Source organism: Hevea brasiliensis, chromosome 16, assembly GCF_030052815.1.
Source record: "Hevea brasiliensis isolate MT/VB/25A 57/8 chromosome 16, ASM3005281v1, whole genome shotgun sequence".
Taxonomy (NCBI): Eukaryota; Viridiplantae; Streptophyta; class Magnoliopsida; order Malpighiales; family Euphorbiaceae; genus Hevea; species Hevea brasiliensis.
In genome coordinates this window covers 68,546,307-68,672,572 of record NC_079508.1, presented here as the reverse complement: position 1 = coordinate 68,672,572, position 126,266 = coordinate 68,546,307, and the positions used below count along the sequence as shown (strand labels likewise).

General features: G+C 35.2%; 9 protein-coding genes and 1 long non-coding RNA gene across 13 annotated transcripts; 3 read left to right on the top strand and 7 right to left on the bottom strand.

Moving 5' to 3' along the window:
- Window positions 1–11,325: 11,325 nt before the first annotated feature.
- Window positions 11,326–15,071, bottom strand: LOC110642374 (uncharacterized). Its single transcript, XR_002492441.2, has 4 exons — window positions 14,786–15,071; window positions 14,022–14,625; window positions 12,183–12,356; window positions 11,326–11,647 (listed from the first exon to the last, which is right to left on the bottom strand). It is a non-coding gene; the product is annotated as an uncharacterized LOC110642374 (long non-coding RNA).
- Window positions 15,072–16,352: 1,281 nt separating this feature from the next.
- On the bottom strand, window positions 16,353–19,688 carry LOC110642366 (E3 ubiquitin-protein ligase At1g12760). The gene is made up of 5 exons (XM_021794382.2): window positions 18,981–19,688; window positions 18,374–18,502; window positions 18,151–18,283; window positions 17,172–17,336; window positions 16,353–16,948 (listed from the first exon to the last, which is right to left on the bottom strand). Exons 1-5 carry the CDS (start codon window positions 19,559–19,561, stop codon window positions 16,775–16,777), a joined length of 1,182 nt encoding a protein of 393 aa, XP_021650074.2. The 5' UTR covers window positions 19,562–19,688; the 3' UTR covers window positions 16,353–16,774.
- A 1,677-nt stretch (window positions 19,689–21,365) lies between these two features.
- LOC110642369 (replication factor C subunit 2) lies at window positions 21,366–25,591 on the top strand. Its single transcript, XM_058138484.1, has 6 exons — window positions 21,366–21,697; window positions 22,063–22,169; window positions 22,271–22,372; window positions 24,603–24,738; window positions 24,820–25,014; window positions 25,106–25,591. The coding sequence occupies exons 1-6, from the start codon at window positions 21,530–21,532 to the stop codon at window positions 25,214–25,216; spliced, it is 819 nt and encodes a 272-aa protein (XP_057994467.1). The 5' UTR covers window positions 21,366–21,529; the 3' UTR covers window positions 25,217–25,591.
- Window positions 25,592–26,493: 902 nt separating this feature from the next.
- Window positions 26,494–28,064, bottom strand: LOC110642373 (lignin-forming anionic peroxidase). Its single transcript, XM_058138689.1, has 4 exons — window positions 27,725–28,064; window positions 27,452–27,643; window positions 27,195–27,360; window positions 26,494–27,114 (listed from the first exon to the last, which is right to left on the bottom strand). Exons 1-4 carry the CDS (start codon window positions 27,941–27,943, stop codon window positions 26,717–26,719), a joined length of 975 nt encoding a protein of 324 aa, XP_057994672.1. The 5' UTR covers window positions 27,944–28,064; the 3' UTR covers window positions 26,494–26,716.
- Window positions 28,065–80,788: 52,724 nt separating this feature from the next.
- On the bottom strand, window positions 80,789–82,370 carry LOC110642371 (lignin-forming anionic peroxidase-like). Its single transcript, XM_021794391.2, has 4 exons — window positions 82,055–82,370; window positions 81,646–81,837; window positions 81,382–81,547; window positions 80,789–81,286 (listed from the first exon to the last, which is right to left on the bottom strand). The coding sequence occupies exons 1-4, from the start codon at window positions 82,271–82,273 to the stop codon at window positions 80,895–80,897; spliced, it is 969 nt and encodes a 322-aa protein (XP_021650083.2). The 5' UTR covers window positions 82,274–82,370; the 3' UTR covers window positions 80,789–80,894.
- A 1,781-nt stretch (window positions 82,371–84,151) lies between these two features.
- LOC110642370 (lignin-forming anionic peroxidase-like) lies at window positions 84,152–85,675 on the bottom strand. Its single transcript, XM_021794390.2, has 4 exons — window positions 85,361–85,675; window positions 85,091–85,282; window positions 84,822–84,987; window positions 84,152–84,707 (listed from the first exon to the last, which is right to left on the bottom strand). The coding sequence occupies exons 1-4, from the start codon at window positions 85,586–85,588 to the stop codon at window positions 84,310–84,312; spliced, it is 984 nt and encodes a 327-aa protein (XP_021650082.2). The 5' UTR covers window positions 85,589–85,675; the 3' UTR covers window positions 84,152–84,309.
- Window positions 85,676–89,800: 4,125 nt separating this feature from the next.
- LOC110642361 (lignin-forming anionic peroxidase-like) lies at window positions 89,801–91,424 on the bottom strand. The gene is made up of 4 exons (XM_058137939.1): window positions 91,062–91,424; window positions 90,788–90,979; window positions 90,531–90,696; window positions 89,801–90,437 (listed from the first exon to the last, which is right to left on the bottom strand). The coding sequence occupies exons 1-4, from the start codon at window positions 91,287–91,289 to the stop codon at window positions 90,049–90,051; spliced, it is 975 nt and encodes a 324-aa protein (XP_057993922.1). The 5' UTR covers window positions 91,290–91,424; the 3' UTR covers window positions 89,801–90,048.
- A 1,946-nt stretch (window positions 91,425–93,370) lies between these two features.
- LOC110670267 (lignin-forming anionic peroxidase) lies at window positions 93,371–95,482 on the bottom strand. The gene is made up of 4 exons (XM_021832242.2): window positions 94,800–95,482; window positions 94,440–94,631; window positions 94,076–94,241; window positions 93,371–93,982 (listed from the first exon to the last, which is right to left on the bottom strand). Exons 1-4 carry the CDS (start codon window positions 95,016–95,018, stop codon window positions 93,594–93,596), a joined length of 966 nt encoding a protein of 321 aa, XP_021687934.2. The 5' UTR covers window positions 95,019–95,482; the 3' UTR covers window positions 93,371–93,593.
- Window positions 95,483–99,885: 4,403 nt separating this feature from the next.
- LOC110670270 (60S ribosomal protein L24-like) lies at window positions 99,886–101,472 on the top strand. 4 transcript variants are annotated; one of them, XM_058137933.1, is made up of 5 exons: window positions 99,886–99,942; window positions 100,486–100,561; window positions 100,682–100,783; window positions 100,887–101,029; window positions 101,150–101,472. In XM_058137933.1, exons 3-5 carry the CDS (start codon window positions 100,760–100,762, stop codon window positions 101,304–101,306), a joined length of 324 nt encoding a protein of 107 aa, XP_057993916.1. In that variant the 5' UTR covers window positions 99,886–99,942; window positions 100,486–100,561; window positions 100,682–100,759; the 3' UTR covers window positions 101,307–101,472. The 4 variants fall into 4 exon arrangements, with proteins under 4 accessions (XP_057993916.1, XP_057993918.1, XP_057993917.1 ...); XM_058137935.1 differs by having other exon boundaries at window positions 99,913–100,045; window positions 100,507–100,561; XM_058137934.1 differs by having other exon boundaries at window positions 99,913–100,045.
- A 2,795-nt stretch (window positions 101,473–104,267) lies between these two features.
- LOC110670283 (60S ribosomal protein L24) lies at window positions 104,268–106,539 on the top strand. Its single transcript, XM_021832262.2, has 5 exons — window positions 104,268–104,391; window positions 105,565–105,640; window positions 105,753–105,854; window positions 105,958–106,106; window positions 106,227–106,539. Exons 1-5 carry the CDS (start codon window positions 104,381–104,383, stop codon window positions 106,381–106,383), a joined length of 495 nt encoding a protein of 164 aa, XP_021687954.1. The 5' UTR covers window positions 104,268–104,380; the 3' UTR covers window positions 106,384–106,539.
- Window positions 106,540–126,266: the final 19,727 nt, after the last annotated feature.

The following is a 126,266-nucleotide window of genomic DNA, read 5'->3' as shown; positions in this document are numbered from 1 at the left end:
CAACAAATAGAACCCATAACCTCAGTACAAACAGAACCTTATCCAATCAAATCAGTCGCACCTACCCACTGCTACTTCCCAACACCAGATCTCTTAGAAGATACTCAAATCTCTATGGCCCATACCTTTACCTTTGAGAAATCAGAGATTACAAGCAAATGGACCATACAATCAGACACTGTTCCCAAGGATCCCTCAATCCACCTCCAATCTGTCACAGATCCTTCTGATATAAACTCATCTGAATCCCAAAACGCAAAGTTTATCCTTCCCTAGTGGAGGCATCTAAGCAGCAGAGGGATTTGTTCTTTAATGCCCATTTCCCAAATCTTTTTTTAAACCTATGGCCTCAATTTACAAACCTATCAAATATCTCTTGGGCTCAGATGATAGGTAAGCCCATTCACATACCCAAGAGTAATCCTGTTCTATCTCTACAAAGTCTACAACCATGTTCAAACAATCTAGTCCAAACTTCTTTTGCTCTTGAATCTGAAGATCATGCCTTAAAGATAAAGTTGGATGGGCCAAATAAGGGCCTAGGGAGGGGAATAGGAGAAATATGAAATTGAAGTAGTTGGCATGCAGGCAATTGAACATGATGCTAATGAGAACAGGCGAAGGAAAATAGCAAAAACAAGTATCTATGAGCAATGTGATTCAAGAGGAAACAAAGACTGACACACTTCAAGCTGAGGCTCATGTGGCTAACCTAAAGCCACCACAAGAGTAATGACCATCTTAAGTTGGAATTGTTAGGGGTCTGAGCAACCCCTAACAATGAATTCTCTCAGGGAGCTCATTTCCTGTAATAAAGTTGAGATGGTGTTCTTATCTGAGACAAAGAAAAAATGAAGTTTTTTGGAGAGGTGGAAGCATCGCTTTGGCTATCAAAATTCAATTTACATTGAATCAGAAGGACTGTCAGGAGGTCTTGCTCTTTGGTGGAATTCAAACTACTTGGTGTAGGTTCTTCACTCATCTAAGAGATGGATAGATGTCATGGTGTTCCAGTCGACTCAATTCCATATTTCTTTTGTATATGGGGTTTTTGTTGTATCAGGCAGAATTGTCTTTTTGAATGAATTACGTTTGCTTAATTTGAAAAATGGCATTCCATGGCTCATTTTGGGTGATTTGAATATTTGTAATGTCATATCTGATAAAATCAGCTCTAGAAGAATTAACCCCACAATGGCAAAGGCTTATAATGATTTTCTATTTAATGAAGCACTGGTGGAACTTCCGTTCAAAGGGGGAAATTTTACTTGGACTAATAATCAACAGGGGAGGGCTAAAATTTTGGAACGCATTGATAAAGCGATCATTAACTCTGAATGGTTGTCTGTTTTTCCCAATTGCCAATTAATCCATAAAAGTTTGGAGCTTCTAACCATAAGCCGTTGGTCCTGTTCCTGCAGCCTCGCACTAGTAAACTAAAGAAGAGGTTTATTTTTGATACTAGGTGAACCACTTCGTGGAATTTGTTGATTTAATCAAAGAAGCTTGGTCAGGTAATCACTCTAGTGCCAATTTTATTAATAAATTTAATTGTTGCCGAAAAGCTTTACTTGCTTGGGGCTGTAATAGTTTCTGAAATTTCAGACAATGTATCCAGGAACAATAAAAAAAGCTTGATTCCCTTGTGTTCAACCCTTCTCACTCCAATAACCAAGAACAAATTGATGAGACTAAACGCCATTTGAAATCTCTTTGGAGCCTTAACAAGATGTTCTGGTTCCAAAAGTCTCGTGTAAACTAGTTATGTTATGGAGATAAGAATACAAGATTTTTTCATGCCATCACTGCCTAAAGAAGACGGAGAAATCAGATTTTAGCAATTTGTGATAATCAGGGAAGGAGAATTCATGACAAAGCAAGTATTATGGATACGGCTTTTGACTTTTTCAACGATCTCTCTAGGGAAAGACAAAATTCATATATCTAATTCTATTTTGCAAACTGTTCCAAATATTGTGACATCGGGCATGAATGAGATCCTTTATGCATAAACAAATGAAGAGGAGGTGTTTGACATGGGGCCATTTAAAACCCTGGGTCCAGATGGAATTGAAGGAATCATTTATCAAAAGTTTTGGGAGGAAATTAAACAGAATGTGGTAAAATGGTTAAGGAATTTTTTTCACTCTAGTGTTCTGCTTGATCATCTAAATGCCACTTATTTGGTGCTGATTCCCTAATGTAGTAATCTTCGGTCTTTTGCTAATTTCAAACCGATAAGCCTGTGTAACTTTTCTTAGAAGATTACTCCTCAATTCCTAGCCAACAGGTTGATGCCTCTGCTTCATCAGATTGTCTCTCTTCTGCAATCGGCTTTTGTCCCAAGAGAAGTATTTAAGATAATATTATAATTGCTCATGAAGCTTTTCATAGTCTGAGAAATGGGAAAAAAGGAAAAGTGAGAGCTATGGCAATTAAGCTTGATGTGCATAAAGCTTATGATAGCATGAATTAAGACTTCCTTTTAGCTATAATGAGAAGATTGGGTTTTTGTGACAAATGGATTTCATGGATATACTAATGCATTTCCACAGTGAGATATTCGGTGATGGTAAATGGAATAAATTATCACACTTTCACTCCATCTCGTAGAATCTGGCAAGGTGACCTAATTTCACTCAACCTCTTTTTAGTAATTTCAGATATGCTATCTAGAATGTTGGAACAAGCTCAGGTGACAAAGTTGATCCAAGGATAAAAAATCAATAGGCATTGTTCCACCTTTACCCATCTTTTCTTAGCAAATAACACAATTCTGTTTGGAAGAGCAACTATGGAGGAGGCAAATCAAATATCAAATATTCTACAAGAAGATAGTTTGGCGTTTGGTCAATGAATTAATCAAGCTAAGTCTAACATAACTTTCAGCCCCAATACACCCATTCATAAGCAAAGGGAAATTGCGAGTATTATGAATATTCATAATTCAAGCTCTCTTTCCAAATATTTAAGTTTACCAGTGCAATGGGGGAGATCCAAATGTTAAGCTTTATTATTCTTGAAAGAAAGAGTGCTTCAAAAGGTGCAAGGGTGGAAGAGCACTTGTTTATCTCCAGCGGGTAAAGAAATTATGATAAAAGTAGTGATACAAGCAACACCCTCATACATTATATCCGTGTTTAAACTCCCGGCAACAATTATTCATGAACTTCATTAGCTTGCCGCTCATTTTTGGTGGAGGCAGTCTCCTGATAAAACATGGGCAAAGGGAGAAGGGGGAATAGGTTTCAGATAGTTTGGCGTCTGGTCAATGCATTAATCAAGCTAAGTCTAACATAACTTTTAGCCCCAATACGCCCATCCATATGTGTCGACACCATATTTTGGCCGATCCCCAGAATTAATAAACTTTGAAACCGATCCCCAGCACTAAATTTTCCTTTGTCAGCCAACTACATTTCCGACCTCTCTTCGCCATATTACCGATCTCTCTTCACAGAGAATTGAATCAATGCTAAGCCCTCGTATCATCTAAAGTCTTGCCAAGTCGCTCACCGATCTCTCAAGCCAATGGTCAAATTTCCTGACCGGTCGATTACATTCCCGATCTCTCCTGTCAAACAAAATTGAATCAATACTAGATCTTTATGTTACTGGTCTTATTGCCGATCTCTCATTTTAAGTTTAGGAATAATTAAGATTCCGATCCGATGTAATGATGATCTTGATTTTAAGTGGGTTCACCAAATTTCCAATTTTAATCAAGTCCCGATTAACGTTGATTCCCTATCGATCTCATGCTCATTATGTTTTCCGATCTCTCACACTTAGGTTAATAATCTCTTTCAGTTACTTCGATATACTCAGACAATCAAATGTTAAACAATTTAGAGATTTTCCGATCTCAATCATTCATTGAACAAAAGAGGCATTCCATTTCATTTCAAAAAAATTGTACAAGTCATTCAGTTGGAGGATCACCCCCAGTCTGATCTACATTTTGTCCGTCTCCTCCCTCACCCTCCTCCTCACTATCCTCACCCTCGCCTTCGGGAGCCAGGTCGGCCATCCAAGAGAAGTCCTCCTCTGGGTAACGCTTCTGCAGCTCGGCCAAGAGATCCTTGTGAGCGTTCACATAGGCACCGGCTATTCCAGTCACCATCTCTTCATCTTTTGCCTTAAGCTCCTCAGCAAGATGAGCGACTTGAGCAGCTTCGTTGGCCCGAAGCGCCTGGACTTCCCCGAGAGCACGATCCCTTTCAGCCAGAACATGAGACTGTTCGGCCAGCTTGTCTTCATAGAACTTCGCCCGCCCCTCAACTTGAGATATGTAATCCTGAGTGGATAGGAGTTGGGATCGGAGAGAAGCCACTTCCTGATTCTTCTTCTCGATCTCCTTACTCAGGCGATGAGCCTTTTCCCGAACTATGTGCTGGTTCACCAGACACTCCACATTCAGGCTCATGGATCGAGTCAGGATATCGTCAAGGTTGTCCGGAGACAGTCTGTCCCGATTCTCCCGAAGGCAGATAGAAGACCCCAAGACTTTGGCAAAATCAGGGTTCTCCAGAACAGTCCGATTGTTCTCCAGAGAAGCGATCAGCACTTGAGCGCCACGAGAAGAGGGCCTCGAAGAAGGTCGAGAACGACCCCCTTCCGTGCTTGGAGCAACTGAAGGAGCTGGAGGTGGCTCTTCTCGTTGAGGAGGAGATCGGACAACTTCTGTGATCGGCGGCCCCGAAGGTCGGGACGGGCCTTCTTGCGTCTCCCCTGGTTCATGGCCGGGAGTTTGAAGTAGGGCCGAACGCTTCATCTCCTTTATTTTCCGGGAAATCTCTCTGTCCTTCTTCCGCTTCTTGGAACCCTCACCACCCGCCATACATGCGCAAAGAAAAGGTCAGTGAGATCGCTAAGGTCCTGAGATCTGAGATGTAGAAAATACCAATTTCGAGGTCAGAGAGCGGAAGTTCGCGATCTTGGCCGGTGATCAGCTGTATGGTCCAATGGTGCACTTCAGCCACCGTGATTTAAACAGGAGAACTTTTGAGTGGCAGCCTGATTCTTCAGTTCCATCACTATGAGGCTTTCCTCCTGGTTCAAGGTAATACGCTTCGGAATCAAGGGCCCTTGGTGCCACCAGCTACGGGGGAAGTCCTCAAAGCAGGTCGGATTTTTGCTCCTCAGAATGAAGAAGCGGTTCTTCCAATTCTTAAGGGAGGAGGGCAGATCGGTGAAGAGCCCGCAATGAGGCTTCGCCTGAAAGAACCAATGCTCATCGTCCTTTCGGCGAGTTAGCCTGTGCAGTTCGGCGAACACCTTAGCCGTAGGTCTGATCCCCTTAGCTCGGCATAGGCCTCGGAAGGCTACTAAGATCCGCCACGAGTTGGGGTGGACTTGAGCAATGCATACTCGGTGAAATTTTAAGACCTCCTTGAAGAAATCGTCCAGAGGGAATCGCAGACCGGCCTTTAACTGTTCCTCATATACCATAACCAAGTCATTCTCTTCAAAGAAGTAATCAGCTCGGTGATAGCTGTGACACCGGATAAGTTCATACGAATCAGGACGAATATTGTACTCCTGACCAAACGATTGCAGATCGGATTCTTGCAAGATCGATGGCAGCTCGTCCATGGGAAGATTCTCCCTCCCTGAAGAAGGTGCATGCCTTGATGGTGTGATCCGCCCCCGAGCGGGAACGGAGACCCTAGGAGGTTCTGGTTGCGCGCTTGGCCCAACCACCTCTTCTTTGTCAGACGACGACGAGAACTGAATGGAAGGAGGGCTCGCCGCTCTCTGACCCTCGGCACTGCTCATTTTCAAAGGAAATAAAGAACTTAAACTAAAAAGAAGATCAAAGCCCTTACCGGAGTCTAATCGGCGTCGGAAGAACTTGAGTAAACGAGAGAACTTTGAGGTTGTGAGCGAGAGATTGAAAATGACATACAGGAGCAAATGGCTAACCCCCCACCCCTATTTATACTCGTCCGAGCATTTAATGCTCACGAGGTTCCGTGCAAAGCATCGGTTAGCGGGACTCGCAAATGCTACGACACGTCTCACGAATATTCCCAAGATTCCATAAAGAGATCGGTTAATTATAGAGCGGTAGATCCAGGTGTCTCGAATTACAGATCGGATAAGTGTCATTCAGGTAAAGAATCAGATCGGATAATCATATTAGAGCTCGGAAAATAATTAATAAGATAATAATTGACAAAATAAAATCTTTATTTCCAAAAGATCGAAAGATGGGAGATCAGCATGAGAGATCGGAATAGGAACATGTCAAGAAGATCGAAAAGGGGGAGGGATTGGAAGACAAAAAGAATAAGACAAATCCCAATAAACCGTCGTCAGAATCAGAGCCAAGGTAGTTAAAGCATCGCAGACGAAATCTCCACCGCACGCCTGAGAATCGCCCACAATGCTGACAAATGCCAGAGTATGTCATGACAGTCCTGTACATCCCAATCTCCACCGTTGATTTCACTTGTAAGGACGAACTCGGAGCCCTTGGATCAAGAGAGGAGACGACAAGACCAGCGCCTTTCGCTCTTAGCCCTCAGATCACTCCGGACAAGAGGATTTGAGACCGTCAGATTGAAATAAGAAAAGGACAAATATTCTGAAGAATAATCTCAGCCATTCATTCTGGTTCTCTTTAATTCTCAAGCATCCGATCATGTCCTTCAAAATCTTGACCCTCCATCTCCCTCAAAATAAATCCTGACCCTTCATGGGGAGCACCCGATTCCTATAAATACCTGCATGAAAAACTGTTCAAGGGACGGGCAAAAAAAAGAGAGGTAGTTATTATAGCGGAAGAACTCTGAAACTTCATTCAGTTTGTTATTCTGCTACTTAGAAGTGTTGATTAGAAAGACTTTTGAAACTAGTTTTCTGAAGTTTTTTTTCTTGAAAAGGATTATGAATACTGGAACTCTACATTTTCAGTTTGTTCATTATCTGGTCACACTCTCACTTTCAGCCCTTTATCATCTCTGTTTTCATTGTCCAAGCTCAACTTCATTCCACTCGGTTTTTATCTTAATCTGATTGCATTTTGGCTAAGCACCCTTCAGTTCACGACGAACATCAGCCCTCAGGCTAATCAGTCCGCTGTCTTATCACTATTTGTCACCCCGTAGTTATTTCAATAAATTTGGCTCCTTACAGGTAAGAGCTCATACTGCTGTTTTATTAAGTGTTTACGTTTACTTTGCGCACTTTCTTTGTTCTTCTTACATAGGCTATTTTCTCCAAGTTCATTTTGTGCAAAAGAATCCCAAAGAATGTTACTCTCGAGTTATCTCTTTAGTGATCAGTCCTTCATTTTATTAATCTTCGTCATTTCTGAATGCAAGTTTTCTAGCTCCTAGTAGCGTGTAAGTGGTTGGGTAAAACGTAGGTAACTGCAACTTAAGGGTCTCTTTTAAGAGAGAGAGCCTGAATAACACGTCAGGAAAATAGCCACAATATTAGGCTGACGTAAACGGCAATTCGGCAAGATGCCATAAAGTGGAATAAAACCAACGCAAACGAAACAGAATAGATCGGACATTAATAGGTACTGGTAAAGTGACCTTAGGGGAGGTCAGCAAAATTCAGTCCAGCTTCTCTTATTTAGTCACAAAATATCAATTAGTTAAAAGAAGCCTTATCCCCAGCACCTTAGAACGCCAGAATCCTTAGCTTTAGGACCTTATGACATGTAGCTGAAATTAAAATTCGGGAGATCGGAAAGATCCCATTCAAGTTCCTGTTAATTTAATAGAGATCGGAGGAGAGTTCTTATCTGGTCTCAAATCAAAATTTTAAATAAATACTTAATAGAGATCGGAGGAGAGTTCTTATCCGGTTTCAAATCAAAATTTTAATAAATACTTAATAGAGATCGGAGGAGAGTTCTTATCCGGTCTCAAAACAAAATTTTAATAAACATTAAATAGAGATCAGAGGAGAGTTCTTATCCGGTCTCAAATCAAAATTTTAAATAAATACTTAATAGAGATCGGAGGAGAGTTCTTATCCGGTCTCAACTCAAAATTTTTAATGATTTAAAAGAAATCGGAGGAGAGTTCTTATCCGATCTCAACTCAAAATTTTAATAAATATTAAAGAATTCGGAGAAGAGTTCTTATCCAATTCTTAAATTAAATTTTAATAAAATATTTCTTTCAAATAAGATTAACATGCAACAGTAACTCACTAAGGTTGTCTCATTTACTTATGTATCTGGGTGATCCAAATTTAGTGAAAAATCAAATGCTCCTTTAGTCAAAAGGATTAACATGTCCATTCAAGTCCTCCTAAGTAATGTCAAGTTAAATATACTTACCCTTATTAAGGGACGAGGTGGGGCGCCTAACACCTTCCCCACCCGTTTACGGACCCCGAACCTAGAATCTCTGTTTTGAAGTGGTTTTATTTCAATTTATCTTCACAAATGGTTTTCTTTGGTTTTCTTTAGTTTCCTTCAAAACTAAGATGGCGACTCCTCACTCTTTCCCACTTCGGTGAGGGTTCGTTCAGGCGACCGCAAAACTCCTTGCGACAATATGCAAAGGGAAATTGTGGGTATTATAAATATTCATAATTCAAGCTCTCTTTCCAAATATTTGGGTTTACCAGTGCAATGGGAGAGATCCAAGTATCAAGCTTTATCATTCTTGAAAGAAAGAGTGCTTCAAAGTGCAAGGGTGGAAGAGCACTTGTTTATCTCTAGCGGGTAAAGAAATTATGATAAAAGTAGTGATACAAGCAACACCCTCATACATTATATCCGTGTTTAAACTCCCAACAACAATAATTCATGAACTTCATTAGCTTGCTGCTCATTTTTAGTGGAGGCAGTCTCCTGATAAAACATGGGCAAAGGGAGAAGGGGGAATAGGTTTCAAAGATCTGGATCTTTTAAATGCCGCTCTTTTAAATAAGCAAACGTGGAGAATAATTTCCAATCTGTAAGCTCTATGGGTGAAAATTCTTAAAGGCGGATATTTCCCATATTCAAACTTTATGAAAGCAAAAAAAGGATATCATTCATCCTGGAGCTCAAAGAGTCTGATTGTTGGAAGGGAAGCACTTCGGCCAGGAATTCATTGGAACGTAGTAGGTCCTTCATTCACTGATGTGTGGAATGAGCCTTGGGTCCATCTTTACCAAACTTTAGAATTTCATCAGCCAGACCTGCAGGAAGTCCCATACTCTATGTAGCTGATCTTATTAATCCAATTTCTAAGCAATGGGACATGAATATTTTGTTGGACTTCTTTTCTTTACAAGAGTGCAAAGAAATAGTAAAGATCCCCTTGGCGAATATTAATAGGGAGCTAAAGCTGATTTGGCATCATGCTAAGTTTAGAAATCCAATAGTGAGAGCAGTGTACCATTACCTCAAAAGAAATCAGTTTGCTTTAAGCCAATATGGGCTGCCTTCATCGTCCAGAGTTATTGATCCATCTTTTTGGAACAAACTATGGGGTTTGAAGGTATCTCCAAAGATTTGCAATTTTCTGTGGAGTGTATGCAATAATTTTCTAGCTACCAAACTTAATCTTTTTAGGCAGAGATGCTCATCTTCTCCTATATGCTCTCTTTGTGGAATTAAGGAGGAATCAGTGGAGCATTTAATCTTCTTTTGCCCTCATGCAAAAGCAACTTGGTTCGCTTCTCCTTTTGGCTTCTCCCCAAGAAAGGAAGGTTTTGTTTCTTTTTGCGTTTGGTTTCAGCATCTGATGAAGGAGGAACCCTCAAACGATAGTTTTGTTCTCTACGTGGCTACCTTGGTGTCTTGGCTTGTGTTTGGTTTCAGCATCTGATGAAGGAGGAACCCTCAAATGATAGTTTTGTTCTTTACGTGGCTACCTTGGTGTCTTGGCACATTTGGAAAGCCAGGAATATGGCTATCTTTAATGGTGATCATGCAAACCCCTTGATAGGAAGACCTAGAATGATTTTGAGGAGAAGCATATCTTTTTTTTCTGCGCAACAACATTCTTTTTCGGTTGTTGTGGCCCTTCAATCAATAGAGGTGGCAAGCTCCACCGAATGGAATTATGAAAATAAATGTAGATGCTTCGTATGACTATGAATCTTCCAAAGCAGGTTATGGTATTATTGCCCAGAATTCTCAAGGAATCCTTTTGGATGGTTGCTCAGCTATCTTCGTTTGCTCTTCTCCCCTTTCTGCAGAAGGAATAGCAATTGGATAGTAGTTTCAGCTAGGAAAGGTTATCTTGTAAGTGGGTGGATCTCAAACTCCCCAAATCATCTGTTAGCCCTTCTAAAGGAAGATTGTAACTCTGATTATTTTCATGAATGATAGATCTTTCTTCTGGTATAGAAAAAAAAGCAATGCAACTAGATGCTAAGCTTTATGAATCGTTACTGAGCCTAGTCCATCATTAAAGCATTTCACCTTTAAGGTAGAAGAACAGTGTCCCATTTTTTCCAAATAATAACTGGCATATTAACTATGCCTTTGCTGCTGCATAGTGAGCTGCTAAACCTATAGATAAAACAACCAAAGTATTTGTTGAGCAATTTTGCTTCTTGCTCAACAAATGAACTAGGAAGGCCCTCCCCACTAGCTATAAATAAATCCAAGAGCCAAAAAGAGACTGCTCAGAATCTTTCAGAAAGCTTATTTTCCATGTCACATTAAATTCACATAGAGAGAGAGAGAGAGAGAGAGAGAGAGAGAGAGAGAGAGACCTTCAACATATTGAAGTCATCTTCCATCTCAGAAACATCTGAATCAGAAAATGCACGAGAATGACATCCATTCAACAATACCCAAACATACACTTCCCAAAACAATCAAGTATATAAGATTCAAACAGCTAAGAAAGCTACGTTAACGTATTAGACGTACCAACAATGCTTGAAAGATGCTTAACAATATAAGGTCTCGAAGAGTATCATTAATAAATCAATATATTAGATCAAGGACTTCCATTAGTACCTCTTATGTTAAGAGAATAAATATAGAAAGTCACCAACTTCATTACGAAATGGTCGTTAGAGTTCATTGATGCAACACATAAACCTAGAATAATTTAATTTGGTATCTTAAACTATCAACATGAGAAAGTTTTCTCCGAGAGAGAGCACTTCAATAGCCTTCAGTGTCAAGATGTCAGGAGCAAAAACTTCCCTTGTGGAGAAACTCACAAACTTATTACAAGATCGTCATAAGAGTTCCATTGTCACAAGTGCAAGCACATACAAACTGGTGTACTTAATTAATATCTTATGGTATCAACTTGAGAAAGAAAACTTTGACAGAGAGAAAGTGTGTATGCGTGAGCGCATGCCGTGTGATTCGGTAAGTTAAAGTATCAACACAAGGAAGAAAACTTTTCAAATGAGAACTTGCAACATCTCCATGATATAAATGAAACAAGAATCTGTCTCTCAAATCCCAAAATACAACTTTTGTTCCTAGAAGTTACATCTTTACAGACTACTTCATTAGTATCAAATGCCAAGTATATACAAGGAGTAAATGCTATAATTCACATAAACATTTTGCAAATTTGTATGAAGTTAGCAAGCTTTCTAGTAAAGGCACAAATTTTTTTGATAGAACTTGCTGCAGTATCCTTGATGATGCTAAAAGTGGTTGCAAATACTGCATCAATAATCTCTTCCAAGGGCTCATCTTTTGCTAGATTAGATGCTATCCATAAGACAAGCACACACATATAAATTTAGAAACACACAATTTAATAAATTCATGACCTATTCAATATCTAAACTTAATTGATAAATGGTACCCAATTTCTTCCAGAGTTTCACATTGGCTTCATTTGGAATAAATCATTTACAAGAAAAGAATTCAATTAAATTCTCACATAATCATGCTTGATTTTTATTTCTTTTAAAGTATTTTTTTTTAAGTTAAACAGAATTGAATTTTTTTTCTTTCTAAATATGAGAATTTACAAAAAAGAAATCAATTGAATTGAATTCTTATAAAATTCTAGTTTCCAAATAAAGGATTATGCTCATTCTCCTGAAAAGCTTCTGAAACATACTTTCCTGGCAAATCTATTCCTCCCCTCAAAAGTTCCCTCAATACTATTTCCCCTTCCTTTTTATGTGAAAAGGAAAAGTAAGGAAGAAAATGGTATAGGTTCACTTAAAATCACATTTGAAAAGCAAACATAAGATTTATATGTTTAAGTAAGATTGATAAGCCAAAAGGCACTTACTTGAAGAGTATTCAACCTAATGCAGAGTTTTGGTATTGTCACTTGTCAGTTCATTCAACTTATAATTCAAATTGCCATCCAATGGTGCACACTCAAGCAGCCTTAATTACTGAAATAACAGTCTCCGTATAGCGAGTTAAGGAGGAGCAGATGGATAGAGCTGATTATTGTCAACTGCAATATTACAACAAACATCTTTCTGTAAGCTAAACTCACAATATTTGAGAGACCTGCCTCTTAATTCTCTATCAATTAGCGAGATAATAGCTAGAGAAAGTATACAAAGAAAAAGTTGGAAATAAGAAAATTCATAATTCATTACAGAGACATCGTAGATCCTGCACCCCACAACAAAAACAAATAAATAAATAAATAAGCATCAAGCAGCATAAAATCAATGAATTATTTCTACATCCACGAATTTTCTTTCTAGGGGAGGGAAATTCCCGAAAAATGGTTCTAGTATTCAACTATACATGTACTATAATCAGTAAATAGCAGATGCCATTTTACAACTGGAACAGCCCTCCAACCACCCAACCCAACCACAACAGGAAACTCTGCTGGTCTGGATGTGCAGGTCTCGTCAAACCAGAATATATAAATGAAACTCTTGATACATTCATCAATCCCAACCTTTATAACTTTCCAAATTTTTATATACTAGGTACTAGCAATATGTCCAGCATTTATCCAAACTAATCTAGTTCCACTTATTGGCCTACTTCTTTGTTAGTCTTGTCATATCTTATGATCCATCAACTTTAAAAAATCACTTCACAGCACACACACACACACAGAGTACCCAAACAAAAATATAGAAGCAAGCAATAACTCACACACACACACACACACACACACACAGAGTCAATCCCAACTCTTTATAACTTTCCAAATTTTTATATACTAGGTACTAGCAATATGTCCAGCATTTATCCAAACTAATCTAGTTCCACTTATTGGCCGACAACTTCTTTGTTAGTCTTGTCATCTCTTATGATCCATCAACTTTAAAAAATCACTTCACAGCACACACACACAGAGTACCCAAACAAAAATATAGAAGCAAGCAATAACTCATAGACACACACACACACACACCCCCCCACACACACACACACACACACACACACACAGAGTCAATCCCAACTCTTTATAACTTTCCAAATTTTTATATACTAGGTACTAGCAATATGTCCAGCATTTATCCAAACTAATCTAGTTCCACTTATTGGCCGACAACTTCTTTGTTAGTCTTGTCATCTCTTATGATCCATCAACTTTAAAAAATCACTTCACAGCACACACACACACACAGTACCCAAACAAAAATATAGAAGCAAGCAATAACTCACACACACACACACACCGTACCCAAACAAAAATAGAGAAGCAAACAATAACTCATAGACGTGCGCGCGCGAGTACCCAAAAAAAAATATAGAAGCAAGCAATAACTCATAGGCTGATTCCCGCAAGTCATATGAGACAATCCTTCAAAATTCCTGAAGTTATGTATCAGTTTACTCAAAATAAAATAAAAGACCAATGCTTTGTATAAATATATAATTTTCACATATGGAAATATAGAAGCAAGCAATAACTCACAGGCTAATTCCCACAAGTCATATCAGTCAATCCTTCAAAATTCCTGAAGTTATGTATCAGTTTACTCAAAATAAAATAAAATAAAAGACCAATGCTTTCTATAAATATATAATTTTCACATATGGGGAATAGAAAAACCTACACAACCACTTTTTTATTTTTTTTTTCCAGCCACAATTTGTAGATTTTCTAGTGCATTTTCGTGAGGCAATGTAAGTTACCAGCCAATACCTGTGTAAAGGCTAGGTAAACCAAGTGGGGGAATTTCTGAATTTTGTGAAGGCCTAGTAGGTGTATTTGTTGCTACTTTATATCTAGGACCACAGTCATCCCCAAATTTTGTGGCATTCTCAACACTTGAACTTCCCATTACACTCGATGATTAAGATGCATTAGTGGCTTGGCGCACAGTAATAGGAGAAGGTACACGCCTAGGGGGAGATCCAGCCAAGTCTGGATCAGAAACAAGAAAATAGGAGTTCCTTGTATGTGATTGACTCTGCAAATACTATTAATAGAAAATAAGAAGTTAAAGTCGTAGCACATATGCTCAAAACCAGTTGTTCCACCAGCATTCTTCCATTATTTTCAAGCCTTCAAGTTCAACTACAGCTTTTTCGGAGCTAACAGATTTCATAAATCACCAGCGTCAACCCAATCTTTGTGACCTTCATAATCATGTTTCTTTCCAATTTAATGATTAGCGGAAAATGGCAAAAGAAAACAACTACAAGCTACGTCCGAAGCAGAATTCAAGTTCTATAATCTTCACAGCCTAAGCATCAATTTTCCGTGACAGGACGCCTTAGTCGCTTCAGTAACATCATAACTCCACCTGGAAAACAAAAATAACATAATTAACAAAGTTGCCTAACCAGAATCATTCCGCAGCCAAACAAAGCAGTGACTAGTTCTTAGTTTAGCATTCCGGTTACTTTCACCGGTTTTCTCAGCAACCAAAAGGCGGTAGAAATGGAAAGGAAGTATTTTGTAACCTGATTTTAGGCAGAGGAGGATATAATCGGAGCTGAGAGAATCAAAATCGAGATTAGAGAGAGAATTGGTGGGACCGGATGGAGTTCGGGGTTCCTTGATCAAAACAGAAGATAAAAGAAACTCTAAGAGCTTCCGGCGATCTCGGCGGTAACGCTGCAAAAGAGCTACAGCTCGAGAGAAAGAGAGAGAGAAAGAGAGACGGGGGTTTTCAACGAGGTTTTAGAAGATTTGTCTCGTGTATTTGTTGCAAACTCTGAGTAGAGATTAAATTCACAAATGGCTTTTCTCATAAAAGTTGAAAAATTACTGACGGACGGGAGGAGATGACCGAACGGTACACTATATTCCCGGTTTGCATCTTATACATGTTTTACAGGTATAAATACGATCCCAACGGCAATTAAAAAGAGTTCAATTTCATTTATAAAAACAAAATTAAAATAATAAATATGTTCTTTCCACTAAAGAGCATTTTCACCTGTGTATATGCGCCTGTTTGCCTTTGAGAAAAAAAATAACGTTTTTAAAATTGACTCGAATCAGTAAATATAAAGAATTAAGATTTTAAGATTGAGCTGAAATTAAATTGATATATTATTAAATAAATATTAATTATATATTATATAGCTAATAATTTCATAAATAATAATAATAATATATCACTAATTTAATATATTTTATAAATATTTATTAAATTAAAATTAGTTATATTGTAAAATGTTTAAATTTTTAATTAAATTTTAGATTTAAATTATAATATTTTATAATAAAATCTAATATTTTAAGTTAATATATTAATAAAATAAATTATTAAAAAATTATTTAAAAATTCCAGTTAATATATTAATAAAAATTATTAATATCATGTTACTATTTAATAAAATAAATAAATCTTAATTTATTTAATTGTTATAACTTATATTGATTAATTATTTTACGTTAATTTAATAGATATGTCAATATATACAATGAGGAGTGTACCGGTTAAAAGATATACAAGGCCTTAAGTTCGATCCTCTTGCACGCAAGTTTCAAAGAAAAAAAAAAATTTTAAGGAGTTCCAAAGTTTTTTTAAAGTGAGCTAATCAAATTTAATTAGATTGATCGATTTGCTAGTTATTTGGCCGAGTTGAGCAAATTGATCCAATTTATTAAAATTTCATATTTATTATCTAAATTCTATTAGACTAATAATTGATTTTTAATTAAATCGATTGATTAATTAGTTTAATTTAATTTTAATAATTATTTTTATTTTAAATATAAAAATTAATAAAAAAATAAATTTAATTCTTATCATTTTAAAAAGGAGATAAAGTGATTAGAAGAAAAAAAAAATATACAAAATTATTTAATCACTCCTTGCAAAAATAAAAAATGATTTGACTCGACAACAAAACAGATAATGTTTCGGTGAAGTGAAATTTGAAGAGGACCCGATGGAGATGAAAAACCTCGTTCTTTTACACATCTTCGGCGGATTTACATTCGAACTGGTTTTACGCATCGTCTTCCGGCTACAATTTTATGCCGATTGCAAAGGATGAAAGAGACTAGTCCAACAACTTAAATGGAATCATATCTTATTCCTTTGGCAACACATCTTTTACAGATTCAATAAGAACCCTTGAAAACACTCCCAATGCTAAATCACAGGAAAAACCTTGGAGAGTAGTATACATAAATCTATAATATGTTCCCTAACTAATAGAAAAGAGGGCGAAGAAGATTAAATGAAAAAGAAAAAAAAAAGAAGCGAACTAGTGCTCCAACGAGGTTAGCATCAGGTGCCCTGAGCGACACCAATGTACATACGCACTTTCACAAGCCAGAGCAAGAACAAAGAGTTCCACCACCACTACAACAGCCATAACTTACTACCACAACAAGAAGTCTGTATTTAGAGTAATGGCATGCTGTGCATTGAAAACTCCCAAAGCTATAACCAAATGCAAAGTCCAAACTCCACAACGGTATCCTCAATCCTTCTACACTTCCTCCCTAACTCGGCTGCTACTCTTCAAGATATTGTACTTGCAGAGAGGGCAGGTAGCATTAATGTACAGCCACTTATCTACACAGGCACAGTGGAAGTGGTGACCACAAGGAAGTTCCCTTAGCTCAACTCCATCATCATAAGCAGAGAGGCAGATGCAACATTCCTGCAGTTTACCACAAGCACCATTTTAGTCATGCAATTCTTTAGATAGGGATACAAGCTTTTGCCAATCAACAAAATGATTAATGGATTCATTATAATAGCATTAAGAAAGCAGGCAAGAAGTTTCACATAGATTCAGGTTGTTATCAAGCGATCTTGTAGAAGAAGAAAGGCATCAAGCTAACAAAACAAAAACAAATGAACTTAAGAACTAAAATAGGTACCGCATCCTCCTCTGAAAGAACATGTTCCACTGGTGAATCTGTGCCACATTCGGTCATTATTCCACCCAGAGGTCCTTGTGCCTCGGCAGCAAGTTTCTCATTATCACCAATTCTACGGAATTTGAATTTTGGGAGCTGATCTATGTCTTCCTTAGATGCTCCTTCCTGTTTTAACAGGTTGTATAAAAAATTGAAGAAAAACAATAAGACATTTATATATGCTAACCAGAAACTGCATACCAGGTATAGGAACTAGCATTTCAAGGAAGTTGACACAGCCATGCCTGGCCATAAAACTTTGAAGTTTGAACTAAACCAAAAGGAACTATAAAAATATCTCTGTGTTTCACTCCCTGTCCCTGGCTGGGTGAGTGAAACTTCATTAATTTCAATAGAAGAGGATATGCACTCAAAAGAAGTTGAAGAATATGTGGCCAAAAAGGTTGAGACAAATAGGTAGAATGGCTAAGTCGTTCATCCAAATGCTTGAAAAACTCATGTAGTTCTCCTAGGTGATAGGAGAGCAACAATTAATAAGGTTTGAAAAAATACACTCTCAAGAAAATAAAAATCAGCCAAAAAGCTACTTGGAGTTGCTAAAGCAACGGAGGGTTAAGGCATATGAAATCAGGAAAAACAGCATTTTCAATGATGCATCTTATATCTCAGACAATGCTCAAAGAAAATGTCTCAAAGCTCAAGCATCAGATCAAGTATCAAGATTTGCCTTTACAATTAGCCTTCTTGCTCCTAGTTGAATATTATTTCTAATATTTGATTCAAAAATTGAAGATTTTTACATGTGTTTGCTACAGACTAGTCAGTATGAGTTCTCACACACATATCTAACACTGAAAACTTGAAAGGACAGCGGCTTCTAGTTTCAGCTAAAAGAGGGCCCTCAAAGCGATGATTATATTACAGAAATACAAATTTCAGAAAAAGAACACACACACATATGGTAAGGTGAAACTGCTACCTGATCAGCGACAGCATATAAGATTGCAATAATACAGGGAAGACAGCAGCAAACAGCAATGCCGATAACACATGCCAGAGCAACACAGAAAACGACAAAGAACACATCAAAACCCAGAAAAATTATACAAAGCCTGCAGATCAAAAATTCCATTGCAACCAGTAAGATTCTAATACCAGAAAACACTTCAACCTCAAACCACACAGAAAGGGGTTAAACAAACCAATAGAGTTGAGGGGAACCATGCGCCAAAGTTTGGCCACCAGCAGATACCCAGTAAAAGCCAATGATCCACCAGATAAAAGAAAACATTGTATTCGCAGATTCCAGATGCTTTGCAACACTGCTGTGGCTGTTAAGGTAGAAATGGTTAACTAAAAATCATATGCCAAATATCTCAGACAGGAAATATCACATTCACATGAATCCAATGTTATCCCAATTCAAAAGCAATCTTTCAAAGAATAACTAAGGATTAAAAGGGTCAAAAAGAGCAGCATCAAGATAAGGCAGTCACAAGGAAAAAAATGATAACATAAACAAATTTATGCATTTCATGCCAAAATTTGTTTGATGAATCTGTTAGCCTTCAGTTAAATCACGCTTATCCAGGTAACTAAAAATCCTCAATGATACATAGATTAGTTTAGAAATTTATATCTTCCAAGAAAAATTAGTTATCGCGCATTAAATCAGTGAATCCATAACAACACTTATGCAACAAACAATACACTTCTGAAATTAAAGACTTTGTCAAGTTTTTAGCCCAACAAATGATTCAATAGATTATCAATTTTCCTCACATAACAATTATCTCTCAGCAAGCATACCTGGTTCCATCTTCCTCCAGTTGAGCCAACGTAACATACTCCCCAGAATCCCCTCTCGATCCGGAACTCGAATTCCCATCACTTCCAAGCCCTCGCTCCATCCCTACAAATGCCACTCGCCTCCTCCGCCGCCTCCTATACTCCACACACACACAAAGCATATGCAACACGCACTGAAACGCATACCCAGCAATCCACAGCCTCAATGGCATATTGGGATGCTCTTCCCTGCTTAATATCAGCACCGCCACAGCCACCGCCACAAACGCAAAGTTCCAGATAATGTCGAGAATCACCACAGGTTTCGAATACGCCCAGTCGCTCTGCCGTTCCTCGAGCTGCTCGGCGGCGGTCTCGCGCACCAGCATCGAGGGCTCCCGCATCATGCGACGACTGCTGGCGCGACGCAGGAATCGCGCGGCGTCGCGTAGGGATTGACGGCGGGCGGATCGAGTGGCGGAATTGTTCCCGGATTCGCCATGGGAGGCAGGGGAAATCAACGGCGTTGCGTCGACGATGTCATCGGAGGATCGAGTCGAGGTGGGGACCCTGGCGTTAATTGTGGAGGTCGCGGTGGACATTTTGGGGAATTTATAATTAATTGAAGCTTTGGGCCATGAAATAGGGAAGAGGGATTTTCAGATTTGGGGATGGAAGAAAAATTAGGGAAGGTTACTGAGATTAGAGAAATAGTAGTTTTTGATTTTAATTTTGCTTTTTTTTTATAAAGAAAAGGTCATAGATATCAAATCAGAGGGAGCAGTTTTTTTTTTTTTTTTTTTTAGTGACGTTGGCGCGTTAATTGCACATTACCATTGCAATTACAGTTTTCACGGGATTATCCTTGCTTAAGTTTATTTACTTATAAATAAATAAAAATCTTAATAAAATTATTTGTTAATAATTTTTTATAAATTAAAATTTTAATTAAATAATATTAAAATCAATTTTAAAATTATAAAATTTTATATTTTAATTTTAATTAGGAGAGTAAATTTTAAAATTATTTAAAAAATAACTATTTTCAATAAATATTAATACTATTTTTGATAAATAATATTGATTTAAAAATAATTTTTAGTTTAAATATTTAAAAAATCTGAACAAAACTATAGTCCCAATTACCAAAATGTTTTTTTATTTTTTATTTGGTAAAATTCATCTTATACAATATTTTTTTGTTAACTGCGGGCAATTTTTTTTTTTTTTTTGGTCTGAAGGCAAAAAACAGTTTGCTAGCACATGTAGTTACTGTTTTGTGGTCGATAAGGACATGGTCCCGTCTATACTGTGGATTGGATCGAGATTATTTGGAGTATAATTCGAAATCATATTGAATCAGTAATTCCGGTTCATAAAACTGGTTTGAAATCAGGGAAAAGGGGTTAGTACCAGTCCTTTTCCTTGAATTTTATAAATGGCAGAAGGGCCAGGCAGGGTGATCCCATCCTACAAGAGTTCGAGGTTAGGCGATGACTGCCTCGCCAGAGAGTGGAACGAAGCAGATTTCCTCTCGTATTTTTATAATTTTAATTTATTATTATATAAAATAAACCTATTCGTTAAAAAATAAACCATAAGCTATAATTTAAATAATATGCTTTCTTTTGAAATTATAATATGTAAATATATAAATAAATTATTTTAATAATAATGATAATAATGTATAATTATAAAGGATAGGCCCATACAATATTAAGATTAAAAAAAATTAATCGAGTATAATATAAATTAGATCAAATTCAAAAATAATTATTATCTATGTTGAATTTGAACTAAAATAATTTATATTAGATTTTTTTTCATTAAAATTAAGTTTAAATTAAAATTATATCAAAATTATATAAAATAGTTTCAAATTGATCTTATTATGAATAAAATTATAATGAATTTAAATCTTTTAAAACTAAAATCGGGTTGAACCGTAAAACCGACCAACCCGATAATTTCAGCTTGAAACTGAATTAAAACCGGCCCGTGGCGTTATCTACTTTTGTGGCATTGACATTAATTGGACACACCACACATTGGGTAATGGTTATTAACAAAGTCAAACAATTCTGTGTTGGTGGAAGATATTAGATTACGAGTTCAAGGATTTTTAAATTAAATATTAATATTAATTTTATATAAATATAATTAAAAAAATAAATATGTAATTCTAATATAAATATTTAATTTACTACCCACCTAGCTCAAACTGGATTATGCATTTTGAGAGGCCGGCCTTTTAGTTAAAGGGCCACGACACTCAGCCTCCATTAACTCCGTCAATGTTTGGGTTTTTCATGCAATCCTTCTAAGGCCAACTGTCTAAAACAACTTTTAAGCTCAGAATTTAATTAAATAACACTGAAGTATATTTTTAATTAAAAAAGAATTTTATATTTTTCCACGGGGAATACAATTATTGCAATTTCCCTCCAAATTGAAGGGCTTTGGGGATAGTTTTAGTGGTCCCGCGAGAGAGGGTTTCTGCACAAAGAATCGCGCGCTCTCTGTCTGTTTTCACTGCTTTCGACCTCGACCTCTCCTCAACAGTGACCGCAATGGCATCGTCGTCTTCATCGGCTAATAATAGCAGTCACAGCTACGACATTCCTTGGGTGGAGAAGTACCGGCCCAACAAAGTCGCTGACATCGTCGGCAACGAGGACGCTGTCTCCCGCCTCCAAGTCATTGCTCGTGACGGCAACATGCCTAACCTCATCCTGGCCGTACGTTTCATGCTTCGTAGGTTTAGATCTTAATTACTGATTATAATTTTTCGCATGGCTAATGATATGTTTCTTGTGCTAATTTAAAGTATTCTTTTAGTAGATTTGAGAGAAATTATATTGATTAATGAAATTGTTAAACCCTAATTTATGTATAGGGTAGAAAATGAGGAAATTGCCATGTGTAATTTTTCTATGTATTTTCTTCCCCGAGTTAAAAGCTAAACATAAATGAAAAATTCGTTTAAAAGGCGGCATTTCTTTCTAATTTCCACGTGAAAAGTTTACATAAAGGTTTCTAGTTTATTTGCTCTCTGTTGCATGGTGTTAAGCTGTTTATGAGCACTTTGCTTTGTATGTTTCAGGGGCCTCCTGGAACTGGTAAAACTACAAGTATACTGGCTCTTGCACACCAGCTTTTAGGACCGAATTGTAAGGAGGCTGTTTTGGAGTTGAATGCTTCAGATGACAGGTAAGAGGGATTGCAATTTTGTGGCATTTAATCTTTTTGTTACTTGGGAGGTTGGATCTCTAACTTTCAGGTCTTGCTATCAATCCCATGTTGTTTTCCAGGGGTATCGATGTTGTGAGGAACAAAATCAAGATGTTTGCTCAAAAGAAAGTGACACTGCCACCCGGACGACACAAAATTGTAATTCTGGATGAAGCTGATAGGTATGTGTATATAGTAGTTCATTTGCTTTATGCCCCAGCTGTGTTGTTGTGTTGCTTCATTGATATTTTTATATTTATTTTGCGAGAGCTTTAGCATTTGAATATCCTTTTTTCAAATATATTTTATTCCATCTAGGAGCGTATACTTCTTGCATACAATTTATTTATGTAATTCTTTTGTTGGTAATTTCTTCACTCATTCTTCCCTTATCTTGTTTTTTTATTCCTCCCTGATTTTTCTTTTGTGTTGGTGGTCATGACATGTGGTTGTCTTTCATTTGCAATAAAAAAAAATTATCAGCATTTGTGAACTATTGTGGTTATGAAAGTTGATGGAGGAATCAAAATTCCTGGAAACTAGTGGTTTGTCCCTATTCTATGATAACAAAGCTGCTATCATTATAGTTCACAATCCAGTTCAGCATGATCGGACCAAGCATATAGAGATTGACAGACACTTCATAAAAGAAAAAGTTGTCAATGGCTCCTTAAGTATCTCTTACGTAGGGTCGAAAGACTAGTTAGCTGATGTGCTCACTAAGGGATTAAGTTGTAAGGGGTTTCATACCCTATTTTGCAAATTGGGCATGTGCAACATACATGAACCAACTTGAGGGGGAGTGTTAGAATCCCTCAATTAGTGTAAATCCCTTAGTCAATGTAAATTAGTTGTAAATTAGAATATAATTAGGAATCATTGTATTTATTAGCTATTATTAGTTTCCTAGTTAGTCCTAGCCTTTGTAAATAAATTAGAATGCTTGTAAATCATTTTAGTATGAAGAATTATAAAAGAAAATTTTTCAAATTCTCTATTTTCTACAGGTTGCTACCTGTTTACTGGTTTGACTTGCTAACATGGCATGGAACCATTAACAAACACAACTCTGCAATACAAACGTGTCCCGCTAAACAAATTTACTGTCAAATTCACCAAATTCATGCCATTAAAACTGCTAAAACTCTTGACTTTCTAGCCATTGGATGCATTATGAAAAACTTGATATCTCTAACCTTAGCTTCCTCAAACTTAACATTATAATTTACCACTACCAAACTCTCTTGTTGAGACTGAAGGCAAGCCATCTTGATTTGAGAATGCCTGGAATTTAGAATGATCAAGAGTCGAAAACAAGAAAAACCCACTATACTTATAGACCCAATCAACTAAATAATCAAGGGTGTGGTCCATTTGCGTCTTGCCAAAGAACCAACTCCTTCCCACAAAAAGCACTAATCTGAGGCAACACTACTAGCTCCCTTGAGAATCTCGATGAATCCATGATAGCAAGAGGACTTACTTGGTACAAAGTGGCGGAAGATAGGGAGATAGACAAAATGGGTTTGGGAAGCAAGTTGAAATTCGGTCACATCTTGCATTTTAGATGCTCAAAGGCAGTGTGAGAGGGATTGGGAGCAAAGAAAACTGCATCACATAAGGAACACCATAGCATAACTACCTTGGAGAGGTCGGTCTCAGTGTTGTTTTGCTCTTCTTGATTGACACTTTTCTTGCTTAGTCAACATCTGATGTGATTATAACTTTTAATTGTTTTCTCTTGTTGGTACTAGTAAGTGGTGTTGTCTTCTTCAAATGAATTGGTGTCCTCTTCATTGCTTTCTTGCCTATCTTTACAAGCGCCTTCTTGTTTTTCCGTATCATTAGAAGAAATCGGTTAACTGGTTGCTGTCAATCGCCATGGTTCATTTGTCATTCTCCTAAAATTCAATTATTTTCATGGCACATTTTTTTTTTTTTTTTAATGAGCGCAATGTGGTTTAGTGTAAAGTTCAATGAGAACTCTTGAAAATAGAGATAAAACCTTGAAATGTGAAAGTTGTTAAAGCTGTTGATACAAAAGAACCAAAAATTGGGTAGGAGGCTGACGGCAACTATCTTGCTAATTATAATGGTATGATAGGTAACTTCACTTCAACACTGAAATATGGTGGTGAGCTGTTTATGAAGTGACAGCTGTCTGATCATGTTTGATGAAATGTTGCTTTAAAACACATCAAGTGGGAGATAACAGGGTTGGATAAAGCTGAGATTCTCAGGTGAAAGCTTATTAGCACCTCAATCCTGTTATACAATTCGAACTTGAAAAATTACTTTCTGGCATGGTTCACAGAAGTTTATGTCCCCAAGATCATAATCCTACTGCAACTTTGAATCTTGATATATTGTGTTTATAAACATGGTGCAAGTATTTTGACTTGTTTTTTAATCAATGAAGGTCCCATATGTTCCTGAAGGCCTTGAGGCCATCATATTCACTGCTGATGGAGATATGAGGCAGGCATTGAATAACTTGCAAGCTACATACAGTGGATTCCGATTTGTCAACCAGGAAAATGTTTTCAAGGTTACAAGTCTTAATGACTATAGTGGGTGGTATTAACAATGAGTGTGTTGTGCCAACTTAGGTGTGTTGGATGCTTTTCAGGTGTGTGACCAGCCTCATCCATTGCATGTGAAGAATATGGTTCGCCATGTGCTTGAGGGAAAATTTGATGATGCTTGTTCTCGTCTGAAGCAGCTCTATGATTTGGGCTATTCTCCCACAGACATAATTACAACCCTTTTTCGTATCATAAAGAATTATGACATGGCTGAATATTTGAAATTGGAGTTCATGAAGGTAAATCTTATATTCCAGGATCAATGTTTCCTTCCGTATCAATTTTATATTTTCTGATTTTGTTTATTTTATTTATTAATTATTTTTTCAGGAGACTGGATTTGCCCATATGAGAATCTGTGATGGGGTAGGTACCTACCTTCAGCTATGCGGCCTTTTGGCTAAGCTTGCCCTAGTTGGTGATACAGCCAAAGCAATATAGAACAGTTCAATTTCATTGTTGTGATAGTGTGAGTAGCTGATGCAAGCATCAATGTTTTTTGGATTTTGGAAATATGTTGGTTAAGGGGAACCCAAACTCATTTTGTGAGAGCTTCTGGAAATAGTGGGTAGTCAAATGTTTTTACTAAGGTTGCTTTGATTTGCTTTCGTCGTCTTCCTGAAATGGGAAGTAATGGACGCACGAAGCAAAAGGATCGAATTATAAAGAACTGGAAATTGGCTCACTGTACTCATTATTTTGCCAGTAGGAAAGAAAGGAGAAGAGCAAAAACCATCATCCAAAACCCACACCAGCGTCTGCAAAAAGCAGATAACTCGTTGGCTCTGGGGATTCTCTTTGGATGTTTCTTATCAATCGTGTTTCTATCATAGGATATCATTAAGACAGTAGAATATCGTTCCTAAAATCCTAGCAGAATTGCAGATCTATTAATTTTGTTTTCCTCCTTAGTTTTGACTTCGTTGGTAGCATACGATGGCAGATGGGAATGTTACTGGGGATGAGTACTCGCGGTGTTAGGATAAACACTCCGCGACGTCTGTCACTGTGGAGCAGACTGCCAGACCTGGGAAGGTAAAGTTTACTTTACCTGGCTCAGTCCCTTCAAAGGAAAACTTCTGAGAATCCTTCCATTGCCCAAAAAAAAAAAATCCTTAACAGTGTAAAATCCGAGAATTGCATACGGGTGGGTATAAGTTGAAATGAAGAAAATTTTTATTTTCACTCGTTCATGTTAAATTTGAAGTGGGTAGTGATTAAATTATAATTCATTTTAATTCAAGTTTATATAAGTGGTTAATTTATTTTATACATTAAAATAATTAGTCAATTTAGTTTTATAATTTAATCGCTTGTATTTACTTTATGCTTTTCTGACGTGGGATTATAATCCCAACAATTCAGTATAATATCTATATAGTGAAATTTATTATAATTATAAAACTAGAAAAAAAATGTATTAAACTGTCCAGCTATAATACGTTTTGTTAGCTTAATTATAGGCACTAAGAATATGTTAAATTTGGGTCGGTTCAAAAATTATATGGTGAGATGAATTCAGCAAAAACTAGACTTGTCTTTCCGGTCTAGCAAATGCAAACCTGATTTATATTACGTATTCACTCTGGCACGCATCGTCCTAAACATGATTTAATTGATTTGTCTTTAGTATTTAGTATACTATATTTTTTTAATGTATAGAGTTTATTGAATAATTTAACTCAACCAATCGAAATTGTACTCTTATATTTCCGGTCTAGCAAACACAATAAAATTTTCATTAAAGAATAACTATATCAGTTCAAATGAAAAGAAAGAAAACCCTTAAGCACACTTCAACAGAAATTTGAAAATACATGAGCAAGGCTGTAGGAATGCCTTTAGTGGAATGAATTTTGCTTAAGCTATTCACCCACTATTTATTGTAGGATAATATATCTATATAGTTACATGTTGTCACTTAAATGTTTCTTTGGCAAATCAGTTAACAACATTGCAAACCCTTCGTATTTCCCCTTGAGAACCAGTCAGAGGGCTTAAATCTCCCATCTTTACCATGGCAGCTGCAAAATCGGACCTGAAGATGGAAGAATCTCTGATGTACTGATTGACAATGCTGTCTGTAGAACCACCACTGAAAAGCACCTGATCTGATTGAAGAAGGCCCTTCTTATTAACCAGATTCCTGAAGTAGCTGTTATCAAAAGTATTGGGAGTCGTTACATCAAGTGGTGCAAGGTTTGCATTTCCAGAACCGTCAGCAGGGCATGGAAGATCATCTCTTCTAGTCCTAGCAAACTCAGGATCAATATCACTTGCATTGCTGTTAACTCTTGCACGGAAGCTGAAACATCTTGCTTGGCCAATTGTATGTGATCCTGCTTCCCAAATGAAATCGTTAGCCATCTAAATATGATTACCACAACTGAAACTAATTTCATTTCTCGAGTAACCAAACCTGAAAGGGCAACCAAATCTCTTTGATTTAGATTCTTGCTACTGAACAAGGAAGTGAGTTCGCTGAGAGTATTTGTAAAGCGAGGAAGGTTCTGATCAGCTAGGTCTCTGCTTGCAGTGAGGGAGTCTCTTCTTCCAAGCTTCACTGTCCATGATGGTCCTGCAACCTGTGTTTTATAGGTAGAGACCATTAATTAATAAATAGATATATATATTTCTTAAAACTTGATTAATAAAGAGATTAAAGTGATCACTTACGGCAGCAGATGCATCGCGAGCAGCTATTGCAACGATGTCAGCACATGAAACAATTCCAGGGCACCGACTCTCTACTTGAGACTTAACATTTTCAATGACATCAAATCCTCTGAGAGAATTGGCATTGTTGAGTGAATTTTTCTCGCCAGTCATTGAGGACGTATCGTCCAGCAAGACTGAGCCATCGCAACCCTGCATTAATACACAAAATTAGGAACTTGCGTTCTCAAGAACTTAGCGTGGAATAATAAAAATTTAACAAGTGATTTTTACTTGAACAAAGCAATCATGAAAATGAAGGCGAATGAGCGAAGCAGCCATTCTCCGCTCACGCGACACAGCTGCACTAACAGCACCCTTTATCGTACTTAGTGCGGAAGGACACGTCCTGTCATAGAAGGTTGAAGAAAGCTGTGCTTGGCATGGGATGCATGAGAAGGTTATCATCAGTATTGTGAGAGCTACGAAAGTAAAAGATAAGCGAGAAGCCATTTTTCTTTTCTCCTTAATCCTAGTATAGCAGAAATTTGCTATTATACAAAATGCTCTATGCAACTGGTAGAAAAATATCAGAGCAAAGCTATTGGAGTGGTAGTTTAGAGTGCGGAAGAAGCACAGGCCTCATATCCTATTTATAGTGCCCACTTAAAATTATGAATGACCTGTTCTCCAAGGGATATGCTTCAAAGTCTTAGCCTTCAACATTATATTTATATTATATTGTATGTCAACTCAATGAAATTTCTCTGAGCTTACCTTTTGTTTATTCAAAAAACGAAAACTCATTTTTCCTGCAATTTAATGCTTTCCGCGTTCTCTGCATTACCAAGTTCTGTCCTAGAATACAACCAAGCGAAGGATTAAAGTTTGCAATTTTTATTTTAAAGGTGCAAAAGTGAAGTGGTCTAAGTTTGATTTTAATTATTTACTCATTTTGAAATTTATTATATTTATTATGAAAATTATTTATCATCAGGTAAGAAATAATATAAATCCACCATTAAAATTTAACGTTTAGATTTTTGTTTTCAGGGCTTGCTTGAAAAGATTATTCAGTACAACTGGAGTACATGTTCATTCACATACCATTTGATGAGAAATTTATTCTCATAAATTTATGCGCTCTCAATAAATTATAAAATTTTCTAAAATATATGTAAATAAATGAGAAGGTTGTGTTTAATATTTATGATTAAATAAAAATGATATTGTTAAACATTAGAGAATCTTCAAGGCGCTGCTTCGAAAAATCAAAGTCAGAAAGTGACATTCAGACTTTTTAGAATGTCTTGATATATGCCTAACAGCTTTTTTGTTTTAAATTGATTCGTTTTACATGCATCTATTGGGAATGAGTTCATTTTTTATTTGATTCAACTCATGCATCTAGACTCTCCTTTATTTAATCTAAAAGACGACTAATGGGGAAAAAGGAATTCTATATTATATTCTAATCTGGATAAAATTGTGATTTTTATTTATTTATCTAAACGAATATTACTAATATAAAATTTTCTGTATTGTTAGTATAATTTTATAAATTCTGATTGATTGAGTATATAAAATAATTTATAAACTTTGCTTTAAATAAAAATTTCCCATTATTTTTTTACTATTCTAATTATACAACAAATTTCATACCCTATTTCATTAAAATTGATTCGTCTACTTCAATATTTTCCTATATAAATAGATTTTAGTGACAAATACTCTCTCTATTTAATTTATTATATATTATCTCTTAGTATTTTTAAAATAATAATAAATAATTTGATATTCAAAAGTAAAACACCTGAGCGGTTGGTCGGCCGTTGATATCTTAATTAGTTTTCGCTTAAATCTTGAAACTTAAATAATTTATTATCCATATTTTAAGATTTTTTTTATTTGAATCTAATTTATTATAAATTTAAAATATAAAATATATAAGATTTATAGATTAAATATATGAGTTTTATAAAATTGTGTATTTCCATCCATGAACCATTTCATTTTGACTGAATGCTAGGAAATTTTATTTAATGTGGTGCATGGTAAAATCATGCATGATATACATTTGTTTTCAAATTATCAATAAACCAAACCTCAACGAAGGAAAATTAAAAGAAAACTTATTATTAATGTTTAGAAAGCCAACCACGTTGTTAAACAAGCTGACTTCTAGAGGTTTTTTTTTCCTAATTTTTATATAAAAAATAATCATAAAATTATAGTTAACAAGATTGGAATCTCCTTCTTTTTTTTTCTTATATTTAACTAGAGCTAATATTAACGTAAAGCTCTCTCAATAGGATTTAAACTCCTGATCTTTTCTGATAAATAAAATTCAGTTACACGCCACTTATCTAACTAGTTGTTACTGTTAATTTTTTTTAATATTTCATAATTTTAGAATTTTATATGATTTGAAAAAAGGTTAGAAAATCTAGCTTCCCCCATCCCATGATTGATGGGTATTGGGATCTGATAGGTAGCTTAGGGAGAAATTGATTTAAAAAAAAAAATGGAAAACATGCTCCCAGTTAAATGAGAAAAAGAAAAAAAGGAATTATTATTCTGCAATATTGACATGTTAGAACCATTGATGTAACCATACTAATATTTGTCAAAGTATAATTGCAGTTCTGTCTTCAACAAATTAAGCAGCATGGTGATGATGATTCCTAATTAAGAAAGAAAAATGAAGGATAAGGATTAAGTCCATTCTGACTTTTTTTTTTTGGGAAAAAGCCACTGCAAACAGCATTCTGACTTTTCTCTATATATGTTAAGCAGGAGGAGAGTAGACCATCTTATTGTTTCTGTTAACTTCAAAGCAAAATCTTAATTAAGACTTTGATGCTAAGGAAAAACTTAATGTCCTAATCTGTACCAGATTGAGATGGTCAAATTGTAGCCAGTTAGGCAAGTTCAAGGAGTAAAATGGTCCACAATTGAGGCTTTAGGTGCAACTCTCTTGTCTTCTTCGAAACCTTCAATCTCTCTCTCTCTCTCTCTCTCTCTCTCTCTCTCTACGAGCAAGATTCTGATCCAAATTACTTTCAGCGAGATTCTTTTCACTCAGCAAATATTTACGGCGCCTAAATAATAAATATTATTTAAATGATTTTTAGAAACTATTATTTTAAATTTTAAAAATTTAATTATTTTAGAATTTTTATTGTAAAATTATGTTATATTTAAGTTAATTTAATTTTTTAATTAATATATTAAAATTTTATTTCTGACAATGATGTGAATGAAAACTTTTCACAAACTCTGCTACTTTAATTTGGATTCATGAATTTGGATAAATAAATAAACTGAGGCTGCGATTCTCAAACCGTATATTATATACCAAAAATTAGAATGAATAAAGCAAGTTCTTATCGGTGGTTTAAATTATTTATTATTTATTATTATTATTATTATTATTATTATTATTAACTTTGACTCAAATTCTAATTTTTGATATTAAAATTTTAAAAATAATTTTAATATTATTCATTTAAAAATATTATTATTATTATTATTATTATTATTATTATTATTGTAATATTTTCTGGATCAACAGCAACTTGTGTGCTAAATTATTTAGATTTTGGGATTTAAAAGTAAATGCAACGGTGCTCGATTTCCAATCAACTTGTAAAGAAGATAGTTGGCCGTCTCTTGGTTTACACACATGTATATTAGGGATATGCAACTTCAATTCAATTTGAAATTTGTCTAAAAATTAGAATCAAATCAAAATTTTGATATGATTTCGATTTAATTTTTTACTATTTTAATTTCAATTTGATACTGTTTTTGATTTTTTAATTTTGATTCAATTTGATATATTTAGATCTTGAAATAATTTTATTTAATTATTTTCTTAAAAACTTATACTTGATTTAGCATTTAAGTTTTGAATTAAATTATTAATACATAATATATTATATAATATATTTTTAATTATTTTTAAATTATATAATTTTTAATTATAAGGTGTATATATAATTTAGAATTAATTATATTATATAATATAATATAATAATATATCATACGATATATATTTAATTATTTATTATATAATATTTAATTACAGAATATAAATATAATCATGAATATATATTTATATTATAATAATATATTTATAATTAAGAATTATAAAGTAATTTAATGTATTTATATTTAAAATTATTAAAAAAATATAAAAAAATAAAATATAATATTAGATTGTATTTAGTTATATATATATATATATATATATATATATATATATATATATATATATTTATATTAAAAATATAAAATACATCTAAAAAATTATAGAGAAATATATGCATAAATTTAATTTTCAATTCAATTTTGATTTGAGACAGTTTCAGTTTGGGACCAAAAAATCGAGCACAACCTATATATATATAATCATAAAAACAGATAAACTCTCACAAACAAGACTCAAAATTTAGCCCCTATGACATTATGTTATAATATGATGGTCTAAATTGATTCAAAATTTTATCCATTAACGGTTAATTAGCCCACAGTGGATATTATATTTGAACTAAATTTACGCAAGATCTGCTTAGCAGGGAACAAACAACAAAACTAAAATATAATGGATAGCAGAAATAAGCTTTAAATTTAAGACAGCACCGTGCAGGAAATATATATATATATATAATTAGCCCACAGTGGATATTATATTTGAACTAAATTTACGCAAGATTTGCTTAGCAAGGAACAAACAACAAAACTAAAATATAATGGATAGCAGTGGGCCTTTGAGGCCTTAAAGCAGAATGACTGATCCGTAAATAAATACGCTACAGAGTTTCTAGAACTGAGCAGGTATGCCCCTACAGCAGTGGCTACAGAAAGTATGAAGGTAAAGAGATTCATAATGTTAGTAGTATGCCCTAGAGCATATCATTTAGTATGTATCTTGTATATATTTTTATTAATAAAAGGCATTTCCACTTTTCCGTTTACATAATATATTTATGTGTAATAGAAAAGGTCCATTGATATTTTGTTAGAAATATTATTCTTAAGTTGTTAAGAATATGAGTGACAATATTTCTAGCACAAAGTATCATAAATAGGTTCACAATCAAGGATACTTCATAATAAGGACATGACTTATCCAGAAAGATTGTATTCATGTTTGTTCCCAAATTATTTATATGAGATATAAATAAGATGGAATGGTGAGTCTCATGCCATATAACAAACATGATAGGCACTTATAAATGATAAGTAGGCCGAACCAGTGATACTTATGACAAGCACATGGAGTTTACTCTTGTCAATGTTTTGTCATAAATCATATCAGTGCATATAATCTTTAGACCTGAGATAGCACAATTATCTTGTATATAGGTAGTTTGAGTTTGATATTGCTTTCATACTTGTACTATGTATGGGTATATGGGCATGTGTTGGCTCCTGCTAGTTATATATGGAGGTTAGTGTTGATCAAGATGGAATCTGTTCTTCTAAGTAAATAGAGATAAAATCCTATGTTCATTTAATTGTTCTTGATGTTTCAAGTTCTGCCAGACAGATAGATTTATTCAGAAAAGAGTTTCTGATGAGAAAAATCTTTTAATCAAGAACTGGAATTAAAAGAGAACATAATATTCATAGCAAATGGAGTTTGACATAAACCATGACTCCAGCTTGAGTTGGGATTTTGTAATAGAGAGATTCTAGTGCATGGTAACATATGATTATAGGTTCATTTAAGGTAAATCTTATTACTAATTGGGTGGCCATGGCATGCTATGCTAGGTGTTAACCATGGTCTATGAGGTTCATAAAATGATTTAGAGAAATCATTTATGGTAAGAAAGAGTTCTGATGATATTAAGAGTTGATATCATGTCTCATTGCCAATTAGTGATGAGCCTAGTAAGTCACACACATACACAAGTTATCACCTATTTAAATATGATTTAATTAATTAATTAAAGAGTTTAATTGATTAATTAAATAGGTTTGGTTTGCAATTAAATTGCAAAGTCCCTAGCATGACTTGAAACCAAATCTAGATTATTGGATGTGTAGTATAAATAAAATTTATATTTAAAGTGTTTAAATATGAATTTAATTAATGAGAAATTAATTAATAGAGATTAATTAATTAATTTATATTTGATATAAATTAATTAGAAGAAGAAAATAATTATTTTGGGTTAAGAACTCAAAATTAAGACACCGGGGCATTTTGGTCATTTTGCAGTGTGACACGTGGCACCATGAGATGGTGACACATGGGATTACACATAAGCTTGCCAAATGTTTTTAATCATGTAAGATGATTAAAATCAAGATTAAATATAGGTTTGACACTTGGCACAATGTGATTGGGTCACTTAAACCTAGAGCTAATCAAAGGGTGACATGTGGCAAGGGTTTAATGTGTTAACCTAGCTATTTAAGTGTTGTTATGAGAAAATAAAATACAACCAGCAGCCACACTCCTTTGTCACGCCACTTTGAGGGTTTTCATCTCTTCTTCTTCATCTCTTATCAATTCAAAGAGATTAGCCATCAATCTCTTGAATTAAGAACACTAGAAATTGTTTCTAGTGTCCTGTTTACATCTTTAATCTCTTAAAAGGCAGAACTTGATTTTCTAATTAATAGAAAAAGCTTTAGAAGCTATTCAAGGGCTGCCATAGGTGTTCTTGGTGTGGACAAGCTAGAGGGACAACATCTGGTGTCCTGAAGACGAATCTCAAAAGCGCAGACATTGCGATTGCATCAAGAGGTTAGTGTAATCGTTCTTGATTTAATCTAGGGTTCTAAAATTAATCTGATTAATTTTAAATCTTAAATGGCAAATACAGATCCAAAAACATATTAAAAGAGTTTTAATATGCTGTTTATCATTGAAATCAAATAGATAAAAATAAATCTTGCATGATGCATGTGACCCTAGGTGAAAATTTTTGAATTCAATAGTATAAACTTGTGTTTTTCACGCTTCCGTTCCTTCACATGAAGGGGTTGGACAGGAGATATGCAAATATGGCCATGATGTCTGATCAGTCTTTTGATATGGTAGTTGATCAAGCCCGACAGATTGAAATCAGCTATACACGAGATGACAGTGGAAGAGCAAAGAAGAATAGATCAGAGGGTTCTTCAGGTGTTCTCTACACGGGTACCACGGATAGTGGCCTGCAAAGTCATTACAGAGGAAGAGGTAGAAGCAACAAGAAGGATGGTTTTAAACACAAATCTCGAGGATTCAGACCAGGGTATGGATCCAACAGTGGTCATAGTTCGGGTTACAGCAGTTCTGGGTTTGGTTCAGGATCCTCTTTGGCACCTTGCACGCAGTGTGGAAGAGGACATTCAGGACCTTGTATGATGGGTTCAGGAGTATGTTTCCGGTGTGGCCAGCAGGGTTACTTTGCTAGAGAATGTCCAGTGTTCAGCGAGCCACAGATGGGGTCATAGGGTTCTGTTGCAAATGTTCCTTGTCAATTGTATCATGGTGCTTTCAGCATGGTAGGCAGTCAGTTCAGTGGCCAACAAGGCCGAGGACAAGGAGGACGTGGATTTGGAGGCAGGTTAGGAGGTACAAGTCAATTTCAGGGTTCTGCAATGCAGGGTAGGGGACAAGCTCGGGTTTTCACCTTGACCCACCAGGATGCTCAGGCTTCCAATGCAGTTGTGGCTGGTATTCTTCTAGTTTTTTCTTATGAGGCTCGTGTTTTGATAGATCTTGGTGCTACGCACTCATTTGTCTCCCAAGTTTTTGTCATGAGATTGGGTAAAAACCCTACAACTTTAGAATGCCCTTTGTCTGTAGCTACCCCGCTTAGTGACAACATAGATGTGGATATGGTTTTTTCGAGTAGCCTAGTAGTAGTGGATGGAAGGATCCTCTCAGCAGACTTGGTTCCTCTACCAGTAATGGATTTCGATGTAATTTTGGGAATGGATTGGTTGGCAACTCAATTATGCCACTTTAGACTGCAGGAACAAAAAGGTGTATTTTCCCATACCTGGTGTGGAAGAGTTTAGCTTTGATGGTGATAAGAGCGTGGCTCCATATAATTTGGTGTCAGCAATTAGTGCTAGAAAAATATTGAGGCGTGGATGTCAAGGGTATTTGGCATTGGTGAGAGATACATCTGTAGAAGGTGTTAACATGGAAAATGTTCCTGTTGTCAGAGAATTTATGGATGTCTTCCCTGAGGAGCTTCCAGGGTTTCCAACAAGAAGGGAAATAGAGTTCTGCATTGATGTTGTGTCGGGTACAAACCCAATATCAAATGCTGCCTTATAGGATGGCACCAGCAGAATTGAAAGAGCTAAAGGAGCAACTAAAGGAGCTTTTGGACAAGGATTTCATATGTTCGAGCACTTCACCCTAGGGCGCTCCTATTCTATTTATGAGAAAGAAAGATGGGTCTTTGAGGTTGTGTATTGATTATAGACAGCTGAACAAAGTGACTGTGAAGAACAAGTATCCACTTTCTCGGATCAATGATCTGTTTGATCAGCTCCAAGGGGCTAGATTCTTTTCCAAAATTGACCTATGATCAGGCTACCATCAGTTGAGAATCAGGAAAGAGGATGTGTCTAAGACAACATTCAGGACAAGATATGGTCATTATAAGTTTTTGGTGATGTCTTTTGGAACTAATGCATCAGCGGCCTTCATGGACCTGATGAACAGGGTGTTCAGGCCATTCCTAAATCGTTTTGTCATCTTATTCATAGATGACATTTTGGTATACTCCCAGATTGAGGAAGAGCATGTGTGGCATTTGAGGATGGTGTTGCAGACTTTGAGGGAGCACCAGCTATATGCCAAATTTTCAAAATGTGAATTTTGGCTAGAAAGCATTTCATTCTTGGGACACGTGGTTTCTAGTGAAGGCATTCAAGTGGATTCCAATGAAAATTGAGGCAGTGACTAATTGGCTTAAGCCTACAACAGTCACTGAGGTGCGAAGTTTTCTAGGCCTAGCTGGTTACTATAGACGCTTTGTACAGGATTTCTCCAGGATAGCAACTCCCTTAACTAAGTTAACTTGGAAGAATATTCCGTTCATTTGAACAGATAATTGTGAGGAGAGCTTCCAGAAGCTTAAGAAATATCCAACTACCGCCCCTGTGTTGACATTACCGATGAGTGGTGAAGGATATACCGTGTACTATGATGCCTCCAGAGTTGGCTTAGGGTGTGTTCTGATGCATAATGAAAAAGTAGTAGCTTATGCTTCAAGGCAGCTAAAGAGGCATGAAAAGAACTACCCCACCCATGATTTGAAAATGGCGGTTGTAGTCTTTGCACTAAAGATCTAGAGACACTACCTGTATGGTGAAGTGTGTGAGATATACACCGACCACAAAAGTTTGAAGCACATCTTCCAACAGAGGGATTTAAATTTGAGACAGAGGAGATGGATGGAGCTTCTGAAGAACTATGATTGTATCATCCAGCACTACCCTGGGAAGGCCAATGTACTAGTAGATGCTTTGAGCAGAAAATCTTCTGACAGCTTGGAGCACATATCAGTGGAGAAGAGACCATTGATTCAGGAAGTACATGAGTTGATGGATCAAGGTTTGATCTTAGATCTTTCAGATGAGGGGGTATTGTTGGCCCATATTTCAGTGAGACCAGACCTGCGAGACAGAGTTAGAGTTTCCTTGTCACACCTTACCCCTCTGTAAGGCATAACATGATCCCGTAGAATACCTAAGGAACTACCGAACTTCACCTACCGATAATTCATTAAGTACCCTACAAGGGATTTTAAAACAATTTTCTTACTTTTGATAAGTGGTGAGAATTTTCTAATAAGTACTTAAAACATTTGGTTAAAATTAAAACTAGTTAATATTTTTGGCCCATTTTATTTTTACGCAAATTTTATAAAAATTTTGACAGAGTTCCCTCTGTATTTTTAGAAACCAGTTCTTCAAATACCTGTAAAAAGCACTTCTAAAAAAATTTCTCAACTACTACTTCAATTTCACAATCAAACTCAATCAATTTCACAATCATTTCAATAAATTTATCAAGTTCAAAATTCAATAATCCTCAGCATACTAGCAACACATTTCATTTAAATTAAATAAAATAGTTGTACTCATTTTTCATTAGAGACAAAATAATTTATATACATCATTACAACATTTACATTAAGAGAATTTCAAACTACAATATATATTACAACTTTATACAAATTTTATACAAACTGCTCAAGACCCATTTTTACTGTTGGAATTTGGCAAAACTTCCTTCATAGAAAATGTTCCTTATTGTCTTAAGTGTATTTGTAACACCCTCTCAGTAGCAACTCCGTACATTCTACTGTTCCGGTGACCGGTGTCGGTCCGGACAGCTAGAACGTCCGGAAAAATATTTAAACTAAAGTCAGGAACCATAATTAACTCAAATATTAATAAGAAAAATTTAGGAAAAATTTTTGAAATAAAATACAACCAAGTTAAGCAACGGTGCCCAAGCGATGGGTAACCAGAGTGAAGTTGCGGTTCTCGCAACGAGGAGCCCTAGACCTGGGGAAAAATTCATAAAATAATTTTTGGGACTCCAGAGAAGGGTCATTGAGGTTCCTATGGCATTAGAATGCCAAGAAAATATTTAGAAAAATTTTTCAATCGGTACAGACAATTTTGACCCGTTAAGCCAAACAGAGGGCATTTTGGTCATTTCGCCTTCAGAGACGATTTTTGGCCGACTTGTCCAGCTGAGTAAATAATTATTATGACATAAAATATGAATTAAGGTTGATGAAAAATTAATTTGAAGTTAGTAGAAAAGAAAAGAAAAGAAAATAAAGAAAATTAAAGATAATGACATCACATGATGTCACTCACTTACTCCCAACCAATCACAAGTTAACAAGCATTCTTAAAACATTTAAAAGATACAAAATGGACCAAAAATTCTGGTCATCTTCTTCTTCTTCTTCCTCAAAACGTGACCTCTCTTCCATAGCCCTCCATAAAAATTTCTTGCATCACTTCCATTTTCCCATGAATTTTCACTATAAAACCCTAGACACCTTTCATTAAAACTTGTCCATACCTCTTGGGGAAGTATTTGGCAGCCTAGAAAAGGAAGGAAAGTGAAGTTTGAGCTTGGAAAATTCTGCCCTACAAGAGGTTAGTGCACTTATACACCTTAAGCTCTTTATTTCCATGTTAGTGACTTGAATTGAGTAAGAATTTGTGAATTAAATGAACCAAATATATGTGTATGTCCACCATGAATTTCGGCAGCCCTAAGGAAGGAACAATGATGGAGTGTTTTTGATGGTTTTAATGGACTTAAAATGAATTAGAGATTATGTTTAAGGTGTATATACACATATAGAATGAATGAAAGTGCTTAACTAGGTGTATGGGTGAATTGAAAGGGAAAATTAGGGTTTTGGGAGTGAAAAATTGGACTTGGCTTATGAAATGATTAATGGACATTCTAATGGTCAATTAGTGACCATTTGAGGCAAGTTAATCATAATTTGAAGTGAGCTAATGTATGGCAAATTGAAATGGGAAGGCTGCCTAGAGACAGCAGCAATGAGGCTGTGATTCCAGCCCATTTAGACAGCCATAACTTTGGCTGTGTAGGTCCAATTTGTGTTTGGCCAATTGGACATGAAACTAGACTTATAATGGCACAGTTTTGCTGAAGAAACCATGCCCAAAAGACCAAAGCAAGTGGACCAAAAGTTGGCCCTAATCCGGATACCCTGCAACAACACCTGCAGAAATGACCAAATGAATAGTAACTATTCATTTGGCCATAACTCACTGTAGATATGGTCAATTGACCTGAAATTTTTACGGCAACAAGTTAAGACATAGAAAAATAACTTTCATGAAGAAACCTACCCCAAATTATGACCAGAACCTAACCAAAATGGCAGTCACAGTCACTGTTCATGGTACTGTAGATTTGGTAATTCTGCAGTTTTTCCAATCCGGCCAGCTGTGGTTTTTGGACCATAACTGGAGCTACAAAACTCCAAATGGAGTGATTTAAAAAAATAAATTCAACTAGACAAAATAAGGAACAACTTTCATGTTTACCATTTCCTCAAATTCCCACTGCAACAGTGCTTAATGGAACAGTAAAGTTAGGCTTCAAAAACTGAAAATTTTGCTTCCCTTGGTTTAAGTTTAGAAATGGTATTAATGCTTAATGCCAACAAGTTTTCAATACAAAATGTGGTATGTTGGGTGTGTTAAAACCAATGTACCTATTTTCTATCCAAAAGTCAACATTTTTGTTGACCAATAAGATGAATAGTGACACCAAAACTTGAAAATTCAAAATTTGAAATTAGAAATGCATCTAGGGGACTTTAAATTGCAATTGGCAATTAATACTAGCAAATGTAAAACTAAAAATGTGGGATCTTGGTGTAATTAGAATTAATATATCCATTAAGTATAAAAAGGTCAACATTTTGGATTGACTAGTAAGGTGAATAGTAATCAAAATGATTAGTAAATTAAGATGAAGACCTAGAACCAATTCTAAGCTTAAATGCTTAGAATTGTATGACAAATGTGGATTATGCATCCTAGTCAAAATTGTTAAAAAGAAATTAAGGCCATAAATTTGAAATCCATGAAATATTTATGGATTACTTGAAACATGAAAAATAAGTCACCAAATTGATGTGAATAATTAGTTAGGGCTTATATGCCCATCACAAATGGAATTCATAACATATTAATAACTCAACTTGAAATATAAAAATTGTAATTACATAAGTAGATTCTTGAATGTATAAATGAGAAAAGAAAAATGTTTTGAGTACAATGGTATAAAAGGATAATTGATGTGAATTGTGATCATATAAATGATCAAATTAATGTATGAATTATAATCGAAATTTATCATGAAATAATGAAGTCATAAAATACAATATATTAATATTTAATGATATTATGTGCCCTTGTATTGCCTAGACATGTGTATCAGATTGGATAGTTTGGCATGCCAATAGGGTATTGTTTTAGCAGTACTGCAAAAGGCTTTATGCCTATATTCATAGCTCTATGCCCGTATTCATGGCTCTTATGCCCGTATTCATGGCTTTTATGCCCGATTATGTAATATCATGGCTTTTTAGCCATACTGACTGCATACGTGGTTGACGTTCTGCGTCTCATGGTATGACGGCCCGAGGCACCGCGATGTCCAGAGCCAACGACCGTTATCGCTTTAGTCACTGTCAGAGGTTACTTGGGCAGTGTAATTTATTAAAATAAATTAAGACTATTAGTAATTAAAAATATTAGAAATCAAATAAATGAGTTAATAAGACTTCAAAAGAATTAGTTACAATTATGAAATGATCCAAACCACATAAAAATTGTTAAGTAAAATGATAAAAGAGTTGCAAAAATAGGTATAACTTAACTAAATATTTTAAATGTACCTTCTATTGCCATATAAATATAAACTGAGTATTTTTATTAATTCTGTATGTTGTAAATTATCCCTGTGAATTTCGAAATTAAACGCTTTCAAAGCGAAACAAATGAGAACAAAAGATAATTAATATTAGACACATTGTATTAAATTAAATTGATTCTTAAATATTTAAATTATGCTTCGTTCTTTCTTTATTTGTATATTTTATTTTCTTGTTCTATTATTGCACCACTAAGCAGCAATGCTTAGCGCGATGGATTTGTTTCCTCGCGCAGGTACTTTGACTAAGATTTTTGGAGTCCAGATCTGCAGAAGTGCCTGAAGTATTCAAGGTTGTCACATCCTCAGTAATGCATGTAGATAGGGCCCATATAGATCATATTTTGTATTTAGTATAAAATGCTAGATATTGTATTATAATGTAGATCATGAGCAGGTAATTAATAGAAATGTAATGTAATTTAATAAATTAGCTTTTTCATATGTAATTAATTTATATATCATGTAAATTATGAAATTATGTAAATTAAAGAAATTTGAAAATTTTACTTATGTGATTTGAGCATGAATGAGATTGTATGGATTCGAAGACAGATTTGAAATATATAGATAATGCATGGAAATGAATATGAAATTGAGATATATGAATGAGATGTGAATTATGAGATGGTTATGAAAATAATTGATGAGATTTTAATTGTAAAATATTATTGAAACTTTCAAATAGGTAAATAGTAAAATACGTCAACTGGTAATAAAATAGGGGAAACTCCGCTGGTTTCTACGTCGAAAAATTTATTAATATTAAAATATATCGAGATCAAAATATGAAAGGAATAAAGTAAGATAAGATAGGGTGCTCCGGCACCGAATGTAGCACACTTTGCTCGGCTACACTGTAGTCGAGTGAGGGGTGTTACAGTATTCTCATTTTTGGATCACCCCAATTGGAGTTTTGTAGCTCAAGTTATAGCCAAAATACAATTACTGTTCACGTGCACTGTTCATGCTGCAATTTGGGTTCTGGCAGATTTTGGACTTGTGTTCTTCATGAAAGTTTTAGGTCTATATGTGATCTAACTACTGGTAAGATTTTAGGTCAATTTGATCTGCCTAGCTCGAGTTATGACCAAATGAACAAACACTGTTCATTTGGTCAGTTTGTACAGTGGCAGCCTGCTCTCATTTCACTTTGGTCAATTGGTTTACTAAGTTTTAGTCAGTTTTTGGCCATGGTTCCTTAATGAAAATTGTCGCATTTTATGTCTATTTTCATCTCCAATTGATGGCATATCAATTGGACTTGTAAAATTTACGTTCCTTCAAAGTTGGTTTGGTCATGTTGCCATTCAACCTCCGAATTTGGCTTCACTTCCAACAATTCAAACACATCTCCTTTGGTCATTATTGACCATTTTTTCACCTCACAACAGGTCAAACATGCCATTTACTCATTTCTCCAAATTTTGGTTCACAAACCCTAACTCATCCATCTCATGCATTTAATCACAATTAGTGCACTTAATCTTAACCATTCAACTAATCAAAGCTTTTAAACTCATTCTAATGCATCAAACTATACAATTTCATACTCCCCTCAACCAGGCCGAAATTTCAATTTGGTCCTTCTCCCATGTTTTTATTTCATTTTAAGGTTATTTACAAGCTCTTAATGCCATATAAACACTAATTAAACAAAGAAAAATTGAGGTTTGTATTACCAACCTTGAGCAGAATTTTCTTCCTCCTTTTCTTCAAATTTTCCTCCTTTCTTTCTTGCTCAATCCTCTTCTCAAGTTGCCTAGATAAGCTTTAACTATGGTGGCTTACTTTTCTATGGTGAAATCTTATGATATACAAGCTCAAAATTGAGCTTTAATGGAGTTTGTGGAGAGAGGGAATTGAGAGAGGGAGTGAGGCGGCAAGTTTATGGAAGAAGAAGTGATTTTAGTTTTTTTTTCTTTTGTTTTCTTTTATTTATTTTGCTATGGAAGGCCATAAAAATTTAATTTAATAAATAATTTAATTAATTCTTTTATGACATCATGCATGAGGTCATGCATGATGTCATCACCTTTTTGCTTTTTCATTTTCCTCTTTTTTTTTCTATTTATTTTTCTATTAGTTCTTTAATTTAATTTCTCGATTCTGAAATTTTCTTTTCTCCGATTTTATTTGACAGTTAGGTCAGGAGTCAGCTCTTGGGGTCAATTGACCAAATTGCCCCTCGCCGGTTCATCCCGATTTGCAAATAATTCCATATTTCTTCCGGTTCCCTGACCTAATTATTTGACTGGCTTAACAGTTCTTTTTCGTGATTTTCTCTTTTCTACTGTGTTCATAAGGGTCCTAAGGACCGCGGCGTCACATTTTACGGTTCGAAATTTGAGTTTAAAATGACTTCAGATGCTCTCAGGGAGGTCACCCATCGCTGTGACTCTCGGCTCGTTTAACTTCTTATGTTCTATTTTTCTTATTTATACTTAACTAATTGAACATTACTAATTATTTGTGTTTATGACTTCTCTAGTTGTCTTAAGTATGGTTCTAATCCCCTTAATTGTCCGGACCGACATCGGTCACCGGAACAGTGAAATATACCAGGCTATACAAATAGGGGTGTTACAATTCTCCCTCCCTTAAAATAAATTTCATCTTGAAATTTTACCTGGTATCAATCTCAGAACAGCTATGGGTGTTGTCTCCTCATGTTCTCCTCTCGTTCCCAAGTAGCTTCTTGGCCCAAATGATGGTTCCACAGCACTTTTACTAATGGTATCTGCTTGTTCCATAGCTGCTTCACCTCATAAGCCAGAATCTTTATGGGTTCTTCTTCATATGTGAGGTCTGGATTTACTTCAATTTCTTCTACTGGTAGTACATGAGATGGGTCTGATCGATACCTCCTCAACATAGACACATGGAAGACATTATGTATCTTCTCCAACTCTGGAGGTAGTGCCAAACGATATGCCAAAGGACCCACTCTTTCCAGAACCTCATATGGCCCAATAAAACGAGGACTCTGTTTCCCCTTTCTACCGAATCTCATAATTCTCTTCCAAGGAGAAACCTTGAGGAATACTTTCTCACCCACTGCATACTCAATATCCCTTCTTTTCAAATCAATGTAGGACTTCTGACGGTCTGATGCAGTCTTAAGTCAATCTCGGATCACCCTGATCTTCTCCTCAGTTTGCTGAATAATTTCGGGTCCAATCATCTTTCTTTCACCCACGTCATCCCAACACAATGGGGTTCTACATTTTCTGCCATACAAAGCTTCATATGGAGGCATCCCAATGCTTGATTGGTAGCTGTTGTTGTAAGCAAACTCAATCAAAGGCAAGTGTGTATCCCAACTACCCTCAAACTCAATTACACAAGCCCGTAACATGTCCTCCAAGATTTGAATTACCCTTTCAGACTTGCCATCTGTCTGTGGGTGGAATGCAATACTGAAGTTCAATTTAGTTCCTAGGGCTCTCTGAAGACTACCCCAGAATCTAGAAGTGAACCTAGGATCTCTGTCTGATACGATGGATACTGGCACTCCATGAAGCCTCACAATCTCATCAATGTACAACTTGGCCAATCTGTCTAGACTATAGTCCATTCGGACTGGCAGAAAATGAGCAGACTTAGTTAGTCTATCGACAATGACCCAAACTGTATCATGACTCTTCTGTGTCCTCGGAAGTCCCATTACAAAATCCATCATTATTCTTTCCTATTTCCATTCTGGCACTGGTAGTGGATGTAACAACCCAGTTGGTACTTGATGCTCTGCCTTTACTTGCTGACAAGTCAGGCATTTGGATACAAACTCTGTCACATCTCTTTTTAAACCCATCCACCAGTAATGCTCCTTTAGCCCTCTATACATTTTTGTGCCACCAGGGTGCATGGTAAAAGGAGACTCATGTGCTTCCTTCAAAATGATCTTCCTCAATTCAACATCATTAGGAACACATATTCTGCCCTGGTGTAGCAGTAAACCATCATCTCTGATTGAGAATTCTGGTTTCTTGCCCTGCCTGATTTCTTCCAATAACTTCTGATACTTCTGATCATTCTGAGCAGCCATTCTAATCTGATCAATTAACACTGGCTGTACATGCCATGCAACTGTTGTCTGCCCATCATCATTAATCTCTAAGCTGGCATGCAGTGATCTCAACTCATGTACCAAAGACAAAGGAGTAACCCGTAGACTTGCCATAGTCTTGCGACTTAAGGCATCAGCCACAACATTAGCTTTCCCTGGCTGATAGTCTATCAGACAATCATAGTCTTTTATCAACTCTAACCATCTCCTCTGTCTCAAATTCAACTCTTTCTGGGTGCCCAAATACTTCAAACTCTTATGATCTGTATAGATGTAACACTTTTCCCCATATAAATAGTGCCTCCAGATCTTAAGAGCAAACACAATAGTTGCAAGCTCCAAATCATGTGTTGGATAATTCCTCTCATGCGGTTTTAGCTGGCGTGATGCATAGGCAATGACATTTCAATCTTGCATCAATACACAGCCTAATCCATTGTGAGAAGCATCACTATATACTGTATATTCTTTACCCGGAGTAGGTAAAGTCAAGACTGGAGCTTCAGTCAAACATCTCTTCAATTCATCAAAACTCTGCTGGCATTTGTCCGTCCACTGAAATTTCACATCTTTTCTAAGCAGCTTGGTCAATGGAGATGCCAACATGGAGAATCCTTTCACAAATCTACGATAGTATCCAGCTAAACCCAGAAAACTACGAATTTCTGTGACATTTCTGGGTGGCCTCCAATTAAGGACAGCTTCAATCTTATTTGGATCTACCTTGATGCCCTCTTCTGATACTACATGCCCCAAGAAGGATATTTCTTTCAGCCAAAATTCACACTTCGACAATTTGGCATATAGCTGTTTCTCTCTCAAAGTCTGCAGTACAATCCGCAGATGTCTATCATGCTCTTCTGCATTCCTCGAATAGACCAATATATCATCTATGAATACCACAACAAATTGGTCGAGGTATGGTCTGAAGATAGTGTTCATCAGATCCATAAAAGCAGCCGGAGCATTAGTTAACCCGAATGGCATGACTAGGAATTCATAATGGCCATAGCGGGTTCTGAAAGCAGTTTTGGCAATACTCTGCTCTTGTACTTTCAATTGATAATAACCTGATCTTAGGTCAATTTTGGAGAACACAGCTGCACCCCTCAACTGATCAAACAAATCATCAATACGGGGCAATAGATATCTATTCTTTATTGTCACCTTATTCAACTGCCGATAATCAATGCATAACCGGAGAGTGCCATCCTTCTTCTTTACAAACAACACTGGCGCTCCTCAAGGTGACACACTAGGGCGGATAAAGGCCTTGTCAAGCAGTTCCTGCAACTGTACTTTTAACTCTTTTAATTCTGCAGGTACCATTCTGTATGGTGTTATGGAGATTGGGTCCACACCAGGCATAACATCAATCTCAAACTGCACCTCTCTTTCTGGAGGTAATCCTGGCAATTCATCAGGAAATACATCCGGAAAGTCACATACCGTAGGGATGTCCCTCAGTGCTGGACTCCCCACTTGGGTGTCTATCACATGTGCCAAGTATGCTTCACATCCCTTTCTGATCATTCTTCTGGCTAGTGCAGCCGAAATGATGTTTGATGGCAGTAAATGCCTCTCCCCATGTATTACCACATCACCGAACAAAGGGAGACCAAAAGTGGCTGTCTTCAGTCTACAGTCAATCATGGGGTGATGCCTGGCTAACCAATCCATGCCCAAGATAATATCATACTCTCTGAAGGGCATTTCAATCAAGTCTGACAGGAAAACATGTCCTTGGATCACCAAAGGACAGTCCCTATATAGCCTATTTACCCTGACCTCCTGGCCTAATGGACTAGTTACTAGCACATCATAGTCCATTGGTACACCGAATAGCGAAGAGAACACATCACCCTAGCACTAACATACGAATGTGTGGAGCCAGGATCAAATAACACATACACATCTTTGTCAAGGATGGAGAAAATACCAGCTACTACGTCTGATGTTTCAGCTTCCTCCCTCTGATGCATAGTATACACTCAGACTGGTGCGCCACTGGTTACTGGCTAGTTAACAGTGCTTTGACTTCCAGGAGTACTACCAGGACCCCTACCTCTGCCTCTACCTCTAGCAGCTGACGGTGACCCTCTAGGTGCAGAGACTTGGGCTGATCCTTCGGATGTAGCAAAAGATCCAGACCGGCGCGGACTAGTGCAATCCTTCACGAAATGTCCACTCCCTCCACAGTTAAAACATGCGCTAGTAGCTTTGAAACAAACCCTGCCATGAGTTTTCCCACAAGTTTCACACTGTCGTACTGATAGAGATCCTCAAGAAGCTTGTTGGGTCGGCTGACCAAACCGGGGTGGTCTTTGGCCAGAAAATCTGCCTCTGCCAGATTTACGGGAGCTAGATCCCCCAAACTGTTTCCTCTTCCCAGAACCACTTTCAGATGCTTGCCCCGCAGTCTTTTCAGTTTTCTCTTGAGGACCCTTCTTCACTGCCTCTTCTGATTCTATCCTTTCCAGTTCCAAGGCCTGTGAGATCAATTCAGCAAAATTCTGATGTCGAAAACCCACGACTTGCATTCTCAAATTCGGCCTTAATCCAGACTCAAACCTCTTGCATCTGTCTCTGGGGGTGGAGACTAAGCTTCCAGCATCGTGGCTTAGCCTTGAGAAGTCTCTCTCATATTCTGCTATGGTTCGGTCCCCTTGTTTCAAACTTAGGAATTCTTGCAACTTCATATCCACATATGCATCGGGAATCCATTTCTGTCGAAACTCCCTCAGGAAGTCTGTCCATGTCAGCACAGGTGGCTCAACCAGGCTGTGGGGGATGGTCTTCCACCATTCATATGCATCCCCTTGTAACAAGGAAACAGAATACTCAAACTTCATCTCTTAGTACCTGCGGTTTTACGAAAACTCGTTCCATTCTTTCCAACTACTGTTCTGCCTCCAGTGGATCCACAGTGCCTTTAAACTCGGTGGCCCCAAATTTCATCAACTTTTCATATTGCCAGTGAGAAATTTGTGGTTGTGCTACAGGTACTGGCATTTGAGCTTGGGGTGGCACATTTCCCGTCATTTGCTGGAAGAACGCAGCCATCTGCTGTACAAATTGAGCAGGGAACTGCGGTGCTGGAGCAGGAGCTGGAGTGGCTGACCCACTCACGTTCTGGAGTGCTGGGGCTTCCTCTTGAACCTCAGCCTCAATAGATTGTTCTTCGGAATGATCTCCTCCTTCCATTCCGTTTTTCAATATTTTTTACTTCCTGAGATCAAACACAAGGAGGTTGACCTCCGTTAGTGCATATTCATGATATAAATATGTCATATGTATCAATTAAAGACACTTGAGCAGTTGTACTTATCAATAAAATATTCGTACACATAGTCAAAATTTATTGAAAAATTATTCTCTGATACCACTAAAATATGTCACACCTTACCCCTCTGTAAGGCATAACATGATCCCGTAGAATACCTAATGAACTACCGAACTTCACCTACCGATAATTCATTAAGTACCCTACAAGGGATTTTAAAACAATTTTCTTACTTTTGATAAGTGGTGAGCATTTTCTAATAAGTACTTAAAACATTTGGTTAAAATTAAAACTAGTTAATATTTTTGGCCCATTTTATTTTTACGCAAATTTTATAAAAATTTTGACAGAGTTCCCTCTGTATTTTGAGAAACCAGTTCTTCAAATACCTGTAAAAAGCACTTCTAAAAAAATTTCTCAACTACTACTTCAATTTCACAATCAAACTCAATCAATTTCACAATCATTTCAATAAATTTCTCAAGTTCAAAATTCAATAATCCTCAGCATACTAGCAACACATTTCATTTAAATTAAATAAAATAGTTGTACTCATTTTTCATTAGAGACAAAATAATTTATATACATCACTACAACATTTACATTAAGAGAATTTCAAACTACAATATATATTACAACTTTATACAAATTTTATACAAACCGCTCAAGACCCATTTTTACTGTTGGAATTTGGCAAAACTTCCTTCATAGAAAATGTTCCTTATTGTCTTAAGTGTATTCTCATTTTTGGATCACCCCAATTGGAGTTTTGTAGCTCAAGTTATAGCCAAAATACAATTACTGTTCACGTGCACTGTTCATGCTGCAATTTGGGTTCTGGCAGATTTTGGACTTGTGTTCTTCATGAAAGTTTTAGGTCTATATGTGATCTAACTACTGGTAAGATTTCAGGTCAATTTGACCTGCCTAGCTCGAGTTATGACCAAATGAACAAACACTGTTCATTTGGTCAGTTTGCACAGTGGCAGCCTGCTCTCATTTCACTTTGGTCAATTGGTTCACTAAGTTTTAGTCAGTTTTTTGCCATGGTTCCTTAATGAAAATTGTGGCATTTTATGTATATTTTCATCTCCAATTGATGGCATATCAATTGGACTTGTAAAATTTCCGTTTCTTCAAAGTTGGTTTGGTCATGTTGCCATTCAACCTCCGAATTTGGCTTCACTTCCAACAATTCAAACACATCTCCTTTAGTCATTATTGACCATTTTTTCACCTCACAACAGGTCAAACATGCCATTTACTCATTTCTCCAAATTTTGGTTCACAAACCCTAACTCATCCATCTCATGCATTTAATCACAATTAGTGCACTTAATCTTAACCATTCAACTAATCAAAGCTTTTAAACTCATTCTAATGCATCAAACTATACAATTTCATACTCCCCTCAACCAGGCCGAAATTTCAGTTTGGTCCTTCTCCCATGTTTTTATTTCATTTTAAGGTTATTTACAAGCTCTTAATGCCATATAAACACTAATTAAACAAAGAAAAATTGAGGTTTGTATTACCAACCTTGAGCAGAATTTTCTTCCTCCTTTTCTTCAAATTTTCCTCCTTTCTTTCTTGCTCAATCCTCTTCTCAAGTTGCCTAGATAAGCTTTAACTATGGTGGCCTACTTTTCTATGGTGAAATCTTATGATATACAAGCTCAAAATTGAGCTTTAATGGAGTTTGTGGAGAGGGGGAATTGAGAGAGGGAGTGAGGCGGCAAGTTTATGGAAGAAGAAGTGATTTTAGTTTTTTTTTTCTTTTGTTTTCTTTTATTTATTTTGCTATGGAAGACCATAAAAATTTAATTTAATAAATAATTTAATTAATTCTTTTATGACATCATGCATGAGGTCATGCATGATGTCATCACCTTTTTGCTTTTTTATTTTCCTCTTTTTTTTCTATTTATTTTTCTATTAGTTCTTTAATTTAATTCTCGATTCCGAAATTTTCTTTTCTCTGATTTTATTTGACAGTTAGGTCAGGAGTCAGCTCTCGGGGTCAATTGACCAAATTGCCCCTCTCCGGTTCATCCCGATTTGCAAATAATTCCATATTTCTTCCGGCTCCCTGACCTAATTATTTGACAGGCTTAATAGTTCTTTTTCGTGATTTTCTCTTTCCTACTGTGTTCATAAGGGTCCTAAGGATCGCGGCGTCACATTTTACGGTTCGAAATTTGAGTTTAAAACGACTTCGCAGTCGTTCCCGAGGAGGTCACCCATCGCTGTGACTCTCGGCTCGTTTAACTTCTTATGTTCTGTTTTTCTTATTTATACTTAACTAATTGAACATTACTAATTATTTGTGTTTATGACTTCTCTAGTTGTCTTAAGTATGGTTCTAATCCCCTTAATTGTCCGGACCGACATCGATCACCGGAATAGTGAAATATACAAGGCTATACAAATAGGGGTGTTACATTCCTAGCATAGAGAGCAGCAATTGATGAAGATCATAGAAAGAGTACAACAGGGTGAAGGTGGTGAGTTTGGATTTGCCAATGATAGCGCCCTTATGCAAGGTTCCAGGATATATGTGTCCGACGTGGACAATCTCAGAAATGAAATCATGCAAGAGGCACACTATACACTGTACAATGTCCACCCAGGCTCCACTAAGATGTACCATGATGTGAAAGATAGCTACTGGTGGAATGGCATGAAGAGAGACATATCAGACTTTGTGTCTAAGTGCTTGACTTGTCAGAAGGTAAAGTTTGAACACCAGAGGCCATCAGAGAAGCTACAAGAGCTCCCTATCCCAGAATGGAAGTGGGAAATGATCACTATGGATTTTGTAATTGGATTGCCTCATACCACGCAGGGATATGATTCGATATGGGTAATTGTAGATCGTCAGACCAAATCAGCTCATTTCTTACCTGTGAAAATCGCATATTTTGTTGCGCAGTACACCCGGCTCTATGTTCGAGAAATAGTCAGATTGTATAGAGTTCGTGCTTCCATAATATCTGACAGAGGGCTCCAGTTCACTTCTCAGTTTTGGAGGAAGTTGCAGGAGGCACTTGGCACACAGTTAAACTTCAGTACTGCCTTCCACCCTCAGACAGATGGGCAGTCCAAAAGGACAATCCAAACACTGGAAGACATGCTTCACATGTGTGTTTTGGATTTTGGAGGTCAATGGGATGATCAGCTACCCTTTGTGGAGTTTGCCTACAACAACAGTTATCATTCCAGTATAGGAATGGCACCCTATGAGGGGCTATATGGCAGAAAGTGTAGGTCTCCTTTGTGTTGGATGGAAATGGGAGAAGCGAAGGTGCATGACGTAGACCTAGTATAGTACACTTCAGAGATTGTTCCTTTAATCGGGAAACGATTGAAAACAACTTTCAGTAGGCAGAAGAGTTATGCAAATCCCATACGGAGGGATGTGGAGTTTGCAGTAGACGATTACATATTCCGAAAGGTTTCTCCGATGAAGGGAGTCATGAGATTTGGAAAGAAGGGCAAGTTGACACCTCGATATATTAGACCTTTTGAGGTTATTGATAGAGTTGGAGCAGTTGCCTATCGGTTGGAGTTACCACCCAACCTTTCTCATGTTCATCTTGTATTTCACATCTCCATGTTCAGGAAATACATACATGATCCTTCTCATGTACTACAGCCGGTTATAGTAGAGCTAAAGGAAGACTTGACGTTTGAGGAGCAACCTGTAGCCATAGTGGACTACCAAGTGAGGCAGTTAAGATCAAAACAGATCCCTATGGTTAAGGTTTTGTGGAGGAGCTAATTAGTAGAAGAGTGCACCTATGAGTCAGAGTGGGACAAGTATAACAAGTACCCTTATTTATTTAATGTGTAATTCTGATCTTTTATTCTGCCTTGTGTAAAATTCGAGAACAAATTTTCTATAAGGGGGGAAGAATGTAACACCCCTAAATTTTAAATTTTTTATTTTATGGGTAATTATTTATATTTTGTTTTATTAAAATTTTGGAAAAATATTTAAAATTTTTCGGATTTTAGAAATCGGGTTCTGTGGGAGGGGGGCGTGAGGCGAAATATCATCCATTGGAATTATATAAAATGCACCAGGTAATGCCCAGGAAAGATGGTGGAGTCACAATGGTCTCACTTAAGTACCACCTCCTTAGACAACATTTCCTAGACATGCACTTCATACAATCCTAATAGAATCAAACCACTGGTAAGTACCGTCTTTCCATAACACTACCACGGTACTAAGGATTTATGCCACGAAGGCATAGATAGACAGGAGTCGCCACCCGGGTAATAACCGGGACATATTCAGTATTTCTTCCAAGGGTCATGGATGGCAACTTACTCCTTGCAGAGTTTCCACAACCGTCATTACCATAGCCCAATGTCTAGGTTCAGGATAGTGGGTACGTAAGGGGAAGGTGTTAGGCACCCCTTACGCCTGGTCTAACCTCGTTGATTCGAGTGCCAGTCCTCTACTAATGTTTCTAGAAGTCTTGTTTATTATTCCTTTATTAAACTTTATCCTAAAAAATGCAATTCTAATCCTACACACGCAAGTAATTCACAAAAGGGTTGTTGTTTACACACAATTTTCATGCACAAGTAATTCCTATCTATGGGGTTGCTAATTATGTAAATGATATTTACCAGATGACTAAAATTAATTTATTATTGAGAATTTAATTTACAAACAAATTCAATTTCAAATAACCCTATGTTTCTATTTAACCTAATTAATTAATTTTTACCAAGTTACCCTAAGGATAATTGAACTAAGTTAATTATGTACATGTGTAATTTATTCTAATATCACATAAGGCCCAAACAATCACAACCTAATAAAGATTTCTATCATGCAAATTTATTTTACAATTACCAAGTGTTAAATTAAATTTATTTTACATGCCAATGTTAGTTTAATTTACAAACAAGATTAATTTTAATTTACAAAGTATTTATTTAAATTAATTACATGCAAAAGTCAGCTAAATTAAAAACAAAGTTAATTTTAATTTACCAAATAAGAGTTCCATTATTACTATAATTTCATGCCAATGGTTATTCAAGAAGTGTAGAGCTACTTACCTGTTGGTAAATGCAGTTGCCATTGGGACAAGCTACCCTAAAAAAAGGGTCTTCTCTTCCAGTATGGCAATGATATCCCTGGCTTACTCCCGTGTAGCTCCATATAAGCTCCACGCAAATGCCTTCTTTGGTACTTACCTTAGGGCTACTTACCAATTTTGTTTGTAATAAAAAATAAAGAAACTAAAGAAAATAAAAGAAATAAAGAAAATATTAATAACAATTTACATTGAATTCTAACTCTAGTCTCTTAAAGGGTTAAGATTCCTAATTAGTTACAACTACCTAATGGTCTAAGTCTTCTAGCATGATCCAAACACTTTATAACACTTATTGAATTAAAAGAACACAGAAAAATAGATCAAATATCAATTAAAACCCAAGAAAATATAAGAACATGCATAAATATACAATTTCCAAATTCTGACAGATTAATGATAGTAAGAAATCCGATTTTTTAAAAATAGTTATACATGCCTAAAAATCATAAAAAAAATTACAAAAGATAGCCTACATATCATACAAGATCATAAAATTTATAAATCAAACAAAACCCTAGCCGAATGGTTTACATAAATCGTAACTTTTCTAAGTGACAGAATAGTACTACTTTTTTGTAAAATTCATAACTCATTAACCACAACAGATATGAATACAAAACCAATTGGAAAAGATTCATAAGATTCTGAAGTTAATTTTAGACACTAGATTTACACAAAAATATCAAGGAACAAGGGAGATATGGGCTCCACAAGTCAGATATCCTACAAATCAGATTTTACAGGAACCCTAACTTCAAACAGCCATAACTTACAAAATATTAAAGCTTTTTTAGTGATTCTTGAGCCTAAAATTAATGGAATTTCGTGTAGAATATGAATATAATTTTTACAAATTTTTTATAAATTCAGAAGATAAAGAAAAATAATAAAAATACGAAAGACAAAAACTAAACATGTACAGAGTTGTGTATCCCCTCAAATTGAACATGTTTACATGATCTATATGAACATAAAAAATAAATTAAAGACAAAGAGCATAGAATTAAAATACTGTGTGGCATAGATCTTGAAAAGAAAACAATAAAAACTGACCTTCCAGAAATCTTGTATGAAAATCTTCTTGAAGAAAAGAAAAAATAAGGAAGAATTCAAAGAGTCTTGAATATCTCTAAATTTCCTATAGCTCTGAAATATCTCTAAATAACTCTGAATTTTTTCTCCCTCTTTTCCACCACCTCCTCTTCTTCCCTTCTCTAGTAGGGTATTTATAGGGTTTTGGGAGAGAGGTGTGATAGGGTTTGGAGTCTTAGGGTGATAAAGTTTAGATGACTTAAACAACTACAATTGTAGAATTCAAATAAGACTGGGATATGGGTGAGGCGTTTCAACCAATAGGGAGACAGGAAAAAATAGAAGGCACCAATAGGGAGTGAGGAAGAGGTGTGGTAGGGTTTGGAGTCATAGTGTGATAAAGTTCAGATAACTTAAATGACTAGGATTGATGAATTTGGATGAGACTGGAATATGGGTAAGGTGTTCCAACCAATAGAAAGAGAGGAAAAGGGGGTGACACTAATAGGGAGTGAGGAAGAGAGTGGGGCCAAGGAGGAGAGAGTTATTTTATTATTTTAATTTTTAGAAAATAACTAAATGGGTCCCATTTAAAATTCCTAACTAGGCTTTCTTGGGCCCATGGAGCCCAATTAAACTTAATTGGATCCATTTAAGAACTACCCATATTAAATTTAAATAAAATAAAATTTTATTTAAATTTAATGAAATTAATTTTTCCAAAACTTTATTATTATTTTTATTTTTTCAAGATCATACCACGGAATTAATAATTCAGCTCCATGCCTCCAATTACATCTTACAGTCATATAATTTTTCATCATCGGGTTTTCCATGGCCTCAATGCACATACTCATCACAAAATAAGGGTTTACAGTTTGCCCCTTACTTTGGCGAAAGTTGAAATCAATGCGAAAGCATTGCTCAAGTTTCGTCAAAGTGAAACTCAAATTTCTAATAATTATGAAATATTGGCTATGAGGATCAAGTATATCTTGCTCGATCGACATACTCTATGTTATGAGACTAGCTACGGTCTCATAACAGTAATAATTGTGTCATGTGAAAAATGAGTGTATCTTGCTCTGTCGATACACTTTGCGTCATGAGACTAGCTACGGTCTCATAACAGTGATAACTGTGTCATGTGAAAATTGAGTGCATCTTGCTCTGTCGATACACTCTGTGTCATGAGACTAGCTACGGTCTCATGACAATGGCAACTGTGTGATTTGAAATATTGTGGATTCGTATTTAGGACTGCAGTCCTAAACTACCTACATATCCCCCTCGCTATCCTGAGGAAGAATCAGACCCACTCGTAGTTCGACACTTGAAACTGTGGTGATGCATGTTCTTCTACACCTTACACACCTACAGGTGACATGTTGATGCGTGTTCTTCTACGCCTTACACAACTATGCCATGTGTGCTAAACAATGTCTAAGGAGTTACCAAAAAACAAATGTCATGAAATGTTATGAGTTCATATTTAGGACCGCGGTCCTAAACTACCTACGTATCCCCCTCGCTATCCTGAGGAAGAATCAGACCCCCTTGTAGTTCGACAATTGAAATTGTGGTGATGCATGTTATTCTACGCCTTACACACCTACAGGTGACATGTTGATGCATGTTCTTCTATTCCTTACACAACTATGTCATGCGCCCTAAACAACGTCTAAGGACTTACCAAAAAATATCTATTTCATGATTTGAAAAAATTGAGATGACTGGGTTTCAAAACTCTTTTTGTGATTTTTGTTCTTTTTGTGATTTTTGTGCTTTTTGTATGCTGCTTCTTATTATGGGCATGCTAATTTTGCTAGAGATTCTAAAAAAACTTAGTCCTCTAGGGACCGCTTTTTGCAAAAACTTTTTTATAACCTCAAAATTTTTTAGAAGAGCTATTCACCCAAAAAAGACTTCCTTAAGGTCACAAAATAATTTCTTTCTGATTTTTCTTTTTCTTCTCTCCCCCCATGGTTTTTGCCTTGACTCATTTCTCTTCCATGAACTCCATTCTCTATGCCCTAACTTTTGCCTGAAATGCCCTTTTGGGTTTTCATCTCAGCGGGCTTGCTCTAACTTTTGCCTAAGCGGCACTTTTGGATTTTCCACCGAGCGAGCTCCTTTTTTTCTTTTCTTTTCTTGTTCTTTTTCTCCTTTTTTTTTAAATTAGATAATCACCACGGCATTCATATCAAACAGCTATTCTATCATGCTCACAAGACAATAGGTTAAATCAAAACAATGCAGTTCAATTACTTAATCTTTTGATGTATCTCTCAAGACACAATCATTCACAATCATAATTAAATAAAACCTATTCCTAGTTAATGCAATAAAAACTTCTTTATTTATTCAGGTACACCATTACTCCCTCTTACATTTAGTTTTGCTAAATTTCCAACCTTCCAAAGTTAGAAATAAGTTTTATAACCTGCTGAATGGCCTTTTCAGGTTTTCCATCCAGATCTTCTCTCATCTCTCCTTTTGCCTAGACCACCTTTTGCAGGTTTTCAATCTAGCATTTTTTTTTTCTTTGACCCTTACTTTTGCCTAGACTGCCTTTTGCAGGTTTTCAACCTAGCGGGCCTGTCTCACACGAAGTACCATTTGAGCCTGTCTAAATTGACTGGTTCTTGAAGTTCATTCCCATCCAAGTCTGATATTCTTACAGTAGCAAGATCTTTTTGACTATGTATGGACCATCCTAGCTTGAGTTAAACTTTCCTCTTAAATCAAAAGGGACAGGCCGAGCTTGTTTCAAAACTATGTCTCCCTCTTTGATCTTTCTTGGCTTCACCTTCTTATTAAAGGCCCTAGCTATCTTCCTCTGATAAGCCTGCATATGATACAAGGCTCACATTTTCTTTTCATCAATCAAAGCTAGTTCTTCATATCTCTTCTAGGCTCACTCATTTTCTAGGATCTTAGCTTCTAGCATCACTCTTAAGGATTTGAGCTCTTGCTTAATGGATAGCACTACTTTAGTCTCATAGACTAAAGAGAACGGGGTTGCGCTCGTGGATGTCCTTATAGTAATACGATAATTTTAAAGAACATAAGGGAGTTTTTCAGGCCAATCCTTATATGTTTTGAACATTTTTTCCCAACTAGAACATTTCCATTCATATGGGGACCACACATTTCCTACATGTATTTCTTTCATTATTTGCTCAGCCTATTTTTCTATCACACATAAGAGTTTGTAGAATTGCCCCCCAGCTAAAGTAAGTTGAGTGGCTAATCTATGAATTGTTGCTCTATCTCTTTTGTAGGCTTATTGCAAGTATTCTCTCACTTCCAGAGACCTCCTTATGTCTTCATATCATTTTCCTTCTCCCTATAGGTCCACATGTGCTACTACTAATCCTTCATAGCATAAAATTTTACTCCTCATTAGGATAGCTAGCTAAGTCAACTTTTGATCACTCTTTTCCTATAGGGACACCAGCGTGGCTTGGGAATCGACCATCTGATTTTAAGCTTGAGGCATGTGCTTCTTGGTACTTTGTTAACAAGGCTATAAATTTATCTCTTTCTTCTTGGGTTAAATCTTCAGCTAACTTAATGTATTTAGGATTATTTGGTGTACCCAAATTAATAGAGATCGATTTTGATGCATTAACAAAAATAGATTCTAAATGATTATGAATGCCATGCATATGCCCATTAGAATAAACATCAAACAAGTAAGCAGAAGGAATGGGAATGTTATTGATCTTTGCCTCGAAATCTTTATCAAATACATCAGAATTGGAAACATCAATATCACTACTGTAAGCATTACAAAAGATAGACTCAAACATAGGGGTATAGCTTTAGGTGTTTGGCTTTTCATTCAGTCCTTAGATCAATGGTGCTGATTTTCTACTTTAGCTCTTTCAGATGTGGTAACCCCTAATCATATGTCAAGGTAATTGCCCTCTCTTTCAAGAACTTAGGAGGCTTTAGCTCTTCTTCCTCTTCTGTTAGCTCATAGCCTAAACCATGACTCGTGATCTGCCTCTTTATCTCAAGAAAAGTCACCAGACCATCTATACTTTCTCCTAGGCCTATGCTAAGAAAAAACTTCAGCCCTTTGTTGACCCTATGTAAGCATTGATTTTGATGATAAAAAAACTCAAATAGAATCTATCTAACCCAACTTTAAAGTGATGTGTAGATTCTTTGTCTTATGTATAAAGAACCTTTGAAGTTGCATCTAAGGAGAAAGGATACTCAAAGGCATTTCAAGACAAATCCAAAATGAGAAAAGAACAAGACTATGAAAGTCAAGACTCAAAGAAAAGGTATGAAAGTCATAGAGTTAGAGATTGAGTCTTAAGTCTTATGTGAAAAGAATAGATGAGAATTTAGTCGAATGGAGCTCAAAAATGAAATTTTATTTCCTGATTACGTTTTCTCATCATGACCTTGGACACTACTATTGGAATTTTTTTTTAAAAGGTCTAAATCATTTTTTTTTATTGCAAGTTAAGACATGCAGCTGTTGACTTAGTTTGCTAACTGGTTTGCCAAAATTTTTAGTTGGCTAATGTGTTTGCTAAAAACATTATTTTACTAACCAGTTTACTGACTGATACCAAAATTTCATTAGTTTGCTAATTGATCAGAGCTGCTCAACTTCGCACAAAAGGATAAAATAACGGCCATTTTGTTTTGGGCAGTGTGTATAACATTCCAAAAAAGGTTTCAAACAGTCTAAAATGATTTGGGACTATAAATACACCTTCTTTACTTCATTTACACTTGATGAAAGCTTACATTTGAACTCCAACTTTGATTTTTCATTTATTGCTTTCATTCAAGAGCTTTAAAGTCTTTGAGCTACAATTGGCAAATCAACTCATTTCTTCTTTATAGTTTGATTTGTATTAAGTAAGAGTGAGTGTTAAAACATTAAAGTGCATTTAAGAGAGGTTGTACAAGCACCTGTTGAAGCTTGAGAGAGTAAGTGCTTGAGATAGTACATGTGAAGGTTTCAAGCTACCTTGGTAAAAGCTTGGTGTTGAAAAGTTGTAAAGGGCTTTTGGTCTCTTGCCTTCAAAAGAGCAAATAGTGGAGAGAAGACTCAAAGAGCGTTCTTTGAGAGAGTGGATGTAGGCTAGTTAAGCCGAACCACTATAAAAATCATTGTGTTTGATCTCTCTAACCTTGACCTCCTTACTTTTATGCAATTTAAATTTTTCCTTTTATACATGATATTGAATGTTGGTTGAATAGATTGAATTGATAAACTTGAGGACATATTGAGTGAGTTGAGAAATTAGTTGTATATTGTATGATGCATGTTTTGTTAGATATTGCTATAAATATTGATTGAGGCTTGAATTGCAACTTAGGAACACATTGTTGAAACGCATATTACTTTCATTATATATAGAGAAGCATCTAGTTGAACAAAGCCACAATTTTTCATTAGGCTATAAGCAAGAGCCGAAAAATTATTAAAGTCTAATTCACCCCCCTCTTGGACTATTTTGGGACAACAAATTGGTATCAGAGCCTGTCTCTCTTGCTTAGGGTGTTACAACCTTAGAGTGATCCATAATGGCTGGTTCATCTAGCAATACTGCCGGTATACGCGCACCATTAGCTGAAGGCTACTCAATCACTAGACCACCACTCTTCAATGGCACTAATTATTCATTTTGGAAAGTAAGAATGAGAAATTTCATACAATCTGTAGATATTGATGCATGGAGAATTATTAAAAATGGTCCACATGTTCCTCAAAAGAATGGTTCAGGAACTACAAAAGTTCTAAAACTTGAAGATTAATATGATGACAATGATTGGAAGAAAATTTCTATAAATGCTAAAGCTATTAATATTTTGCATTGCTCACTTGACCTTAATGAATACAATCGTGTTTCAGGATGTCAATCTGCTAAGAAAATTTGGGATAAGCTTGAAGTCACTTATGAAGGAACTAATGTCGTCAAAGAGTCCAAAGTAAATCTCCTTATCCGAGATTATGAGCTATTTGAAATGAGGCCAGGAGAATCAATTGCGGATATGAGTACAAGGTTTACCGATCTTGTAAATCTTCTCAAAGCACTTGGTAAAAGATTTGAGGAAGCTGAATGTAACACCCTAGGCAAATCCCATATCGACAAAACACGGGAGAGATGCTGGGTTTATAAGTTGATAGTTTGTAACCCCTAGTGACGCGTTTTAAAACCGTGAGGGCTTTAGCCCAGAGCGGACAATATCACTAGTGGGCAGGGCCATTACATTTGTGGTATCAGAGCCACTCCGCGTGCAACCTTGAGCGATGGTGGGGCAAACCTCAGCGAGGACGCTGAGTCCCATAAGGGGGGTGGATTGTAACACCCTAGGCAAATCCCACATCGGCAAAACACGGGAGAGATGCTGGGTTAATAAGTTAGTGGTTCGTAACCCCTAGTGACGCATTTTAAAACCGTGAGGGCTTCAGCCCAGAGTGGACAATATCACTAGTGGGCCGGGCCATTACATTTGTGGTATCAGAGCCGCTCCGCGTGCAACCTTGAACGATGGTGGGGCAAACCTCAGCGAGGACGCTGAGTCCCATAAGGGGGATGGATTGTAACACCCTAGGCAAATCCCACATCGACAAAACACGGGAGAGATGCTGGGTTTATAAGATGGAGGTTCCTAACCCCTATTGACGCGTTTTAAAACCGTGAGGGCTTCAGCCCAGAGCGGACGCGTCAATAGGGGTTAGGAACCTCCATCTTATAAACCCAGCATCTCTCCCGTGTTTTGTCGATGTGGGATTTGCCTAGGGTGTTACAATCCACCCCTTTTATGGGACTCAGCGTCCTCGCTGAGGTTTGCCCCACCATCGTTCAAGGTTGCACGCGGAGCGGCTCTGATACCACAAATGTAACGGCCCGGCCCACTAGTGATATTGTCCGCTCTGGGCTGAAGCCCTCACAGTTTTAAAACGCGTCAATAGGGGTTAGGAACCTCCATCTTATAAACCCAACATCTCTCCCGTGTTTTGTCGATGTGGGATTTGCCTAGGGTGTTACACTGAACTTGTGAAGAAAATTCTTAGATCACTTCCAAAATCTTGGGAAGTGAAGACTACAGTTATCCAAGATACCAAGGATTTTAAAACATTCACTTATGATGAACTCATTGGATCTCTCATTGCACATGAGATGGTATACAAGAAAGATGAAGTTGAAAATGAGCAGAAAAAGAAGAAAAGCATTGCTCTTAAGTCAAACAAAGATGAAGATAAGAAGAAAGGAGTTGCATTCAAAGCTGACTCAAGTGACAACTCAAGTGCTTCAAGTGATGATGATGATGAAATGGCTATGCTTGCAAGAAAATTTAAAAGAGCTTTCAAGAAGAGAGGAAGCAAATACAAGAAATTCTTGAAAAAGTATACTCCCAAGGATAAACACTTCAGGGATTCAAAAGAAAAAATTGTATGTTATGAGTGTCACAAGCCTGGACATATTAAGCCCAAATGTCCATTACTCAAAAAGAAGAAAGGAAAAGAAGATAGGAGCAAGAAAGCTATGAAAGTAGTATGGAGCAACAGTGAAGAATCTTCAAATGATGAATCAAGTGACAAAGAAACTGCTCTTCTTTGTATGATGGCACTTGAAGAGAAATTCGAGAGTTCACTAAAGGAAGAAGAAAGTGACAATGAGGTTTGTTTCAAAGGGATGAAGAAAAGTGAAAAATGGTATATAGATAGTGGTTGCTCAAAGCACATGACCAGTGAAAAGGAAAAGTTTTCAAAAATTACAATGAAAGATGGAGGATATGTAAAATTTGGAGATAAAGGGAAAGGAAAAATAATTGGAAATGGCACAATTGGAACCAAACCTTATATTGAAGATGTATCGCTTGTTGAAGGTTTGAAATACAACTTGCTAAGTGTAAGCTAACTTTGTAATAAAGGTTTTGAGGTAAAGTTTACTTCTTCTCTATGTATAATTAATAACTTAGAAAATGACACATTGTTCATTGCCAATAGATCTAATAATGTTTACTTGCTTGACATGATATGGGCTCCACAAGTCGGATATCCTACAAATCAGATTTTATAGGAACCCTAACTTCAAACAGCCATAACTTACAAAATATTAAAGCTTTTTTAGTGATTCTTGAGCCTAAAATTAATGAAATTTCGTGTAGAATATGAATATAATTTTTACAAATTTTTTACAAATTTAGAAGATAAAGAAAAATAATAAAAATACGAAAGACAGAAACTAAACATGTGCAGAGTTGTGTATCCCCTCAAATTGAACATGATTACATGATCTATATGAACATATAAAATAAATTGAAGACAAAGAGCATAGAATTAAAATACTGTGTGGCATAGATCTTGAAAAGAAAACAATAAAAACTGACCTTCCAGAAATCTTATATGAAAATCTTCTTGAAGAAAAGAAAAAATAAGGAAGAATTCAAAGAGTATTGAATATCTCTAAATTTCCTATAGCTCTGAAATATCTCTAAATAACTCTGAATTTTTTCTCCCTCTTTTCCACCACCTCCTCTTCTTCCCTTCTCTAGTAGGGTATTTATAGGGTTTTGGGAGAGAGGTGTGATAAGGTTTGAAGTCTTAGGGTGATAAAGTTTAGATGACTTAAACAACTACGATTGTAGAATTCGAATAAGACTGGGATATGGGTGAGGTGTTTCAACCAATAGGAAGACAGAAAAAAATGGAAGGCACCAATAGGGAGTGAGGAAGAGGTGTGTTAGGGTTTGAAGTCCTAGTGTGATAAAGTTCAGATAACTTAAATGGCTAGGATTGATGAATTTGGATGAGACTGGAATATGGGTAAGGTATTCCAACCAATAAAAAGAGAGAAAAAGGGGGTGACACCAATAGGGAGTGAGGAAGAGAGTGGGGCCAAGGAGGAGAGAGTTATTTTATTATTTTAATTTTTAGAAAATAACTAAATGGGTCCCATTTAAAATTCCTAACTAGGCTTTCTTGGGCCCATGGAGCCCAATTAAACTTAATTAGATCCATTTAAGAACTACCCATATTAAATTTAAACAAAATAAAATTTTATTTAAATTTAATTAAATTAATTTTTCCAAAACTTTATTATTATTTTTATTTTTTCATGATCATGCTATGGAATTAATAATTCAGCTCCATGCCTCCAATTATATCTTACGGTCATATAATTTTTCATCATCGGGTTTCCCACGGCCTCAATGCACATACTCATCACAAAATAAGGGTCTACAAGTTCGATTTTTCAAAAATATAAAATTTTGATGATTTTTAAAAATTAATTTAAATACCACGTAGCAAAACTAAAAATATATTTGGACACTACGAATTTTTCTGAGTTTTCTAGAATTTTTTTCAGAATTTTTGGGCCTCGTTTTCGGTCCCAAGACAGAGTGAAAATTTAAATTTTTGTATCCTAAATCGGACCGACCGAATCGAACTGGACCGGATCGGACCGGTCGAATCCGATCGGCCCTCTTCCTCTTTTTCTTTCCTCTTCGCGCGTCCCCGACGTCCTCTCTCTCTCTCTCTTGTTTTCTCTCTCCTCCCTCCGCCCCTCGCCGGCCAGCCGCTACCCAGCCCTCCCCCACACTCCGGCGCACCTTCCCCACCTCTCCCCTACAGCCAGTAAGCCTCTAGGCCGCCGGAAACATCGCGCGAAACCCACCCAGCGCGCACGCGCCGTTTCACCTTCCTAGGCCAATTCTGGCTAATTCGGCCACTAATTGGACCGAGTCTTACCCCAAAACACTTCTACACCTCGAGAGCTTTCCATAGACACTAAGAACACCAAAATCCATCGAGCGATTTACCCAATTTTTGTCCGGAAAATTTTAGCCCATTTCGATTTTTGGGCTAAATTTCTTGCAAACCGTGAACCCCACGAGAAAACCGAGAGTACCTGAGTGATTCACTCAACGAGAGCTTCAAGGCAATACCAATTTCAAAATTTTCCGACATCATTTTTCGGTGGGTCCTGCAAAACTTTGTAGTGTTTTTTAGAGCACTAAAGGAGCTTAGAAAATTCCATAAAAATTATGTACTAACCCTCGTATTGTGGGCTTTGTGTAGGTACATTCAATTCATGGAAATTCAATGGTTGTCCGGGTCTATAAATTTTGGGCCCAGCAGACAAGCTACCGAAAAAGCCTCGGAATTGGGTCGAGATTTTAGCTACCCCACCATTGTCAGACGTCCTGAACTCGTTCCTGGGGTTAGAATCGGCATAGGTAAACCCGAACTTTACTTTTTCTCAATTATCTAGTTCTTGAATTCGATTAAAAATATATAAAATATTCGTGGTAGCTTATAAAATTATAATTTCTTTTGCATTAGCTTAGTAATATTGCTAAGGACCGCGAGGCAAAGTTTTAGAATTTTTAGAGCTCATATGGGTAGTTTTTGCAAAAGGGGTTAATTATAAGGATTAAACTGTAATTTTTCACATTGTGATTATTGATTGTTTGGATGGACCCAGGAGGGGTCATGTGATGTGATTGAGTAGTGAATGAGTGATTTGTGGATATAGAAGTGTATTTTGAACCCTTTTGCAGGTTGGGTAGGTCATAGGTATAAGAGAGACTCTGCCGGATTTTCGGCATGACCTAGGGTGTATTTGATCTTTTACAAGCTTGTATCGAGTCAAATATATTGAATAATTACTATGAAATTTTCAGATGAGCCAGGACAGCCTTCCTACTCCGCCCAGCCGCCGCAGTGACTTCGGTCAAGTATGTGAGTGAAATATTAATTTTAATTGTAATTTCGATATTGTTACATGTTTAAGCATGCCCATGCATCACTTATAAATATATATCTATGTAGTTAAATATTAGGCATGATTTATGTTGCATTTTAAATTGATAAAGTGTTATGGATGTTGTTTGTGGTAATTTGGAGCAGTGTGTGTGCGTTGGCGTGCGTGTGGTATGGTATTGAGTGTGGACAGGACGGGTAGACACGGCTTAAGAGACACTCATTGGAATTCGGTCCTTTATGGATAAGTCAGGGTAGACACGGCTTGAGAGATACTCGCTGGGACCAAGCACTTGGTTTATTAAGCGAAAGTCCGGCTTGAGAGACACTCTCTGGCAGATGTTGGATTAAGAGTGCTGTATAGGGGATCAGCTCTCATATATGTATTGCTTGACAGTTTGGGGTGTGTGAGTGCTCCAAATTGCCTTTTTGCCGTTATGATATGAATTGTATGAAAATTATGAAGATGTTGTATATCACTCCACAGGGTGCATTAGCTTTAGATAGCTATAGAGATTATGATAAAAATTGATATTTTACTCTCTAAGTCGAATGCTCACTCCTGTTCATCTATTTTTCCAGGCTACAGGAGGATTATTTGTTGTGACTAATCTGCTCTTCTTCTTCGCAAGTCCATTAATTGTATTTAATGTATTTTGTACAATTGAGTTAAATTTTAGACTCTACATATGTTAGAAGCACTTATTTTTATTTTGGGCCTGTATTATAAAAGTTATGTTGGACCTATAAAATTATTAACTGTATGCATGATGGGATTGGATGAGGGAGCTGAGCTCCCATTTGAGTTATGGCATTTTGATTATGTAGAGAGTGAGCTGAGCTCCCCAATTTATTATATATTATGTTTACAGGTTGGGCGAGTCAAAAACTCCCAGTTGAATGGTCCATTTTATGGCAGGACTTTGTTCGATTGAATTCTTGAAATTGAACCCAAATGGGCCTTAGAGTTGGGTTGAGAAATAGTTAGGCTTACTACGGGCCTTGGGGGCTTTAGGCTGTCCCAAGTCCTAGTACCGATCCGGCCCATATGTTGGGTCGTGACAATTGTTGTGTGTGGTTTATGTAAAGATTTATCTGTGAATACTGCCCTGCTAATAATGTACTCAAAATTGAGGGGTTTAGCTGATGCAAATTTAATATTTAAAAAAATGCTTGAGAAGGACTGTGTTGTGTCATATGGAAAATTATGATATCTGCATATTCTCAAAATGGTTATCCTGAGAAGTCCATAGATTTGCTGAGATATATGGCGAAATCTGTGGTCATAACTGATATGTTTACTGCACTTCCTACTATTTCCTCCATTAGGCAGTTAAAATCTATTGAATTGGGCAAAGAAATGCATGCTCATGTGATACGAAATGGGTTAGATTGTCAAGTATCAGTTCCTAATTCTCTTATTGACATGTACTGTGAATGTGATTGTTTGAACTATGCTCAAAAGATTTTCAAATTGTTGTCAATTAAGACTGAAATTCATGGAGCTTAATACTAAGAATTTATTAGATGATTAATCATGAAGCGACAAATACTAAGAATTTTGACTTTTAAGGACTTTTATATTTGCTTTATTGCTATATGCATTTTCAAATTACTTTATTTGTATAGGAAATTCATGTATTCTATGTTTAATTTTGTTAATTAATGTAAAATTAGATTCTAGATAGGGAAAAATCATGTTCAAAAAGGGAAAAATCAGGTTCAAATAGGGAAAAATTAAGTCCAAATAAAAAGTAAAAATTAGGTCCAAATTAAAAAGCCCATTGAAGTCCAAAACCGATTGAACCGAACCGAACCGAAATAATTTGATTTGGTTCTGTTCAGTTTTTTACATATTTTGATTCGGTTTGGTTTTCCATATATGAAAATTCAGTTTATTTGATTTTATCGATTTCGTTTGGTTTGGTTAGGTTTAGTTTAAACCGAATGCTCAGCCCTAGCTGCACATCATTTTATTAATGTCTCCAAATTCTTTCTACACACCGTTTCACAACTTCCCTTTCTCATTTGGCTAATACGCAGCACATTGCTATAGCTGATAACTTAACATCCCCCCTCAAGATGGAGACGGGAGTCCCATCTTGGACAAATGGCCATGGAAGAGAGATGTGAGCAAAGGCTTAGTGAACAAATCAGCAAGCTACTGTCTAGAAGAAACATGGACTGTGGAAATAAAACCTTCGGCGATTTTATTACGAACAACATGGCAATCGACCTCAAAATGTTTGGTCTGCTCATGGAAGATGGGATTTGCTGCGACATGTTGCACATCCTTGTTGTCACAATGTAAATAGATTGGTAATTGGTCTTACACATGAAATTCTTTCAAAAGATAGTTGGTCCATTATAACCCACAAACCGTAGTGGCCATACTACAGTATTCTGCCTCGGCAAAAAATCGACATGTGGTGGCTTTCCTTTTAGCTTTCCACAAAATAAGCGATGAACCCAAAAATATGCAATAACCAGTGAATGATTTCCTGGACATTGGGCATGAGGCCCAATCTGCATCACAGAACGCTCAAATATGAAAATCATTATCCATGGGAAAGAATAGACTTTTGGACAAATATCCTTTTAAGTACTGTAGTACAGGAAGTGCTGCATCCCAGTGAGTTCTTCGAGGGGTTTACATAAATTGGCTCAATTATTAAGTTGCATAAGAAATCTCAGGTCTGGTAAGACGCAAATACAATAAGTGTCCCACTAGCCTTCTGTATTTGTTCGGTTCTTGCAACAATTCCCCAATTTCATTGTCAAGTTTAAGACCCTTAGGAAAGGGGTAAAAGGCTTCTTTGGCATTTGTGAATCCAGCATCACGTAGGATATCCATGATATACTTTCTCTAGTTCAAAAAGATGTCGGACTATGAAGGTGCAATTTCCAGGCCAAGAAACTATTTGACATAGCCCAAATCTTTTATAGTAAAGGCTTCGTCTAGGAATACTTTGACTGTTATAATGTCAGCCTCAGTGGCTCCTGTGATAATCAACATAAACAATAAGAGCCATAAAATGAGAGCCCTTTCCTTTTGTAAATAGACAGTGGTTAAAAGCAAACTATTTAAAGCCATACTGTTAATTCTTTGTTCCATTGCCCGCCAATTTGCTTTAAGCCATATAGGCTCTTAGTAAGCTTACAAACTTGTCCCTTTGCTGCCTTAGTGTACCCTTCAGTGGCAACATGTATATATCTTCATCAATATAACCATGCAAATAAGCATTATTGATATCTAATTAATGAATTGGCCATTGGAACTTAGTTGCAATAGCTAAAAACACCCTAACAGTCACCAACTTGGCCACAGGGGAAAAGCTTTTAGTATAATTAATGCTAGGTAATTAATTGTAGCCCTTAGCAACTAACCTTGCTTTATATCTGTTAATTGTCCCATCTAGCTTATACTTTATTCTATAGACCCACTTGCTTGCAATAACCTTCTTCCCAATAAGTAATTCAATGAGGAACCAAGTATGGTTTGTTTCTAGAGCATCTAACTCACTTTGCATGGCTTTAACCTAATTACTTTTCCCTTTTGCTTGATGATAGGACTTAGGCTCAAGAACAGTAGATACATTAGCTAAAAAATGAATATGTGCATGACTAAGGATTGGTGGAGAAAGAAATTTGGATATATCGGGGAAAGGATTTGTACCTGCAGTTCCTAGGTGACCATTAGAAGCTTGACTGAGAAAATCTACAGTGGGATTATCATGAGAAATAGTAGCTACAAAATCATTCAACCAATCAAGTCTAGAAACAATTCTTATACTTCTTCTACATGCAAAAATAATAGGAGATTCAGTAGATTCAGATTGTGTATGTTGGGATGCTAGTGGTGTAGGATGAGTAGGAGATAATGATACAAGCGGTGTAGGTGTTGACACTGAATTATCTAAAACAGAATCTGAATGAGGATTGGGTAGTGGTGTGACATGATCATCAATTGCATTAGTGTGTACTTGCATATATGGGAAACACCTTTCATGAAATATAACATCTCTAAAAATAATAAATCTCTTATTATTCAAATCATGCAGTTTATATGCTTTGAAACCTGACGCATAACCAATGAAAACACATTTGAAAGCTTTTTGTGTGAACTTATCTTTCTAAGTGTTATGTTTGTAGCAAAGCACAAACAACCAAATGTCTTTAAGTGCTTATAATATGGAGTTTGACCATATAAGATTTGAAATGTTGTTTCCAACTAAGCACTGAACTAGGCAATCTATTGATAAGATAAGTAGTAGTCAAAATGCTTTCACCCCAAAAACAAGTTGGTAATTTAGATTGAAACATAAGAGCTCTTGCAATTTGTAACAAATGTTTATGCTTTCTTTCTACAATGGCATTTTGCTGGGGTGAATATGGATATGTTCTTTGTTGTATAATGCCTCTAGTTTTGAAAAGTATAGTGCAATTTTAATTTACAAACTCAGTTCCATTATTTGACCTTATTTTCTTAATAGATTTTTGGAACTGAGTTTGAACCATATTTAGAAATTCTAATAATGTTGAATGTAATTTTGATTTGTCACGTAACAAATATGTCCAAGTAGCCCTTGAGAAATCATCTACTATTGTAAGCACATACTTTGTATTTGAGATAGAAAATATAGAATAAGGTCCCCACAAGTCTATGTGGATAAGGTTAAAAATAGATGATGTATTTATTTTACTTTTCTGAAATGTAAGTCTTTGTTGTTTAGCAAGTGGACACACTTCACACACTTGATGATCAACATTACTGAATTTTATTTATGGTATGTAAGACAATTTTGTATGGGGTACATGACCAAGTCTTGAGTGCCAGTACTCATATGAATCACTAATATTCTCAACATGACAAACTCTACTTATATTTATTATTTAGTATGTAATGATTTATTATTTAGTATGTATAATCCCTTCTGCAACTCTCCAGTAGCCACCACTTCCTTAGTCACTAGGTCCTGCAAAATATAATATTTGGAGAAAAATTGAATCATTATATTAGAGGTCTTGGTTAGAGAACTTACAGATTAAAGGTTATGTCTAAAACTTGGTGTGTACAGAACTTGTTTCAAGATCAGTTTAGGATGTAAAGTAATTTCTCCATTATAGAGAACATGTTTTATAGATCCATCAGGTAATGTTATAATGCCTTAGGTATGCAATTTCTGTGTTTTATGAAAAAGGTTAAAGTCATAACACATATGTGATGAAGCACCTGTATCCACTATCCATGTGCGTCCATCCATATCATCTTTGCTATAAGAGTAGTAATTGAATTTATTACCTGCATAGCCAGTGAAATCCATGCATCCAGCTACATTAATCACAGGTTGCCCCTTCATGTATTTCACTATTTCTTGCTGGATCATAGCTGACCAATCTATATTATTATTATTAGCCTTTTAGATAGGTTTTGCCTTATGTTCAGTTTGGCCCTCTACAATATTTGTAGCAACATTTACCTTGCCCTTCCCTTTTCTCTGCTTATACTCAGTAAACCAGTTAGGGTACCATTCAACTTGAAACATGTATACTTGGGATGACCTTTTGCATTGCAGTAAGTACAAAGCCTAGTTTCTTTCTTATTATCCTTCGTTTTGTTATGAAATTTACTGTTTCCACTAGTCTGTTGATTTTTAACAAACATTGCAACATTATATTCATCAGTTAGACCATTGTGTATCTCCTTTGGCTTCTCTACCTTTAAAAACATTGAATGAGCCTTATTAACACTAGGCAAAGGGTCCATTAACAGAATTTGATTGCGGACATGGTCATAAGTCTCATTCAATCCCATTAAAAACTGAATCCGTTTATCCTTATTATTAATATCATCAATCTGTTTTGATGCACCACATTCACAAAAAGGTAATGGTTTTTGTTAGCATAATTACAGCAATTAGCATTATTATAGGAGATTTATATAGTATAATTATTACAACAATTATTATTCTTGTCTAAATTAGCTCATATTCTCATATGTAAATAGATGTAATATCTCTGTAAATAAGATACAGATAAATACACAATCATTTCCTTCATTACTTGTATTCTTTCTTCTAACATGGTATCAGAGCCATAAAGCTTTTATTTCTAGTTTCTAGGGTCTCTCTTCTCTCTCTACAACTTGTTCTGGTTCATTCTTTTATTCCTGTTATTATACCATTTTTTTTCACCTCATCTTGTTATCAATGGAGAAATCTGATATTTTAAAACGTATTGCAACAGTTCTGACTGGTTCCAACTATAATCTTTGGGTTCAAGGAATGAAAAGTTTTTTGATAGGTCGCAAGCTTTGGCGTATTGTTACCGGAGATATCACTACGCCGACAAGAGAGAACGATGAAACTGATGCAAAATTTACTGACCGTCTTGAGGATTGGGATAGTAAAAATCATCAGATCATCACTTGGTTTCGCAATACCTCTGTCTCATCCATCCACATCCAATTTACTAATTATGACTCTGTAAAAGAAATCTGAGATTTTTTAGCTAATCGAAATCAGACCACTGGACTTGCCCACTATTATCAGTTGTGGACTACTCTTCATAATCTGAAACAAGAAGCAGGTCAATCTATGAATGATTTTCTTGCCCAGGTCCAACCCATTTGGAATCAGATATCTCAGGCCAAAATCAATGAAGATCATCTTCATCTCATTCAAGTTCTAATGGCTCTTCGATCAGAATATGAGGCCGTTCGAGCGTCCCTGCTACATCAAAATCCACTCTCATCATTGGATACTGCTATTCAAGAGATTATTTTTAAAGAGACTCGTCTCAGTTTGGATAAAACTCCTCAATTTGAAACTGCTCTTGCAACTACTCGATCCTCACATCAGAAATCTGGTAATCAACTCTGTAAGAATTGTAATCAAATTGGTCATGCTTTTGCATATTGTCCTACTATAGAATGCAGATATTGTCATGGTTACGGTTATATTCTTGAATATTGTCCCACATGCCCTCCAAGACCAAAAGGAGGGCATTCTAAATTCAGGAATGTCTCAAAGCCTTGATCTTCCTCTATCACTGTTGTTGCTGCTACTGAGGGTTCTACTGCCATCACCATGAGTGATCTTGAGCCACTATTCAAACAGGTTATCTCTTCTAATTCTCCTGCTGCCATGTCTGCCACTCCAGATAATTCTTATTGGCTTTTTGGCTCTGCATGTTGTAATCATATGACCACTAATCTTAAATTTTTGTCTTCTGCAAAACCTGTATCTTCCTTACCACCAATCCATACTACAAATGGTACTAAAATGAACATCACACATACTGGTCATGTGTCTACCTCAAATCTTCATCTCCCTGACACCTATTATATCCCTAATTTGGCACTCATTCTTATTTCTATTGGTCAGTTGTGTGAAAAAGGACTAAATGTTATTTTTTCTCCACATGGTGTCCAGGTACAAGATCCACAAATGGGACAGATTCATGGAGAGAGTCGCAAAGTGGGTCGATTATTTGAGCTTGCATCTTTACATCTTCCTCAGAGATTTGTGTCTACAGCTACAATCCTTAATTCCTCCATTCACCAATGGCATCTTCGTCTTGGTTATGCTTCTGCCAGTAAAATTCAACCTTTAAGTTTGAGTCATTTAATTGTTTAAATTGTCAGCTTGTAAAACAACCTGTATTATCTTTTTCTCATAATAATACTACTTCAGACACTCCTTTTGCTTTAATTCATTATGACATTTGGGGTGTCACACCTTACCCTTCTGTAAGGCATAACATGATCCCGTAGAATACCTAATGAACTACCAAACTTCATCTATCGATAACTCATTAAGTACCCTACAAGGGATTTTAAAATAATTTTCTTATTTTTAACAAGTGGTGAGCATTTTCTAATAGGTATTTAAAACATTTAATTGAAATTAAAAACTAGTTAAAACTTTTGGCCCATTTTATTTTTCCGCAAATTTTATAAAAATTTTGACAGAATTCCATCTGTATTTTGAGAAAATAGTTCTTCAAATATCTGAAATAAAAGCACTTTCAATAATTTTCTCAACAACTACTTCAATTTCACAATCAAACTCAATCAATTTCAACAACTCCACAATCATTTCAATCAATTTCTCAAGTTCAAAATTCAATAATCCTCAAGGTACTGTCAATCAATTTCATACATTCATATTTCTTTAAAGATAACAATTTATATATACATCATACAAAATTTACATTAAGAAAATCCAAACTAAAATTTATTACGAATTTTATACAGATTTTGTACAAGCTGTTCAAGACCCATTTTCACATGTCCATACATTTCTGTGCATTACATGCATCAAAATAAATATTTACAGGCAGGGTATAAATTATACCCGATAACTTCAAGCTGGTAAATCCTCAATCCTCAGCAGCTCAGTCTGCTGCTCCTCTAATCTCTATATCTACGACAGCAATAAAAGCTATCGCTGAGTACTAGGACTCAGTGGTGCACAACATACTAAAATAATCTTTATGCAGAACTTAAATCATATTTATTCAAAAATTTGACTAAACATGAGAATTAAATACAAATCATGCATTATGAGATTTTAATCCCAAATAATTTCATTTTGAAGCATCAAATCATATTTCATAAAACCCACAGTTAGATCATACCATTCGAAACAAATAGAATCTCAATAGCCAGACGTTAAAGAGAAATCACATCACAAGGCTAGCTAGCTCAAATATATGGATATCCATTCACATCCTCTTCTACTGGCACACCTCAACACTTCTCCAGAGAATGAATCAAAATTCGAAACTAATTACCTCCACTAGTCGTGCTAGTGAGGCGTTCAAATATATGGTCATGACACTGTGGTTTCAAAACTTATCTTAACAATTTGCTAAATATTGTCATTTCAAATATACATAATAATTTTCACAACTTAAATCAAAACATTATAAATAAGGTCACAATAAACTTTCAACAATTCAAAGCAAAAGTAAAATGCATATTTCATTCACTTTATTAATGAATTTTAAAGCATAGTGATGTTGTGCACAAACCTCAAGCGAGTCGCCTCTTGGCCTTGATTCGGTTCCTCGGGTTCTTTCCCGGTATTCTTTTCAACTGAAACACATAATTTCATAGTGTTTCAGTACCATAACTTAGCATAAATCCAAAAATAAATTTAACTTCACTTTTACCTAGCTCTAACGTGTTAAACTCGACGTTCTTGAAATTTTGTGTTTCGGGGTTACTATTCACTATACTATTCAAGTCAAATTGTTGACTTTCTAAGGCTTAATAGGTTTGAGAATTCCAATTTCACCCACATACCACATTTTGGTCACTAAATTTGTTAGTTTTGGTTGTTTTCTCAAAACTTAGGTCTTTAGGCAAAATTGCCAATTTTCAATTTTGGAGTCCTAAGTTGCACTGTTCCATTGGTCACTTTACTGTTGAAATTTGGTAAAACTTTCTTCATTGAAAATGTTCCCTAATGTCTTAAGTTTATTCTCCTTTTTGAATCACCCCAATTGGAGTTTTGTAGCTCAAGCTATGGCCATTTGAACCATGGCTGCCAGATTGGATTCAACCCAGAATTCTGAGTAATTTTTGGTGCTGGCAGATTTGGGTCACCAATTTAGGGTGGCCAAATGACTTGGTTAATTGCATAATTTGGGTTTTTGTTCTTCATAAAATTTTTAGGTCTATATCTCATCTAATCACTGGTAAAATTTCAGGTCATTTAGACCTTCCTAGCTCAAGTTATGACCAAATGAACAGACACTGTTCATTTGGTCAGTTTGTACAGGGCAGCCTGCAATTTTCTAATTTTGGTCAATTTGTTCACTAGGTTTTTGTCACTTTTTGGGCATGCTTCCTAAATGAAAATTGTGTCATTTAGTGTCTATTTTCATTACCAATTGGTCTCATACCAATTGGACTTGTAAAATTTCATTTTTGGTCCTTCAAAGTTGACTTAGTCATGCTGCCAGCAGCATGACGACACTCCCTCTGAATTTGGCTTTAATTCAAACACTTCTAACATACTTAATTAGGTCACAAATGACCATTTCTCACTTCACATTAGGTCAAAGACACCATTTACAAGTTTCTCACATTTTTGTCTCTAACCCTAAGTGTCCAAACCCTAATTTGTCTAATCATCACAATTCATGCAATCTAAATATACAAATCACATATACAACATCAATTCACCAAGATTTCATATTTAACCTAACTAAACACTATCAAAATTCTAGGGTTCCATGGCTGCCAAATTTTCTCTTCCCTTATTCAAACATGGTGCTCTTTATTTCTAATGTAAATTCATCACATTTAAACTTAAATTCATGAATTCAATAAGAATCTAAACTTGAAGTTGCACTTACCTCAATTTGTAGATTCCCTAGTTCTTCAATTCTCCAAGTTTTCTCTTCCTTCTTGCTCCCAAAGTATTTATCTAGGTCTAAGGGTAAGATTTAATGCTGGGATTTAGGGGATTTATGGAAAGGAACCAAGGAATTCCAAGCTTTTCTTCCTTAAAAATGGTGGAAGTAAATGAGAAAGAAAGGAGAGAGACTTGGGCGGCAATATGGAGAAGAAGATAACTTTTGTTTTATTTTTTTTTCTTTTCTTTTATCAAATATTTAACCTATGGAAGACCAATAATTATCCTAAAATTTAACTTTTTTTTTAATTATTATATTTATGGCATCATGCATGAGGTCATGCATGATGTCATCAACTTTTTTACTTTTCCATTTTTCTTTTTCTTTTTTTTATATATTTTTCTATTAGTTCTTTAATTTAATTTCCGACTCCGAAATTTTCTTTTCTCCATTTTTATTTGACAGTTAGGTCAGGAGTCAGCTCTCGGGGTCGATTGACCAAATTGCCCCTCGCCGGTTTATCCCGGCTTGCAAATAATTCAATATTTCTTCCGGCTCCCTGACCTAATTATTTGACTGACTTAACAATTCTTTTTCGTGATTTTCTCTTTTTCACTGTTTTATAATAGTCCTAAGGACCGCGGCGTCACATTTTATGGTTTGAAATTTGAGTTTAAATTGACTTCGCAGTCGTTCCCGAGAAGGTCACCCATCACTGTGACTCTCGGCTCGTTTAACTTCTTATGTTCTATTTTTCTTGTTTATACTTAACTAATTGGACATTACTAATTATTTGTGTTTATGGCTTCTCTAGTTGTCTTAGATGTGGTTCTAATCCCCTTAATTGTCCAGACCGACACCGGTCACCGGAACAGTGAAATATACTAGGCTATGCAATTAGGGGTGTTACATGTCCCTTAGGCAAATCCCACATCGGCAAAGCATGGATATGGTCTTGGGTTCAAAAAGTAATGATATATAAAATGAGGGAACTAATTACTAGAGGCGCCTTTTGGTGGAATGGCCAGGAGAGTTGGAAGAACTCCAGGGTTAAGCGTGCTCGCTTGAGAGAAATTCTAGGATGGGTGACCTCCTGGGAAGTTCTCCATTCTACCTATGGGACAAAACCGTGAGGCTTATGGCCAAAGTAGACAATTCCTCTAGTGGTTGGAGCCCGATCGTTACAATTGGTATCACAGCCGCTCGCGTATCCTCTTGGGCGATGGTGGGGCAAACCTCAGCGAGGACGCTGAGTCCCGAAAGGGGGGGAGAAAGGTCCCTTAGGCAAATCCCACATCGGCAAAGCATGGAGATGGTCTTGGGTTCAAAAAGTAATGATATATAAAATAGGGGAACTAATAACTAGAGGCACCTTTTGGTGGAATGGCCAGGAGAGTTGGAAGAACTCCAGGGTTAAACGTGCTCGCTTGAGAGAAATCCTAGGATGGGTGACCTCCTGGGAAGTTCTCCATTCCACCTATGGGACAAAACCGTGAGGCTTATGGCCAAAGCGGACAATTCCTCTAGTGGTTGGAGCCCGATCGTTACATGGGGTCCTTCTCCTATTTCTTCAATAAATGGTTTTCATTATTTTGTGATATTTATTTATGATTATTCTCGGTTTACTTGGATATATTTTTTGAAACATCAATCTAAGTTATCACAAATTTACATCACATTTGCAAAAATGATTAAAACTCAGTTCTCTTATGACATTAAAATTCTATGAACAGACAATGCCATGGAATATCGGGATTCTTCTTTACTTTAGTTTCTTAGCCAACAAGGCACCATTGTTCAACGTTCTTGTCCTCACACCTCTCAACAGAATGGGCGAGCCGAACGCAAGCATCGCCATATTCTTGATTCTGTATGTACTCTTCTTCTTTCTGCCTCATGTCCAGAAAAATTTTGGGGAGAAGCAGCTCTTCATGCTGTTTATATTATTAACCGTCTTCCTACCTTAGTTCTTCATAATTTATCTCCTTTTGAAAAGTTGTTTGGATAACCTCCTGACTATTCCATCCTTAAACCTTTTAGATGTGTTTCTTTTGTTCTTTTACAACCTCATGAACATACCAAATTAGAACCCCGTGCTCGTATGTGTTGTTTTCTTGGTTATGGTATTGAACACAAAGGGTATCATTGTTGGGATCCTATTTCTAATAAGTTACGCATCTCTCGTCATGTTACCTTTTGGGACAATACTATGTTCTCTTCTCTTTCCAAATTTCATCACTCTGTCAATACTGACTCTCTATTTTTCACTGACTCCTCCAAAGAGCTGTTTCCAAGTCCTGATCCAAGTGATTGTGATGTGCTCAATATTAGCCCAACTACACCGCCTCGTTGAATCTGCACGCTTGTTGATCCAAAGACTGCGCGCATCTCCTCCTAGCACTACTCTTCGTCGTTCTACCCATGTAAGAGAAACTCCTCATTATCTTTCTGATTTTCACTGTTACTCTACTATTGCAACCCTTCATGAGCCTCGTTCTTATTTTGAGGCAAGTACTGACCCTCTTTGGCAGTAAGCTATGATTGACGAACTTCAAGCTTTAGAGAAAACTCATACTTAGGATTCAGTTGATCTTCCACCAAACAAGACCCTTATTGGTTGCAAATGGATTTACAAAATCAAGACCCATTCTGATGGAACTATTGAACGCTACAAAGCTCGCTTAGTAGCCAAAGGCTACACTCAAGAGTATGGTATCGACTATGAAGAAACTTTTGCTCCAGTGACCCGATTAACATCTATTCGCAGTCTCTTAGCTATTGCTGCAGTTCGTAAATGGAAACTTTTCCAGATGGATGTCAAAAATGCTTTCTTCATGGTGATTTAACAGAAGAGGTTTATATGCATCCTCCTCCTAGTTATCATTCTCCTCATAAGGTTTGCAAACTTCGGCGAGCCTTATATGGATTAAAACAAGCTCTCAGGGCCTGGTTTGCCAAATTTAGTTCCACTCTTGCTCAACTTGGTTTTCTCTCTAGTTCACATGATTCTGTTCATCTCATAGTTACTCGACCTGATATTTCATATGTTGTTCATCTGGTCAGCCAGTTTATGTCTGCTCCTCGCTCAACTCATTTCTCTGCAGTACTTCGAATCCTTTGTTATATCAAAGGCACTCTTTTTTATGGTTTGCACTTTTTCGCTACCTCCTCCCTAGTATTATCTGGCTACTCTGATGCTGATTGGGCTGGTGATCTGACAGATCGTCGCTCTACAACTGGTTATTGTTTCTTCTTGGGTAATTCTCTTATCTCTTGGTGTAGTAAAAAGCAAATTGTTGTTGCACGTTCTAGCACAGAATCTGAATATCGTGCTCTTGCTAATACTACATCTGAATTACTTTAGTTATGGTGGTTATTAACTGATTTGGGTGTCACTTATTCTTCTAGCATAATGCTTCATTGCGACAATAGAAGTGTCATACAGATTTCTCATAATGATGTATTTCATGAGCGTACCAAATACATCGAAATTGATTATCATTTTTTACGTTATCATGTTGCTCATGGCACCATATGTTTGATTCCTGTCTCCTCTGTCAGCCAAACCGCTGATATATTCACCAAAACGCATCCTCCCGCTCGCTTTCAGGATCTCTTAAGCAAACTGAAGTTGACACCTGTGCTACCACCTTGAGTTTGAGAAGGGGGTGTTAGCATAAATACAGCAATTAGCATGATTATAAGAGATTTGTGTAACATAATTATAGCAATTAGCATGATTATAAGAGATTTGTGTAGTATAATTACAGTAATTATTATTCTTGTCTAAACTAGCTCATATTCTCATGTATAAATAGATTTAATATCTCTATAAATAAGACACAGATAAATACACAATCCTTTTTTTTTAAATTGTATTCTTTCTTCTATCAGTTTAAGAAGCTAACTCATCTCATAATTTCTTAAGTCTAGTACAATAAATCTTAACAGAAATATTAGACTGATTTAGTGTACTTATCTCTTGCTTGAGTTGACATAGCATATGGCCATTGCTCTCACTAAATCTTTCTTTGATTTCATTCCACAGATCCATAGCAAATGGAGATTATACAAATGCTTCTGCTAGTTCCTTTGATAGAGAATTCAGGATCTAGGGAGTAACTATGCTATCTGCCCTTTTCCAGTTCTCAAAGGAAGTAGAATCTTCACTAGGCATCTTACACTTCCCATCTATGAAACCAATCTTATCCTTTGCTCTCAAAGCAATGACCATGGACCTACTCCAGATTAGATAATTTTTATCTGTCAAAGGAGCAGTCACCAACACCATTCCAGAGTTATCAGAGTTCTGCAAATGAAGAACTCCTTCCTCAGTCTTGTCATTCACACGAGGAACCTGATCATTAGCCATTGTTGGATGAATTTTCAGAGAAGATCTTTGAATGAGATCAAAATAGGATTGAAAGCCAAATCTCCAGCAAAGAGTCGAGGAGTAACTGAACCAGATCTAGAAATGGAACTCTGGATCTAGTTGAAGAACAAAGAGAGAGAACAGTTACCACAGCACGGTACCATTTGAAAAATTACAGAATTGAAAAAATGAAGGTGATTTTCATTAAGTGGAAAATGATTGTTATATATACAGCTGAGAATGATTCTAGAATATTAATCTCCTGGAAAACACTAGAAGAAACTAGAATACTGTACAAACTATTTACAACAGCCTACTAACTAATTTCAGCTAAGCTTTCTTCAAGAGAGACTGAGAAGAACAACTTGATCTTCTGGGAGCTTTGCCCAAACACTGCTGCACACCGTTTTATTAATGTCTCCAAATTCTTTCTGCACATGGTTTCGCAGCTTTCCTTTCTCACTTGGCTAATACGCAGCGCATCGCTGTAGCTGATAACTTAACGCACAACAACCATGAAGAAAATTGCGAGGCGAAGGATGCAAGGACAAAGAGCAAAGGCGATAACCAGTAAAGCAATGTCATACACATTGTTTTTGAGGACAATTATTTGCATATATGTGTAAACAGGGTATATGTTTTCAATTAGTTCATATATGCAAGGTAATAAATTGGCCGGTTAATTAATAGTGCTTGAGAAGTTTCTGATGATACTAATTTGCAAAATAATATAGGCAATTTAACACAGAAAAATACAATATCTTCCTGTTTCAGGACAAGAGGCGATGAAAGAGGGGGGGGGGGGGGAGGTAGAGATGGGGAGGGAGAGAAAGTCTAATCACACTTCAGCTAAAAGTACATGAATGAGAAATATGCCTAAAGTGGAACAGTTCTTAAGCTACTAATAATTTTGCGCCACCATTTATTGCAGAATGTATAGTAAACACATATACAAAGAATACACCAACGACACTATTTGAGTGATTCGTTGAGAAATTAGTTGATAGCAGTGCAAACCCTGCGAATCTCTCCTTGAGAACCGGTGAGGGGGTCTATATTTCCCATCTTTACCATGGCTGATGCAAAATCAGAATTAAAAGATGAAGAGTCTGTGCTATACTCGTTAACAATGCTATCTGTAGATCCGCCACTGAAAAGCACCTGATCTGATTGAAGAAGTCCTCTTCTTGCAATAAGATTCGAGTAGTAGTTGTTGTCGAAAGTATTGGGTGTCACCAAATCAAGTGGTGCAAGATTTCCATCACCACTTTCGTCAGTTGGACATTGGCTTTGTCGGGTGCTAGCAAAATCAGGATCTATATCACTTGCGTTATTGTAAATCCTACCACGGAAGGTCAAACATCTAGCTTGTCCAATTGTATGTGCTCCTGTAAGTTTTCCAATGAAGTTTTTAGTTTTTAGCCATCTTAATGTAATTCTACGCATGCATGTATAGAAGAATTGGAATTCTTGACGCACAAACCTGAAAGGGCAACCATATCTCTTTCATTTAAACCTTTGTTTCCGAACAAAGAAATGAGCCTGTCGAGGCTATCTGAAAAGGCAGGAAGGTCGCTATCAGCTAGACTTCTGCTAGCAGTGGTAGAGTCTCTTCTTCCAAGATTTACTGTCCAAGATGGTCCACCAACCTGTTTTTTATATATGCAGAACATATCAGTATATACTAATTATTAGATTGCCATATGCTATATAACATTCTTTGCGTAGGAAGTTTGGAGAAACTTACAGCGACAGATGCATCGCGAGCTGCGACTGCAAGAATATCAGCACAAGAAACAATTCCAGGACATATGCTTTCCACTTGAGCCTTGGCATCATCTATGACTTCGAAACCTCTGACAGATTGATCATTGTTGCGAGCAGTTCTCTCGCCAGTAAATGAGGCTGTATCTTCCAGCAAAATGGAGCCATCACAACCCTGCAATTAATGCCAAGTTAATTACATTAATCTCCAGCAGATGTCAAAAATAAATATATTAATTATGGCGGAAAATTTTATCTAAACTTAGATTATGATTGACTCAAGATATAAACATGTGAGGCAGAACTATTATTATATAGATGCATCTATAATAAACCGAATCTAAACAAATGAAGTAGAGTTTCTCCACCAAAGTATATTTGTTGTGAACTACCTGAACAAAGCAGTCATGGAAATGAAGGCGAATGAGCGAAGCAGCCATTCTCTGCTCACTCGAGACTGCAGCATCAATAGCTGACTTAATAGTACTCAATGCATTAGGACACGTATTGTCATAGAAATTGGAAGAAAGTTGTGCTTGACATGGCAAGCTTGAGAAAATCAGAAACAATAATTTCAAAACCATACAAGAAAAAGATAAAGGAGAGGCCATTCTTATGCTAATTTTTTCCTTTCCCCTTCTTAATTAGTACAGCAGAAATCTGATAACAAACTGAGAGAAAAGGAAATGAAACTATGGACTGTTAATGTTGAGTGCAGAAGAAGCGGAAGCTTCATGTCCCATTTATAGTGCCCTGTCCAAAAAATTTGTGACCTATTCCCCCAGGCACCGCCACAAAAGTCGTTGCCTTTAATGTACTATAGGATATTTTCTAAGTCGGCTAAAATGAAATTTCTGGTCTTACTTTTCCAGGCCTTTGTGCTTTTTGGAATAAATCAATGAAATTGTAACCACTCCCTAGCCTGCTTTGACTGTTTTTGAAATCGAGTACGTTCTTTTAATTTCTGTTTAGTAATATTAATTATTTTAATAATTATTAATTATTTTCTATATACATATAATAGTTTAAAGTAAAATATTAAATAAAAATAATTATTAAATTAATGGTTAGATATAAAATGATAAAAATGTCATGGCAGTTCATTATGATAATCGTTATTTTATAATTTTAAAGCACTAAAAATACAAATTATCTACGTTTTAAATTTTAATGATATAACCTTTATGGCATAAAATAAATTTAATATTTAGATCTTTTTTATTCCTTTAAATTAAAGAGAGGCAATAAATAGTGGCATTTTTGGTTTTTATTGAATGTGAATCAGACGCCCAGTAACAAACGATAATCATGGGATAGAAAATTTCCATTATTATCTCTAATTAACCTCTAATCAATCCCTATTCTCAAAAAAATATTTTAAAAAATCAATTATTATCCCAATTCAAATTTTATTTGAAAACCATTTTCAGTATATATTTTAGTTAATTTTTAATTTTCTTATATAATTAATTATAATTATAATTTAAATTTAAAACTTTATAATTTTAAAAGTGAATTTTATTAATAACTTCTTTAATTTTTGTTAATTTAAATGATTAATTTTGACTTTTCATAACTCCAATAAAGATTTTTTATTTTTTTTTCCATTTCCGTTTAAGTAGAAAATAAATAAATAAATAAATAATTCGAAGTTTGGACTTTCATTTCAGCATAAATGGAGCAATGAGAATGTGATGTGGGAGGAATAATTCCTGCAGGCACTTACATTCTCCAGCTACTCAGATTTAAGTAACAGTTCACCATCAATTATTAAAGCGTGTTCCATGATGGTGGAAAAATCAAAGTCAGAAAGACATTTTTTTTAATCATAAATTTGATTGCTTTCTTGCTTTTGATTCTTTTTACATGCATGTATTTATAAATGTCAAAACATTCTGTGTTTGATTCAGCTTTTCTTTGACATGTTCATCTAGAACTCCTTTAATTACTCATAATTTGATGGGAATTTTAATTCGGATTTATAATTTCAATTTAAATTTATAGTTTTAACCTATTTTTAATTTTTCTCCAAACACTTAATTCAATTATAATTTAAAAATATATTTTATTAGGGTACAACTTTTATTCTTAACACGATTACAATTATATAATTTATTAATATGAGCCAATTAATTCCAACCCATGACTTTACTTTGTACATTTATGAAATTGCATTTGATTTTGGAGAAAAAAAGTGTTAAGATATATATATTTATTCAACTATTTACCATTGATTTGAGACTTCGAAAAATTAATTCAGTCAAATAAACACCCCATCTTATGATCTTAATTAGTATCTTAATTAGTAGTATGCATATGCATCGCCGTCACTTAATGCTAGCTTGATTAGTTGTTACTGTAAATTTCCCTTACTGAAATCATGATTTCGGTCTTTTGCTTGTGACCAAATTAAACACAAATAAAGGAAAACAACGATTTTATTTATTTTTTAATTAAAACAGCAACATAATATACACTTGCTTATCTACAACTTCCAAAAAAGACAAGTTGAACAATGACATACAGTAATTAATTCATTAATGTCATAGTTGCAATGATATATTTATTCAATGATATTGATCTATTTATTTATTGCACGACACAGGAACTCCTAATTTGTGACACTTGAATACAATTCCGTGGCGAATCAGTTAACAACATTGCAGAAACTTCGTATCTCCCCTGCAGCACCAGTTAAGGGACTTATTTGTCCCATCTTTACCATGGCCGCTGCAAAATCAGAACTGAAAGTTAAAGCGTTGTTCACGTACTCATTAACAATGCTGTCTGTAGCTCCGCCACTGAAAAGTATCTGATCTGATTGAAGAAGCCCCTTTCTATCACGAAGGTTTCTGAAGAAGCTGTTATCGAAAGTATTGGGAGTCACTAAATCAAGTGGTGCAAGGTTTGTGTCCCCGGAGCCATCAGCTGGGCATGGAAGGCCTACTCTTAGATTGCTAGCAAAGGTAGGATCAATATCGCTCGTATTGCTGTTAACCCTATCACGAAAGGTGGCACAATGTGCTTGGCCAACTGTATGTGATCCTATATGATCCCAAATGAGATATTTAGCCATCGCATTATATAATGAATTTAATTTACACAGCATAAGCTATTCAAAATTGAAACTAAATACTTATTAATTACTAAGGCGCAAACCTGAAAGGGAAACCATATCTCTTTGAGTTAGACCCTTGCTAGCGAACGAGTCAGTGAGTTGCTGAAGAGAATCTGTAAAGCGAGGAAGGTTGCTATCTGCTAGGGTTTTGCTTGCTGTTAGGGAGTCCCTTCTTCCAAGATTCACTGTCCATGTTGGTCCACCAACCTATGTTTTGATATATGTATATAGAGATGACATCAATATATAGAGAGAGAGAGAGAGAGATGATAGCTAGACTAATAAAGAGGTTAAAGTGATGATCACTTACAGAAACAGATGCATCGCGAGCTGCTACAGCAACAATATCAGCACATGAAACAACTCCCGCACATATACTCTCCAGCTGAGACTTGATTCGGTCAATGACATCAAATCCTCTGAGAGAATTGACATTGAAGATTGAAGTTTTCTCGCCAATCATTGTTGGCGTGTCGTCCAGCAAAACTGAGGCATCACAACCCTGAAAAACAAAATTCATAAAATAACGATTAGCTAGAGTCGAGAGAGATTGAATATATATATCAAGTGATTTAATTACCTGGACAAAGCAATCGTGGAAATGAAGGCGAATGAGCGAAGCAGCCATTCTGAGGTCAGTCAAGACAGCTAGATTAACATTTGTGCTTATAATTGTCAGGGCAGTAGGACATGACAAAGCATAGAAGGTTTCACCAGAAAGTTGAGCTTGAGATGGCAAGCTAGAGAAATTCATTATCAATATTGTTGTCAAAGCAATGCAAAGAAAAGATGAACGACAAGCAGCCATTTTTTTCTTTCTTTGTTATTGCTTCCTAATAACACAAATTAAGCTGTTAATTACTACTACGATATATTGCTATAGCAGTAGTTTAACAGAGCTATGAGGAATAAGATGATGCAGCAGAAGCACAAGCCTCATATCCTATTTATAGTGGTCTGCTGCGAAATGTTGTGACCTGTCCTCCACGTGGTCGACTCATTTTATTCTATCTATCTAAGATTCCATGAATTTCCGGGTCTTTTTTTATTGCTTTATATTTATTTAAATTTTAATACATCAATCAGGAATATATATATTATTTTATAAGTTTAATACTATTTTTATTTTTTTGCAGACATCGATTACGTACATATATTTTATAAAATTAAAAATATATAACTATATATCAAAATATGGAATTATAGATAAATTTTATAAGATTTTAATGTACAATATATTATATAAGATAGTATTATAATTAAAATTGTTTTTTTTTCAGGTTTCATATTTTAAAGATTTATTAAGAAAAGTCAAACTTAAACCAAATATTAAAGAATACATTTGGAATTACATTTTCATATCAATTATTTTAAATTTATACTCAAATAAATTACAAATTATGTTGATAATTAAATTTAATGAATCTATCAACAAATCGAATGTAATTTAGTTGTTACACAATTATAAACATCAGAATTCATGGAAGAAATTCAAATCTTCCATTCTATATAATCATTATTTAGCAAGCACAACCTTATCAAATATAGCTAGACCAAGATCTACGTGCTACGATTTCTTGCGATTTCCTCTTTTCGCTCGCATTTCTTTGTAGAAAGCCATGTTTGGGCAGACTAATAATAATAATAATAATAAGATGCATGAGAGGTTCCAGCTCTACTAGCGTAGTCGGTTGTCACGTTTGCTGTTATATCTATATATTAATTGATGATCACATTGATTTATTATTATAATAATATTTAAAGACAGAATAAAAAAATTTCGAATGATTCCCGAATGCTTGTCCGAAAGAAAAAATAAAAAATTCCGAATGCTTTCAAAGTCAAAAGTGAATGGGTTTTCTTTCTTTCCTTTTTTTTTTCATTATTAATTGTCTCTATGTACCAAACTGCTTCTTAATTTTTTTTTTTTTTAATGTGATTCATGTTGTAACTTTTAATAAGCAATTATATATATTTAAAAATTAAAAAAAAATAGAATTTGAATTATGAAGATTAATTAATATCCATTCCTTTTCATTTTTAGCTCATAAGTTTTGTGCATTTTTGTTATTAGCAATGTACATAAATTTTTTTTTATGGGATGTTTAGATTAGTTTAAAAAATTTTGAAATTAGAGTCACTTTCAATTAATTGTTACTATTTCAAGATAAGAATATCATTTTACTCTTCTCTCAAACTGTACATGTCTCTATATTACGTTGGGAAGATATATATATATATTACATGATTACTCATATTTTCTTATATTATTTAATTTTTATTTATTTATTTATATAATAAAATAAATATGGTGTAATAAATAAAAACTATATATTTATTTTAAAATAAAATAAATGATATGATATAATAATTTATAAAAAAATTATATGATATAATAAATTAATAATTATATATTTATTTATTAATAAAATAATAATTATATGTTTATTTTAATAATAAAAATAAAATATATGATATAAAAATTAATGATTATATATTTATTTTAGTAGTACAATAATTATATAATATATAACCTTATTAGTTATTTTACATATCAATAATAGTAACTATACAAAGTATTACTAAACATAACTATCAGTTAACAGAAATAACTATCAGTTATCGGCTATCAAATGCACCAAACAGTTAAATTGAAAAGACTTCTAATTTTAATTGAAACTCAAATTTGAAATCTCATCATTTTAGGGATAATTTTTTTTTTATTATTTTTAAATATACAGTTGTTTACGCTTATAAATAAAATTAGTATGGTGATCAACTCCATGTGACTTATCTAACTATCTATTATAGAGACAATTCTAATGCTATTAAACTAAAATTCATGTATTAGACTCTTGTAAAGTCTTTGGCTATTAAAATCTTGTATAATCTGATAATTTATTTAATTTGAGCGTCAAATTAGGGATAAATACTATCCCTAATTTAACGGCCAAAATAAGGCATAATTACTGGGATAGTACGGCTGCGCTGAAGTGGCGTTCGGAAGAGATTTAAATAGAAAATAGCAATAATTATAGATTATTAATTTATGCTGTAATTGGAGACCAAATTCTACACTAACTTAAACTACATGTCACCTTGTGTGAGACACGTCCTAAATTTAAATTGCTATATTATTTCCCCTTCATTCTATCAATCATGATTTGACTTTTGAGACAAAACCATTGACTTTCTTCATCTCATATGCAATTTTCTATTAATTGTTTGTTAATATCCACGTCATCACTATCTGTCTCCTGAGCTATATCGCGTATAATCGATATTGTTCTTGAGTTTATGATTTTTTTTTGTCATCAATAATATAATGTGTCAATTTTTGTATATTGAATTGATTAATTTTCCCTCTAATCTCATCAAAATAAGTTATTTATATAAAAATAGTACAAATCATAGTTATTAAATTCAAATCGAATCGATCGATTGTGTCAATAAATCGATGAATTAATTCTCAAACCGATTCAAATTTGTATTTGAACCAGATAAGAAAGTTATAGAAAGTGATCTGATTGACTCGGCGATTAAACCGGTGAATTGATATGACCTGATTGATCTGACCAATTCAAGTATTCAATAAAAAATTTTTTATATAGAAAATTGAACTCAAAACCTCATAAAAAGTTTTAAAAATCAAAATCAATTAAAATAATTTAGTAGTTTTGTGTTTTTTTATTTCAATAAGTTATTTATATAAAAAATAGCACAGATCATAGATATTAAACCCTATTAAATTAGTCAGTTGAACCAATGAATCGATGAACTAATCCTCAAACTGATCTAAGTTTGTAATTGAACCAGATAAGAAAGTGACCGAGCGTGATCTGGTCAACCCAAGGATTAAACCAGTGAACCGATGTGATTTGATTGACCTAGCCGATTCAATTTTTCAATATTTTTTTCTTATTTTTTTTATTTTTGATATATAAAATTAAAATCAAAATTTCATAAAAAGTTCTAATAATCAAAATCAATTGAAATAACTTCATAGCTATATATTTTTTATTTCAATATATTTATTTTTTAATACATACTTAATATTTTATAAATATTAAAAAGAGAATCATATATTTATAAAAAATTTTATGCGTTATATTACTTGAATAATTTTATATAAAATTTAAAAATAATATTAAAATTTATTAAATATAATTTAATAAATGTTAAATTTTTGTTTTAAAAAATTAAATTTTAATTAATTATATTTAATAAACTTTAATTAATTTATATTTTTTTTATTTTTAATGATTCATTAATTGAACCATTAACCCATTCACTTAGTCCCTTCATTGAGTCAATCTTCAAACCAGGTTTAATAACACTGATATAGACTAGTGGTTTTATAATATGTTTTAATATATAGTAATTTCTAATTTATAATTTGATTCTTCACACCTTAATTATAAATCATAAAACTATTTAAATGATAATCAAATATATTCTTTAATTTATAATTTTATATTTAATTATTATACGAAACTCTCAAAATAATCACGCCTGAGACATGAACACTTGGAGTGTAAACAAGCAAACACATTGTAAGTAACTCAATGTTGAAGCAAAATAAATTCTAATACTATGTAAAAAATGAACTGAACTTAACTTTACCTCAAGTTAACACAAACACCTAATCCTAAACGAATGTGAGACAATAAAAGCCCTACATGATCTAATCAGCCCTCTGCATATATACGCCATCTCTGTACTTGCATCAAAACCACCATCAGTGTTAATTTTATATCACCCTAGATCAATCGAGAGGATACCAACCTGTAAACTAATCAATGCGAGAAGATTTATCTTCTGCCAACGACTCCATCAACACTTTCATCAGAAATCTGTGCTTGACAGGGCACACTCCAATATTTAAATTAATTTGGGGTTTAATAAAAAAAATTAAATAGCAAGAATGTCTTTGCTATTAGGGAATAAATGTCTTTAAGTGTTGACAAAAAAAATGTAATTAAGGTGATAATTAAACACCAAAAATAAAAGGCCGTCAATATTTTAAAACCATAAATAAAAGTACAATTAGCTTAATTATACGTGACAATGAAGTATAACTTACATTCTAACAATACTTGAATCGAAAAGTGAATTACAAGAATAATATAATGGGGGTGTCTCGAGCGAGAGAAAATCATGTTCAAGATATACTCCCACAATTTATTGCAGAACTTGATAATGAATAAACAATTTCATGACACTATCAACACTTTGAATTTTGAATAATTCTTTTGACAAACTAATCAATTAACGTAAAACATTGCAAAGCCTTCGTATCTCTCCTTGAGAACCAGTTAGAGGGTCTATATCTCCCATCTTCACCATGGCAGAAGCAAAATCAGAACTGAAAACTGAAGAGCTCCTGCTATAATCATTAACAATTCTGTCTGTAGATCCACCCCTGAAAAGTACCTGGTCTGATTGAAGAAGACCCTTTTTCTGAATAAGATTCTTGAAGTAGTTGTTATCAAATGAATTGGGTGTCACCAAGTCAAGCGGTGCAAGATTTCCATCTCCATTGTTAGCTGGACATTTGCGTCTTCGAGTACTTGCAAAGCCAGCATCGATATCACTAGCATTGTTGTAAATTCTACCACGGAAGGTCAGGCATCTTGCTTGGCCTATTGTATGTGATCCTGTATACCACAGAATTCTTTAGCATCTTGAACATGTCTCTAGTGTATTAATTGCAATTTATGAAACTAAATTACTTGAGATAGAATATAAACCTGAAAGGACAACCATGTCTCTTGCACTTAAACCTTTCCTATCAAACAAAGATATGAGACTTTCGAGGCTATCTGTAAAACTAGGAAGGTTAGCATTAGCTAGGCTTCGGCTTGCAGAGGTAGAGTCTCTCCTTCCAAGCTTCACTCTCCATGAAGGTCCACCAACCTATTTTTGTATTTAATAAGTAAATGTTTAAATTAAACGCCATCAATTGAGAAAATATTTTATGTGAATGTGTAAAGCCAGTGATATTTACCGCAACAGAAGCATCGCGAGCTGCTACAGCAACAATATCAGCGCATGAAACTATTCCAGGACATATGCTCTCCACTTGGGCCTTGGCATCATCTATGACTTGAAATCCTCTAACAGATTGGTTATTGTTGCGAGCAAATTTTTCGCCAGTCATTGAGGGCGTATCATCCAGCAAGATTGAACCATCACAACCCTGCAATTGAGTTCACAACTTCACACATTAGTTTCCTGTGAAGTATAAAATGAAGGTAATTAATGAAATAAGTAATGTATACCTGAACAAAGCAATCGTGGAAATGAAGGCGAATGAGCGATGCTGCCATTCTACGCTCACGTGACACAGCTTTCCTAATAGCTGATCGAATTGTGGAAAGTGCATTAGGACATGTATCGTCATAGAAGTTGGAAGAAAGTTGTGCTTGACATGGCAAGCTTGAGAAAGATAATAATAGTAATAATAAAATTGAGAAAACCAAGCAAGTAGAAGACAAATGACAAGCCATTCTTAATGTTATAATTTTGCTAGCGTTTATCTCCTAAAAGTAGAAGTGAATCTGTGAGAAAGAGAGTGAACAGATTGATTTGGTGGTTTAGAGATCAAAGGAATTGAAGGAAGGAAACATTGCAGATAAGCACAAGCCCTACAACCTATTTATAGGTTCCCTTGACCTTCTTCCAAAATTTTGTGACCTGTTCTTCATGGGACTGCTTCAAATTTTTTAGGGCAGCTGGTAGGCTCAATGTCATTAATGAGTGTTTTGAATTAAAGAACCATTGAAATTTCTGTGGGTTTTACTTTTATGCTATCTAGGCCCATTTTCCTGTTTAATAATAGAATAAATCAAAGAATCCACTCTCTTTAAGCCTGCTTGGATTGATTTCTTCAAGCAAATCTATTCATTTCGACTACGTCACTTAGTGGATAACACCTTGGACTTAGAAAATTAATTTATGGGTAGATGGCAAGGTACAGTTATAATCACATTAATAATTTGTTGGATGTTTCTAATAGTAAGAGACCTAAAGAGCACGTCTCCAGCTGCTTGGAAAAATCAAAGTCATAAAAGTAACTACTGTACATCTGAGTTTTGACCATATCTTCAATTTTAAAAATGAATTAAAGTTTACTCTTTTTTTTAATTAATTTAATATTTTAAATAACAGTGGAAGCACTATATATTATTTTAGTTTTAATGTTCACCCTAGCACTGAGAAATCCATTTCATAATGTTTGGATAGCAAAATTACATTGTTAAAAGAAAAGCTCATATTAATTTAATAATTTTTTTTCAAATTATTTTATATTTTTGAATTAAATTATGAAATTAGATTAATAATTACATATATGTTAAATTATCTTTTGAGAATAATAAAATGTTGTAGATGAGGGTATTAAAAAAGACAGATAAATGATTTTTTCATCGTAAGATATATAAATATTTAAAATTTTTAAAAAATATATGTTAATAATTTAATTTTTTGAAAAATGATAACTTAATTTTATTATGCATGTATTATGATGACGTGGTGAAATTAATTGATTGACATAACGGAGTTGTGATTGATTAATTAATTAAACTAAAATGAAAGTGACATCCACAATGAGTCGTTCATTAATTATGAGGCATGGCTGGTAAACCCTCTTTTCTTTTTCCCGCAAGTGGACATGGCACTTTCATGCTCTTCGGGACTAAGCCCGTTCACCTCTAAATTAATTTATTTAAAAAAATAAAAATATTGAATTTTCTAATTAAAAAATTAGAAAATAATTCAATTAACTAAAATTAAATAAATTTCGTAAAATATTTTAAATTATTTTTCATTATAAGAAAATTTATTTTTTCCTCTGTTTTTTAATTGAAAAATAATGACTCTTTTTATAATAAAATTATGCTATAATTTTCTTAATTAAATTTAAACAGTTTTTTTTAAAAATTATTTATAATAATAAAAAATAGTCATATTATTAATTTTTTGAATAATTTTTTAATTTCTTAAATTCAATTAACGTATCAAAAAAGAACTTTTATGCAGAATTTTCTTTGAGTGATGATAGCATAATTTACTTTGCAAATTGTATAATTTTAGTTTTTAGATATGTTAATTATTTTAAATTATTTTTCATTGATTTCAATATTATTTTTTTTTACCATTTTAACATGATTTATTATTCAAATTTATAATTTTAATGTACTATTGAAAAAAAATTAATTTTAATTGATTAGTTGGTGTTAATAAAGAATTTTGGGCTTATTATTTATATTTATATATAATATATATAAAAGTAGAAATAGAGAGATGCAAAATTATTAATAAGTACATATATTTCTAAATAATTAAAAAAATGAAAATAATTAATTATCTTTTTGTAAATTACAATTTTTTATTATGAAAGCTTGATAATTATAAGCTTAATATTTTAATCAAATAAATAAAATGAAAAATTAAGTTTTGGTCAATTAAATATTATTATAATTAATGTACTTAATTTAGTCTAAATTATCCAAATTTAAGCTAAGAAATTAAATTATAATTTTACAAAAGATTTGAGTTTTGTTTTGCGATAGGCCCAAAGAGAAGGATATATGAGAACACTTTAATTTCCACTACAGGAGAGTATATAATACACTTTTGCTTATGCCAGACGACGAATTAATTAACCACACTTTGGTTGAAGTGTGGACGTACAGTAGAATCATGCCTTGACCAAACTTGATGATCTTGCGCATGCAGGCTATTCTCCCACTATTTATTTTAGAGTGTAATATTTATGAAATATAAATGATTTTTCTTTCCCGCAAAATCAATTAATTAACAACATTGCAACGTCTGCGTATCTCTCCTTGAGAACCAGTTAGAGGGTCTATATCTCCCATCTTTACCATGGCAGAAGCAAAATCAGAACTGAAAGTTGAAGGGCTCCTGCTATACTCATTAACAATGCTGTCTGTTGATCCACCGCTAAAAAGCACCTGATCTGATTGAAGAAGACCCTTTTTCTGAATAAGATTCTTGAAGTAGTTGTTATCAAAAGAATTTGGCGTCACCAAATCGAGTGGTGCAAGATTGCCATCCCCACCAGTAGCCGGACACTGGCGCCTTCGAGTGGTTGCAAAGCCAGCATCGATATCACTTGCATTGTCGTAAATCCTACCACGGAAGGTCAGGCATCTTGCCTGGCCTATTGTATGTGATCCTGTATCCCACTTAATTCTTTAGCATCTTGAACATGTCTGTAATGTGTTAATCACAATTTCTGAAACTAAATTTTTTGAGATATAATACAAACCTGAAAGGGCAACCATGTCTCTTGCACTTAAACCTTTGCTATCAAACAAAGAGATAAGACTTTCGAGGCTATCTGTAAAACTAGGAAGATTGGCATTAGCTAAGTTTCGGCTTGCAGAGGTAGAGTCTCTCCTTCCGAGCTTCACTGTCCATGACGGTCCACCAACCTATTTTATACATATATAAAAATCTCATATTAATGAATGTGATGGTAATGATATATTTGTTAAAATCTACATGTCTATAGATTGCTAAAACAATGACAATAATGATGATTATAGTCGAAGTTTGATAGATCGACAGGATTAGAAAATTTTAGGAAAAACTTCAAAGTTAATGAGGATATATTCTTTCTAACTACTCACAGCAACAGAAGCATCACGAGCTGCTACTGCCACAATATCAGCACATGAAACGACTCCAGGACATATGCTCTCAACTTCAGCCTTGGCATCATCGACGACTTCGAATCCTCTAACAGACTGGTTATTGTTGCGTGCCAATTTCTCGCCAGTCATTGTGGGTGTATCATCCAGCAAGATTGAACCGTCACAACCCTGCAATATTTATAAAATTATTAACCACTCTATGCCAATAATACGTTCTAATGTACAATTCTTCATATAAATGTACTGAGGATGTGTGAATATAATCAAGCTTATAGTCTAATTGATCTCTTCATATATACCCTTTAAAAGTTGATGCGCTGCTATATTTTAGCTTACCTGAACAAAGCAATCATGGAAATGAAGGCGGACGAGAGATGCTGCCATTCTACGCTCACGCGAGACAGCTGACCTAATAGTGGTGCGAATACTACTCAATGCATTTGGACATGTGTTGTCATAGAAACTTGAAGAAAGCTGTGCTTGACATGGCAAGCATGAAAAAATCATCAAGACTATTGTCAAAACCATGAAAGGAAAAGAAAAACGAGAACCCATTTTAATACTATTTGTTTAATGCTATATTTTTCTCCTAACAGCAGAAAATAAACTGATTATACAATATGGCAATGACAGAAAAAGAGAGAGTGAATGATCGATGCAGAAGAAGCACAAGCCTCGACCCCTATTTATAGTGTTGTGCTCTAAATAGTTTTCTGACCCTTTCTCCTCAAGGCGGCTACAATAGTAGAGCTAGCCAACATACATTAATGCAGAAGGGAAACAGGTAGCCTATCTGGCATGAAATTTTCTGCTGCCTTTTGTTTACTAGAATCATTCAGAATTTTAGAAACGTAATCCAGTGTCCTTCGGCTGTTTTGGATTCTCTTGTGCAATTTTATTCCACATTGGAGCTGCTTTTTCTCTTAGGGGAAAAAGATTTTGGACGTAGATTGAAAAAACAACTAAGAAATCCATGCACGAAAGGAAGGATCATGTAATTGATCACTTGTTTTCCTTGTTGCACAAGTTCTCGTTTAGTGAAAATCTGACCAAAGAGAATGATTATATGTTCCATTTGGAGTTTTAATTTTTAAAGAATATTTTTATAAACTCTAAAAAAAAAACATATTTGTATAAGTGAGTATTTAGTATTGAGGTTTGAGGATAAAACTATTTTTTTAAATAAAATCACTATTTTAGATATTATTGAAAAAAATATATTAAAAAAAGTTAATTTATTATTTTAATATTTTTATAATTAAAATTTATTAAATTTAATTTTAAATTATTTTTTAATATTTTCTAACTCATATATTTTAAAAATATTTTTCTCGACAATCATTTTAATAGTAATGTCAAACATTCCCTAAATTGGTTAATAAAAGTGTGTATGAATTATTAAAAAATACCACCTCAAAAATAAAAAAAAAATAAAACTTTTTTTATCAACATCATTGAAAATGGTATTACAAAAAAGTTTTAGAATTACTCTTTAATCTCTTAATTATAAATTCCATACAAATTTAAAATTTTTTATATAAGAATAAATTTAATAATTTTTATTTAAAAAATTTTACATAATTAAATAAAATGTATATATAATTAAAATAATAATATATAAAAAATGAAATATATTTAATTGAAAAATTAATAGGCTCATTAAATATAAGGCAGACAGCAGCTTCTCCCTTTTTTTTTTTTTTTTGACTTTTAAAAGATATCATTAATTAACTAACTAATTGCTTAACATTACATTTGGAAAAATCAACACCAGAAATTCGACTCTTTGACCTTATCCATAAGTTCAATCTGGTTTCTTCCTCTCCATAATGTGTTGTATCGTATATGCATGGTCAACAAATATCTCAATGCATACCCTCTCGATCCAGCCTCCAACTTTCAACTAATTATTAATTGATCAATATTATTATTATTATTATTATTATTATTATTATTATTATTATTATTATATCACCTCCTCCAGCAGCCCATGCATAATTAACTAAAAAACAAGGACTAATTATATAAGTAAATGTAATAATTAGTTAGTACAGTGCATCAAGTGATTAGACATGCAATGGGTTTGTCTTATTTATAATATAAGTTGTCTAGTTGAAGAAGTAACCGTAAACAACAACAAATTAGCCTTCAAAGATAATCAAGGGCAGAATCTATTTCATTGTCGCAAATTTACTGAAGTTCGTTATCTGAGAATGACCTTATAAAGAGATGTTTTTGTCGTCTAATGTTCGTTGCTGTGGCAAAAATAATCATGACCATGCATTAGCACCATTCAAAGCTATCATTATTTATTTTTTGGGCTTTATTTGACCCCTCTTATCGCCAATAATTAAATTAGCAAGCTCATTCATTATTTAGTATAATTTTGAAAACATCAGTAAGAAGAGAATCAAACTAATGAACCAAAAAGTTAGAAAACTTTTTTTTTTTATTAGTCAAATAGATTCAAACTTTCACATTAGTCATTAGTTATATTCAAATTTTTAATTTTAAATAATTTAATCATAATTTTTATAATTAAAGAAATTTTATCTAAAATTCATAATTTAATTTAAAGATTTTAATTTTTATCACATGAGATGTCAAGTGATTTGATAAGTTACTATTTTTATATTTTTATTTAATTCATTTCTATCTCTCTCCATTCAATGATTTCAAAAAGCCTTTCATTCCACTTAAAATTATGTTTGGGAGGGTGTTTGGGAGATGAGTTATAGATTTTTAAAGTACTAAATTTGTTTGAGAGGAAAGCTTTTTAAATGATGTAAAATTTTTGAAAATTTTAAATCTCACTTTTTTAACCATCAATTTAGTGGGATATGGAGATTTTAATAACTTACTTTTTATTACATTACTTTAAAAAAAACTTCTTTCATTCTATCTAAACATATTATTAGGATGTTAGTTAGGTTGGCTTTGGTCCGGAACAGTGGATATTAGTTGCTTTGCATGGTGGAGAGACATCAAATATTCAAAAGCATTCGAATTTGTCTTCTCAGCATAGCCTGGAAACCATTATGGGCCTAGTCATTTACAAGATATTAAAGGACGGAATCCATGGAATATAGAAAGGAGAGCAGTGTCAACATTGAGTAGGTTTGGGGAGAATGCTAGAATGTTATCTGACCGGGTATGGTTGGGCAGGGTTCAACATCAACATGGAGCATTATTTGTTATGGGAGAGGTGCTCTGCATCACAAGACCCCTTATTTACACTTTGATTATCATAAAATATGGAATTCGGTCGTTGACCCTCTTGTTTCTTTCTCTAGCTGTGGATTTCATTGGATCGGAATAGGCTTTCTAACCCAAGTTATAAAGTTGATGCATGGTGGAAAGGGGCAACCGTTTTGTTTTACTACCTCTGAAAAAGATGAGGTTGGGATTCTGCAGGATTTTACACTCGTAGTTTTTTTTTTAATCTATTCAACTTATTAGTATTCAGAATATATCTAGCAATGTTTTGTAGAATGTTGTAACAAAGCCAACATTATTGTAACAACCCTCGGCAATGTTTTACTACTCTAAATTTTTTATTTTGTGCGTGAGAAAGGGAGAGAGCGTGTGAGAGAGAGAATAAGAGAGGGAGGAGGGAGAGAGAGATGATCAAACCAAAAACTAAAAAATTATAACTTATCAAATTACTTAATATCTCATGTGATAAAAATCAAAATTCTCAAAAATAAAGAGATTTACTTTTATTTGAACAATAGGCTTTTTTTTTTTTTAAGTTTCATTTTAAATATTATTAAAATATTATGCGAAAAAAAGCTAGTTGAGTTTAATGCCAAACACATTCCTTTGGTGCCAAGAGACTTCTTTTATTTTTGTTTTCTTTAGATAAAGTATTATTTATAATTCCAACGTGTTTTTTTTTTCATTAAGCCCATTGTGCCTAGATTTCTTTGTATTTAGTTTAATTTATGAAAAATTTTTATTTAGTCTCAATTTATTATAGATTCAAAATATAATTATATGAAATTTATATATTTAATAGATAAATTTCACCATATATCTTATATATTAAGTTTATAGTAGACCGAATATAAATAAGAAATATTTGAATTTCATTTAATATTATTATTATTAAGAAAAATACTTTTTAAAATATATTAATTAGATAATATTAAAAATTATTTTAAAATTAATTTTGACATATTTTAGTTATAAATAATAATTTTAAAATAATAAAACAATTTATAAAAAAAACTCTGTATTTTTAACATCCAAAATGATATTTCTTTCTGAATTCTTTTTTTTTTTTTTACTGTGTATTCCAAGCATAGAAGGACAAAAGGAGATAGGCAAATAACAAAGCATCCGCCCAGTTGAAAATAATTGAAAACCGCATCAAATCACAGAGCTGCATGCTACTCCTATAATTAAGCAACTTGGCCAATTCTGTTTAATGGAATTCAACAAAGGTGGCGGCCTTTTTTCTTTTTCATAGACCAGTGAATTAGAGACGAATTCCAAGAGATATTCCCTATTTAACAGTAGATGGATTAAAACTGATCGCATGGCTTGTTTCATATATAGGATGGCCTTTCAAAAATAGGTAATCAACTCTATTTTGGGGCTTTTAAGCCTATGTTTAGTGGGCTATATTGCAGGGCTTGTACTAGGAACCATTTATATTTCGATCACGGGCCTGTAACTTTGCTTCAATTAATAGCAATTTATATGACAACAAATAGGTAAATAAACTCGTGTAGGCACAATTATTTATTGCAGAGCTTTTACTAGGAACCATTTCTCAAGCACTTAAAACCCTAGGTGTTGAACAAAGAAACGAGTTTCTCCAGGCTATATGCAAATCTGGGAAGGCTGGCATTGGCCAGGCTTCAACTTGCAGTGTTGAGAGTCCGTGCGTTTGGGAGATCAAAATTATTTTTTTAAATAAAAATATTATTTAAAATATTATTAAAAAAATAATTTAAAATTTTATTTTATTATTTTAATATTTTTATAATTAAAACTTATTAAATTTAATTTAAAATTATTTTTTAATATTCTCTCTAATTAATATATTTAAAAAAATAATTTTTTTTACCAATAATTTAACAATGTGCTAAACAGACTCTTTATCTCATTTCAAACTTCAACTTCTATGAAGCTATTTCTTGAATGTACAAATCTATATTGGTTTTTTAATTAATCATTTTAGAAAAAATATATATTTTTTTGCTTCATTTGATTTTTATAATTATTTATTTATTTAATAAAGTAATAAATATTTTAAAATTGATATGAATTTCAATTAGGATGGAGCTCTATTTTTTTTTTTTTTAATACAAGAGCCCATTGGGTTTGTGAAGGCCTTAACTTTGGGCTTTTTTGTATTCTAACAGAAATGGCACACGCATCAAAACGTCCTGCCTTTAAATTGAACCGGTGATTAGGGTTTTGAGCACCACTAGAGCGCGACGCCAACATCTGCTTTCACCATGGTTCTCAAGTGCGCTTGTCTCTCTCAATATCTCTGAATCAAACTGATTTCTCTTTCTATTATAGTGACCATTAACTTTGTGGATCTGAGATTGAAATCCTGAACATTCGGTGTACATCTCTCCAATTAATTTATCTGCTGCCTTTTTTTTTTTTTTTATAACTTTGAACTTCAAATCCTTCTTGGATTCCTAGAACCCCCCAAAATCCTGTCTATCACAGATACATAAAGAAATTATCATTTTTCAGAAATAAGTTGCACTTTTTCTATCAATTGAAGTAGGGTAGCATGTATGTGCGTAGAAATTTTTGGGTTTGTGCTGTTAATGACTCAATGTGAAGCTTTGTGCAGATATTATTTATTCGTTATTGTAAGGTGTGATATTAGTTTGGTTGCTGAATTATTATTCTTTTACCCATTAGTGCACTTCAATCTGTGCATTGTAGTCCTGTATCATCTTGGGTTTGGTTTCATTGGCATAGTTAGATTTGGTTTTATACTTATATTATAAAGTTCTTATGTGTAATTTTATACTTGGTTTTCGCATATTAGGACTGAGCTTTGTCGCTTCAGCGGTGCCAAAATTTACCCTGGTAAGGGTATCAGATTTGTTCGATCTGATTCTTAGGTGATTTGCCCTCCTCAAGTACTGTTGTCTGTTGGTGTATTTAGAAACAGAAGAATGTTCACTATGTTTTCCATCTCAAGAGAATTACCTAAAGTACTATATGTTTTATGATTGATGAAGGTTTTCCTCTTCGCCAATTCAAAATGCAAGAGGTACTTCCACAACCGCCTAAAGCCTTCAAAGCTTACCTGGACAGCCATGTACAGGAAACAACACAAGAAGGTATTTTTATTTGTGCTGTGAACTCTAACCAACCACCCATCCCCCTCTCTAAAACACACACAATCTCTATCATTATGTTAAATTGTTATCATTTTCTTTATAGGACCTTGCTGCTGTTAAGAAGAAGCGCAGGACCACCAAGAAGCCATATTCAAGGTCTATAGTTGGTGCCACCTTGGAGGTCATACAGAAGAGGAGGACTGAGAAACCAGAGGTCCGAGATGCAGCTCGTGAAGCTGCTTTACGGTATACTATCACCATATTTTATGATGAGTGAAGCATGACATGTTATATTCGCTTGTTGCTAAGATATCGAATGTGAAGCTACTTGTGCTTTGCATATTAATTACTCTTCTTTATGTTCAGTGAAATCAAGGAGAGGATCAAGAAAACAAAAGATGAAAAGAAGGCAAAGAAAGCTGAGTTGATGGCCAAAACACAAAAAATACAGGGCAAGGGCAATGTGCCTAAGGGTGCTGTACCAAAGGGCCCCAAGCTTGGTGGTGGCGGTCGTAAGCGATGATTTTGTCAAATCTGTTCATTTCATCTCTATGAAGTAGCATAAACAGGTTGAAATTTTCTGTTTCTATAATTTCATGTATGGATACTTTGAGTCTCATATGTGTGGATACTTTATTGGTCTTGTTGGCCAACCTTCTTTTAGGGATTTTCTTGACCATCTTTGAGCATTTTTCTTATTTACTTGAAAGGTTTTCTAAGGCATTATCTGTTGGCTAAGAGCATAGTCATTTGTTCTGTTTCAATAATTATTTTGAGTCTCTCATGAATTGATACTACTTCCCTCCATTGTGGGGTTTAGTAAATGCAAGAGGATGCTGAAAAAAATAAAAATAGGTCGTGGTCATTATTATTGATTTCAGTTTTACCTTGTTTTTGCTTGCTCATTTGGGCAAAACGTGCAAGGCCATATTCTTTACGCATTAGTTGAAACTATATCTTCCCATCAACAAAAAGCCTCGGCCCCTGAATGGCGGCATAATGCACTCAATGAAGCAAGAAGGCAAGAAATGTTATTTAGGCTTAGAAAATATTTTTAACATGTTATAATAGTGTTAGGGGAATTAGTTAATGAAAAATATTATTTTTATTAAATGGATAATTAAGTTATTTTTAAGAAAAAATAAACTATTTTTAAGGAAGTTTTACTTTAGCGAAATGTTGGACCAAAAACACTGTTAGTACTTTTTGGCCATGACCATGAACAACGAGATTGTAATATGTCGAATTTCATGTCTCGACGTCTCTATCCTCCACACTTTCAAACACAGAAAAATCCTCCATTTTGCGACATTTTGCATGCATTTCAATAAAAATTGTTGCCAAGACGATGAGGGAGAGAGAAAGAGGAATTAAAATTAAAAAAAAAATAAAAATTACCTAAAATTAGAATTTTTGGATAATATGAGCAATATACATAAATATTTAGATTTACTCTGTCATTTAGTTTTCTTTTTAAGGATTAATTATTAAAAAACTATAAAATTTGTAAATTTTTGTAATTAAACTATGAAATTTAAATAATTACCAAATAAATATTCACATTCGATTGATACATTAAATTGATCAAACTGTCAATAAATTATTAATATGTGATACTTGTAAGGTAATTGTAATGATTTTTATTTTGATTATTTTTGTTAGGAGCTGTATTTCATAAGTTTGTTCATAACTAATATTAATAGGCAATTAATTTTGAGAAATGACTGTTTTTTTTTTCGGTGGGTTGATTCATCTTATAATGTCTAAGAGATAGAGCTACTTACACATTTGTTTCGGTAAAGAAATGCTATTAAAAAGAAAATTACATAGTTTGAGTAGATTAAAACAAAATCACTAAGAAATTGATGCAACTTAATGAAAAAAGTGCGATCAAACTAATACACTAATTAATGATATGCAGAGCACAATTGAAATATTGACAAAGATAAAAAAATAAATAAATAATTTATTTGAAGAAATAGTTTATTCTACATAGGATAAAGTATTTGATATTATTTTATTTTTCTTTATTTCTAGGGTTGTATTATGTTATTATGTATATGTATAATAATAGTGAATAAGTTTTGTTAATATTGGCTTAAATGGGTAGGTTAATTAGGGCAATTGTATTTGCAAAATAAAATTTAGCTTATAATTTATAGTTTATTGAAATATACTAATGATTTGCTGATAGTAAAGTCAATTGAAATATCAATAAAATATGAATATTTAATTAGTAATTATATAAATTTTATGATTTAATTGTAAAAGTTGATAATTTTTTTTTGTAATTAATTTAAACTTAGAATTTCTGATTTGGCTTCTCTAATGATGATATGACTGCTGATGTGGAATTTCATTAAGTATACTAATTATTTTTTGACAGTCAGATCAATTTAAGACATTAATCAAATAATTATGCAAATTTTAAGATTTAATTGCAAAAATTACTAATTTTTGGCAAGTAACCTCTTTTTAAATATAAAGTTTAGTTAATAGAGTATTTTGCTGATCAAACAAAACTTTAGATGCTACATTATAATTTATTGTTAACTTTTCATATTCAATTTAACCCTTCTAATCATTATTTAACAAATTTTAAAAGTTAAACTATTTCACATAAGATTAAAAGTTATAAATATAAATGTGAATTGACAAAAACATTTGACTTATTTATTTATTTATTCTAACTGGCCATAAATTAAATATAAATTTTATTTTATATATTTATTTGAGCATTAATTCTAAATAAATTTTTTATGGAAGATATGCTAATTAATTTGACTTTTATTGAATTTTTAATCTTGTTTAGTTTTTAATTAATAATTTTATTATATTTTATAAAATATAAATCACAAATTTATAATATTAATGTATAGACTTCTTATTAGATTAGTATTCCTAATAATTCAATTATATTTTATAAATACAAATACCATATTTGTAATGTTAATATATGGACTTTTTATTAAATTAGTATTTCTAAATTTTGTTCAATTAAGATTCTATATTAATTAATTAATTAATTAATATTTTATGGTAATTAAATTAAATAATTGTATTAAGTATGTGATGTTATTTTTGCCCATTTACAAGATCACCCTCGTTCATACATTTATATATATTATAGAAGTTTAATTAATAAATTATTTTATTAATTAAATAAAACTTTAAGTACGAGATTGTAATTTATCATTAATTTTTCATATTTAATTAACTCATTTAGTTGTAATAAATTTTAAAGGTTAAACTATTTTATACAAAATTAAAAGTTGTTAATATAAATATGAGTTGACATAAATATTTGACCTTTTATATTCAATTCATCATAAATTGAAGGCAAATTTTATTTTATATATTTATTTGAGCATTAATTCTTCATTTTGGAGATTTTAATTAATCATTTTAAGAAAAAAAAAATCTATATTTGTTGCTTCATACACAGGAGCCCATTGGGTTTGTTCGGGCCTTGACTTTGGGCTTATTTGTAATCAAATGCAAATGGCCCACGTATAAAAATGTGGCTGGCGTTAAATAGAATTGGCGATTAGGGTTTTGAGCAGCAGCAGAGCGCGACGCCATCATCCGCCTTTCACCATGGTTCTCAAGTATGCTTCTCTCTTTCTCTGTCTCTCTGAATCAAACTGATTTCTCTTTCTATTATAGTGATCATTAACTTTGTGGATCTGAGATTGAAATCCTGAACCTTTGGTGTCCATCTCTCCAATTAATTTTTTTTTTCTTTGTACTTCAAATCCTTCTTGGATTCCCAGAGCCCCCTAAAATCCTGTCTATCGCAGATACATAAAGAAATTATCATTTTTCAGAAATAAGTTGCACTTTTTCTATCAATTGAAGTAGGGTAGCATGTATGTGCACAGAAATTTTCGGGTTTGTGCTGTTAATGACTCAATGTGAAGCTTTGTGCAGATATTATTTATCCTTTATTGCAAGGTGTGATGCTAGTTTGGTTGCTGAATTATTCTTGTTTACCCATTAGCGCACTTAAATCTGTGCACTGTCGTCCTGTATCATCTTGGTTTTGGTTTCGTTGGCATTGTTAGGTTTCGTTTTATACTTATATTATAAAGTTTCTATGTGTAATTTTATATTTGATTTCTCTGTCTATTATAGTGACCATTAGCATTGTGGATCTGAGATTGAAATCCTGAAACTTTGGTGTACATCTCTCCAATTAATTATTCTGCTGCTTTTAAAAAAAAAAACTTCAAATCCTTCTTTGATTCCTGGAGCGCGACCCCCGTCCCCCCGGGTGCATATAAATTTTCGGGTTCATGCTGTTAATGACTCAATGTGAAGCTTTGTGCAGATATTATTTTTTCGTTATTGTAAGGTGTGATATTAGTTTGGCTGCTGAATTATTCTTTTTAACCCATTAGCGCCCTTAAATCTGTACACTGTTGTCCTGCATAATTATTCTGCTGCTTTAAAAAAAAAAAAAAAAAAAAAACTTCAAATCCTTCTTGGATTCCTGGAGCACCAGACCACCCAACCCCCCCCCCTGATGCATATAAATTTTCGGTTTGTGCTTTTAATGACTCAATGTGAAGCTTTGTGCAGATATTATTTTTTCGTTATTGTAAGGTGTGATATCAGTTTGGCTGCTGAATTATTCTTTTTTACCCATTAGCGCACTTAAATCTGTACACTATTGTCCTGTATCATCTTGAGTTTGGTTTAATTGGCATAGTTATGTTTCGTTTTATACTTATATTAGAAAGTTTTTATGTGTAATTTTATACCTGGTTTTCGCATATTAGGACTGAGCTTTGTCGCTTCAGCGGTGCCAAGATTTACCCTGGTAAGGGTATCAGATTTGTTCGATCTGATTCTCAGGTGATTTTCCCTCCTGAAGTACTGTTGTCTCATATCTGTCGGTGATTCACTATGTTTCCCATCTCACGAGAATTACCTAAAATAGTTTTTTTTTTTTTTATGATTGATGAAGGTTTTCCTCTTCGCCAATTCAAAATGCAAGAGGTACTTCCACAACCGCCTAAAGCCTTCAAAGCTTACCTGGACAGCCATGTACAGGAAACAACACAAGAAGGTATTTTTATTTGTGCTGTGAACTCTAGCCAACCACCCATCCACTTCTATAAAACACACACAATCTCTCTCATTTTGTTAAATTGTTATCATTTTCTTTATAGGACATTGCTGCTGAGGCTGTTAAGAAGAAGCGCAGGACCACCAAGAAGCCATATTCAAGGTCTATAGTTGGTGCCACCTTGGAGGTCATACAGAAGAGGAGGACTGAGAAACCAGAGGTCCGAGATGCTGCTCGTGAAGCTGCTTTACGGTATACTCTCACCATATTCATGATGAGTGAAGCATGACATGTTATATTTGCTCGTTTGCTAAGATATCTAATGTGAAGCTACTTGTGCTTTACATATTAATTACTCTTCTTTATGTTCAGTGAAATCAAGGAGAGGATCAAGAAAACAAAAGATGAAAAAAAGGCAAAGAAAGCTGAGTTGATGGCCAAAACTCAAAAAACACAGACCAAGGGCAATGTGCCTAAGGGTGCTGCACCAAAGGGCCCCAAGCTTGGTGGTGGTGGTGGAAAGCGATGATTTTGTCAAATCTGTTCATTTCTTATCTATGAAGTAGCATAAACAGGTTGAAATTTTCTGTTTGCATGATTTCATGTATGGATACTTTGAGTCTCTCATGTGTGGATACTTTTTTGGTTTTGATGGCCAACTTTCTTTTAGGGTTTTTCTTGACTATCTTTGAGCATTGTTCTTATTTGCTTGAAAGCTTTTCTAAAGCATTATCTGTTAGCTAGTAGCATAGTCATTTGTTCTGTTTCAATAACCATTTTGAGCCTCTCATGAAGTTTCTACTAACCTCCATTGTGCGGTTTAGTAAATGCAAGAGGATGCTGAAAAAATAAAAATAGGTGGTCATCATTATTGAAACTATATTTTCCCACCGACAAGAAGCCGGGGCCCCTGAATGGCGGCACAATGCACTCAATAAACCACAGAAGGCGAGAAATGTTGTTTAGGCTTGGAAAATATTTTTAACATTTTATAGTACTTGGGAATTTAGGAAATGACTTAATAAAAAACACTTTTGTCAAAAAACACTTTTGTCAAAAGAGTTATTCCTATTTTTAAGATTTTGATAATTTTATTAAGGTTTAAAAATATTAATATATTATGATATAAATATATAATATTAATTTAATATTATGATCAAATAATTAAATAATAAAAAATATTTTTTAATATATTGGACAAAATATGAAAACATTGTTGATGCTTCTTGGCCATGACTATGAACACCGGGATTGTAAAGCGTCAAATTTCATGCAAGACATGTCTATTCACCACACTTTCACCACACTTTCGAACACAGGAAGATTTTTATGGGATGTTTTGTTTCACTTATTAAGTGTAATTGATAGTTGATAGATATTTAAATAGATAAATTAAAGTGTTTGATGAGATTAAAAAAATAAAGTTGATGGGCAACTGATATGGTAGCTTATCAGTTTTATTTTTAGAGTCGTTTCTCATTTAATTTTATTTTTTATTTTAATTATATTATCCTTTTTTATTTAACTTGAAATAATATTATTAATACTTCTATCTTTTATTTATAATTTTAACATTTTAATTAACGTATTTTAACTTTATTAAAATATTTTTTTATTAATAATATAAAATATAAAATATTTATTTATATATAAATACTTGTCGACACCATATTTTGGTCGATCCCCAGAATTAATAAACTTTGAAACCGATCCCCAGTACTAAATCTCTCTGTGCTAGATAACCACATTTTCGATCTCTCCTCACAAGGAATTGAATCAATGCTAAGTCCTCACATCGGTCAAAGTCTTACCGGTCTATTAAATCACTCACCGATCTCTCAAACCCATTGTCGAATCTCCTGACCAGTTAAGTATATTCCTGATCTCTGTTGATAAACGAAATTGAACTGACACTAGATCTTTGTTACCATTTTTGTTGCCGATCTCCCTTTCAAAAGTTTAAGAATAATCAAAGGTTCCGTTCCGGTTTAATGATGATCCCGATCTTAAATGTTCAAGCCCAAATTTCTAATTTTAATCAAGTCCCGTTTAGCGTTGGTTCCCTACCGATCTCATGCTCATTGTGTTTTCCGATCTCTCACACTTAGGTTAATAATCACTTTCAGTTATTTCAACATACTCAGACAATCAAGTGTTTAAATAATTTAGAAATTTTCCGATCACAACCATTCATCGAACAAAAAAGGCATTCCATTCCATTTCATTTCAACAATTTGTACAAGTTATTCAGCTGGAGGATCATCCCCAGCCTGATCTACATCTTGTCCGTCCCCTCTCTCACCCTCAGCCTCCTCCTCACTCTCCTCACCTTCATCATCGAGAGCCAGGTTGGCCATCCAGGAGAAGTCCTCCTCAGGGTAACGCTTCTTGAGCTCAGCCAGGAGATCTCTGTGAGCATTCACATAAGCGCCGGCCACTCCAGTTACTATCTCTTCTTCTTTCACCTTGAGCTCCTCAGCAGGGTGAGCGAGTTGAGCCGCTTCATCGGCACGGAGCGCTTGCACTTCTTCAAAAGCGCGAGCTTGCTCGGCCAGCTTGTCCTCATAGAACTTCATTCGCCCCTCAATTTGAGATATGTAGCCCTGAGCGGATGAAAGTTGAGATCGGAGGGAAGCTGCCTCATGATCCATCCTCTTGACCTCTTTACCCAGGCGATGCGCCTTCTCCCGTATGATGTGCTGGTTCACCAGGCACTCCACGTTCAAGCTCATGGATCGGGTCAAGATATCATCAAGATTATCCGAAGACAGCCTATCCCGATCTTCTCGAAGACAGATAGAGGACGCCAAGACCTTGGCGAAACCAGGGTTTTCTCGAACCGTACGATTCTTCTCCAGTGAGTGGACTAAGACTTGGGCACCGCGGGAGATAGTCCTCACGTTAGGTTGAGAAGAACCCTCTTCTGCATTCGGAGCAACTGGAGGAGGTGGAGGGGGCTCTTCCCGACGAGGAGGGGATCGGACCACTTCTGCGATCACCGGTCCTGAAGGTTGAGACGAGCCTTGTATTTCCCCGGGCTCATGCCTGGGTGTCTGCATTTCCTCAACTCGCTTCATCTCCCGTACCTTCTGGGAGATCTCCCTCTTTCGCTTTTGACTCTCCTTGGAGGCTTCGCCGCTGGCCATACCTGCACAAAGAAGAGATCAGTGAGATCGCTAAGGTCCTGAGATCTGAGATGTAGAAAATACCGATGCCGAGGTCAGAGAGCTGGAGTCCGCGATCTTTGCCGGTGATCAATTCCATAGTCCAATGGTGCAGCTCGGCGGTCACTGCATCTAAGCAAGAGAACTTCTCTCTGGACGCCTGCTCCTTCAACTCCATCTACATGGCGCCCTCTTCCCTATTCAACACGAGACGCTTCGGAATTAAAGGGCCTTGGTGTAGCCAGCTACTAGGGAAACCCTCAAAGCCGTTCGGAATTTTTCTCCTTAGAATGAAGAAACGGTTCTTCCAGTTTTTCAGGGAGGAGGGCAGATCGATGAAGAGCCCGCAATGTGGCTTCGCCTAGAAAAACCAGTACTCGTCGTCCTTTCGACGAGTTAACCTATGCAGTTCGGCGAATACCTTAGGCGTAGGACAGAATCCCTTAGCTCGACAGAGGCCTCGAAAGGCTACTAAGATCCGCCATGAGTTCGGGTGAACTTGAGCTATGCATACTTGGAAAAATTTTAAGACTTCCTTAAAGAAGTCGTCAAGAGAACCATGACCCGCTTTCAATCGTTTCTTCGTATACCATAATCATGTCGTTCTCTTCGAAGAAATGATCGGCCCGGAGATCGCCGTGACACCGGATAAGTTCATATGAATCGGGCTCAATGTTATACTCCTGGCTGAATGACTGCAGATCGGTTTCTTGAAGGACCGATGGCAGCTCGTCCATGGGAAGATTCTCTCTCCCTGAATAAGGCGCATGCCTTGATGACATCACTTGTTCCCGAGTTGGGACGAAGACTCTAGGAGGTTCAGGTCGCTCCCTTGGCCCGACCACCTCTACTTCATCAGATGACCACGAGAACTGGATGGAAGGAGGACTCACCGCTCTCTGACCTTCGGCGCCGCTCATTTTCAAAGGAAATAAAGAATTTAAACTAAAAGAAGGATCAAAACCCTTACCGGAGCTTGATCGGAGTCGGAAGAGCTTGAGAAAACGAGAGAATTTTGAAGTTGTTCGCGAGAAGCTTAAAATGACACAAGAGAACAAATGGCTAACCCCCACCCCTATTTATACTCGTCCGAGCATTTAATGCTCACGGCATCCCAGGCGGTGCATCGGTCAGCGAGATCTGCCAACTGTTTCTGACACGTCTCATGAATATTCCGGAAATTCCATAAAGAGATCGGCTAACTAGAGATCGGCAGATTAAGATAAATCTTTTGAATTGCGGATCGGTTTAGGGTCATTTAAATTAGAGGTCAGATCGGATAAATACTTCAGAGATCGGAAAATAATTAATGCAATAATAACAAGATAATAATTGACAAATAAAATCTTTATTTCCAAAAGATCGGATTACATCATTTGGGCGAGCTCTAGAGATCAGATTGCATTAAAATTGGACTACGTCATTTCGGTAACCTCTAGAGATCGGATTGCATTAAAATTGGACTACATCATTTCTGTGATCTCTAGAGAGCAGATTACATTGAAAATAAAATACATCATTTGGGCGATCTCAGAGACCGGTGGAACATCCCATCTAAAGGACCTATGTCAAAGTCAACATTGTGACTGATCCAAAGGATGTCATCGACCAGAACCGAGCCGCTGTCGGAACACCCAATGTGGAGGAAAGCCGCTGTCGGAACACCCAATGTGGTGAGAAGCTAAATAAACTTGGAAGAGCAACCGCCAAAGGTCGGCGGAACATTAGTAGTCTTCTCGACCGAAATCGGTTCGCCGATTATACTGGTCGAACGACTCGAGATCGGCACGATCAAGGTCCGCGATCTAGATCGGTTAATTGGTCCAGTTCTCTCACCATCATCAGACAAGGTTATCATTATTATTCGAGCACCGGGGTCGTAAATTTTCAGTCGGAGAATAAAGAGGTCCATCGAAAAGGGATCAACAGCCACAATCATGGCCGGAACTTCTGCCGGAGCAGCTAGAACTGGAAAGTAAGAAGGAAGAGAGGAAAATTGAATGAAGAAAGTCTCTTCTGTCAGGGGTATATATAGGGGAAAATCGGGCATTTATTGCTAGCGAGAAAGCAGCGGGCCTTGGGAATCGAGGGGAATTAATGCCTTGACCGGACCGAGCCTGGTTAAGGGAAATATTAGAATAATAGAGATCGGAAGAGGGGAGACCGGTATGAAAGATCGGAGAAGGATCATGTTAAGAAGATCGGAAAGGAAGAGAGAGCAGAAAACAAAAAGAATAAGGCGCCTACCGCCGTTACCATAATCAGAGCCGAGGTAGTTAAAGCGTTGCAGGTAAAATCTCAACCGCACGCCCCAGAATCGCCCGCATTTCTGACATGCGTACATCAGGACAGCGCTGTACATTCTAATCTCCACCGTTGATCTTACTTGTAAGGATGAGCTCGGAGCCCTCGGATCGAAGAAGAAAATGACAAGATCAGCGCCTTTCACTCCCAGCCCTCGGATCACCCCGGACAAGAGAATTTGGGACCGTCAGATTAGAAGAAGAAAATGACAAATATTCTAAAGAGGATCTCAGCCGTCCGTTCTGATCCTCTTTAATTCCTGAGCCTCAGATCATGTCCTTCGAAATCCTGACCCTCCATCTCCCTCAAAATAGATCCTGACCCTTCATGGGGAGCACCCGGTTCCTATAAATACTTGCATGAAAACTGTTCAAAGGGAGGATGAAAAAAAAGAAGGAAGTTACTATAGCGGAAGAACTTTGAAATTTAATTCAGATCGTCACTCTGCTTTCATAAGAAGAACTTTTGGAACCAGTTTTCTGAAGTATTTTCTTAAAAAGATTTTGAACACTGAAACTTTCCATTTTCAGCTCGTTCATCATCCGCAGCGTTCACATTTTTCAGTTCCTTGTTATCTTTATTTTCACTTCCATCGCCCATGCTCAATCTCATTTAAACTCGGGTATAATTCTGACTCGATTGCATTTAGTGAAGCACTCTTTGTTCCAAGGCGAACCTTAGTCTCTCGGCTATCAACTTGCAATCTTATTGCGTTTTGTGATTCTCGGTTAGTTCACTAGAATCGACTCCTTACAGGTCAGTATTCATGTTGCCATTTTATTAAGTTTAGTTCTTGTTTTACGCATTTCCGTTCTTCTTTCTTTATGTATGTTATGTTCTTTAAGTTCATATCACGCTAGAAAGATACAGAGAAAGGTTGTGCTCTAGTTTATTTCTGTATCGATACCTTTGTTAATCTTTATTATTTCTGAGCGTAAGTCATCTAGTTCCAAGCGATACATAAGTAGTTGGATGAGATGTAGGTAATGGCAACTTAAGAGTCCTTTTGAAATAATGAAAGGTCTGAATAATAAGCCTGAAAAATGGTAAGGCTGAGTCACTAGAATGACTCAGTAGGTCATGTGGTAAGACGTCATAAGACAGAGTAAAACCAAACCTTGGATAACTAAATGGAATAGATCGGCTACCAAAAATGCTGGTAAGGCGACCATATAGGAAGGTCGGAGGATTCGGTTCGGCATCCCCTGCCCAGTCCTAAGGTACCAATAAGTTAAAGAGGTCTTGCGCAGACCCCCTGACAACTTTGAACGTCAGAACCCTTAGCCTTAGGTCCTCTCGATAGGTAAAATTTAGAGAGATCGGAAAGACCCTTATCTGACTACCGTTTAAATAGAAGAGATCAGAAAGGAGTCTTTATCCGATCCTCAACCAGAATTTCAGCAAATATTTAAAAGAGATCGGAAGAGAGTTCTTATCCGTTTCTCAAGCTTAAAAATTTTAATAAATATTAAAGAGATCGGAGGAGAGTTCTTATCCGTTTCTCAAGCTTAAAAATTTTAATAAATATTAAAGAGATCGGATGAGAGTTCTTATCCGTTTCTCAAGCTTAAAAATTTTAATAAATATTAAAAGAGATCGGAGGAGAGTTCTTATCCGGTTCTCAATCTAAAATTCAAATAAATATTAAAAGAGATCGGAGGAGAGTTCTTATCCGGTTCTCAATCTAAAATTTAAATAAATATTCAAAAGAGGTTGGAGGAGAGTTCTCATCCAATTCCAAAAATTGAATTCTAATAAAATAGCCCTTCAAACAAAACTAATATACAACAGTAACTCACTAAGGTTATCTCATTTACTTATGTATCTGGGTAATCCAAACTTAGTGAAAAATTAAATATTCCTTTTTGTTAAAAGGATTAACATTTCCATTCAAGCCCTCCTAACTAATTTATAAAAATACGAAGTTAAATCTACTTACCCTTATTAAGGGACGAGGTGGGGTGCCTAACACCTTCCCCACCCGTTTACGGACCCCGAATTTAGAATCTCTGTTTTGAAGTGGTTTTATTTCAATTTATCTTCACAAATTGTTTTCTTTAGTTTCCCTCAAAACTAAGGTGGCGACTCCTCATTCTTTTCCACTTCGGTGAGGGTTCGTTCAGGCGACCGCAAAACACCTTGCGACAATACTTAAAATTAATTATAAAATTTTTTATTAACAATAATAATTACTTTATTATTTTATCCATGTTTTTAAAGTTATTTAATTTTTTTAAATGATTATTTTCTAATTTCAATAATAAAATAAATGATATTATACGATAGATTAATAATTATATATTTAATTTAATAATAAAATAAATAATATAATATAATAAATTTATAATTTTATATTTATTTAAATAATAAAATAAATTATATGATATACAACCTTATTAGTCATTTCACATATCAAAAGCAACAACTAAATATAGTTTTACAAAACAATTAACATAAATCAGCTATCATCAGCTATCAGTTAATAGTAACAACTATCAGCTGTATTCAACCGTTAAACTAAGCAGGCCCTACATGTTGCCGTATTTTACAAACACTTCAACTAAAATTGTTGCCAAGACAGCAAGGGAGAGTGAGAAAATGGAATTAAAATAAAAATAAATAAATAAAAAATTGCCCAAAATTATAAGTTTTTGATAACATGATCAATGCACATAAATATTTAAATTTATTCTACCATTTAGCCTTCTTTTTAAGGGTTAATTGCTAAAAAAAAAACTATGAAGTTTGCTGGTTTTTATAATTAAATCTTGAAATTTATATAATTATCAATTAAACCCTCATATTTGATTGATGTCTCAAGTTAACCCAACCATCAATAAATTATTAATATGTGATACTTGTGAGATAATTGTAATTATTTTTATTTTGAGTATTTTGGCTACTTGAGCAACTCTAGGCCTCCTACCCTGTCTCCTTAGGGCAGGTGTCTCATCCTGTGCTGACACCTCGTCAGGCACATCCGGTTCTGGTGCAGTGGCAGCTCTTCTGCTTCTATGCATTTTTCTGAAATTCAGCAGCATTAGCCCACAAAATTTCAAAATGGCATATTACACAGCTCTATAGACTTATATTTACACACAATTATATAAAGCAGAAACTAGAAGCAAAGATGAAAATGCAAGATGAATGTGGACCCTATTCTCCGCATGTGACTCCTATTAGACTCTTCCCAATACTTTAGATAATTTCCCTATGAATCTGAAACCTAAGCTTTGATACCACATTTGTCACGACCCATCCTATGAGCCGGATTGGCACTAGGACCTGGGCCAGCCTAAAGCCCCCGAGGCCCATAGTAAGTCTTAACTGTTCCTCAACCCAATCCTAAAGCCCATTTGGGCCCAATTTTAAGAATTCAACCTGTCACACCTTACCCCTCCGTAAGGCATAACATGATCTCGTAGAATACTTAATGAACTACCGAACTTCACCTACCGATAACTCATTAAGTACCCTACAAGGGATTTTAAAACAATTTTCTTACATTTTGGAAGTGGTGAGCATTTTAGTGAGAATTAAAAACCATTTATTCAAAGCTTAAATACTAGTAAAAATTTTGTCCATTTTAAATTTTGCCGCAAATTTTATAAAAATTTTGACAGAGTTCCGTTTGAAAACTGGAGAAAACAGTTCTTCAATTACCTAAAAAAAACACTTATAAAAATATTTCACAACTCCCAACCTTCAATAACACAATCAAGTCAGTTCAACACACTTCAAAATAATTTCACAATACAATTTAAGATTTCTCATCTCAAAATATTTAATATTTCCATTCACAAAGCATAAAGCAGGAAATTTATATGTACAAATATTAAATTTACAGAAGAAAATCCAAAATAATATTATTACAATTTATTTACAACTGCTCAACTTACATTGATACAAATAACATTTCTATATTTACATCTATATTATCTACAATGGTATAAAATAATACCCGTACAAAATGATCAGAGTAGTCCTCGATTTAATGACTCACTTTCTTTGCTTTCTCCTTGCTCTTATCTGCGACAGCAAAATAAGTTATCGCTGAGTATAAAAATACTCAGTGGTGCACAATAAAAATTTAAAATGCAATAAATAAATTAATCATTGTCAAACACAATTTAAATGTTTCTCAATCACATTTCACAAATATTAAAGTTCATAATAACATCATTTTGTCAAATAATCTATTAAACACAGTTTAGTCAAATAATTTCATAAACACAGTGTTGCCAAAGTCATACACAACTTAAGCAATGACACAAAATTTCCGATCAATGCCGCGTTGTACACCACGACAAAGCAATCTCAACCCCATTAATGAAAATCAATGAGGGAGGTGGCTAGCTAGCTAATGAGTACTCATTCTATCTACAACCTCAACTGGCAAGCCAGAGAGGAAGGAAAATAAACGATCTCAACCCCATAAATGGAGGAGGAATAATAAGTAACTGTCATGCTAAGTGTGAATCAAGAATCCATTTCAAACATTTCATTCAAATATTGCATACAAAAATCAAATCAATTTCCAAAGTTACAATTTGATCACAAGGTGGCAACACAAAAGTTCATAAATTCATAATGCGTAATAAATCAATTTTTCAAAGATAAAATGCTTAAATAGGGTTTATTGTGCACAAACCTCAAGCGAGTCGTCCCTTAGCCTCGACTCGGTTCCTCGGGTTCCTTCCCGATATTCTTTTCAACTGAAACACACAATTTTACAATGTTTCAGTACTAGAACATAACATAAATCCAAAATAAATTTAGCTTCACAATTACCTAGCTCTAACGTGCTAAATTCGACGTTCTTTGAATTTTGTATTTCGGGTTACTATTCACTGCACTATTCAAGTCAAATAGTTGACTTTCTAAGGCTTAATAGGTATGGGAATTCCAACTTCACCCACATATCACATTTTGGTCACTAAACTTGTTGGTTTTGGTCATTTTCTCAAAGCTTAGGTCATTTTGGCAAAATTGCCAATTTTCGGTTTTGGTGCTCCGAAGTTGCACTGTTCCATTGGTCAATCTACTGTTGGAATTTGGCAAAACTTCCTTCATAGAAAATGTTCCTTATTATCTTAAGTATATTCTCATTTTTGGATCACCCCAATCGGAGTTTTGTAGCTCAAGTTATAGCCAAAATACAGTTACTGTTCACGTGCACTATTCATGCTGCAATTTTGGTTCTGGCAGATTTTTGGTCCAACTTCATTCAATAATTTGATCAAGTTAAGTCCATAATTTGGTCTAATTTCCTTCATACGAAATGTTCTACTATGTCTTAGGTTTTCATCGGTTCAAGATTCACCTAAATCGGAGTTTTCTAGAGAGAGTTATAGCCATTGGAACTTTACTGCTCAATGGCAATTCTGCAGAGTTGCAGGTTTAATAACTCAACTTTGCTCAATAATTTGACTAGGTTAATGGAATAATTTGGGGTGGTGTTCTTCATGAAAGTTTTAGATCTATGTCTTATCTAATTACTGGTAAAATCTCAGGTCCTTTTGACCTTCCTAGCCTGCTCTCATTTCACTTTGGTCAATTGGTTCACTAGGTTTTGGTCAGTTTTTGCACATGGTTCCTTAATGAAAATTGTGCCCTTTTATGTCTATTTTCATCCCCAATTGGTGGCATATCAATTGGACTTGTAAAATTTTCGTTTTTGTCCTTCAAAGTTGGTTTGGTCATGCTGCATTTGACCTACGAATTTGACTTCCATTCTAACAATTTCCACACATTTCCTTTGGTCATTATTGACCATTTTTCAGTCGAAAATTGGTCAAAGATATCATTTATACATTTCTCCAAAATTTGGTTCACAAACCCTAGGCCTCCAAACCCTAATTTCACTACTTTGTTGCAATTAATCACACTTAATGATTTTAATGCTAATCATTCAACTAAGGAAGGTTTCTAAACTCATTAAAACCCATTAAATTCAAGCAATTCAAACTCCCTTCAAGCTGGCCGAAAATTTAGTTTGTCCTTCCCCCATATTTGTTTCATTTAATCAAGTTCTAAGCTCACTTTCACAACTAATTATGCAATTAAAGAAGTAAGATTGAAAGTTAGCACACTAACCTTTCTTAAATCCTCCAAACCCTAACTTTAACTCTTCTTTCTTCTTGTAATTCTTCTTCCTAAGTTGCAATAACAAGCTCTAGTGAAGTTTTTATGAGGGTTATTAAGGTTGAGTAAGGAGAAATTAAGCTTAGTGTAAGCTTAAAGAAAGAGCTTCCATGGGGGATTTAGGGAAGGAAGTGGGGCGGCAAGTTGGGAAGGGAGAAGACTAAAATGAATTTTTTTTTCTTTATTTTCTTTTATCTAATGTTGGCTTAAAGAAGACCAAAAATTCCAAATTAATAAGTAACTTAATTAATTTCTTTATGACATCATTCATGATGTCATCACCTTTGACTTTTCCATCTTCTTCTTTTCTTTTTTTTTCTATTTATTTTTTTCTATTAGTTCTTTAATTTAATTCTCGATCCCGAAGTTTTCTTTTCTCTGATTTTATTTGACAGTTAGGTCAGGAGTCAGCTCTCGGGGTCAATTGACCAAATTGCCCCTCGCCGGTTCATCCCGGTTTGCAAATAATTTCATATTTCTTTTGGCTCCCTGACCTAATTATTTGACTGGCTTAACAGTTCCTTTTCGTGATTTTCTCTTTTCCACTGTGTTCATAATGGTCCTAAGGACCGCAGCGTCACATTTTACGGTTCGAATTTTGAGTTTAAAACGACTTCGCAGTCGTTCCCGAGAAGGTCACTCATCGCTGTGACTCTCGGCTCGTTTAACCTCTTATGTTCTGTTTTTCTTATTTATAGTTAACTAATTAAACATTAATTATTATTTGTGTTTATGGCTTCTCAAGTTGTCTTAAGTGTGGCCCTAATCCCATTAATTTTCCGGACCGACACCGGTCACCGGAACAGTGAAATATACCAGGTTATACAAATAGGGGTGTTACAATTCTCCCCCTCTTAAATAAATTTCGTCTCGAAATTTTTGCCTGGTATCAATCTCTGAACAGCTGTGGGTGTTGTCTCCTCATGTCCTCCTCTCATTCCCAAGTAGCTTCTTGGCCCGAATGATGGTTCCACAGCACTTTTACCAATGGTATCTGCTTGTTCCGTAGCTGCTTCACCTCATAAGCCAGAATCTTTATGGGTTCTTCTTCATATGAGAGGTCTGGATTTACTTCAATTTCTTCTACTGGTAGTACATGAGATGGGTCTGATCGATACCTCCTCAACATAGACACATGGAAGACATTATGTATCTTTTCCAACTCTGGAGGTAGTGCTAACCGATATGCCAAAGGACCCACTCTTTCCAGAACCTCATATGACCCAATAAAACGAGGACTTAGTTTCCCCTTTTTGCCGAATCTCATAATTCTCTTCTAAGGAGAAACTTTGAGGAAAACTTTTTCACCCACTGCATACTCAATATCTCTTCTTTTCAAATCAATATAGAACTTCTGACGGTCTGATGCAGCTTTAAGTCGACCTCTGATGACCCTGATTTTCTCTTCAGTCTGTCGAACAATTTCGGGTCCAATCATTTTTATTTCACCCACGTCATCCCAACACAACGAGGTTCTACATTTTCTGCCATACAAAGCTTCATATGGAGGCATCCCAATGCTTGATTGGTAGCTGTTGTTGTAAGCAAACTCAATCAAAGGCAAGTGTGTATCCCAACTACCCTCAAACTCAATTACACAAGCCCATAGCATGTCCTCCAAGATTTGAATTACCCTCTCAGACTAGCCATCTGTCTGTGGGTGGAATGCAGTACTGAAGTTCAATCTAGTTCCTAGGGCTCTCTGAAGACTACCCCAGAATCTAGAAGTGAACCTAGGATCTCTGTCTGATACAATGGATACTGGCACTCCATGAAGCCTCACAATCTCATCAATGTACAACCTGGCCAATCTGTCTAGACTGTAGTCCATTCGGACTGGTAGAAAATGAGCAGACTTAGTTAGTCTGTCGACAATGACCCATACTGCATCATGACTCTTCTGTGTCCTCGGAAGTCCCATTACAAAATCCATAGTTATTCTTTCCCATTTCCATTCTGGCACTGATAGTGGATGTAATAACCCAGTTGGTACTTGATGCTCTGCCTTTACTTGCTGACAAGTTAGGCATTGGGATACAAACTCTGCCACATCTCTCTTTAAACCCATCCACCAGTAATGCTCCTTTAGCCCTCTATACATTTTTGTACCACCAGGGTGCATAGCAAAAGGAGACTCATGTGCTTCCTTCAAAATGATCTGTCTCAAATTAACATCATTAGGAACACACATTCTGCTCTGGTGTAGCAGTAAACCATCATCTCTGATTGAGAACTTTGGTTTCTTGCCCTGCCGAACTTCCTCCGACAGCTTCTGATACTTTTCATCATTTTGAGCAGCCATTCTGATCTAATCAATTAACACTGGCTGTACATTCCATGCAACTGCTATCTGCTCATTATCATTAATCTCTAAACTGGCATGTAAGGATCTCAACTCATATACCAAAGACAAAGGAGTAACCTGTAGACTTGCCATAGTCTTGCGACTTAGGGCGTCAGCCACAACATTAGCCTTCCCTGGCTGATAGTCTATCAGACAATCATAGTCTTTTATCAACTCTAACCATCTCCTCTGTCTCAAATTCAACTCTTTTTGGGTGCCCAAATACTTCAAACTCTTATGATCTTTGTAGATGTAGCACTTCTCCCCATACAAATAATGTCTCCAGATCTTAAGAGCAAACACGATAGCTGCAAGCTCCAAATCATGTGTCGGATAATTCCTCTCATGCGATTTTAGCTGGCGTGATGTATAGGCAATGACATTTCGATCTTGCATCAACACACAACCTAACCCGTTGTGAGAAGCATCGGTGTAAACTGTATATTCTTTACCCGGTGTGGGTAAAGTCAGGACTGGAGCCTCTATCAAGCATCTTTTCAATTCATCAAAACTTTGCTGGCATTTGTCCGTCCACTGAAATTTCACATCCTTTCTAAGTAGCTTGGTCAATGGAGATGCCAACATGGAGAATCCCTTCACAAATCGACGGTAGTATCCAGCTAACCCCAGAAAACTGCGAATCTCTATGACATTTCTGGGTGGCTTCCAATTAAAGACAGCTTCAATCTTGCTAGGATCTACCTTAATACCCTCTGCTGATACTATGTGCCCCAAAAAGGACATCTCCTTCAGCCAAAATTCACATTTCAACAATTTGGCGTATAGCTGTTTCTCCCTCAAAGTCTGCAGTACACTCAGCAGATGTCTATCATGCTCTTCTGCATTCCTCGAATAAACCAATATATCATCAATAAATACCACAACAAACTGATCGAGGTATGGTCTGAAGATAGTGTTCATCAGATCCATAAAAGCAGCCGGAGCATTAGTTAACCCGAATGGCATGACCAAGAACTCATAATGGCCATAACGGGTTCTGAAGGCAGTTTTAGCAATACTCTGCTCTTGTACTTTCGGTGATAATAACCGATCTCAGTCAATTTTGAGAACACATTGCACCCTCTCGATCAAACAAATCATCAATATGGGGCAATGGGTATCTATTCTTTATTGTCACCTTGTTCAACTGCCGATAGTCAATGCATAACCGGAGTGTGCCATCCTTCTTCTTAACAAACAATACTGGCGCTCCCCAAGGTGACACACTAGGGCGGATGAAGCCCTTATCAAGCAACTCTTGCAATTGTACTTTCAATTCTTTTAGTTCTGTAGGTGCCATTCTGTATGGTGTTATGGAGATTGGGTCCACACCAGGCATAACATCAATTTCAAACTGCATTTCTCTTTCTGGAGGTAATCCTGGCAATTCATCAGGAAACACATCCGAAAAGTCATATCTGATGGAATGTCCTCGATCTTTGGACTCCCCACTTGGGTGTCTATCACATGTGCCAAGTACGCCTCACACCCTTTTCTAATCATTTTTCTAGCCAATACAGCTGAAATGATGTTTGAAGGCAATAACTGCCTCTCCCCATGTATTACTACATCACCATACTGAGGAAGACCAAAAGTGACTGTCTTCAGTCTACAGTCAATCATGGCATGATGCCTGGCTAACCAATCCATGCCCAAGATAATGTCATAATCTCTGAAGGGCATTTCAATTAAATCAGACAGAAAAGTGTGTCCTTGGATCACCAAAGGACAATCCCTATATAACCTATTTACCCTGACTTCCTGGCCTAATGGACTAGTTACTAGCACATCATAGTCCATTGGTACACACTGAATAGCAGTAGAACACATCACCCTAGCACTAACATACGAATGTGTGGAGCCAGGATCAAATAACACATACACATCTTAGTCAAGGATGGAGAAAATACCAGCTACTACGTCTGATGTTTCAGCTTCCTCCCTCTGACGCATAGTATACACTCTGACTGGTGCGCCACTGGGTGCTGGCTGGTTAACAGTGCTCTGACTTCTAGGAGTACTACCAGGACCCTTACCTCTACCTCTGCCTCTGCCTCTAGCAGCAGACTGTGACCCTCTGGGTGCAGAGACTTGGGCTGAACCTTCAGATGTAGTGAAAGATCCAAACCGGTGCGGACTAGTACAATCCTTAGCGAAATGTCCGCTCCCTCCACAGTTAAAACATGCACCAGTAGCTCTGAAACAAACCCCACCATGAGTTCTACACAAGTTTCACACTGCCGGACTGATAGAGCTCCTCGGGGTGTCTGCTGGGTCTGCTGACCAGACCGGGGTGGTCTTTGGCTAGAAAATCTGCCTCTGCCAGATCTACGGGAGCTGGATCCCCCAAACTGTTTTCTCTTTCCAGAACCACTCTCAGATGCTTGTCTAGTAGTCTTTTTATTTTTCTCTTGTGTACCCTTCTTCACTGCCCCTTCTGATTCTATCCTTTCCAATTCCAGGGCCTGTGAGATCAATTCAGCAAAATTCTGATGTCTGAAACCCACTACTTGCATTCTCAAATTCTACCTTAGCCCAGACTCAAACCTCTTGCATCTGTCTCTGGGGGTGGAGACTAAGCTTCCCGCATAGTGGCTTAGCCTTGAGAAATCTCTCTCATACTCTGCTACAGTTCGGTCCCCTTGTTTCAAACTCAAAAATTATTGCAACTTCATATCCACATATGCATCGGGAACCCATTTCTATCGGAACTCCCTCAGAAAATCTGTCCATGTCAACACAGGTGGCTCAACCAGACTGTGGGGGATGGTCTTCCACCATTCATATGCATCCCCTTGGAGAAGAGATACTGAATACTCGAACTTCAGCTCTTCCGTACACTGCAGCTTTCTAAAAACCCGTTCCATTCTTTCCAACCACTGTTCTGCCTCCAGTGGATCCACAGTGCCTTTAAACTCGGTGGCCCCAAATTTCATCAACTTTTCATACTGCCGAGCTGAGGGCTGTGGTTGTGCTACAAGTACTGGCATTTGAGCTTGGGGTGGCACATTACACGCCATTTGTTGGAAGAACGTAGCCATCTGCTGTACAAATTGAGCAGGAAACTGCGGTGCTGGAGCAGGAGCTGGAGTGGCTGACCCACTCACGTTCTGGAGTGCTGTGGCTTCCTCTTGAACCTCAGCCTCAATAGATTGTTCTTCGGAATGATCTCCTCCTTCCATTCCGTTTTTCAATATTTTCTACTTCCTGAGATCAAACACAAGGAGGTTGACCTCCGTTAGTGCATATTCATGATGTAAATATGTCATATGTATCAATTAAATACACTTGAGCAGTTGCACTTATCAATAAAATGTTCATACACATAATCAAAATTTATAAAAGAAAACATGCTCTGATACCACTAAAACATGTCACACCTTACCCCTCCGTAAGGCATAACATGATCCCGTAGAATACTTAATAAACTACCGAACTTTACCTACCGATAACTCATTAAGTACCCTACAAGGGATTTTAAAACGATTTTCTTACATTTTGGAAGTAGTGAGCATTTTAGTGAGAATTAAAAAACCATTTATTCAAAGCTTAAATACTAGTAAAAATTTTGTCCATTTTAAATTTTGCCGCAAATTTTATAAAAATTTTGACAGAGTTCCGTTTGAAAACTGGAGAAAACAGTTCTTCAATTACCTAAAAAAAACACTTTCAAAAATGTTTCACAACTCCCAACCTTCAATAACTCAATCAACTCAGTTCAACACACTTCAAAATAATTTCACTATACAATTCAAGATTTCTCATCTCAAAATATTTAATATTTCCATTCACAAAGCATAAAGCAGGAAATTTATATGTACAAATATTAAATTTACAGAAGAAAATCCAAAATAATATTATTACAATTTATTTACAACTGCTCAACTTACATTGATACAAATAACATTTCTATATTTACATCAAGATTATCTACAAGGGTATAAAATAATACCCGTACAAAATGATCAGAGTACTCCTCGATTTAACAGCAGCTCACTCTGCTGCTTTCTCCTTGCTCTTATCTGTGACAGCAAAATAAGCTATCGCTGAGTATAAAAATACTCAGTGGTGCACAATAAAAATTTAAAATGCAATAAATAAATCAATCATTGCCAAACACAATTTAAATATTTCTCAATCACATTTCACAAATATTAAAGTTTATAATAACATCATTTTGTCAAATAATCTATTAAACACAGTTTAGTCAAATAATTTCATAAACACAGTGTTGCCAAAGTCATACACACTTAAGCAGTGACACAAAATTTCCGATCAATGTCGCGTTGTACACCACGACAAAGCAATCTCAACCCCATTAATGAAAATCAATGAGGGAGGTGGCTAGCTAGCTAATGAGTACTCATTCGATCTACAACCTCAACTGGCAAGCCAGAGAGGGAGGAAAATAAACGATCTCAACCCCATAAATGGAGGAGGAATAATAAGTAACTGTCATGCTAAGTGTGAATCAAGAATCCATTTCAAACATTTCATTCAAATATTGCATACAAAAATCAAATCAATTTCCAAAGTTATAATTTGATCACAAGGTGGCAACACAAAAGTTTATAAATTCATAATGCGTACTAAATCAATTTTTCAAGGATAAAATGCTTAAATAGGGTTTATTGTGCACAAACCTCAAGCGAGTCGTCCCTTAGCCTCGACTCGGTTCCTCGGGTTCCTTCCCGATATTCTTTTCAACTGAAACACACAATTTTACAATGTTTCAGTACTGGAACTTAACATAAATCCAAAATAAATTTAGCTTCACAATTACCTAGCTCTAACGTGCTAAATTCGACGTTCTTTGAATTTTGTGTTTTGGGTTACTATTCACTGCAAATAGTTGACTTTCTAAGGCTTAATAGGTATGGGAATTCCAACTTCACCCACATACCACATTTTGGTCACTAAACTTGTTGGTTTTGGTCATTTTCTCAAAGCTTAGGTCATTTTGGGAAAATTGCCAATTTTCGGTTTTGGTGCTCTAAAGTTGCACTGTTCCTTTGGTCAATCTACTGTTGGAATTTGGCAAAACTTCCGTCATATAAAATGTTCCTTATTATCTTAAGTGTATTCTCATTTTTGGATCACCCCAATCGGAGTTTTGTAGCTCAAGTTATAGCCAAAATACAGTTACTGTTCACGTGCACTGTTCATGCTGCAATTTTGGTTCTGGCAGATTTTTGGTCCAATTTCATTCAATAATTTGATCAAGTTAAGTCCATAATTTGGTCTAATTTCCCCCATACGAAATTTTCTACTATGTCTTAGGTTTCCATCGGTTCAAGATTCACCTAAATCGGAGTTTTCTAGAGAGAGTTATAGCCATTGGAACTTTACTGCTCAATGGCAATTCTGCAGAGTTGCAGGTTTAATAACTCAACTTTGCTCAATAATTTGACTAGGTTAATGGCATAATTTGGGGTGGTGTTCTTCATGAAAGTTTTAGATCTATGTATTATCTAATTACTGGTAAAATATCAGGTCCTTTTGACTTTCCTAGCTCGAGTTATGACCAAATGAACAATTACTGTTCATTTGGTCAGTTTGTGCAGTGGCAGCCTGCTCTCATTTCACTTTGGTCAATTGGTTCACTAGGTTTTGGTCAGTTTTTGCACATGGTTCCTTAATGAAAATTGTGCTCTTTTATGTCTATTTTCATCCCCAATTGGTGGCATATCAATTGGACTTGTAAAATTTCCGTTTTGGTCCTTCAAAGTTAGTGTGGTCATGCTGCACCATTTGACCTACGAATTTGACTTCCATTCTAACAATTCCCACACATTTCCTTTGGTCATTATTGACCATTTTTCAGTCCACAATTGGTCAAAGATATCATTTATACATTTCTCCAAAATTTGGTTCACAAACCCTAGGCCTCTAAATCCTAATTTCACTACTTTGTTGCAATTAATCACACTTAATGGTTTTAATGCTAATCATTCAACTAAGGAAGGTTTCTAAACTCATTCAAACCCATTAAATTCATGCAATTCATACTCCCTTCAAGCTGGCCGAAAATTCAGTTTGTCCTTCCCCCATATTTGTTTCATTTAATCAAGTTCTAAGCTCACTTTCACAACTAATTATGCAATTAAAGAAGTAAAATTGAAAGCTAGCACACTAACCTTTCTTAAATCCTCCAAACCCTAACTTTAACTCTTCTTTCTTCTTGTAATTCTTCTTCCTAAGTTGCAATAACAAGCTCTAGTGAAGTTTTTATGAGGGTTATTAAGGTTGAGTAAGGAGAAATTATGCTTAGTGTAAGCTTAAAGAAAGAGCTTCCATGGGGGATCTAGGGAAGGAAGTGGGGCGGCAAGTTGGGTAGGGAGAAGACTAAAATTAATTTTTTTTTCTTTATTTTCTTTTATCTAATGTTGGCTTAAAGAAGACCAAAAATTCCAAATTAATAAGTAACTTAATTAATTTCTTTATGACATCATTCAT

Coding starts and splice junctions, on each gene's coding strand:
- LOC110642366 (XM_021794382.2), bottom strand. CDS start 19,561: ATGTCCACCGCGACCTCCACAATTAACGCCAGGGTCCCCACCTCGACT. Junction 18,503..18,980: donor CTGGAGGAAGATGGAACCAG/GTATGCTTGCTG, acceptor CTACCTTAACAG/CCACAGCAGTGTTGCAAAGC. Junction 18,284..18,373: donor GGTTCCCCTCAACTCTATTG/GTTTGTTTAACC, acceptor TTTGATCTGCAG/GCTTTGTATAATTTTTCTGG.
- LOC110642369 (XM_058138484.1), top strand. CDS start 21,530: ATGGCATCGTCGTCTTCATCGGCTAATAATAGCAGTCACAGCTACGAC. Junction 22,170..22,270: donor TTGAATGCTTCAGATGACAG/GTAAGAGGGATT, acceptor GTTGTTTTCCAG/GGGTATCGATGTTGTGAGGA. Junction 24,739..24,819: donor ACCAGGAAAATGTTTTCAAG/GTTACAAGTCTT, acceptor GATGCTTTTCAG/GTGTGTGACCAGCCTCATCC.
- LOC110642373 (XM_058138689.1), bottom strand. CDS start 27,943: ATGGCTTCTCGCTTATCTTTTACTTTCGTAGCTCTCACAATACTGATG. Junction 27,644..27,724: donor TTCATGATTGCTTTGTTCAA/GTAAAAATCACT, acceptor GTATTAATGCAG/GGTTGCGATGGCTCAGTCTT. Junction 27,361..27,451: donor CTCGCGATGCATCTGCTGCC/GTAAGTGATCAC, acceptor TATAAAACACAG/GTTGCAGGACCATCATGGAC.
- LOC110642371 (XM_021794391.2), bottom strand. CDS start 82,273: ATGGCCTCTCCTTTATCTTTTTCTTGTATGGTTTTGAAATTATTGTTT. Junction 81,838..82,054: donor TCCATGACTGCTTTGTTCAG/GTAGTTCACAAC, acceptor CATTAATTGCAG/GGTTGTGATGGCTCCATTTT. Junction 81,548..81,645: donor CTCGCGATGCATCTGTCGCT/GTAAGTTTCTCC, acceptor TATAAAAAACAG/GTTGGTGGACCATCTTGGAC.
- LOC110642370 (XM_021794390.2), bottom strand. CDS start 85,588: ATGGCTGCTTGTCGTTCATCTTTTCTTTGCATTGCTTTGACAACAATA. Junction 85,283..85,360: donor TCCACGATTGCTTTGTCCAG/GTAATTAAATCA, acceptor TTTGTTTTTCAG/GGTTGTGATGCCTCAGTTTT. Junction 84,708..84,821: donor AGATATGGTTTCCCTTTCAG/GTTTGCGCCTTA, acceptor GGGATCATATAG/GATCACATACAGTTGGCCAA.
- LOC110642361 (XM_058137939.1), bottom strand. CDS start 91,289: ATGGCTTGTCATTTGTCTTCTACTTGCTTGGTTTTCTCAATTTTATTA. Junction 90,980..91,061: donor TCCACGATTGCTTTGTTCAG/GTATACATTACT, acceptor ACTCAATTGCAG/GGTTGTGATGGTTCAATCTT. Junction 90,697..90,787: donor CTCGCGATGCTTCTGTTGCG/GTAAATATCACT, acceptor ATACAAAAATAG/GTTGGTGGACCTTCATGGAG.
- LOC110670267 (XM_021832242.2), bottom strand. CDS start 95,018: ATGGGTTCTCGTTTTTCTTTTCCTTTCATGGTTTTGACAATAGTCTTG. Junction 94,242..94,439: donor CTCGTGATGCTTCTGTTGCT/GTGAGTAGTTAG, acceptor TGTATAAAATAG/GTTGGTGGACCGTCATGGAC. Junction 93,983..94,075: donor AGACATGGTTGCCCTTTCAG/GTTTGTATTATA, acceptor AGTGGGATACAG/GATCACATACAATAGGCCAG.
- LOC110670270 (XM_058137933.1), top strand. CDS start 100,760: ATGTACAGGAAACAACACAAGAAG. Junction 100,784..100,886: donor ACAGGAAACAACACAAGAAG/GTATTTTTATTT, acceptor TTTTCTTTATAG/GACCTTGCTGCTGTTAAGAA. Junction 101,030..101,149: donor GCTCGTGAAGCTGCTTTACG/GTATACTATCAC, acceptor CTTTATGTTCAG/TGAAATCAAGGAGAGGATCA.
- LOC110670283 (XM_021832262.2), top strand. Junction 105,855..105,957: donor ACAGGAAACAACACAAGAAG/GTATTTTTATTT, acceptor TTTTCTTTATAG/GACATTGCTGCTGAGGCTGT. Junction 106,107..106,226: donor GCTCGTGAAGCTGCTTTACG/GTATACTCTCAC, acceptor CTTTATGTTCAG/TGAAATCAAGGAGAGGATCA.